Source organism: Ahaetulla prasina, chromosome 17 (genome assembly GCF_028640845.1).
Source record: "Ahaetulla prasina isolate Xishuangbanna chromosome 17, ASM2864084v1, whole genome shotgun sequence".
Taxonomy (NCBI): Eukaryota; Metazoa; Chordata; class Lepidosauria; order Squamata; family Colubridae; genus Ahaetulla; species Ahaetulla prasina.
In genome coordinates, this window is record NC_080555.1 from 12,924,766 (window position 1) to 13,035,263 (window position 110,498).

At 42.9% G+C, this 110,498-nt stretch overlaps 3 protein-coding genes across 10 annotated transcripts; all 3 read right to left on the reverse strand.

Annotated features, from left to right (window-relative positions):
• Window positions 1–10,640: 10,640 nt before the first annotated feature.
• Window positions 10,641–40,963, reverse strand: LOC131186672 (uncharacterized). Of its 6 annotated transcripts, XM_058160502.1 has the most exons (8): window positions 40,832–40,940; window positions 39,695–39,824; window positions 38,775–38,945; window positions 37,353–37,610; window positions 24,490–24,747; window positions 23,320–23,355; window positions 19,529–19,645; window positions 10,641–12,010 (listed from the first exon to the last, which is right to left on the reverse strand). In XM_058160502.1, the coding sequence occupies exons 2-8, from the start codon at window positions 39,735–39,737 to the stop codon at window positions 11,910–11,912; spliced, it is 984 nt and encodes a 327-aa protein (XP_058016485.1). In that variant the 5' UTR covers window positions 39,738–39,824; window positions 40,832–40,940; the 3' UTR covers window positions 10,641–11,909. The 6 variants fall into 6 exon arrangements, with proteins under 6 accessions (XP_058016485.1, XP_058016484.1, XP_058016483.1 ...); XM_058160501.1 differs by lacking the exon at window positions 39,695–39,824 and having other exon boundaries at window positions 10,641–12,007; window positions 40,832–40,963; XM_058160500.1 differs by lacking the exon at window positions 39,695–39,824 and having other exon boundaries at window positions 40,832–40,963.
• A 6,245-nt stretch (window positions 40,964–47,208) lies between these two features.
• LOC131186839 (SLAM family member 5-like) lies at window positions 47,209–66,050 on the reverse strand. The gene is made up of 7 exons (XM_058160765.1): window positions 66,047–66,050; window positions 65,647–65,910; window positions 64,452–64,598; window positions 58,313–58,624; window positions 56,669–56,932; window positions 51,380–51,496; window positions 47,209–47,329 (listed from the first exon to the last, which is right to left on the reverse strand). The coding sequence occupies exons 1-7, from the start codon at window positions 66,048–66,050 to the stop codon at window positions 47,235–47,237; spliced, it is 1,203 nt and encodes a 400-aa protein (XP_058016748.1). The 3' UTR covers window positions 47,209–47,234.
• A 13,597-nt stretch (window positions 66,051–79,647) lies between these two features.
• Window positions 79,648–105,399, reverse strand: LOC131186673 (SLAM family member 9-like). 3 transcript variants are annotated; one of them, XM_058160508.1, is made up of 5 exons: window positions 105,340–105,399; window positions 88,977–89,294; window positions 81,992–82,240; window positions 81,088–81,234; window positions 79,648–80,342 (listed from the first exon to the last, which is right to left on the reverse strand). In XM_058160508.1, exons 1-5 carry the CDS (start codon window positions 105,392–105,394, stop codon window positions 80,266–80,268), a joined length of 846 nt encoding a protein of 281 aa, XP_058016491.1. In that variant the 5' UTR covers window positions 105,395–105,399; the 3' UTR covers window positions 79,648–80,265. The 3 variants fall into 3 exon arrangements, with proteins under 3 accessions (XP_058016491.1, XP_058016492.1, XP_058016490.1); XM_058160509.1 differs by lacking the exon at window positions 81,088–81,234; XM_058160507.1 differs by having other exon boundaries at window positions 79,648–81,234.
• Between the last annotated feature and the right edge of the window lie 5,099 nt (window positions 105,400–110,498).

Below are 110,498 nucleotides of genomic sequence, written 5' to 3' on the forward strand. Positions count from 1 at the left end.
TTATAATGTTTTAATAATACACTATCTTATATGTCAGCTTTGGAAGCCATACTAGGTCGAAGGCTTCCATGCACTGCCACAATTCTCCTGTGGGAGGAGGAGGTAGTACAAGGATGATTAGACATAACAGCATTCTTCCTGCAGGAAAGGCACCTACCTTCATGATTTTGGAAGAAGGACCTGGAGATGGTGAGTATTCGAGCTTCCTCCAGGAAGGCACCTACCATCAGAATTTTGGAAGGAGGACCTGGAGAGGGTGAGTATGTGTTGAGCTTCCTTCAGGAAAGGCACCTACCTTCAGGATTTTGAAAGAAGGATCCAGAGATGGTGAGTATGCGTTGAGCTTCCTTCAGGAAAGGCTCCTACCTTCAGGATTTTGGACGCAGGACCTGGAGATGGTGAGTATTGTTGAGCTTCCTCCAGGAAGGCACCTACCTTCAGGATTTTGAAGCAGGACCTGGATATGGTGAGTATTGTTGAGCTTCTCAGGAAAGGCACCTACCTTCAGGATTTTGAAGCAGGACCTGGATATGGTGAGTATGTTGAGCTTCCTACAGGAAAGGCACCTACCTTCAGGATTTTGAAGCAGGACCTGAGATGGTGAGTATGTTGAGCTTCTTCAGGAAAGGCACCTACCTTCAGGATTTTGAAGCAGGACCTGGATATGGTGAGTATTCATAGCTTCCTCCAGGAAGGCACCTACCTTCTGGATTTTGGAAGCAGGACCTGGATATGGTGAGTATTGTTGAGCTTCCTACAGGAAAGGCACCTACCTTCAGGATTTTGAAGCAGGACCTGGATATGGTGAGTATTGTTGAGCTTCTTCAGGAAAGGCACCTACCTTCAGGATTTTGAAGCAGGACCAGAGATGGTGAGTATTTGAGCTTCCTTCAGGAAAGGCACCTACCTTCAGGATTTTGAAGCAGGACCTGGAGATGGTGAGTATTTGAGCTTCCTACAGGAAAGGCACCTACCTTCTGGATTTTGGAAGAAGGACCGGATATGGTGAGTATTTGAGCTTCCTCAGGAAAGGCACCTACCTTCTGGATTTTGGAAGCAGGACCTGGATATGGTGAGTATGAGTTCCAAGCATTAACAACTCTGTTACAGAAGTCATATTTTCTGCAATCAAGTTTGAAGTGGTTGACATTTAGCTTGAATCAATTTTTGCCTTGTACATTGAAGTTGAAGTAGTCTTTTATAGGAAGGATATTGCAATAGATGATTTTGTGTTAAAATGGAGGTCATGTCAAGTCAGAGTTGTAAGTTTTCTAATCCCAGGATTTCGAGTCTGTTGGTATATGGCATTTTGTTGTTTTCGGAGGAGTGAAGAACTCTAGTAAAATATTTCTGGACTCTTTCTATTGTATTTATGTCAGAGATTGGTATGGGTCCCAGACGGATGAGCTGTATTCAAGAACTTCCTCAGGAAAGGCACCTACCTTCATGATTTTGAAAGCAGGACCTGGATATGGTGAGTATGTGTTGAGCTTCTTCAGGATTTTGAAGAAGGACCTGGAGATGGTGAGTATTCATTGAGCTTCCTACAGGAAAGGCACCTACCTTCAGGATTTTGAAGCAGGACCTGGATATGGTGAGTATGTTGAGCTTCTTCAGGAAAGGCACCTACCTTCAGGATTTTGAAGAAGGACCGGATATGGTGAGTATTCAGAACTTCCTCCAGGAAGGCACCTACCTTCAGGATTTTGAAGCAGGACCCAGATGGTGAGTATTCAGAACTTCCTCAGGAAAGGCACCTACCTTCAGGATTTTGAAGCAGGACCTGGATATGGTGAGTATGTTGAGCTTCTTCAGGAAAGGCACCTACCTTCAGGATTTTGGAAGCAGGACCTGGATATGGTGAGTATTGTTGAGCTTCTTCAGGATTTTGGAAGCAGGACCGGAGATGGTGAGTATGTGTTGAGCTTCTCAGGAAAGGCACCTACCTTCAGGATTTTGGAAGCAGGACCTGGATATGGTGAGTATGTGTTGAGCTTCCTCAGGAAAGGCACCTACCTTCTGGATTTTGGAAGAGGACCCAGAGATGGTGAGTATTCATGAGCTTCCTACAGGAAAGGCACCTACCTTCATGATTTTGGAAGAAGGACCGGATATGGTGAGTATGTGTTGAGCTTCCTCCAGGAAGGCACCTACCTTCTGGATTTTGGAAGCAGGACCCAGATGGTGAGTATTTGAGCTTCCTCCAGGAAGGCACCTACCTTCAGGATTTTGAAGAAGGACCGGATATGGTGAGTATTGTTGAGCTTCTACAGGAAAGGCACCTATCTTCTGGATTTTGGAAGAAGGACCTGGGTATGGTGAGTATGGATTGAGTTTCCTTCAGGAAAGGCACCTACTTTCAGGATTTTGAAGAAGGCCCCGGATATGGTGAGTATTCATAGAACTTCCTACAAGTAAGGCACCTACCTTCAGGATTTTGGATGCAGGACCCAGATGGTGAGTATTCATGAGCTTCCTACAGGAAAGGCACCTACCTTCAGGATTTTGAAGCAGGACCTGGATATGGTGAGTATTCAGAGCTTCCTACAGGAAAGGCACCTACCTTCAGGATTTTGAAGCAGGACCTGGAGATGGTGAGTATGTTGAGCTTCTTCAGGATTTTGAAGAAGGACCAGAGATGGTGAGTATGTGTTGAGCTTCCTACAGGAAAGGCACCTACCTTCTGGATTTTGGAAGAGGACCCAGAGATGGTGAGTATTCATGAGCTTCCTACAGGAAAGGCACCTACCTTCTGGATTTTGGAAGCAGGACCTGGATATGGTGAGTATGTTGAGCTTCCTCCAGGAAAGGCACCTACCTTCAGGATTTTGAAAGCAGGACCCAGATATGGTGAGTATTTGAGCTTCCTCAGGAAAGGCACCTACCTTCAGGATTTTGAAAGCAGGACCCAGATGGTGAGTATTGTTGAGCTTCCTACAGGAAAGGCACCTACCTTCAGGATTTTGGAAGAGGACCCAGAGATGGTGAGTATTCAAGAGCTTCCTCAGGAAAGGCACCTACCTTCAGGATTTTGAAAGCAGGACCCGGAGATGGTGAGTATTCATGAGCTTCCTACAGGAAAGGCACCTACCTTCAGGATTTTGAAGAAGGACCCGGAGATGGTGAGTATTGTTGAGCTTCCTTCAGGAAAGGCACCTACCTTCAGGATTTTGGAAGCAGGACCGGAGATGGTGAGTATTCAAGAGCTTCCTCAGGAAAGGCACCTACCTTCTGGATTTTGGAAGAAGGACCAGAGATGGTGAGTATGTGTTGAGCTTCCTACAGGAAAGGCACCTACCTTCTGGATTTTGGAAGAAGGATCCAGAGATGGTGAGTATTCAGAGCTTCTCCAGGAAAGGCACCTACCTTCAGGATTTTGAAGAAGGACCTGGAGATGGTGAGTATTCCTAGAGCTCCCTCAAGGAGAGGCACCTACCTTCAGGATTTTGGAAGCAGGACCCAGAGATGGTGAGTATGCGTTGAGCTTCCTTCAGGAAAGGCACCTACCTTCAGGATTTTGGAAGAAGGATCCAGAGATGGTGAGTATGCGTTGAGCTTCCTTCAGGAAAGGCACGTACCTTCAGGATTTTGGAAGCAGGATCTTGAGATGGTGAGTATGTGTTGAGCTTCTTTCAGGAAAGGCACCTACCTTCTGGATTTTGGAAGAAGGATCTTGAGATGGTGAGTATTCATGAGCTTCCTTCAGGAAAGGCACCTACCTTCTGGATTTTGGAAGAGGACCCAGATGGTGAGTATTCATAGAACTTCCTTCAGGAAAGGCACCTACCTTCTGGATTTTGGAAGAAGGACCGGATATGGTGAGTATTCATGAGCTTCCTCAGGAAAGGCACCTACCTTCAGGATTTTGGAAGCAGGACCCAGATGGTGAGTATTCAAGAATAGGTCTGGCAAATGTTTTGTATGCTCTAGTTAGTAGTGTAGAGTTTTTAGAAAAGAAGCTGCGTAAAATTAGGTTTACAACTCTTAGGGCTTTTTTCGCTATGTAGTTGCAGTGAGCTTTGGCATTAAGGTCATTTGATATGAGAACTCCAAGATCTTTAACAGGGTGGGGGTCATCAGTTAGGTAATGTCCATCAAGTTTGTACTTGATGTTAGGGTTCTTTTTTTCAATATGTAATACTGAGCATTTGCTGGTTGAGATTTGGAGTTGCCAAGTTTTAGACCAATCGGAAATTGTCAAGGTCTTCTTGAAGGGTCGAAGTATTATTAGTGGTATTAAATAGTTTGACAACGTCAGCAAAGAGAACACAATAACTTGAGATGAGGTTGCAGAGATCATTTATGTATAGTATGAAGAGTGTTGGTCCAAGAACACTACCTTGGGGAACGCCATACTTTGACAGGAACAGGATTTGATATAGCGTTGCCAATTTTGACCACTTGTTGTTTGTTTGACAGGAAGGCACCTACCTTCTGGATTTTGGAAGAAGGATCCAGAGATGGTGAGTATTCAGAGCTTCCTCAGGAAAGGCACCTACCTTCAGGATTTTGGAAGCAGGACCGGAGATGGTGAGTATTCATGAGCTTCCTACAGGAAAGGCACCTACCTTCAGGATTTTGGAAGAAGGATCCAGAGATGGTGAGTATTGTTGAGCTTCCTTCAGGAAAGGCACCTACCTTCAGGATTTTGGAAGAAGGACCGGATATGGTGAGTATTCAAGAGCTTCCTCAGGAAAGGCACCTACCTTCTGGATTTTGGAAGAAGGACCCAGATGGTGAGTATTGTTGAGCTTCTCCAGGAAAGGAACATATCTTCAGGATTTTGGAAGGAGGACCCAGGGATCGTGAGTATTCCTAGAGCTCCCTCAAGAAGAGGCACCTACCTTCAGGTTTTGGAAGAAGGATCCAGAGATGGTGAGTATGCGTTGAACTTCCTTCAGGAAAGGAACCTACCTTCAGGAGTTTGGAAGCAGGACCTGGATATGGTGAGTATGCATTGAGCTTCCTTCAGGAAAGGCACCTACCTTCAGGATTTTAGATGATTCTATGAGTTTAACACATCATTACCTGTAATGATGGCTTATTGTGCATCTTCCTTATGATTAAACTACTTGAAACAGCAACTGGATGACTTTGGGCTCTTAACTAGCTGATTGTAACTCGTAGTCTTGCAGTTGGCAAGGAAAGTCCTAGTCCTGCAATGCGAATGGCAGTTGTGGTTATGACTTTTGACCTATAAGGAATCGGTGGTGATTTCTCCCTCTTCAATTCACAGGACAGCTGTCTTATTGACTTTTGGGCCAATAAACCAAAATTGAATAACTTCTATTCCTGCAAATAGGTTTTGTGAGTTCTACTTCGGCAACATGCGTGACCTCTGGCTGAGCGACTTGTTGCCTATTCCCAGGAGAGGGTGAGTCCTTTCCCTGCAATATGCAGGACAGGCAGCTGAGCAGATCAACAGTTGAGTTTTGGCCAGATGACTTCCTTTCTGGCAATAGGCATGGTGAGTTCCTGTCCTGCAAGATACACTGAGTGAGCCAATCAGAAGGAGAAGGTGAGTTCAATTCTTACAACTCTCACAACAGCCTGCTTAGTGACTTAGGACCAATAACCAAGAAAGGGTGTCTTCTCCTCCTGCTATAGGCATGGTCAGTTCTTACTCCTGGAATGCTCACAAGAGGCGGCTGTGTCACCTTGGGCCAATCCCCAGGCGATGGTGAGTTCTAGTCCTCCAATAGGCACCAAAGCCTTCCTTCCTTCCTTCCTTCCTTCCTTCCTTCCTTCCTTCCTTCCTTCCTTCCTTCCTTCCTTCCTTCCTCCCTCCCTCCCTCCCTCCCTCCCTCCCTCCTTGTTTCTTCCTCTGTCTCCTTTCTTCCTCCCCTTGGAGAAGGCCATCTCAGTGACCTTAGCCCAACCATTCTTTCTCAGCCCTAGAAAGGAGGCAATGGCAAACCACTTCTGGAAACCTTACCTGGACATGTTCAGACAGTCTTTGAGAACTGGACCCGACTAAACGGAAGGAAAAAAGAGCAGCGAATGACGAAGATGGAAGGGACCCTCTTCAGCGCATCACATCCTGGCTGAGACCACAGTGAGGCTGGGCAAAGGCCCCTTCGACCCCCAAGCAGACCAACGACTCCCCTTGCACAATCTGAAGTCAGCGACTGAAGTGAGGCCACAGCCATTTCACCGGGCGATTGCTGACTGAGCCACAACCACTTGATGCTGCCCCGTATCATCTGACAAGCTTAGAGTCCCCACAAGCCATGAATACGAACCGAACTAATCCAGGCATTCTGGCTGGGAATTCTGGGAGTTGAACTCCCCACATCTCAAAAATCACCAAGTTGGACATTTGAGACTCTCCCTCCAGAGGTCTGCAGGGAGCTGACTTTCCCCAACAGAATAAGCAAAATAAAAAAGGAAGAAACACACCATGAGGATCCAGGAGACCCACTGAAGATTCGGTAAACCATGGACTCCTGGCACCGCACTCCATTTCCCAATGACCTGACCGGTGCACAGAAGAAGTCTACCTGGACTCGTCTCAACTGGGTTCATAATTTATTCCTAATAAATGTGCCACCACAAATCATGATATCCAGTTACTTCTGAGCCCCCTTCATTCTGGCTGCCATCCAGCCACCCACTGGGCACACCTCGAAATTTCATGGTGCCCCCTTCTCTATTTGAGCTTCCTCTTGCGTCCTGTGCTCCATGCTGAGTCCCCCTGCTCACTGTCAGCAATTTCACAGGGTGATGCGCAGTTTGTCCAAGCACCACTTCTTCAGATTCGGGTGTGTCTGTCCATCTCCTTGGCCCCCAGGGTGCCCTGCCGGTTGTGCACCTCACTCAGGAAATGCTCCAGTTCCTGCTCCATGGAGGGCAGCTGGTGGACGTACGCCTGGAGGGTGGAGTTGGTGCCTGGAGGGTTGGATCCGAACTCGGACTGGCCAGGACAAGATACACAGGCAATTGGTCCCTGTCTTCTTCTGGAGAGGACGTCTGGACCTCCTGCACCACTGGAGGAGAATGGGGAGTGACCTATCTTAATTAATTAATTAAGAACCAGTTGTAATTAATTAGTAGTAGACAATCACTTAAATATATGCCAGGAAGGTATGGCAGCAGCCAAAAAAGCCAATGGAATCCTAAGCTGCATAAGTAGAGGGATAGAATCAAGATCCCATGAAGTTCCAATAATTTTTCATCTCGCAGAATCATAGTGTCCTAGTCACTTTAGGCCATTGCCTCTCAAGCTTGACCACTTGAAGATTGATGGACTTCAGCTCCCAGAATTCCCCAGCCGGTATGCTTTAATTCACCTTCATTCGTGAGTATGCTTTTAAGATGGATGGACTTCAGCTCCCAGAATTCCACAGTGAACATGCCTTCAAATGGGTGGAGAGATTCTGGGAGTTGAATTTGTACACAAGCTTGAGAAACACTCCGTAGGACAACAACAACAAGCTGCAATATTGTGACATTAGCCACAAGAGGGCCCTGACTACCAGGCTGAGCTACCGGCAACCTTCCACTCCAGTTACAGCTGTTGAGCTGCTGCCAAAATCCAGGAAGCAGCAGGAAGATTTAAACTCCCACGATTCCTTCTAAACCAGCCCATCTTTGAGAAATGCCGGAATAAAGGAATTAAGGAACTTCCTGATGAAGTTCCTTCTCTTTTCTGTCCCCTTTTTGTGCCCATCTCCTGCGTTGGCTGAACCTCTTCAGAGCGTTGGATGTTTTCTCCAAAAAGGAAGACAATCTTCCCGTCACCACAAACCTTCGGGATTTATTTTATTTTTATTTATTGAATTTATTGGCCACCCATCTTACCACAGGGTAACTCTGGCTATTTTTAGCCTGGGTTGGGGGGAGGCAGAGAAAAGAGAACTCGGGTGCCCAAAGTAGCTTTCTCTGGATCAAACCAAGCCTTGTGTAGAAGTTGTAGAAGTGAATAAATAGAACACATGGCCTGGAGCTGCCTGCCGATGGTTGGTTTTCAGCTCCCAACATCCTAGACAAGATGGACCCCAAATGTTGGTGGAGACCAAATGGCCTCTGTCTGCTTGAAACAGAATGGAAGGGGCCTTGGAGGTCTTCTAGTCCAGCCCGCTGCCCAAGCAGGAGACCCTGTACTATTCCAGACAAATGGCTGTCCAGTCTCTTCTTCAAAACCTCCAGTGATGGATCGCCCACAACTTCTGGAGGGAAGCCATTGCATTCATTAATTGAACAAGGCAGGTTTGGCTTGCTCTGAAGGTGATCCAGAGCCTGAAGGGAGGTGAGATCCAGGGGAAAAGGATCCTCCTGGACCCTCCAACCCCCATCTGGCTCAATTGAGTTGCCCAACCGTTTCAGGGATGGGTCTGTTCTTGCAGGAAACTTTCTGCCTCTCTGGAAATCCACCCCAAAGTCAAAGGCTGCCCCATAACTCCCACAATCCCCGGCCAGCCTTTGTGCAAAGTAGGCCACCACAGCCTCTGATTTCAGAGTTTCCCAAGATTCTTGAGTTAGGATTTGCATCCAAGGAATCTGTCCCAAGTTCTCTCTGAATTTACTAAAATCAGCTCTTTTAAAATCTAAGACTCTGGTATCATTATGTTCTATTGCAGTGATGGCTAACCTGTTCCGGACTCAGTGCCCAATGCATGCAAGCGCGCACATGAATGCGGGTGTGTGCGCTGAAACGCCCAAAATGCAATCTGCGTGCAGCCCCCCCCCCCCGCAATATACACACATGGCCCTGCACACACTCTATTTTTTTTTAATTTGAATTTATATCCCGCCCTTCTCCGAAGACTCAGGGCGGCTTACATTGTGTTAAGCAATAGTCTCATCCATTTGTATATTATATACAAAGTCAACTTTTATTGCCCCCAACAAGCAGTTGTGTTAATAACAGACTGCATTAGTCTGTAGAACCACCAGTGCATGTGCATGTGGCCCCTGCGCATGAGCACATGATGCCCCCCTGCACACACTCTGCCTCCAGTGCCTGCATGGCAGAGACCCTAAAAGCAGCTGATCAGCAGGAGCCCTGTGTGCATGTGCAGTGGAGCTGAACTGGGGCCACCTCTGGCTCACGTGCCATAGGTTCTCCATCAAGGTTCTACTGCTTGTGTTTGTGTTATGTTGAATTCCTGTATGACATGGTCACTCTCACCCAAGGTTCCTGCAGTTTCAACTCCCTCTATCACTTCTTCTCTGTTTGTAAGAATTAAGTCCTGTATGGCTGTCCCTCTATTTCCCCCCTCTTATCTTTTGGACAACAAAGTTGTCAGCTAGGTTGGTTAGGAATCTATCTGATTTCTCATTTGGTGCATAATTAATCTTCCAATTGATGCCAGGGTAATTGAAGTCCCCCATTACTATTGTAGTGTGTTTATTTTTTATTTATTTATTTTGTCAAACACATACTAAACAGTATAAGCATGAAATAAACACACAAATTGAATACAACAAAAGGGAACATTAGGACAGGAACGGTAGACACGCTGGTGCTCTTATGCATGCCCCTTACAGACCTCTTAGGAATGGGGTGAGGTCAATAGTAGGTAGTCTTTGGTTAAAGCTTTGGGGATTTTGGGAAGAGAGCACAGAGTCAACTAGTGCATTCCAGGCATTAACAACTCTGTTACTGAAGTCATATTTTCTACAATCAAGATTGGAGCGGTTCACTTTAAGTTTGAATCTATTGTGTGCTCGTGTATTGTTATGGTTGAAGCTGAAGTAGTCTTCAACAGGAAGGATGTCAGGGTAATTGAAGTCCCCCATTACTATTGCAGTGTGTTTCCTACATATATTTGTTAGTTGGTTATCAAAAAGGACATCAATTTTTTCTGCTTGTTTGGGTGGCATATAATTTACTCCTATGGCCTGCACAGACTAATATTTTCCGAATTACATCCTCATTTGATGGAGTCTTCTCATATTGTGCAAATACAATCCTTGCTGCTGTCAGTATTTGCAAAACTAAATACAATAACCCTCCGGCATTATACCCTACAAAAATATTTCTGGTTTCAGATCTATATGTTGCTTAATGTTGCAACACCCCCAATTTCTCGCAGCCACCAGTTTCCTTTGCTGGATGGGTTGCTCTAGGCCAGGGGTCTGCAAACTTGGCTCTTTTAAGACTTGTGGACTTCAACTCTGGGAGTTAAAGTCCACAAGTCTTAAAAGAGCCAAGTTTACAGAGCCCTGCTCTAGGTCTTTTATCCTCTGCCAGACGGGGCCGCTGGGAGGCAAACCTGGCTGAGGAACTCTGGGAGTTGAAGTCCACAAATCTTAAAGCCAGGTTTGCAGACCCTTGGTCTAGGCAATTACTGAATATATTGTGACCCACTGGTTCACTGCCTCGTTCACTGCCTCGTTCCCCATGGGCCACCCACAGTCATTACATCCACCAATCACTTCTATTCATTTTGTTTTGAGAACCAGCCGATCACGCTGTGGCATCTGCTTTGGGTGTCCTTGAGAAGGAGAGCTGGCACATGGGAACCAACGATGCTGGGAGGTTATTCCCCCCACCCTTGCCTTTCAATCCACCCCCTCTCCCATTCTTTATCAAGCTGTGAACAAAGCAGAATGTAGGTGAAAGCTTGAGTCTGTAAGGATTTGCCTCTCCTCTCTCCTCAAGGAAGCAGAACTCTTGAAACAAGCATCATTTCAAAAGGAACTTTTATTGGGAGATAGTGATAGCAAGAAAAACAAGGCTGGATCTGAAATTCCCGCACATGGCTTGCTGCCTTGTACTGCATATACCTCGTTGCTTCAGAAACCTACACCACGGAGCCGAAGGCCTGCCTACCAGCAAAGATGGGAACGAAAAAGAACGAAAACACATCAAGGAAGCCCTCAGAAAGTGTGGCTATCCCAAGTGGGCCTTCATCAAATCTCAAAAAAGACCTTACATGAGCTCCTCCATAACAGACAAGAGAACAATAAAGGAAGCAACATTGTCATTCCATAAATTGCAGGCATATCGGAAAAGCTCAGGAGGACCTTCAGCCAACTTCAAACCCAAGAATACACTAAGGCAGAAGTTTGTCTGCCCCAAAGATAAAACACCCAGACAAAAACTGAGCAACGTGGTATATGCAGTATAATGCAGTGAGCCATGTGCAGATCCGTACATTGGGGAAACAAAACAACCACTTCATAAACACATGGCACAACAGAGGAGAAAAAACACATCAGGACTAGATTCAGCAGTCCACCTACATTTAAAAGACAAAGGCCACTCTTTGGAAGACAGCAAAGTCCACAGTTTGGACAGAAAGGACTGCTGGTTTGAAAGAGGAGTCAAAAGTTGCCTTTTTTCTAAAGTCTCAGCATCTTTTTTGTAATGTGGCAGCCCCTCAAATATTGGAAGATTCTATCATGTCGCCCCTGGTCCTTCTCTTCACTAGACCAGCGAGGCCCAGTTCCTGCAACCATTCATCATATGTTTTAGCTTCCAGTCCCCCAATCATCCTGGTTGCTCTTCTCTGCACTCTTTCAAGACTCTCATCATTTTTTTTATAGTGTGGTGACCAAAACTGGATGCAGTACTCTAGGTGTGGTCTTACTAAGGCTTTATAGAGTGGTAGTAGTACCTCCCTTGGTCTTGATTGTATCCCTCTGTTAACGCAGTTTAGGATTGCGTTGGCTTTTTTGGTTGCCATCACACATTGCTGGCTCATATTTAGCTGATTGTTCATAAGACTCCAAGATCCCTCTCACAGGCACAGCTTTTAAGGGGAGGCAGGAGAGGCAATGGGGTGGCCATAGGGAAACAACATGCTTTGTGCCCCTCACACTAGGCAAAATGGGAATAGAACTTGTTGGATGGACTACAGAAGCTCCCTTGTTCCAAAGATTTGTCTTGAAAGCCAAGAGGAAGTCCATGGGCATCTGAAGTGAAGGGCGGGAGGGAGATTCATTTCTGGAGTCCATCAGTTTCAGCCAATGTGGGTCTGGGACAGCTGTGGGCCCTGACCTTGGGTGGTGGTGATGGGTTCCTCTGGCAGGTATCGGACTCGAAGCCTCTCTCCTCCAACTGCTGGGAAGAAAACCAAGGAGACTTTTGAGCTTTAGGAGACGGAAGGAAGAAAAGGTAGAGGCCCAAGGGGCTGCCAGGTGGAACAGGACAGATGGTGCAGAAGGAGGAGGAGGAGTTTGGCCACAGCAATTATTTATTTATTTGGAATAGAATAGAATAGAATAGAATAGAATAGAATAGAATAGAATAGAATAGAATAGAATTTTTTATTGGCCAAGTGTGATTGGACACACAAGGAATTTGTCTTGGTGCATATGCTCTCAGTGTACATAAAAGAAAAGATACCTTCATCAAGGTACAACATTTACAACACAAATGATGGTCAATATATCAATATAAATCATAAGGATTGCCAGCAACAAAGTTACAGTCATACAGTCATAAGTGGAAAGAGATTGGTGATGGGAACTATGAGAAGATTAATAGTAGTGCAGATTCAGTAAATAGTTTGACAGCGTTGAGGGAATTATTTGTTTAGCAGAGTGATGGCCTTCGGGTAAAAACTGTTCTTGTGTCTAGTTGTTCTGGTGTGCAGTGCTCTATAGCATCCTTTTGAGGGTAGGAGTTGAAATAGTTTATGTCCTGGATGTGAGGGATCCATGTCTTCCTACTACTGTGAAGGAGGTGGGCTCGAAGTGGAACTCTATGTTGAACCTAAGGATTGACTGAGATGGCTGAGATGACAGAGGCTTTGTGTTGTGGAGGTACTTGGGATCATTCTGAACCTGTAGATCCTGAGAAAAAGAGAAGATGCCCTGGGCTCTTTACTGAGCCATCTGTGAATTCAACCCCAGAACTACTGGTTGGCCAGAGTGATCAGCGAGGGGCTAGGGGGCTGGAGGCAGGTGATGATAAATACTCTCCAACCTTCCCTTTCAGAGATGCTGAGATGGTGGCTGGGGCACAGTCAGACAGAGACCAGGACAAAACAGAATATTAGGCCCTCTAAGCCAAGATTCAGAATGGGGTGTGGGACAGAAACCACATCAGTCATGCACCGATGACCTTTGGTGAGACCAGATGGATGGAGGGCAACTATCCTGTTTCTACTGGATCACTTGGCATCTTCAATTCTAAGGCTATTCTGCTGGACTGACCAGGAGGCATCATGGGATCATTTTTGTCCATATTAGAAATCAACAGTGAGTGAGCACAAGGGGCAGGATTGTGGCATGGGTACTAAACCTGAAACCCTCAACCCTGGGTCCTAGGTTGCCATAAGGTCTGTTTAATTCCAAATACCTACTTGGTGTCAGCCTCCGCTTGCTCCAGTTTATTGCTTTCTTGCTAAGAGTTAATTGCTTTATTGCTGTTCTATTATAGTGGGTAATATATCCCTGATTTAGGTCTAGCGTGCTACAGCTGTCATAGTGATGGGGTGGGGGGAGAAACTGCCTGCTGAAGGAGAAACGAAACTCGTCTCAGAAATGAAACTCGGACTTCCGGGTGGCTCCACCTCTTCGCTGAGCCCTAATTAAAGGGGCTCCGCACTGAACATCGTAAAAGCCAGGAAAAGCCGGCTTTAATCTTTTTCCCTGGATGAAAGGGGGAAGATAAGAGCGCAGGAAATGTTGGTAGACCTCCCCAGAGGCTTTGTTTTAATTAAGCAGAGCCTCGAAGGGTCGACGGGTCCCATAAATATTCCTGCCATCTCCGACTTCAGTGCGTGTCTGCAAAAGCAGGAAAAGAAGAAGGTGTCCATCTCTGCTAATTGTCTTATCTTTATGGATCTCTTTAAGCAGACGGAATGAGTGCAAGCGGACGATTATTGGATTGCAAGTATTTTTGATTTCCGGACTTCTACCTTTTAAAAAAGAGAAATTTTTTTTTCTCCTTTGTTTTAATTGACTCTTAAAGATGGCGCCTGAACGGGAGTGAAAATGACGAATAAGAAGATAAGAAAAGTTATGTGTGGATTTTAATGAAGTGAACTGAGCTCTCCTATACTTAAAGGGGAAAAGAGAAGTTTCTAGACTTATATTTTGTGAATTTTAAAACTGAAATGGCTACTAAACCACCTAAGACTGGGGGCAGAAGGGGTTCTGAACTAGCTTTAGAAGATCTGATTAAAGAGCAAGGGAAAGTGTCTGAAGAAAGGTTTAAGGAGATTATGGATAATAATGAGAAAATAAGAGAAGAAATAAAAGAGAATAATAAAAAAATAAGAGAAGATATCCTGATGGCTTTTCAAGGTTTGGCAAAAAGATTGGAGGTGGTGGAGGAGGAGGTGCAAGAAATTGTTCAGTCAAATCAACAAATAGAAAATAGAATGGGGGGAATGCAAATCAAATTGGATAAAAATGAAGATCAAGTGGTGGTGATGCAGTATAGAATGATGGAAGGAGCTCTGAGAATTAGGGGTTTGAATGAGGAAAAAGGGGAAGATTTAAAAAAAATTTTATCAGAAGCTCTGGCTGAATTTATTGAACTTGATCCACAAGAGGTTGTTTATCAAATTGACAAAATTTATAGAGTTAATTCTTGGATTGCTAGGCAAAAGAAACTTCCTAGAGACATCGTGGTTTATTTTTTGAAAAGAACAGTGAGGAATCAAATTTTGCAAGTTGCTTTTCAGAAAAACTTGAAAATAGGGGAACAGGAGTTGAAGGTTTTGAAAGAGATCCCTCCCAAGATGTTAAGGGATAGAAAAGACTTTACATTTTTTACACAAGAACTTAAGAAATACCAGATTCAATTTAGATGGGAGGTTCCAGTTGGCTTGACAGTGTATTATCAGGGAAGAAGATATCGTATTGACACAGTGCTTAAGGCCAAAGATTTTCTTTCTACAGTGCTGAAATTTGAAATAGAAATAATAGAAAAAAGAATTCAAGAGACTCAAATGGGTGTGGAAGCTGAGGTGATTCCAGTGATGTTACCATCAGAGGAACAACCACAAGAACAAAGACTGACGAGGGAGCCCTTGCCGTAAAGAAAAGGAGCAACAAACTCAAAGTAAAGTTCAGGACTCTGCTACAGAAGCGGTGGGAGGAGCACGGCCGAAGATACGGGAGGACGATCTTCAGTTGATTGCCCAAAGGCTTCAGCAGCCCAGTAATGGCAAATAAAATCTTGACTTGGAATGTCAATGGTTTGAACTCAGCTCAGAAGAGAAGAAAAATATTTCATTATTTGAAACAATTTAAAAATGATGTTATTTGCTTACAAGAAACGCATATTAAACTATCAGATCAAAAGTACCTAATAAACTCAAAGTTAGGTAAACATTTTGTTGCTTCAGCTTTGGAGAAAAACATGGCATAGTGGTTTATTTGAGAAAAGATATACCAGCCAAGTTAATAGAGGCAGATATTTATGGAAGATATATTGCTATTGAACTTACAATAGAAACAAAAGGACTCTCTTGCTTGGTATATATGCACCCAACCAGCAACAAGAAAAATTTATAGAATGTTATATGATAAGTTGACTCTATGGGATTATAAATCGTGTATTATATTGGGAGATTGGAATGGAGTAATAGATACACGAAGGACAAGAGAACTTCTTCCAAGAAGATACCTGCACATGCAAAGCTGCCTAAATCCTTTTTGATATGATAGAAGATTTTGAGTTAAGAGATGTATGGAGACTGAATTTGGAGGAAAGAGACTATACTTTTTCTCTGATAGGCATCAATCCTTCTCACGTATTGATTTTATTTTAATTTCTAATGATTTGCTTTTTAGGGTGAAGAAAACTAAGATATTTCCAAGATGTTTGTCTGATCATAGTCCTGTTTGGATGGAATTGCAATATGGAAAAGAGGGTAGAAGAACTTGGAGATTAAATGAAAATTTGTTTAGATATCAGGATAATGTAAATCAATGTAAAAGGAGATGAAAGAATTTTTTGATTATAATTTGAATAATGAAACATCGATAGAAATGGTTTGGGACTGCAGTAAAGCTTTTATGAGAGGTGTATTAATATATCTTAATAATAGACAGAGAAATAAGCAACAAAGACAGCGTAGGTATTTAGAAGAGGAAATTTATAAGAAACAACAATTATTAATACATAACCCACATGATCAAAAACTTAAAGATGCAATAAAGTTACTACAGAATCAATTTAATATGATAATGGCTGATCAGGTGGCAACAAATATACAATATGCCAAACATAATACTTTTGTAACGCAAATAGACCTGGTAGGTGGTTAGCATACACTTTAAGGAAAAGACAAAACAACGTACTATAGAAAAAATAGAATACAAAGGTAAAGAGAGATATCAACAGGATAAAATTAAAAAAGCTTTTTTAGAATATTATACAAATTTATATCTTAAAGATAATATATTGAATAGGGATATTGATAAATATTTGAAGGAATATAAGGTTAAAAATTTAACTTTAGAACAAACGGATGAATTGAATCGGTCTATAACCTCGGAAGAAATTATTTTGGTAATTAAACAATTAAAAATGGGGAAAACTCCTGGTACGGATGGGCTTACAGTTAGTTATTATAGGAATTTACAGGATGAGATGTTAGGTCCACTTAAGGAATTATTTAATCAGATACAACTAGGAGGGGGAATTCCCCCCTCATGGAGAACCTCTTTTATTTTATTGATACCAAAAGATGAACAGGATTGTTCTAAACCTGGGAATTATAGGCCAATCTCACTTTTAAATAATGATTATAAGATTTTTGTTAAAATAATAGCTAATAGATTAATGTCGATTCTGCAGCGAAGAATTCATAATGATCAATCTGGATTTATAAAAGGGAGACAGATGAGGAATAATGTTAGGCAGATTGTTAATTTACTGGAGTACTTAGAAAAGAAAAATTTTATTCCAGCAGCATTTATTTTTCTCGATGCAGAGAAAGCTTTTGATCGATTGCATTGGGATTTTTTATTTAAATTAATAGAAAAGATGCAATTTGGAGATGGTTTTTAAAGAATAATTAGGGCAATTTATGGAGAGCAAACAGCACAGATTATAATCAATGGTAGCTTAACAGAACCTTTTAAGATTGCGAAAGGAACAAGACAGGGATGTCCTTTATCACCATTATTGTTTATTTTAACTCTAGAACCATTATTGGATAAAATACGAGAAGTAAAGGAGATAGAGGAATTAGAGTTAGACAGTATGAATATAAGTTAAGAGCTTTTGCAGATGATTTGGTGATTACTTTAACAAACCCTATAAATTCTAGTAAATCTTTGTTGGAAATAATTGATCAATATGGGAATGTCTCAGGGTTTAAGGTAAATCAGAAAAGACAAAAGTGATAATAAAAATATGGCCAGACAACAGAAAGAAAAACTAGAGGAAGTAACAGGATTTTGAAATTGTAAAGAAGGTTAAGTACTTAGGGTTTATATTACGTCATCAAATGTGAAATTGTATAAGAATAACTATGAGGTTTTATGGCAAAAGTTCAGAAGGAGTTGATTGTTTGGAAAAATTGCAATTATCTTTGCTGGGAGAATTGCTGCTATTAAAATGAATGTTTTACCTAGATTTTTATTCCTCTTTCAGATGATACCAATAATTAAGAAAGATAAGAATCTTGAGGAATGGCAGAAGGAATTAACAAATTTATATGGGAAGGTAAAAAGCTAGGGTTAAAATGAAAATAATTCAAGATTCTCGGAAAGGGAGGTTTAAAATGCCTAATTTTAAATTATATTATGAAGCAGCTGCTCTCTCTGCAATAAGTGATTGGTTTAATTTAACAGAGGACAGAATTTTGAATATAGAAGGTTATGATTTGTTATATGGATGGCATGCATATTTAATTTATGACAAAAAGTGGATAAGGCCTTTAAAAATCATGTGCTAAGAAATGCCCTTCTGCGTGTTTGGAAAAATACTCTTATAAACTAAATTATAAGGTTCCTATATGGGCATGTCCTAGACATACAGTAGAAAATATAAACATAGAACAGAAGCAGGAAATGATTACATATAAAGATCTTTGTATACTGAAAGAGGTAATTTGCAGTTAAAATCTCTGCAAGTGTTAAGAGAGGAAGGGAAAAATTATACTTGGTTTCAATATGAGCAATTACGTGCTAGATGGAAGGGAGATCAGAAAATTGGTATAGAGCAGAACGAGGGAAATTTGGTAAAGCAAATTAGAAATCAGTCTCAGGAGCATATAAAGAGATTGTATAATGTGTTACTTGAAATAGATTCTGAAAGGGACTTGGTAAAGGACTGTATGATAAAGTGGGCACAAAATTTTCAGGAGCCAATATTATTGGAAACGTGGGAAAAAATTTGGGTTAGAAATGTTAAATTCACGCAGGCACAGAATCTGAGGCAAAATTTTTATAAAATGTTTTATAGATGGCATCTAGATCCTAAAAAATTATCGTGTATGTATCCAGAAATGCAAGCAAAATGTTGGAGATGTAACTGTGATGACGCTACATATTTTCACATTTGGTGGACTTGTAAGGACATAAAGGCCTTTTGGATAAAAATTTGGTGGATTTTACAAAATGTTCTGAAAAAGAAGATAAAGTTCCTGCCGCAATTTTTCTTGTTGGGAATTATTACGGATTGTACAGTAATTGAGACTAAATTGATTTTAAATCTAATAACTGCAGCAAGATTACTAATAGGACAATATTGGAAGAAAAAAGAAGTACCAACAATACAAGAATGGATATTGAAAGTTGCCAATTTGGCTGAGATGGCGAAGATATCAGCCTTTTTGAAAGACAATACGCAAGAAAGATACTTAAAGGAATGGAAAAAATGGATTGACTATATTCAACGTAGATATCAGACTAAGAGTTATCAGACTGTTTTTGAATGATTATGATGTATTATGTTTGATTGCTTTGGGGGGAAGTTAGGAATTGATGATTGTAGGGGTATAATTAAGTTGGGACGAAATTTTTTTAGCATATGTTTGTTTTACTTTTAACTATACCTTGTGCTTGTTCCGGGAAGTCGGGGAGGGGTTGCGAAGGAGGGGAGGAGGGGGAAAAAAATTTTGTAAAACTTTTTGAATAAAAAAAAAAGAAAAAAAAGAAATGAAACTCGTCTCAGAAATGAAACTTAAAGTGAATGGTTTCCAGTCCGGGCATACCAGAGGGATGGAACCATCTGAAGATGCACCCCACGTGCCACCTAAGAGGAACGTGGATTGGACAAGACTGACTGGACTACCGGGGGGGGGGAGGGCTTGATGCTTAATTCTTCTATGTGTAATCCACGCCTGTTACCTCAGAGCTTGCTTTCACTTTGTTGCATTCAGTTCATACTCAGTAAAAGTATCTTTCTCTACAAACAATGGAGTTGGGGTTTTTCTTTTTTGAATATTGAAAGGAGGCATTCCTGAGTTTAAGCAAGCTCTTAACCTGACACCTGGTCTGTTTCTAGGTCTGGCAATGCACTGCAAGGCAAGGCAAGTGTCTCTTCGCTATTCTTTTTGTAGTGCAAAGACAATTCCACCCAGTTCCTCTGGATAACCCATTATCCATCAATAGCTGGAAAAGAGAACGGAAGAGTCGATCTTCTTAGAAATCATCCTTAGGAGGGTACCTTTCTTGGTTTTCATCACCAGAATGAGTCCCAAACAGCCAAGAAGGAGAAGACTTCCTACTTTGCTAAGACACAGCAGGGCCCAGAGAGGCAGCCTGTAGAAGTTCTTGGTCTGACCTGTGAAAAAGAGCCACAGAGCCTGTTAATCATTTTCAGCAAACACCAGAGAAAGGAGAGTTCATGGCCCCCTAGCAGCAGAAGAGCCACCAGACCTACGTAGAAACCAAGTCCTTCTCCTGGGGCTCAAAAGGAAGATCTGTCCCACTAGAGAGACCTAAGGCTCCCACCAAGCCTCAGGCAGACCAGGCCATCTGAAAAATACATCTGGAGGACACTCAAGTGTCATTCAAAATACCCCTGTCAGCTGTCCAGCTGGAGGGGATAGGGAGGGGGGAATAGAGATAGCTGGGGTTTTGTAGTTAAAATAAAATAGTTTCCCGTGGGAACCAAGGACATTCCAACAAGTAGCTGGAGAGAGGAGGAAAGAAGTTATCTAGCAACCGGACAGCACTTCTATTGGACAATGTGACTGATTACTCCAAAGTTTCTTGGGGTTTGTGAAAGCAAACCCACAAAAATGATTTTAAAAGTAAAAAAAAACGTAAAAAAAAACATTGCGTGCCACAGCTGATCACCCCCACGTGCGCGCTGTTCTACTTACCCCATGCCTCCTTTTGGCATGCACTGTGCACACACATCACATATATAAAATATAAAAAGAATAAAAAAAGAGAGACCAGGAAAAAACCCCAAGATTACTCCAACAGGTGGCTGGTCTGTCCCGGCCATGGGAAGAGATTGCCATGGACTCTATCGTGGAGCTCCCTGACAGCAGGGGAAACACAGTCACTTGAACCATCATTGACCTGTTCTCAAAGCAAACACACTTCATAGCTTGTTCAGGTCTCCCATCAGTCCAAAAACTAGCCAAACTATTCATAAAGCACATTAGATAGATAGATAGATAGATAGATAGATAGATAGATAGATAGATAGATAGATAGATAGATAGATAGATAGGAAGGAAGAAAGAAAGAAAGAAAGAAAGAAAGAAAGAAAGAAAGAAAGAAAGAAAGAAAGAAAGAAAGAAAGAAAGAAAGAAAGAATTCTTTATTGGCCAAGTGTGATTGGACACATAAGGAATTTGTCTTTGGTGCATATGCTCTCAGTTTACATAAAAGAAAAGATACGTTCATCAAGAATCATAAGGTACAACACTTAATGATAGTCATATGGGAACAAATAAGCAATCAGGAAACAATATCAATAATAGCACATATATATGGCATTCCTTGGGGGATCATCTCTGACAGAGGGGTCCAATTTACGGCTAGGTTTTGGAGAGAGTTTATAAAGTCCATGGAGTCCTCACAGGGGCTTAGTTCTGTGTTTCATCTGAATACTAACAGGGCTACGGAACATATGAATGCAATGACACTTTCCCTGACAAAGCTAAAAAACCTCTTGGAGGGGGAGAGGGGGTTAGAAGGGAAGTGTGGCCCACCGACACTCTTCTTTATTAATTCTTTGTTTTCTTTCCTAGGATATAGTTTCTTTTCCAAGGGGGGACGCCTATCAGGCCTGGAAACCATACTAGGCCTTAGGTTTCCAGACGCTGCCACATTTTTCCCCTGAGGGGAAGGAGGGGGGTTGAGGGGTATGGTAACATTCTTTAAGCGGTCAAGGTCGGATTGTGTTCACATCTGCAGAAGGAGTGGCAAGAAGAGGTTTCGAATAAACTGGGAGAACGTGGGACCATGTGACCAGCAAAGGGGTTAGAGGGGTGGGACTCTTGGGGTTTGTATAACTGGGAAAAGAATCCGGAAGTTCAGTTTTGGAATTTCACTCATCGTGTGCCAGTTTCCTTATGCTAGTAAAGAACTCTGAAAGACAATGGCTTCTGAGGTTTTTTTATGCAGAGGAAGTTTTTCTGGAACCTTGACAGGAGCAATATTTAAGATGCTGCGTAAACTATCAACAGAATTTTTGGCTTTTGCTGAAGTGACATACAATAACGCAGTGCACAGTAGCATTTCCAGGTCACCAGTGGCATGGAACTGGTCCCCATGCCCGAGCTCCCTATGTCTTTAAGTGAATGGATGGAGTCCCTGAAAAAAGCATGGGAGAATACAAAGCGGGCCCTTCAAGAAGCAGCAAAAACCCATAAAATGCAAGCTGATAAACACTCAACTTCCCAAAAACCTTTCCAAGTAAGAAGCAAAGTTTACTTTTCAACCAAGTACTTGAAGCTGAGACTCGGCTGCAAGAAATTAGGACCAAAGTTCATTGAAGGGTTAACTTTTTGTTCATCATCATGTACATATTTTGGAATGAGGGCAACGCTCTTATCTCGGATGGCCAACCTCATTTAAGCAGCGTTCCCAGCATATGCGAGGATACAGGATGAAACAAATTGTAACCTTGAAACATTGCTGCTCTTTCACCTCTTTTGCACACATGCGCATACACGCATAGTCACACGAAAGCCAATGATGTAATTACTAACCAATTATTGTGCCTTGGAGATTCATTAGCCAATAATAAAGTAACACATATGTTAGCTAAGCTGAGCTGGGTATGAAAAGCTATATAAACTTTGTGTAATGTTCAATAAGATGCTGTTGATTCTGGACATTGTTTACTGTTGATTCTATGGATTCTTTATGCTGTTGATTCTTCAATAAACTTTGTTACTGATTCTGGAAAAAGTCTGATTCATCATCTTCAGCCTTCGGGTCGTTTCAACAGTTCATAGGTCCCTTCCCAATAGTGAAAGTAATTAACTCTGTTACAGTGCAGCTGAAACTCCCCTGCACTACTAGGGAAAGTGCCTCTGGCCTTCCACAGCAGCCTGTTAAAGTCGGTGATAGGTTCCCAGCTAAGGCCAGTGGACTGGGCAGCCCCAAAAACAATTGTCGTGCAAGGGGGAAACACATTATGAGATAAAAAGTGTTTTAGATTCCAGGTTGTACAAGGGAAGGCTGCAATACTTAATACAGTGGAAGGGATACCCACTTCCTGAAGCTATGTGGGTAAAATTCTGGGATGTAAAGGCAGACAGACTCATCAGGCAGTTCCACGAGAAATACTCTCAAAAGCCGAAGGGACCCCCGGAGGGAGAAAGAGAGGGTTCATTGAACGCTAATTGACCTCTATCTGATTTTCTTTTCTTTTGCAGCAACTCCCCACCAATTAAGGGGGAAGGTCTGACTGTCAACCCTGAAGTGAACCTGGTTGAGGCCATCTTGGAGGCTTCAGGGTTGCCACAAGGCAGACGTGGGGACAGGGAGGCGGGAAAATAGACAATGGGGTTTATTAGCCAAAACAAAAAGTTTTCCTGTGGGAACCAAGGTCATCCTAAGAGGTGTCTGAGAGAGAGGAGGAGCAGAGTAACCAAGCAACCAGCCAGCATTGTACAATGTGACTCATACCTTGAGGGAAAGGGGAGGTTTTAACTAGGTGAAAACCACGGGAACTTTCAGAGTCGGTTTTCACCAGTTGTGCCAATATGATGTATCCCATAAAACTGTTCTTTGAGGAATCTACTTGGCCTTGGAGTTCTGCTTTCAATGGGTGCATTACTTGGAATGCTGACAGTAACTTTGAATAGTGAATAAATGAACTGTTGTCAGTCGAGGATTACATGGATAGGAGACTTATCCTGTTCCTCCTCCCTCTTCCTTCAAGGAGGGGTCTATTAGGTGGTCACAAGGGGGGGGCGACCCTTTGGAAAACTGCCAAGAGGGAGGGGCAAGGAAGGATGGAAGCTATAAGGAGGGGGTGGAGCTCACCGTTCACTTGGGGGGCTTCCGTCCCAGGTCTCTCCTCTGGGGTTCAGCGTGATGGACAGAATGCAAGAGCAAGAGAGCAGATAGAAAGGAAACAGAGATCAGGCAGTGAGAAATTATCCATCTCTGGTTTGGTGAAGCCATCCAATTAACAGCCACAAGACCCCATTAACCCTCCTTGAAGCATATTGTCAAGCCTAGTTAATTTTATAATCATTTTCTCAGGTCAAAGCCCCTTTCTCTACTCTTTTACTACAAGCACCAAAAAATCTCAAATGAAAACAGGAGGAATGAGAGCAAAAGTGAGGCAGGAAATGGGTGCAAAGAAATCATTATCATATGTCTGAGTTAAGGCTTGCAAAATGAATTGAATAACTGCATTCATCAACCATTCATTATCTGTCCTTTTTCAGTTGAAAGCTGCCAGTCTGGGGAGATTCCTAGATTATAGGCAGAGAACAATAAAGTAGCTAGTTTGAACTCTACATGGGTGGGTCTGGTTGTTCATGCCTGACAATTCATGGATCCTACAGTTCAGGGCAATTTGGCTACATTCTCCCAAATTAATTGGTCAGCTTTGCTGGAAGCCTCTTCTGCATTGCATTGTCTGTAAAGCAATGTGGAGTGGTACCTAAGTCTAAGTGCTATTGCTATTGCTATTGTCTGCAGAGCCAGTTTCTTTTGTTAGAAATGGTCTATAATAGGATTCAAAACAAACTTTGCAAGTGAGGCTTACTCAAAGACAAGGGATAGATGCAGCCAATGTGTCTCAGTTGTTAATCTCAGGAAATGCTCAGATGCTAAGTGGCTTCAGAGCTGGAAAAAATCCTCAGCCAGCTATTTTCTAGTCCTTAATGCCACATATGTAATCCGATGGAAATGGAAAACTAAAAGGCTAAATAGGATTTCTAATGCCAGTTGAAGATTCCTTCCCCTCAACTTGATCAAAAGAGGAAATATTAAAGGAAGATAATTGGTGATGGTAGGAAGTAATGCTTCATGACTGTAATCCATATGTTTGCACAGAATTCTTTGTGGATTGTTGGTTGTAGCCCAACTCAATGAAATTGAGTTTGATATCCCTGCTCAAGTAGGAGACCTTATACCACTCCAGAGAATCTCAGATTCATCTTTGGTCCCACTGCCTCTTTTAAGAAAAAAACAACAACTTACCTGCACAAACTTGCTTTAAGGAGACCGTCCTGGATGCCTGGCTAGCAGGGTTTTCTGCTGTGCATGTTGCATTGAGGTCAAGGGAGACAAACTGGATCACAGAACTCCCAGGGGTAGGACCTGTGCTCTGGGCAGATGAAGTCCATCTGATGTTTGCTCTGTCTTCCCAGGTCCCTGTAGAGCAATTCAGCTGCCAGGTTCTGTTTCCAGTCCCCTCAGGAGTGCAGGTCACTTTCAGATCAGAGTCCACCAAACGTACTTGGCAGGAGAGATGGAGAGACACCATTTGTGAAAGACCACAAAATCACGGGAAGGCCAAGGAGGAAGGAGAAGCAGCAATAGCATGGATCAATCAATGGTTTTGCTTGAATTAGAGCAAGGAAAATATGTGTCACTCATTTCTCTGACAATGAATTTCTCTCCTCTCACATGTGACACATTGTGAAGGGAGAGACCACCATGTTGGGGAAGTTTATTTAGAGTTTATAGTATACAACTGTGATGTTTTCTTGCACACATGCTAACCTACATTATACACATTGGAAAAAAGAATCAGAACACTAAATACAAGCTTGATGGACATAACGGGTCACCCCATTAAAGACCTTGGAATTTTCATATCCAATGATCTAAGTGCCAAAGCCCACTGCAACTACATCACAAAAAAGGCTTTAAGAGTTATAAACTTAATCTTGTGTAGCTTCTTCTCCAGAAAAATTACACTACTAACCAGAGCATATAAAACATTTGCTAGACCAATTCTTGAATACAGCTCACTTGTCTGGAACCCACACCTCATTTTGGACATTAATACAATTGAGCGTGTCCAGAAATATTTTACAAGAAGAGTTCTCCACTCCTCTGTTTACAGCAAAGTACCTTATGCCACCAGACTTGAAATCTTGCGTTTAGAAAATTTAGAACTTCGACATGACCTGCCTTCGACATGACCTGAGTTTAACTCATAGAATCATCTGTTACAATGTCCTTCCTGTTCTCCAACTTAGCAGTTTTGAATGGGGTCCAAGTTCCTCCAGAGTTTCATATCTATTCCAGTAATGATTCAAGCTGGAGTCAAGGAAACGAATCATGTTTTGCACCCCAAATTTGTGTCCTGTTTTTTTTTTTGTTTTTTTTTTGCAAAAATTTTTTATTTTTCCATAATAATTCCCACAATTTGACCAGTGTACAATACAATCACTTATCCAACAATCAGTCCTATACTCAAATTATACTCAGTCAGGGCTGCTCGACTGCCACTCCCCCCTTTAATCCTTTCTTCCCTTCTCATCCTTCTTAAACTTCCCCCACCACCTTCTCCTCGCTTTCCTACTTCCCCTCCTCTTTCCCACTTCTCACTACCATCCTTTCTAACCTCTATCTCTCCTTCTTCTCCTCCTCCTATCCTTTCTTCTCCTCCTTCTTTCCTCCCTACCCACCTACCTACCTACTTTCTTCCTTCTTTACTCCTCTTTCCTTACCCTTTCCTTCGGGAGTGTTTGCGAGCAGTCCCGACATTACACCATTCCAACTTGTTTAATTCTACCATTATTCCTGTACAATGGCAACCAATCAATTTATAGTCTTCCCTGCCCTCTCCTTCCCCGAGACTTCCCAGAACAGAATACAGGGTATTGTAACTAACAAACATAATCTAAAATATAACATAAAACATATTCCATTTCACACCATCACACTATCAATTCCCTTCTTTCTTAAACTAATACATAATAATTCCTAACTTCACTCAAAAACTAATTGATATTTTTTAATCTGATACTTATTTTGAATATAATCAATCCACTTCCTCCATTCCAATATATATTTTTCTTGTGTACAGTCTTTCAAGTAGGCAGAAATTTTTGCCATTTCTGCTAAATTTGATACTTTACTAATCCATTCTCCAATTGTAGGTAAGTCTTCTTTCTTCCAATATTGTGCAATCAATAATCTTGCAGCAGTTATTAAATTCAGAATCAGTTTTGTGTCCTGGTTTGAAACTAAAGCTAGAAACATAAGTAAAACAGATAAAACTTACCAGCTGTTAAGAGAACAATTGATAACCACAAGCCGAGTATGCTCTTTTGGGACATGTCGGTGGTTGGTGTTTTAACAAGAAGTGAAGAGAAGTCTAGAGACACTTCTGCTAAATATACAAGGACAGCCTCTTTGGTTGGAGAGACATCACAGCTGCAAAATTGTGTAGCCCTCTTCTTACTGTGCTTGCAATTTGTTATGTGCAATTCATTTATTTGTTCAGTTAATATAGAATAATGTTATTCTTATATTCTGGGCAGTTTACAGAATTAGACCATAAACAATAGCTTCTTGAAGATGCCACAAGTTCTGGTTGTCAAAGTTCTCACTGATGAACCCAACCAAGCCAGGAAGTCGAGATGATCAGATCTCTTTAAGCATAACTTTATTGAGTATTGCATTGCGGTAGAAGATTTGATAAAGTGTACTAAGATCCTGCTAACCTAGCAGTTCAAAAGCATGCAAATGTGAGTAGATAAATAGGTAATCCTCTTGCTTTGTTGCAAGAGCCGAGGTGGCGCAGTGGTTAGAATGCAGCATTACAGGTTCCTTTCGCTGACTGCCGGCTGCCAGCAGTTTGGCAGTTCGAATCTGACCAGGCTCAAGGTTGACTCAGCCTTCCGTCCTTCCTTGGTGGGTAAAATGAGGAGCCATATTTTTGGGGGCAAGAGGCTGACTCTATAAACCGCTTAGAGAGGGCTGTAAAGTACTGTGAAGCGGTATATAAGTCTAAGGGCTATTGCTATGAGTGACTGGGGTGCAGGATGTGAAAACAACCTGCCCCAGGAGAGAAGTTGGGGTGGGGAAAGTCTGTAGTGGGAGCCTCCCCAAGTTCCATCTTCCCCTGGATGTGGAGCTGGTATTTCTGTTCTGTTGTGGCTTGTACGGTTTTGTATGGTTTGCTTTGGCTTTTCTGGGTTTGTTTGGTAGGAGAGGTAAATGGTGATTTTTTCCCTCTCATGTTGCCCTTGTGGGGCTTCTGTGGTCCGAGAGTGGCCACAAAATGGAGCAGGAGGGGTGAGGGAAGGACACGTCACTGGCAAATTTCTCCTAATTTAAATGTTTGTACAGCCCACCAGAAACTGGGTGATACATTTATAGAAAAGAGTTCCCCATGTTTGAGAAGTTATAGAAGAAGTAAAGTAAATTTACTTCTTGAGAAGAAGTAAGTTTCTGGAAAGCTATCAAACCAGAAGTGATTGCAGAGTCAGTCAGGCGGAGTCTGAAGTTTCCCACGCAAAGCGTTAAGCTAATTTCCCCTGTTCAACCTCCACCCAGTGCCCCATATCCACCAGTATCCAATACGATGTCGCAAAGGTGTTCGCTTAGGTAACAGGCTGGAACTAGCTGGGAGGGAATCCGTCCTGACGGCCCAGCCCTCCTCCCCAATTCCCATGCAGTGACAGCAAAAGTGAAAGCATTCAAAGCAATCTGCCCCCAGAAGCATCCCTCCTCCCTCCCTTTCAGGGACCCCTGGCGGGGGGGGCAAGTGGGGGTTGATTGAACAATTATTGACCTCTATCTGATTTTCTTTTCTTTTGCAGGAGCTCCCCACCAATTAAGGAGAAAGATCTGACTGTCAACCCTGAAGTGAACCTGGTTGAGGCCATCTTGGAGGCTTCAGGGTTGCCACAAGGCAGAAGTGGGGACAGGGAGGGGGGAAAATGGACAATGGGGTTTAATAGCCAAAACAAAAAGTTTTCCTGTGGGAACCAAGGTCATCCTAGGAGGTGTCTGAGAGAGAGGAGGAGCGGAGTAACCAAGCAACCAGCCAGCATTGTACAATGTGACTGATGACTTGAGGGAAAGGGGAGGACTTTCATTTTTTTAACTAGGTGAAAACCACGGGAACTTTCAGAGTCGGTTTTCACCAGTTGTGCCAATATGATGTATCCCATAAAATTGTTCTTTGAGGAATCTACCTGGCCTTGGAGTTCTGCTTTCAATGGGTGCATTACATTACCCTTTGGAAAACTGCCAAGAGGGAGGGGCAAGGAAGGGTAGAAGCTATAAGGAGGGGGTGGAGCTCACCGTTTACTTGGGGGGGGGGCTCTGTCCCAGGTCTCTCCTCTGGGGTTCAGCATGATGGACAGAATACAAGAGCAAGAGAGCAGATAGAAAGGAAACAGAGATCAGGCAGTGAGAAATTATCTATCTCTGGTTTGGTGAAGCCATCCAATTAACAGCCACAAGACCCCATTAATCCTCCTTGAAGCATATTGTTAAGCCTAGTTAATTTTACAATCACTCAGGTCAAAGCTTCTTTCTCTACTCTCTTACTACAAGCAAATCAAATCCTTTTCCTGTAAAGAGTGGTGCTCCCCAAGGCAGCGTTCTTGGACCAACTCTTTTCATACTATACATAAATGATCTCTGTGACCTTATCTCAAGTTATTGTGTTCTCTTTGCTGACGATGTCAAACTATTTAACACCACCAACAATACTTCTACCCTTCAAAAAGACCTTGACTTTGTATCTGAATGGTCTAAAACTTGGCAACTCCAAATCTCAACCAGCAAATGCTCAGTCTTACATATTGGAAAAAAGAACCTAAACACTAAGTACAAGCTTGATGGACATTACCTTAAAAATGACCCCCACCCTGTTAAAGACCTCGGAGTTTTCATATCCAATGATCTAAGTGCCAAAGCCCACTGCAACTACATCGCAAAAAAGGGTTTAAGTGTTTAAACAGTAGTGGGTTGCTACCGGTTCTCCCCAGTTCGCAAGAACCGGTAATAAACATTTTGAGTAGTTCGGAGAACCAATAGTAAAAATTCTGCCTGGCCCCGCCCCCAATCTATTGCTGCCTCTCAACTCCCAGCTGATCGGCTAGAAGGAAAAAATGAAGACTCACTTGTCGAAGAAGAGAAAAAAACAACAACAAGACACCGTCCCTTTAAATTGAGGCTCAGCCAGGAGATCGCTTGGCAAAGAAGAAGGGGAGGGGGGGAACGCTGTTGTTTTAAATTGACAGAGCGGCTAGAAGCTCCTTTCTGGGTCAGCTGAACAACAAATTGGATAAGAGGAGGAATTCTTTTTTTTTTTATTCAAAAAGTTTTACAGAAATTCCCCCACTTTTCCCCACCTCCCTCCCCTCCCTTCACAACCCCTCCCCCAACTTCCCGGAACGAGCACAAGGTATAGTTAAAAATAAAACAAACATATGCTAAAAAATTTTCGCCCCAACTTAATTATACCCCTACAATCATCAATTGCTAACTTCCCCCGAAAACAATCAAAAATAATACATCATAATCATTCAAAAACAGTCTGATAACTCTTAGTCTGATATCTTCTTTGAATGTAGTCAATCCATTTTTTCCATTCCTTTAAGTATCTTTCTTGCGTATTGTCTTTCAAAAAGGCTGATATCTTCGCCATCTCAGCCAAATTGGCAACTTTCAATATCCATTCTTCTATTGTAGGTACTTCTTTTTTCTTCCAGTATTGTCCTATTAGTAATCTTGCTGCTGTTATTAGATTTAAAATCAATTTAGTCTCAATTACTGTACAGTCCGTAATAATTCCCAACAGAAAAATTATGCAGGAACTTTATCTTCTTTTTCAAAACATTTTGTAAAATCCACCAAATTTTTATCCAAAAGGCCTTTATATCCTTACAAGTCCACCAAATGTGAAAATATGTAGCGTCATCACAATTACATCTCCAACATTTTGCTTGCATAACTGGATACATACATGATAATTTCTTAGGATCTAAATGCCATCTATAAAACATTTTATAAAAATTTTCCCTCAGATTCTGTGCTTGCGTGAATTTAACATTTCTAATCCAAATTTTTTCCCAAGTTTCCAATAATATTGGCTCCTGAAAATTTTGTGCCCACTTTATCATACAGTCCTTTACCAAGTCCCTTTCCGAATCTATTTCAAGTAACACGTTATACAATCTCTTTATATGCTCCTGAGACTGATTTCTAATTTGCTTTACCAAATTTCCCTCGTTCTGCTCTATACCAATTTTCTGATCTTCCTTCCATCTAGCACATAGTTGCTCATATTGAAACCAAGTATAATTTTTCCCTTCTTCTTTTAGTACGTGCAGCAATTTTAATTGCAAATTACCTCTTTCAGTATACAAAAGATCTTTATATGTAATCATTTCCTGATTCTGTTCTATATTTATATTCTCTATTGTATGTCTAGGACTTGCCCATATAGGAACCTTATAATTTAGTTTGTAACAGTATTTTTTCCAAACATGCAGAAGAGCAGTTCTTAACACATGATTTTTAAAGGCCTTATCCACTTTTTTGTCATAAATTAAATATGCATGCCATCCATATAGCAAGTCATAACCTTCTATATTCAAAATTCTTTCCTCCGTTAAATTAAACCAATCACTTATTGCAGAGAGAGCAGCTGCTTCATAGTATAATTTAAAATTGGGCATTTTTAAACCTCCCCCTTCCCGGGAATCTTGAAGTATTTTCATTTTAACCCTAGCTTTTTTACCTTCCCATATAAATTTATTAATTCCCATCTGCCATTCCTCAAGATTCTTATCTTTCTTAATTATTGGTATCATCTGAAAGAGGAATAAAAATCTAGGTAAAACATTCATTTTCATAGCAGCTATTCTTCCCAGCAAGGATAATTGCAATTTTTTCCAAACAATCAACTCCTTCTGAACTTTTTGCCATAAAACCTCATAGTTATTCTTATACAGTTTCACATTTGAAGATGTAATATAGACCCCTAAATATTTAACCTTCTTTACAATTTCAAATCCTGTTATTTCCTCTAGTTTTTCTTTCTGTTGTCTGGCCATATTTTTTATTATCACTTTTGTCTTTTTCTGATTTACCTTAAACCCTGAAACCTTCCCATATTGATCAATTATTTCCAACAAAGATTTACTAGAGTTTATAGGGTTTGTTAAGGTAATCACCAGGTCATCTGCAAAAGCTCTCAGCTTATATTCATTTTGTTTAACTCTAATTCCCTCTATCTCCTTTACTTCTCGTATTTTATCCAATAATGGTTCTAGAGTTAAAATAAACAATAATGGTGATAAAGGACATCCCTGTCTTGTTCCTTTCGCAATCTTAAAAGGTTCTGTTAAGCTACCATTAATTATAATCTGTGCTGTTTGCTCTCCATAAATTGCCCTAATTATTCTTGTAAAACCATCTCCAAATTGCATCTTTTCTATTAATTTAAATAAAAAGTCCCAATGCAATCGATCAAAAGCTTTCTCTGCATCAAGAAAATAAATGGCTGGAATAAAATTTTCTTTTCTAAATACTCCAGTAAATTGACAATCTGCCTAACATTATTCCTCATCTGTCTCCCTTTTATAAATCCAGATTGATCATTATGAATTCTTCGCTGCAAAATCAACATTAATCTATTAGCTATTATTTTAACAAAAATCTTATAATCATTATTTAAAAGCGAGATTGGCCTATAGTTCCCAGGTTTAGAACAATCCTGTTCCTCTTTTGGTATCAATGAAATAAAAGAGGTTCTCCATGAGGGGGGAATTCCCCCTCCTAATTGTATCTGATTAAATAATTCCTTAAGTGGACCTAACATCTCATCCTGTAAGTTCCTATAATAACTAACTGTAAGCCCATCCGTACCAGGAGTTTTCCACATTTTTAATTGTTTAATTACCAAAATAATTTCTTCAGAAGTTATAGGCCGATTCAGTTCATCCGTTTGTTCTAAAGTTAAATTTTTAACCTTATATTCCTTCAAATAATTATCAATATCCCTGTTCAATATATTATCTTTAAGATATAAATTTGTATAATATTCTAAAAAAGCTTTTTTTATTTTATCCTGTTGGTATCTCTCTTTACCTTTATATTCTATTTTTTCTATAGAACGTTGTTTTTGTCTTTTCCTTAAGGTATATGCTAACCACCTACCAGGTCTATTTGCATTACAAAAAGTATTATGTTAAGCATATTGTATATTTGTTGCCACCTGATCAGCTATTATCATATTAAATTGATTCTGTAATAACTTTATTGCACCTTTAAGTTTTTGATCATGTGGGTTATGTATTAATAATTGTTGCTTCTTATAAATTTCCTCTTCTAGATACCTACGCTGTCTTTGTTGCTTATTTCTCTGTCTATTATTAATATATATTAATACACCTCTCATAAAAGCTTTACTGGCGTCCCAAACCATTTCTATCGATGTTTCTTTATTCAAATTATGATCAAAAAATTCTTTCATCTGCTTTTTACATTGATTTACATTATCCTGATATCTAAACAAATTTTCATTTAATCTCCAAGTTCTTCTACCTTCTTTTCCATATTGCAATTCCATCCAAACAGGACTATGATCAGACAAAGATCTTGGAAATATCTTAGTTTTCTTCACCTTAAAAAGCAAATCATTAGAAATTAAAATAAAATCAATACGTGAGAAGGATTGATGCCTATCAGAGAAAAAAGCATAATCTCTTTCCTCCAAATTCCGCAGTCTCCATACATCTCTTAACTCAAAATCTTCTATCATGTCAAAAAAGGATTTAGGCAGCTTTGCATGTGCAGGTATCTTCTTAGAAAAAGTTCTCTTGTCCTTTCGTGTATCTATTACTCCATTCCAATCTCCCAATATAATACACGATTTATAATCCCATAGAATCAATTTATCATACGACATTCTATAAAATTTTTCTTGTTACTGATTGGATATATAGCAAACAAAAGGGTCTTTTTTGTTTCTATTGTAAGTTCAATAGCAATATATCTTCCGTGAATATCTGCCTCTATTAACTTGGCTGGTATATCTTTTCTCAAATAAACCACTATGCCATGTTTTTTGTCCAAAGCAGAGGCAATAAAATGTTTACCTAACTTTGAGTTTATTAAGTACTTTTGATCTGATAGTTTAATATGCGTTTCTTTTAAGCAAATTACATCATTTCTAAATTGTTTCAAATAATGAAATATTTTTCTTCTCTTCTGAGCTGAATTCAAACCATTGACATTCCAAGTCAAGATTTTATTTGCCATTGCTGGGCTGCTGAAGCTTTTGAGCGATCAGCTGAAGATCGTCCTCCCGTATCTTCGGCCGTGCTCCTCCCACCGCTTCTGTAGCAGAATCCTGAACTTTACTTTGAGTTTGTTGCTCCTTTTCTTTACGCTTAAGGGCTCCCCTCATCAGTCTTTGTTCTTGTGGTTGTTCCTCAGATGGTAACATCACTGGATTCACCTCAGCTTCCACACCCATTTGAATCTCTTGAATTCTTTTTTCTATTATTTCTACTTCAAGTTTCAGCACGGTAGAAAGATAATCTTTGGCCTTAAGCACTGTATCGATACGGTATCTCCTTCCTTGATAATACACCGTCAAACCAACTGGAACCTCCCATCTAAATTGAATCTGGTATTTCTTAAGTTCTTGTGTAAAAAATGTAAAGTCCTTTCTATCCCTTAACATCTTGGGAGGAATCTCTTTCAAAACCTTCAGCTCCTGTTCTCCTATTTTCAAGTTTTTCTGAAATGCAACTTGCAAAATTTGATTTCTCACTGTTCTTTTCAAAAAATAAACCACAATGTCTCTAGGAAGTTTCTTCTGCCTAGCAATCCAGGAATTAACTCTATAAATTTTGTCAATTTGATAAGCAACCTCTTGTGGATCAAGTTCAATAAGTTCAGCCAGAACTTCTGATAAATTTTTTTTAAAATCTTCTCCTTTCTCCTCATGCAAGCCTCTAATTCCCAGAGCTCCTTCCATCATTCTATAAGAAAGAGGAGGAATTCTTATATGGTTCAATGTTTTTGAAGTTTTAATTTTTGTGCAACATGGGCTTTGTGTTTCTAAAAAGGTTTGGGCGATTTCCACTGTGAAATATCTGTCTTGAATGAGTTTTCTGCCTGCTTGTAAATGGAGCCGAACTTCCAGCTTCCACTTTCTATGATCTCTACAAAGTTTCCTTTATGCAGCTGGCAGCAATGTGGAATTCCAGGCAGGTTCCTTGCTAGCAGCTTGACAATTCCTTAATTATCTGGGATATTTTATTTGGGAAATAAAGAGGGGGGAGTTTGAGTCCTTCCCAGAACAGATTAGTGGGGTAGGCAGGAAATGGGGATTTTGAAGTAACCTTCCCCTGGAGTGGGGAGGGAATGGGCATTTTAGGCTTGCTGTCAAACATCAGCCATAATGATTGTTTTGAACAATATGCAGGTTGTATTACATGAATGGCTATTTTATATGTGAAATTATGACTGAAACCTATATAGGTTCACATTGTCAGGAAGTTTGTTTTTAGTTTTAGGTTGCTTCTCTCTTTGTTGAATTTCCATCCATTGCTTCTTGTTTTGCCTTCTGGTGCTTTGGAAAATACTTCCTCCCCCCTTCTTTCTAGAAGCCCCTTAAAAGCCTGTTGCCTATCACACTCTTAGGCAAAGCATGTGAGCCATTTCCTCCTTTCAGTGGTCCATGAAAGTACATCTATAGCAGAGGTCTCTAACCCTGGCCACTTTAAGATTTTAAGACAGCAAAGCTGGCTGAGGAATTCTGGGAGTTAAAGTGGCCAAGTTTGGAGACCCCTGATCTATAGTATGTAGATAATAAAGTTGCAAAAAGGTGAATAACATTTTTGCAGAACTATAGATACATTGAGGCTGGGTGTGACAAGGAATGGCTGGGATGGGAGGGGCCAGGCGAGGTACCCCTTGACATGAGAGACATTGAGTTGGCCATGCCTACCCAGTCATATGACGATCAAGCCACACCCACTGTCACATGACCATCAAGCCAGGCCCACAAAATAAGCCACACCCACAGAACCGATAGCAAAAAAATTTAGAACCCACCCCTGGTTGTAAACCTAATCTTACGAAGCTTCTTCTCCAGAAACACTACACTGCTAACCAAAGCTTATAAAACATTTGCTAGACCAATTCTTGAATACAGCTCACCTGTCTGGAACCCATATCACATTTCAGACATCAATACAATTGAATGTCCAGAAATATTTTACAAGATTGAAATTTTGTTTCAATCTTGTAAACTTGAAATCTTGAATTTAGACTTGAAATCTTGAATTTAGAAAACTTAGAACTCTGCCGCCTTTGACAAGACCTGTGCTTAACTTATAGAATCATCTATGCAATGTCCTTCCTGTTGAAGACTACTTCAGCTTCAATCATAACAATACAAGAGCAAACAATAGATTTAAATTCAACGTTAACCGTTTCAATCTTGATTGCAGAAAAAATATGACTTCTGTAACAGAGTTATTAATACTTGGAACACACTACCTGACTCTGTGGTCTCTTCTCAAAATCCCCAAAGCTTTAACCAAAAACTCTCTATTATTGACCTCACCCCATTCCTAAGAGGTCTGTAAGGGGCGTGCATAAGAGCACAAGCGTGCCTACCGTTCCTGTCCTATTGATTCCTTTCATTATATCCAATTAATATAATCCAATTAATATAGTTATTACATACTTATACTCACTTATATGCTTATATGTTATATAGTTATTTTCATGCTTATGCTTGTATATACGGTTATGACAAAATAAATAAAATTAAAAAAAATAAAGCACCAAACAATCGCAAATGAAAACAGGAGGAATGAGAGCAAAAGTGAGGCAGGAAATGCGTGCAATGAGATCATTATCATATGTCTGAGTTAAGGCTTGCAAAATGAATTGAAGAACTGCATTCATCAAATGCAACTGAATGGCTTGAAGCATTAACTTCCTTATTTTAAACACAAGAAATGTTTAGGACTAGCAAGTTTAAAAGAAAACCATCCTCCACCAAGTTGCAAAATACATTTCTATCCAACAGCGATGCAAATTTTCCTAGATAAACAAGATAAAATAAATTCCCATTAAGTGGAATGTCTTTGCAGGGTCATTGTCACCTCATCATCCAGAGATCTGTCCAGCAAAGAATCAAATGACAAATTTTGACTCCTTGTTTGATGATCCTTCCAGGTTCCTAATCCCCTGTTGGACAGCAACTGTCCCTATTGGGAGGGGGCTCAGGTGGGGAATTAGCCTAGACTCTCTACATAAACACAAGAAGGCAAAGGTCTTAAAACCTTATCTGTCCTTTTCCAGGTGAAAGCTGCCAGTCTGGGGAGATTCCTAGATTATAGGCAGAGAACAATAAAGTAGCTAGTTTGAAGTCTACATGGGTGGGTCTGGTTGTTCGTGCCTGACAATTCATGGATCCTACAGTTCAGGGCAATTTGGCTACATTCTCCCAAATTAATTGGTCAGCTTTGCTGGAAGCCTCTTCTGCATTGCATTGTCTGTAAAGCAATGTGGAGTGGTACCTAAGTCTAAGTGCTATTGCTATTGCTATTGTCTGCAGAGCCAGTTTCTTTTGTTGGAAATGGTCTATATGGGATTCGAAAGAAACTTTGCAAGTGAGTCTTACTCAAAGACAAGGGAAAGATGCAGCCAATGTGTCTCAGTTGTCAATCTCAGGAAATGCTCAGATGCTAAGTGGCTTCAGAGCTGGAAAAAATCCTCAGCCAGCTATTTTCTAGTCCTTAATGCCACATATGTAATCCGATGGAAATGGAAAACTAAAAGGCTAAATAGGATTTCCAATGCCAGTTGGAGATTCCTTCCCCTCAACTTGATCAAAAGAGGAAAAATTAAAGGAATATAATTGATGATGGTAGGAAGTAATGCTTCATGACTGTAATCCATATGTTTGCACAGAATTCTTTGTGGATTGTTGGTTGTAGCCCAACTCAATGAAATTGAGTTTGATATCCCTGCTCAAGTAGGAGACCTTATACCACTCCAGAGAATCTGAGATTCATCTTTGGTCCCACTGCCTCTTTTAAGAAAAAAAAACTTACCTGCACAAACTTGCTTTAAGGAGACCGTCCTGGATGCCTGGCTAGCAGGGTTTTCTGCTGTGCATGTTGCATTGAGGTCAAGGGAGACAAACTGGATCACAGAACTCCCAGGGGTAGGACCTGTGCTCTGGGCAGATGAAGTCCATCTGATGTTCGTTCTGTCTTCCCAGGTCCCTGTAGAGCAATTCAGCTGCCAGGTTCTGTTTCCAGTCCCCCCAGGAGTGCAGGTCACTTTCAGATTAGAGTCCATCAAATGTACTTGGCAGGAGAGATGGAGAGACACCATTTGTGAAAGACCACAAAATCACAGGAAGGCCAAGGAGGAAGGAGAAGCAGCAATAGCATGGATCAATCAATGGTTTTGCTTGAATTAGAGCAGGGAAAATATGTGTCACTCATTTCTCTGACAATGAATTTCTCTCCTCTCACATGTGACACATTGTAAAGGGAGAGGCCCACCATGGTGGGGAAGGACCCTTCATCCTCTGCCTTCCTCCAAGCCCTGTTTATACCAAACCATGGATTAAGGGCAAGAGGATGAGGCTCCAAGCTCACCGCTCACCCAGGACCCCCTGAGTCTTCCCCAAAGAGTTGGTGGGTCCAGCCAGTCCCACTTGACCCACAGAGAGGATCTTGAACTGCCTCTCTAGAGATCCCAGCCTCAAAGCTCACCTGCCTCTCTCTTCATCCCCATGGGAAGCCACTTTTGGCCTGGCCCAGTCCAGCCTGTGCCCCAGGGGGAGGGGAGCCTGAAGGGAGCTGTGATGGACCCCCATAGGCCCTCTTCCAGGGGAAGAGTGTGCAAGACATTGCTTGATTTCAGCTTCTAATAGCCCTCCACCCTCCAGCAGAAATCTCCCCTACCTCTCCATGTGTCAGACTCCGCTCACCAATCTTCACTGCTAATTGTGTATTTTATATTTTAGTAAATTGTTTAGATTGTTACCTTGTTTAGTGTTAAGTAATCCAATGTTTTATGCTGTATATTGCCTTACATGATACTGGGGTGTGGGCCCTTTAAGATCATCGGCTGACAATTACTGGAAAGGAGAAGGAAGGGATTCAAAATCAACAGGATGACCAGAGGCACGGAATTATCAATGTACCCTGCATTCCAGGCATTCCAAGCAGGAGGAGATCATCAGAAGGACCACGTGGCCCACGAGGGAATTGGTATTGGCCCAGAACTGCCTGACCTTTGGGGGGAGGAGGGACTAATGAAGGGAAATGTGCTGTCAGCCATATTTTGCTTCAGTTTCAGCTTTTCTATGATTGCATTCAGATGTATTTAGTAAAAGTACTTTTCTTTATTTTCAAATGAAGTCAAGGTGTTTCTTTCCTAAATATTAATCGGAGGCAATCTGACACCATGTCTCCCTGGGCAAAGGAGAGATTCCAGGAATGTGTGGCTGGGATACTTACCAAAAACCGGCAGACGAAAGGCCTTATCCAAGTTCATCAAAGTAATATTTCTAGCATTGCTGCTGCTGATAATTTTATTCCAGGAAATTGTTTCAATTGGTGTTGAGGGCTTCACTTGGAATGTGACAGACTCCCCCAGAATGCCATTTAGTTCTTCTATTCCAGAAGTTCCTGCAGGTCCAGAGAGAAGAAAGAGGAATCCTTCAATGTTGGGTCATAAGAGACCTTCTACGCATCCCATTTCTGACCCTCAGATTCCATGGAAGCCTTTTCTGAGCAAGGAGAGGATGGCTCCAAGATAGAAGACATGGTGAGGGCTCTCTAGGCAATGGCCTCTCTTTCATAGAGTAGCAAGTGGGGGTCAAATGTCCCATCTGGGAGCTGAACCCACTTAAAAGGAGGATCTGCCCCACCAGAGAGACCCAACATTCCACCAACCCTCAGGCTGACCTGACCACCTGAGAGAACCCCTGAGTGATCATCTGAAGGACTGCTTGGGTTTTGCCTCTTTCTGCTACCAGGCTGGTCTCCTCCTGGAACCCCACATGTGACATGGGACAACTCGCCACAGCCAACTCACTGTTGCCAAGTCACCATGGCCAACTTGCTGTGGGAGAATTTAACAATTAAATTTAATCATTTAAAATAAACAAAACATATTTTATTTTAATTTTTGTCATTGACATTTCAACTTGTGCCTCCTTTTACATCTTTTTTGAATGATTCCACCATTTCTTTGATATTCGTGTAACTCCTGTCCTGCAGCAAGTTGTCCCGTGGCAAGTGTCAGGGTTCCAAGTAACAACCCCAATGAAAGAAAACTCCGAGGCTTCAATTTCCTCTAAGTTACTTTTTATTAGAGCTGTCATACTGGCACATCTGGGAAAACCCAAATCTGAGAGCTTCCAGGTTTTCCTCACCCAAAAGAAAGTTCAGGTCCTTGCCCATCATCCACATGTCCATCACCCAAACCAACCAGAAACCCTCTGGAACAGAAGATGCCTCCTCATTCTTCTCAGCACAGCTGCAGGGCAAAGCGGCCTTGACTTTCTAGAAAGAAGGTTATTTTGACTACATATCCTCTTCACTCCATACAATCCCCCCTCCCATTTTCCCACAGTAGAATTTATGGAAGAGCAGCTGGCGATGGCCTGCATGCCTAGCGAGAGGGCTCTGTGTGCCACCTCTGGCACGCGTGCCATAGGTTCTCCAGCACTGGATTAGATTATCCTCATGGTCCTTTCCAACTCTACAATTTTATGCTCCTGGAAAATCCAGAATCTGGAGAAACCAGGCCTACTTATTCCTGGAATCTAAACCCCAAGATATAAAATAATGCCAGCATATTTTTAAAAGTTTATTTAGAGTTTATAGTATACAACTGTGATGTTTTCTTGCACACATGCTAACCTACATTATACACATTATACACATTGGAAAAAAGAATCAGAACACTAAATACAAGCTTGATGGACATAACGGGTCACCCCGTTAAAGATCTTGGAATTTTCATATCCAATGATCTAAGTGCCAAAGCCCACTGCAACTACATCACAAAAAAGGCTTTAAGAGTTGTAAACTTAATCTTGTGTAGCTTTTTCTCCAGAAAGATTACACTACTAACCAGAGCATATAAAACATTTGCTAGACCAATTCTTGAATACAGCTCACCTGTCTGGAACCCACACCTCATTTCGGACATTAATACAATTGAGCGTGTCCAGAAATATTTTACAAGAAGAGTTCTCCACTCCTCTGTTTACAGCAAAATACCTTATGCCACTAGACTTGAAATCTTGGGTTTAGAAAATTTAGAACTTCGACATGACCTGCCTTCGACATGACCTGACTTTAACTCATAGAATCATCTGTTACAATGTCCTTCCTGTTCTCCAACTTAGCAGTTTTGAATGGGGTCCAAGTTCCTCCAGAGTTTCATATCTATTCCAGTAATGATTCAAGCTGGAGTCAAGGAAACGAATCATGTTTTGCACCCCAAATTTGTGTCCTGGTTTGAAACTAAAGCTAGAAACATAAGTAAAACAGATAAAACTTACCAGCTGTTAAGAGAACAATTGATAACCACAAGCCGAGTATGCTCTTTTGGGACATGTCGGTGGTTGGTGTTTTAACAAGAAGTGAAGAGAAGTCTAGAGACACTTCTGCTAAATATACAAGGACAGCCTCTTTGGTTGGAGAGACATCACAGCTGCAAAATTGTGCAACCCTCTTCTTACTGTGCTTGCAATTTGTTTTGTGCAATTCATTTATTTGTTCAGTTAATATAGAGTAATGTTATTCTTATATTCTGGGCAGTTTACAGAATTAGACCATAAACAATAGCTTCTTGAAGATGCCACAAGTTTTGGTTGTCAAGATTCTGACTGAGGAACCCAACCAAGCCAGCAAGTCGAGAAGATCAGATCTTTATTGAGTATTGCAATGCGGTAGAAGATTTGATAAAGTGTACTAAGATCCTGCTAACCTAGCAGTTCAAAAGCATGCAAATGAATAGAATAGAATAGAATTTATAGAATAGAATTTTATTGGCCAAGTGTGATTGGACACACGAGGAATTTGTCTTGGTGCATATGCTCTCAGTGTACATAAAAGAAAAGACACGTTCATCAAGGTACAACATTTACAACACAATTGATGATCAATATATCAATATAAATCATAAGGATTGCCAGCAACAAGTTATAGTCATACAGTCATAAGTGGAAAGAGATTGGTGATGGGAACTATGAAACGATTAGATAATCGTGATGTGAGTAGATAAATAGGTAATCCCCTTGCTTTGTTGCAAGAGCTGAGGTGGCGCAGTGGTTAGAATGCAGCATTACAGGTTCCTTTCGCTGACTGCCGGCTGCCAGCAGTTTGGCAGTTCGAATCAGCCTACCTTGCAGGGCAGGGAACACTACAAGTTCCTGAATATTAAACATACAAACAAACATGGTGTCAGCCTCTACTTGCTACTACTTTATTACTTTATTACTCTGTATAGTCTTTCTCCCGATTTATGCATTTACTGCTCTGCTTGCTATGGCTGTCATGGTAATGGGTGAGCGGGGGGGGGGAGCTGGAGGAGATGCTGTGTAAAGGATTGAATTAGAAGCTTCTCTTCAAACTTTCTCCGCAGTTGAAGGCAGGCTGATAACAGTCAAGGTTAACGGTCCGAACATACCAGAGGGATGGAACCATCTGAAGATGCACACCACGTGTCCCTCTGAGGGAACGTGGGTTGGACAAGGCTGACTGGACCAAAGGGAGGAGGGCTTCAGGGATATTTCTTATATGTAATTTCCGCGCCAAATGTCTCAGCGCTTGCTTTCATTTTCTTGCTTTCAGTAAAAGTACCTCTCTCTAAAAACAAGGGAGTTGGGGGTTTTCTTTCTTGAGTATTGAAAGGAGGCACCCCTGACACGTGGTCTCTTTGGGGTCCAGATAAGTGTTGGAAGAAATATCCATCTGGTTCAGTTCCAAGCTGGGAGAAAGGCACTGGAGACAAAATGGAGGCTGGAGGCTGATTGGAAAGAGGGTCCATTTATTGATGAAACAGAACCACATGGGTGGTTCTGGGCAGGGGACCACATGGAGTTGAGAGGGGAGTAGTTATACTTTCTCTTGGGCTTTGAACTTGAGCTTCCTGTTCCTATGCAAGAACATGTATTCTATTGACTGTTGTCAGACTCCCAGGGGCCCGTGTACAAATCCTAGGAGTTTATCTGAGCTATGTTTGGCTGAGGTTTGATCTGCTGATGCAATGAAGGGGCTTGTTGGGCAATTTCTATTGTGGCAGAGGGCTAATCCTACCTTTGTTCAGACTCTGCTGCAGGGAATTTGCTTATGAATAGAGCTATCTATCTCTTTATCTCTTAAGTGCTGACATCTGCTATGGGCTATTATGGAAGGTGGGGCCTGCTTTCAAAGAGCATGTTTCTCCATTTCTCATCCAGGAAAATATAATATCCTGCCTTTTTAATATTTCTCAAAATATTTCATTCTTCTAGGAGAGGGGTAGGTGCTAACTTTCTACACAAGGCAGCAGCAAAATCAGACTGAGGGGCAGTCGAGATGCAGGAGAGGAAGGCATGGGGTGACCACAGAGAAGTGACATGGAACAGCCCTGAGTCCACCCTGTGAGCCCCTCCCATTAGCCACACTGGCAAGAGAGTTCATTGGGTGGCCCACAGAAGCATCCATGTCCCAAAGACTCCTCTTAAAAGCCACCAAGGAAGACCATGGAGATTCCTCTTAAGGTGGGAGGGGGACTCATCTGAGGCCTCTGTCAGGAGGATCCAATGGTGGTGAGTTCCTCTGGGAGACCGCCTCCCTCTTCCAGCTGCTAGAAGAAAACAAAGAAGAGGGTTGAGCTTTAGGAAACAGGAAGCACCAGAAGGCAGAAATCCAAGGGGGCTTCATGTGGAGTAGATTGGAGGATTCAAAAGGAGAAGGAGAAGCTTGGCTGGAAGATTCATTCATTCATTCATTCATTCTGTGTCTTTCTGCTACCGTAATGGAGGTGGGCTCAAAATGGAAATCCATCTTGACCTTTCTGGGTGATTCTACATGGAGGAGCTGCTCTACATGGCCTCTTGAATTGGGTGAATGTGGCTGAGATAATGGAGGCTTTGCATTGTGCAGATGCTTGGGACCAGTCTAAAATTCCGGATGTTGAGAAATACAGACGATTCTCCCTGCTCTTAGATGTGTCACTGTCCTACTGGTTGACCAGAATGACCAGGAATGTGCTAGGGGGCTGGATGCGGGTGGTGGTAAATGCATCCTTTACTGAAGATATCTGTCCAATCTTCCCTTTTGGAGATGCTGGTTGGACCAGAGTTAGACAGGGCCCTGGATGGAGCAGTGTTGGATGCTTTGAGTCAAGATTCAGGACTGGATGTGTGGCTGAAGCTGCAATGGACATTCAGTTATGATCTTAGTGGGACTAGGATGGAGGGAGAGCAACTATCTGCTGCATCTCTTAGCATCTTCAGTTCCATTGACCAGGCTGCCCTCCTGGACTGACCAGAATGCAATATGAGATCAGCTTTATTCATGTTAGGAATCATCAGAAACTCATGACCTTATCCTGTTCTCTGGGCTTCAAACCTTCTATCAGGAATTGAACCCATGGACCTCTGCCCTTCGCTCAGATGACCAGATAGGGACCATTAGGCTTAGGAGTTGTCCATGTCCTGGTGGTCAGTGGTTCTGCTGCAAGGCAGACATGGAATCCATCCGAGTGGAATATTCAGAGAAAGAGAGGGAGACACATATGTTCAGAGGAGGCATTTCTCTAAGGAGGGAGGCAGGAATGTGGCCTGGGTGCTAATCCCAAGACCCTCATCACTGCATTCTAGGCTGCCATAATTGCAATAACCACTGGATGGCAGCAAAGGGGGACCGGTAATTCCAAATACCTACTTGGTCTAATTCTAGGTCTGACAAGGGGAAGGGGAAGGGCACTTATTCAGTAGCTCTGGGGTGTCTTGTTCTCTAATCTTTTCATTGCAAGGTCCATCCGGTTCTTCTGGCTCTCCTCTGGGGCAGAAGAGACAGGAAGAGAAGGGAAGGGTTGGGTTTCTCATAGAGCATCCTTAAGAGGGTACCTTTGCTGGATTTCACCCTCAGAATGAGCCCCAAACAGCCAAGGAGGAGAAGACTTCCCACTTTGCTAAGGCCCAGCAGGATCCAGAGAGGCAACCTGTTCTCAGTCAGGAGGGTCTCGGTGTGTTCTGAAAGAGAGCAGCAGACCTTGTGAATCCTTTCAGCAGACCCCAGAGAATGGAGCACAGCACCTGGCCTCATTGCAGAGGAAGTTCCTCCCACCCCAGGCAGATGACCGGACCTGGAATCCCACCCAGACTCCATCAAACAACCAGGGCAGGCACACCAAGCTCTGCCCACAAGTGCTTGTGGTGACCACCAATGGACCAGCTGAAGCCTTTCATGGCCTTCAAAGGCTGGTCCCAACCCAGGTTCAGTATAAGTGACTGTGGTAGGAATGAGTGTGATTGTCACACAAGCCCTCTTGGCCACAGCAGAGCAGGGGCCAAAAGTCCAGGAGTATTGCTGAACTGTACAATGGTCCCACCTAAGGCATTGTGACCCTCTCCCTGTGACCCCCTCTCTGTTCTGTTGTTGTACAATTTTGTAGGTTTGTTTGGCTCTTCTGGATTTGGTCGATAGGGGGTGGTTGATTATTCCTCTCACTTAGCCCTTATGGGGTTGTGCGGATGGCCTTTGGTCAGAGGGTGACCCCTCTATGCTACAGGTGGGGTGAGGAAAGGACACATCATTGGCTAATTTCCCCTGATTTACACTTGTGTACAGCCCATTCGAAACTGGGTGATATCTTTATAGAAAAGTCAACTAGATTTGAAAACACTGCAAACTTCTGGAAAACAATATAATATCTTTCTTTTTGGTTTGTGTTACATAATGGGCGATTGAAGAGACAGAGGCAGATCTTCGACTTCAACTCTTTATTAAAACAATAATAACCAGGCAACTCTCTGCCTGACAGCTTGCCCTTTTTTAGGGGCTTTCAGACGGCTTAGCCATTTGGCTTGAACTATTTTTCCTGCCTAGACCTGAGTGAAGTCTTTTTCTTTGGCTTCACTCTCTTATTGAATATTCAACACCCTTCCCCACCTAGATCGCTCATTGACCAATCGGGAGTCGGTTAGCTGATGTAGTAGCAAACATGGGCGGGGCATTGGTGAGTGGTTGCCAGATCAGTTGGGTCTGCTGCTGCTCCTTGGTCAACCAATGAAGCCTTCTGGAATTCAGCCCTGTGCATGGTCATCTCTCTTGGAACCAGTTTGCTGATGATTCTTTGCTGGATTCCTGGTTCTCCAGATGCATTGTCGCTGGTTGTTCAGGTTTTTGTCTGCTGTTGGTGTGAATTCATGACTTTTATTATTTTTGAGTGGGCCGTATTTTTTATTTGGTGTCAGGTCTGATTGTCAGTGGAGTTGTGTGCCTAATCGGCCTCGGAGCTGGTCGATATGCCTCTGCTATAATCAATCATTCTCTAACTCCACTCTGTATGAGTGGGTACCTGTAATAATTATTACCTTGGTAGGGACCCAGAGAGCACCCCTGGCATAGTTATGGGCATACCCCATATTTCCTATGTTAAAGGACCGGATTTTACTGGTTGAGTTGGTGGGTGCTTCTGTTGTGTAGTTTGAGTGTAGGCAGTCTAGTTCTGTTCTAAGCCTGCAACCTATTAATAGTTTGGATGGGACGGGTTTGTGGTGCCGCTAAGGGTTACCCTTAAGGGTTAAAAAGAATTTATCAATCCACATTTGCCAATCCCCTGGGCCCATTCGTGACAATGCCGCCTTGGTTGATTGCACCATTCTTTCTACCTGCCCATTACTGGTGGGGTGGAATGGTGTGACCAGGGCATGGAGGATTCCCTGCTTGGCTAGAAAAAAGCTCGAATTGGGTGGCTGTAAATTGGGGGCCATTTTCCAATACCAGGACATTGGGTTGGTTGTCTGTTGAGAATAGCCTTCTCAAAGTAGACCATAACCTACTACTAGATAAAGTAGAAAAATGTGGGTTAGACAGCAATACCACCAGATGGATTCGTAATTGGCTGACCAACCACATTCAACGTATAGTCCTCAATGGAACCACATCCACATGGAGGGAAGCATGCAGCGGAGTACCCCAAGGTTCTGTTTTAGGCCCAGTACTCTTCATCATCATCAATGACTTGGACGAGGGGGTAGATGGGGAATGTGGAGAAAAGCAAAGTTTTACATTTAGGCAGGAAAAATCAAAGGTATAAGTAAATAAACCCTGCTAAGACCACACCTGGAATACTGCAATTAATTTTGGTCACCATACTACAAAAAAGATGTTGAGCCTTTAAAAGAGTTCAGAGCAGAGCAACTAAGATGATCAAAGGCCTGGAGCTTAAAACATATGAAGAACGACTGCAGGTTTTGGGTTTGGCTAGTCTAAAGAAAAGAAGAATTAGGGGTGACATGATAGCAGTATTTCAGTACTTGAGGGGCTGCCACAAAGAAAAGGGGGTCAACTTATTCTCCAAAGCACCAGAGGACAAGACAAGACAAGACACAATGAATGGAAACTAATCAAGGAGAGAAGCAAAGAAGCAACCTGGAACTAAGAAGGAATTTCCTCATAGTGAGGAAAATTCTATTCCAAATATGGGTTTCCTTGGGGTCCAAGCAGCAAAAACAGCTTGTGGGGCAGTCAGGATGTGGGAGAAACAAGGCATGGGGTGGCCACAGAGAGGTGACATGGACCAGCCCTGAGACCACCCTTCAAGCCTCTCCCATTAACTACTTTGGTAATAGAGCTCATTGGGTGGCCAACAGAAGTATCCATGTCCCAAAGGTCCCTCTTGAAAGCCTCCAAGGAAGACTATGAGCATCTGAAGTGAAGCGGCAGGAGGGTCATCTGAAATGTCCATCAGGTGGATCTGAAGTGGGGCCTGGCCCTAGGCAGTGGTGGTGGTCTCCTCTGAGAGGCTGGCCGGAATCGGGCCACCAGCCTCCTTCCTCCATCTGTTGGGAAGAAAACAAAGAACATGATTGAGCTTTAGTAGACAGGAAGGGCCAGAAGGCAGAGGTCCAAGGGGCTATCTGGTGGAGTAAGTTGGAGATTCCAAAGGAGAAGGGGGAGCTTGACTGGAGGATTCATTCATTCATTCATTCATTCATTCATTCATTCACTCACTCATTCATTGTTTTCCTGCTACCATGAAGGAGATGAGCTCAAAATGGAAACCTATGCTGATCCTACAGAGTGACTTTGTGCCAACTGCTCTTTGTGACCTCTTGAGTTGGGCAAATCTGGTTGAGATGATGGAGGCTTTGTGTTGCGAAAGTAATTGGGATGAGTGTTAAGTCCCCTTAGATGTGTCACCTGTTGTTTAGAGTCCTGTCTACTGAGTGGCTGGAGTGATCAGGGAGGTAATAATAATAATAATAATAATAATAATATTTTAATTTGTATACCGCCCTTCTCCCGAAGGACTCAGGGCGGTGAACAGGCAGATAAAATATACATACATACAATAATTAAAAACATCCCTTAAAAAACTAATTTAAATGCCCAAAATATTAAAAACGTACTTCCCCATAAAATCACAGAATGTTTAAAAACCCATCCAATAAAAATAAAAATCAGGCTAGTCCAGCCATACGGAATAAATAAGTTTTAAGTTCGCGGCGAAAGGTCCTAAGGTCAGGTAATTGTCGAAGTCCGAGGGAAGTTCGTTCCACAGGGTGAGCCCCACAGAAGGCCCTCCCCTGGGGCCGCCAGTCGACACTGTTTGGCTGGCGGCACCCTGAGAGTCCCTCTCTGTGGGAGCGTGCGGACGATGGGAGATAGAAGCCGGCAGTAGGCGGTCCCGTAGATAGCCGGTCCTAAGCCATGGGCGCTTTAAAGGTGGTAACCAATACCTTGAAGCGCACCCGGAAAACAACAGGTACCCAGTGCAGTCTGCGCAGGATAGGTGTTATATGGGAGCTCCGCGACGCTCCCTCAATAACCCGCCCAGCCGCGTTCTGAACTAGCTGAAGTCTCCGGGTGCTCTTCAAGGAGCCCCATGTAGAGAGCATTGCAGTAGTCCAGGCGAGGTAACGAGAGCATGAGTGACTGTGCATAAGACATCCCGGTCCAGGAAGGGACGCAACTGGCGGATCAGGCGAACCTGGTAAAATGCTCTCCTGGAGACGGCTGCCAAATGGTCTTCAAAGGACAACCGACCATCCAGGAGCACGCCCAAGTTGCGTACCTTCTCCATCGGGGCCAATGATTCACCCCCGACAGACAGCCGCATCTGCAGCTGACTGTGCAGTGCCGGCATCCACAGCCACTCCGTCTTGGAGGATTAAGTTTGAGCCTGTTCCTCCCCATCCAGACCCGTCGGCTTCCAGACACCGGGACAGCACTTGACAGCTTCACTGGGGTGGCCCGGGGTGGAAAAGTACAGCTGGGTATCATCAGCGTACAGTTGGTATCTCACCCCAAAGCCACTGATGATCTCACCCAGCGGCTTCATATAGATGTTGAACAGGAGGGGTGAGAGAATCGACCCCTGCGGCACCCCACATGAGGCACCTTGGGTCGATCTCTCCCCCCCTGCCAACCCCGTCTGCGTCCGATCAGAGAGGTAGGAGGAGAACCACCGATAAACGGTGCCTCCCACTCCCAACCCCTCCAACCGGCGCAGCAGGATACCATGGTCGATGGTATCAAAAGCCGCTGAGAGATCTAATAGGACCAGGGCAGAGGAATAACCCCTATCCTGGCCCTCCAGAGATCATCCACCAGTGCGACCAAAGCTGTCTCCGTACTGTATCCGGGCGGGCGGACTGGAGCAGGTCTAGATAGACAGCTTCATCCAGGTACTGGGGTAGCTGACATGCCACCACTCTCAACAACCTTCGCCGTGAAGCGAAGATTGGAGACTGGCGGTAGTTCCTAAAACAGCTGGGTCCAGGAAGGCTTCTTGAGGAGGGTCTCACCACTGCCTCTTTCAAGGCAGCGGAAAGACCCCTCCCGCAAAGAAGCATTTGTAATCCCTGGAGCCAGCCTCGTCACCTCCTGAGTAGCCAGTACTAACCAAGGGGGACACGGATCCAGTAAACATGTGGTGGCGTTCAGCCTACCCAGCAACCTGTCCATGTCCTCAGTCACAGGATCAAAGTCATCCCAAACCACCTCAACAAGGCGGGCCTCAGAACCCTCGCCTGGATCTACCCAATTTTGATCCAATCCGTCCCGAAGCTGAGCGATTTTGTCGTATAGATAACCGTTAAACTCCTCGGCACGCCCTTGTAGGGGTCCTCCGCCCCTCCTGTTGAAGGAGGCGGGTCACCCAAACAGGGCGGCGGGCGGTTATCTGCCGGCGCAATGAGGAGGAAGCGTGGGAACGCCGCAACCCTCATTGCCACTAGGTAGGTCCTACTATGGGACCTAACTAGTGTCCGTCAGCCTCAGAGCGGCTGGATCTCCAGGCACTCTCTGGGCGTCTTCTCCGGCGCTTCATCTCCCTCAGCTCCTCGGAGAACCAAGGAGCTGGTTGAGACCGACGCCGGGTCAGAGGCGCAAAGGCACGACACGGTCCAAAGCTCCAGCCGCGGCCCGTTCCCAGGCGCAACTAGCTCTTCAGTCGAGTCGTGGGCCAGGTGCTCGGGGAACGGCCCAAGCTCCGTCAGGAACCTCTCCGGGTCCATCAGGCGCCTGGGACGGAACCAGCGCATTGGTTCCGTCTCCCTGCGGTGGTGGGTAGCGGTCAGAAAGTCTAGACGAAGGAGAAAATGATCTGACCATGACAAAGGTTCAACAACTAAATCATTTAAAACCAGATCATTAGACCACTGGCCAGAGATAAAAATCAGATCTAGGGTACCTCCCCCGACGTGGGTAGGGCCGTCAATTAACTGAATCAGGTCCATGGCCGTCATGGAAGCCATGAACTCCTGAGCTGCCGAAGATGCTACGCCGGCTGATGGCAAATTGAAATCCCCCATGACCAACAGTCTGGGGGTTTCAACTGCCAGCCCGGCCAGCAACTCCAACAGCTCAGGCAGGGCTGTAGTCACGCAGCAAGGAGCCAGGTACGTGATCAACAAGCCCACCTGAGTTCTACGACCCCACTTCACGAAGAGGGATTCACACCCAGCTATCTGAGGCACAGTGGTTTCCCTCGGCTCGAGACTCTCCTTAATAATAACCGCCACCCCTCCACCCCTACCCTGGGCCCTCGGCTGATGGAATGCTCGGAAGCCTGGTGGGCACATCTCCACTAGGGGGACCCCCCCCTCGGTGCCCAACCAGGTCTCCGTAATGCCCATAACGTCCGCGGTCCCTTCCTGAATAAGATCTGCAATCAGGGGGGCTTTATTAACCGCGGACCTGGCATTACATAACATCAGCCGGAGGCCCAGGTCCCGATTACTCTGGCCACTCGGGTCACGGGAAATTTCTGGGGGGCCGGAGCACGCAATCGCTCGTGCTAGGGGGCTGGATGCAGGCTGTAGTAAATGGGGAGAGGGAGGGAGGGACAGAGGGAGGGAGGGAGAGAGGGAGATCTTGGTAGGAGGGATTTCTCCAATTGGGATGGAAGTCATGTAAAACCTGACCCAGGGGAAGGAGTTATGGCATAAGGTAAGGTTGGCATTTTTACTTCATCACAGACCCACCTGGCATTCAGTTGCAGGTGGACCAGGGAAACTGAAGCTCTGATGACCAGGCCTTGCAGGTGAGCCCACGAGGCAGGAATGTGGCTTGGGTGCTAAATGCCAAGGACCTCATCGCTGGCTGCTAGTTCTAGGCTACCATAATCCACATGACTTCTTGATGATAGCAAAGGAAGATTGCTGGTTCAGATAAACAGACTAGATTGCTTCCGACCTTTGACTCCAAGAAGGGAAGGGGCAAGAGGCAACGGGGAAGGGAACTCATTCAACAGCTCTACTGTGAATATTCTCTCTTCTTTTTATTATAAACTCTGGACAACCCGTGAACTCCTCTGGGGCAGAAGGAGCAGGAAAAGAGAAGGGAAGGGGTGGGTTTCTCACAGAGCATCCTTAAATAGAGGGTACCTTTTCTGAATGTCATCCGGAAAATGAGCCCCAAACAGCCAAGGAGCAGAAGACTTCCCACTTTGCTAAGGCACAGCAGGACCCAAAGAGGCAGCCTTGAAATGTTCTCGGTCTGTTCTGAAAAAGAGCCACAGAGCCTGTTAATATTTTCAATTCCAGAGAATGGATGGAGCCTGGTCCCATTTATTTATTTATTTATTTATTTATTTATTTATTTATTTATTTATTTATTTATTTATTTTGTCACACAGTATATATAAGCATAAGCATGAAATAACTATACTATATATAAGCATATATATAAGTGAGTATGTAATAACTATATTAATTGGATATAACGAAAGGAAACAATAGGACAGGAACAGTAGGCACGTTTGTGCTCTTATGCATGCCCCTTACAGACCTCTTAGGAATGGGGTGAGGTCAATAGTAGATAGTTTTTGGTTGAAGCTTTGGGGATTTTGGGAAGAGACCACAGAGTCAGGTAGTGCATTCCAAGCATTAACAACTCTGTTACTGAAATCATATTTTCTGCAATCAAGATTGGAGCGGTTAACATTAAGCTTAAATCTATTGTTTGCTCGTGTATTGCTGCAATTGAAGCTGAAGTAGTCTTTGACAGGAAGGACATTGTAACAGATGATTCTATGAGTTAAACTCAGGTCATGTCGAAGGCAGCGGAGTTCTAAATTTTCTAAACCCAGGATTTCATGTCTGGTGGCATAAGGTATTTTGTTGTATTCAGAGGAGTGGAGAACTCTTCTTGTAAAATATTTCTGGACACGTTCAATTGTATTGATGTCAGAAATGTGGTATGGGTTCCAAACGGTCAAGCTGTATTCAAGAATTGGTCTAGCAAATGTTTTCTATGCTCTGGTTAGTAGTGTAGTTGTTGTGGCTCCAGCCCAACCACCCTGGCCCCCTGCCAGAGAGTGACTCAGAGAGTGAGGGGGAAGGGACTTCAAGCCCCCCTCCGCAGGGTTGGCCTCTCTGCTCAGCTCCAGGAGCCAGAGGCAGGCCAGGTGGAGGAGGTGACGAGGCCTCTGTCTCCTGTATCTCCCTCTGCCCAGATCCAGCTGTGGACAATCAGTCCTGGTTAGATCCCAGGTTTCATAGACTAGAGAGGCGGGAACAACAAAAAAGGGGGTGGGGCAGGCCTAGAGGGTGCTGAATCACAGAGCCACACCCCACAGGGTATAAAAGCAGAAGGGGCTGCTCTACTACTTCGTGACAGACAAATGAACTGACTGGAGAAAACTTGAGCTGAACTATTTGAGCATTTGGCCTGAATTGCTGCTTGTTCCTGAGTTCCTGACTGCTCCAGTAACATCAGGAAAGATAAAGAAAACCTTGGCAGATGTTCGCTTTTTTGCTGCCAGAGCTGATAGCTGCCATGGACTACTTTGCTGGCTAATTGAATCAGGTCACATGTTTCCCAGACTGAGGTGGGGGGGACAGAACAGTAGTGTTTTTGGAGAAGAAGCTATGCAAGATTAGGTTTACAACTCTTAAAGCCTTTTTTGCGATGTAGTTACAGTGGGTTTTGGCATTTAGATTTTTTTTTTATTTGAATTTATATCCCACCCTTCTCCGAAGACTCAGGGTGGCTTACAATGTGTTAAGCAATAGTCTTCATCCATTTGTATATTATATACAAAGTCAACTTAATTGCCCCCAACAATCTGGGTCCTCATTTTACCTATCTTATAAAGAATGGAATTCTGAGTCAACCTTGGGCCTGGTGGGACTTGAACTTGCAGTAATTGCAAGCAGCTGTGTTAATAACAGACAGACTTAGTCCGTTGAGCCATCAGAGGCCCTATGATATGAAAACTCCAAGGTCTTTAACAGGGTGGGGGTCATCTGTAAGGTAATGTCCATCAAGCTTGTACTTAGTGTTTAGGTTCTTTTTTCCAATATGTAAGACTGAGCATTTGCTGGTTGAGATTTGGAGTTGCCAAGTTTTAGACCATTCAGATACAAAGTCAAGGTCTTTTTGAAAGGTAGTTGTATTGTTGGTAGTGTTAAATAGTTTGACATCGTCAGTAAAGAGAACACAATTACTTGTGATATGGTCACAGAGATCATTAATGTATAATATGAAGAGTGTTGGTCCAAGAACGCTTCCTTGGGGAACGCCACTTTTGACAGGAACAGGATTCGATAGAGCATTGCCAATTTTGACCACTTGTTGTCTGTTTGATAGGAAAGCTGTTATCCAATTGTGGAGGGGTCCTGAGATGCCGTAGGATTTTAGTTTTAGGAGAAGTTTATCATGTACTACTGAGTCAAAAGCTTTACAGAAGTCTATGTAGATTGCATATATTGCTTTGCCCTGATCAAGATTTGTAGTCCACATGTTTTTGCAGTGAAGAAGTTGTAAATTACATGATCATTTTTTTCTGAAACCAAATTGTTTATTAGAGAGTAGGTGGTTTGTTTCTAGGTGGAGGGTAATGGACTGGTTGGTGATAGATTCCATTACTTTGCAAGTGACACAGCAAAGAGAGATAGGTCTGTAATTTTCCAGTAGGCTGGGGTTTCCTTTTTTGAAGACAGGGATGACCGTGGCAAGTGACCAAAGTCTGGAAAGGGAACTGGTCGTGAAAGCTTTTTCAAAGATTATCCTTAGGGGTTCTGTTATATTAGTGGAAAGCTTTTTTAAGAAGTATGCACATAGTCCATCAGGTCCAATAGATAGGGATGGTTTCAGTTTGCGAAGAGCTTTTTCAACATTATCTTCTGTGAAATCTGTATGTGTTAGGTCGTTGTACTCATTGTTGCTACGATTGGGGAATGTCGGGTATAAGCCATTGTTGGTACAATTGGAGAATGTCAGGTATAAGCCAAAAACTGTGCCAAAGACTGTGTTGAAGAGATTTGCTTTAACTGTTTCATCATTATATTCTTTGCCGTTAGAATCTTTTAGTGGTGGGATGGATTTCGAGTCTTTAAGTTTGTTGTTCACAAAATTATAAAAAGCACAATTGGAATTTGTGCGCAGAAAGTCTTCTTCTTGCTTGGTGTGGTAATTGGTGCATTCAGTTTTTATTTGGTTGCATATATTTCTGTAGTGGTTTTTGAAATTTGCAGCAGAAGAGCCAACAGCCCCCGGAAACTGACCAGCACCTGGAATCCCATCCAGATTCCATCTGGTAAGCAGGGCAGGTGTTGCTTAGGTACACCAAGCTGTGCCCACAATTGCTTGTACTGGCCCCCAATTGACCAGCTAAAGATCCTACATGATCTTCAAAGGCTGATCCCAATAGAAAACTGCAGGTAGGAAGGAGTGTCACATGAGATGGATCTGTGCTAAGCCCTCCTGGCCACAGCAGAGAAGGAGCTAAGCATCAAGAATATCCCTGAATTATACTATAGTCCCATCTAAGGAAGGGTGACTCCCATGGAGAACCCCAGTTGGGAGGAGCCTGGAAACTGGATCCCTGAATCCACTAGGATTAAACTTTGCTAGATACTGATACTTCCCATCCAGGCCCTGATAATTATCGCCAGTTCAACAATTTCAAGACATATGAATGAAGCTATGCCTCAACCCTCCTGAGACTCAAATATCTCCCTGGAACTTTACACACAGTTATATATGCAAAAGGTAAAATGGCCATTCTATTTCTTTGCTGCAAAACAAACTATTGCAATTAATCCAGAGAAGTAGTGTAAAAAATTTGATGCAATCAGCCTATTAACACATTTCTGAATCAAGGCTTTTAAAATGAATTTTGTAAGCTCATCAGATGCAAGTGAGCTTCCCACTGCAGAGAAATGAAGCCGCTTTACAAGTGGTAATAATAACAATAACAGATTAAATTTGTATGTACAGCATAATAAGCATATATTAACAAGGGAGGTGGTTGTTTTCTCCCAGATTAGCTGACCAGATTGGCCAGAAGCTGTGTTTCTGTGTTTTATTGGCCATTTGGTCAGTTTTTCTTGCAGATTTTCTGTCCTCAGATACTTAGCCATGGTGGCGCAGTGGTTAGAGTGCAGTACTGCAGGCTACTTCTGCTGGCTGCCTGCAATTTGGCAGTTTGAATCTCACCAGGCTTAAAATTGACTCAGCCTTCCATCCTTCTGAGGTGGGTAAAATGAGGAGCCAGATTGTTGGGGGCAAGATACACTTGTAAAGTGTTTTCTATTCTTAACTACTAAACTACTAAACTATTGCAACTAATCCAGGAAGGGCCTCTGGTGGCTCAGACTGCTAAGGTAGTCTGTTATTAACAGCAGCTGCTTGCAATTACTGCAGGTTCTAGTCCCACCAAGCCCAAGGTTGACTCAGCCTTCCATCCTTTATAAGGTAGGTAAAATGAGGACCCAGATTGTTGGGGGCAATAAGTTGACTTTGTATATAATATACAAATAGGATGAAGACTATTGCTTAACACAATGTAAGCTGCCCCGAGTCTTCGGAGAAGGGTGGGATATAAATGCAAATAAAAAAATAATAATCTTAAAAGTAGAGCAGGACATTCATGCAATCAGACCATCAACATGTTCCTAATAATGGAATGTGCAGAAATGAGTAAATTGACATTTGAAATAAGAGAACAGGGAGAAAAGCATTATTATAAGATATGGGATATATTTTATCGATGGCTAGAAGAAAAGTTACGTTAGTAAAGATTAGAGAAAGAATATTATTAATTGAAACATTAAATTGAATGGTTTAGAACAATAGAATGAATGATGTTACCAGATAAAATATACAGTATATTAGTGGATATGCATATGGAATGAGAGAAATGAAGGCTATAGCCATTGGTTAATTATAAGACTAGATACTAGATGGAGATAATATAACTTTAGATAAATTAAGGATATTTCTAAATTGAAAGTGCACAAGAGATATGTAACCACCTCATCGACACACTGCAATTGGATTGAAAATGTTTCTATGTTTATGTGTTTTGTCTTAAAGAAAATAAAAAAAAAAATATACAAAAAAACCCCATGTTCCCTAAGTCAAGGCTTAATGTTGCTACAATAAAAATAATAGATTAAATTGTTATGTATAACAACTCTATAATAACACAGAGGGTGGCTGTTTCTCCTAAATTAACTGGTCAGCTCAGCCAGAAACCGTTCCATGTTCACCACATTAGGACGGCAGGCCTATCACCTGAATTAAATTAATAAATACATACATTTTGCAATACATAAATGAATACATTTCTATGGAAAGATCTACCTTCTCCAGGACCTTTTCTCTCCAAACTCAACGTCAGTGTCAGCTTTGGTCCCAAGGTCTATTTCATGCAGAGAAAAACTTACCTGCACAAACTTCCTTTAAAGTGACCGTCCTGGATGCCTGGCTAACAGGGTTTTCTGCTGTGCAGGTGACATTGACATTATGATCTTGAGAGGTGACTTTGATCACAGGATCATGGGGGATGTGAGAAGGGCAGTAGATGGGGGATTCCCAGCTGAATCCCACCCCGTCTCCCTTGGTCCCTGTAGAACAGTTCAGCTTCCAAGCTTCACTTCCAGCCCCATCAGGAGTGCAGGTCACTCTCATCTCAGAGTCCAGCAGAAGTCCTGAGGAAGAGATGCAGAGACGCCATTTGTGAAAGTCCACAAAAATCAAAGGGAGGCCATGGAGGAAAGACAAACAGCAACAGCTGAGGGTCAGTGAACAGTTTGCTTCAGTTAGAGTGGGGAAAATACTTGTCACTCATTTCAGTCACAAATAATCCCACAACTATCCCCCCTCTCATCAGTGATATTCATTAGAGGCCCACCATGGGGGAGGACAACAAAATCCCTCCCTCACATATGACACTCATTGTGAAGGAAAAGGCCCACATTATAGAGGACAGCCTGTACCCCTCATCCTCGGCTTTCCACCAAGAAAGAGCTGCCACAAAGAGGAGGGGGTCAAGCTATTGATCTCCGCCGCCTCCGACAGGACCTGAGTTTAACTCATAGAATCATCTATTGCAATGTCCTTCCTGTTGAAGACTACTTCAGCTTCAATCACAACAATACAAGAGCAAACAATAGATTTAAACTTAATGTTAACTGCTCCAATCTTGATTGCAGAAAATATGACTTCAGTAACAGAGTTGTTAATACTTGGAACATACTACCTGACTCTGTGGTCTCTTCCTCAAATCCCCAAAGCTTCAACCAAAAACTGTCTACCACTGACCTCACCCCATTCCTAAGAGGCCTATAAGGTGCGTGCATAAGAGCACAAGTGTGCCTACCGTTCCTGTCCTAATGTTCCCTTTAATTGTATCCAATTCGTATAGTTATTTCATGCTCATGCTTATATATATGCTTATATATCGTATAGTTATTTCATGCTTATGCTTATATATACTGGGAGGAAAATGGTGCTATGTGGGCACAAATATAAGCAAGGCTAGGACTGATGAGAACATTTTGAACTAATTTGCATTGTTTAAATAGATAAAACTCGGTCCAGAAGTTCAAACAGAGGGAGCATCAGGTGAGCATCTCTGAAGTCCATCCAGAAGCTGCATCTCTTCAGAAAATGGACACCCAAAGAGAGACCCCTCCCGAATCCCCCCCTCCATGTCTTCATATTACTCAGGGCAAAGGAAGGGGGCCAGGAATTCCTTGCTATGGTTGGTGTCAGCCAGCCTGTTGCTTGCTGACATAGAATAGGGGGGAGGGAACTGTGGAGAAGTTTACATTGCAGCTTTGCAACTGCAGTTATCTCCAAGGCTAGTTCCGGTGGCTCTGGTATGCGGTGGCCTCTGGTTGCCTAACAAAAGGAGGTTGGACTATATACCATATTTCAAAGTGCTGTGTTTTTGTCTCAGAGCTTGGTTGAAACTGTCTGCTTTCGGTTTGTTCCTAGTAAAAGTACTTTTTTCTAAATCTATGGAGCCAATGATTTTTCTTTCCTAGGAAATGAACAGAGGCCGCCCTGACAGTTGGGATACTTACCAAAAACTTGCAGTCCAAAGAACTCATTCACAACTGTTTTGTTCTGTAAAACAATTTGTGCGGTGTATCTGCCAGCATCATCTTTCCGTAGTTGGCTGAGATGTAATTCTCTGCAGTCCTTGGAGATGTTCACTCTGTTTTGAAAAGCTACTTCGAGAAACAGGAAGTAACATTGCTCCACCAAGATCCCTTTACCAATATTGATTGACATGATGCCTACAGTTTTAGTCCACAAAATCATTTCATAGGGTGGAGAGGTCTTCACTTGGAAGGTGACAAACTCCCCTAGAATGCCAAACGACTTTGTTCCATCTACAACATCAGAGAGAAGAGAGAGGAAGCCATCAAAGTTGGGCCACAAGAGACCTTCCAAGCATCTCATTTCTGACCCTCAGATTCCAGGAAAACCTTTTCTGAGAAAGGCCTGTAAAGTCCATTTATTAATATGTCTAAGCTCATACCTGCCAATCAAGAGACTTAAACAGAGGCTTGAGTAAAATAGCATTTAATCTTGATCAAGCTTAAATGGTTAGCTGTTCCAAACACATAATGGTGCATACATACATGCAAGGAAGAACTACGAACTTATGACAGAAAGCGATGTCCTCTTATACCCAAAAAGTCATAAATCCTCAACTCTGGCATCTGCGTATTCTGGAATCTGGTTTGCATGTTCCCATAGTATAAGTCAGTGAATGTAAACTAACTTCTGGATTTACATTGGGTCACACAATAGTAAGGGTCAATGAATGTAATCTGACTTCTTTCTGTGGTGTTATCTTTTCCATTTGTCTTCTTAATTACCACTTGATTTCCTGGAGGATGACATACACGTTCTCAGCCAGAGTGGGGTGGGGAGAGATCAAATGATGGACTCTGACAATTTCCAGAGACTGTCATTGGTGGGATGAGGTATCAGTAACAATTCAGAAATTTAGTCAGTGTGACCTCCATAACCATCCATGATGGCATATTTATGTTCTAACCACAAAAGGGCACAATATATATATGTCAGTGTTATGGGAAACAGATATTTACCATGTGCAGTTATACAAACAAGAGACCAAGACATCAAATATCATTAGCAAGTTTCCTACTAATTCTAGTATTTTAGTATATATGTTCCCTTCAGGCCAAAATGGATCCAGCATAGAGAAGCAAGAGCAGTTCTAATGTCCTACATGGGAGTTCAGTCCTTCCTTTTGGAGTTCAAAAGGAGGATCTGCTCCACCAGGGAGACCCAAAGCTCCACCAAGCCTCAGGTGGACCAGGCCACCTGAAGGACTCACCTGGAGGACACCTGAGTGGTCATTTGAACCACGGAAACCTGCAATGACTGGAGGGAGTGACTTCTACAATCCACAAAATTGCCTTGTTGGAGAATGTGGCGGGTGACACATTCTGGAGGGAGGGGGAATCAGGGTTAAAAGCAAGGTGTGAACTGGGTGACACCAGAGCTGGCTTCACCTAGTTTGTGCCGACATGGTGCTCCTAATGAACAACTGGATTTTTCTTGCTAAATGGCTTGAGACTCCTAATGTTATTTGGGCATCAGTCAGAACCCTGACATATAGATTACATGGGTGCTGACCACATAATTTCAGATTGGGGGGTACAATTCACCTCCCCCTTCTGGAGGGAGTTCCTGAAGTTGTTAGGCTCTGCCCAGGGTCTAAGCCAGGGATGGGTTCCATTTTTTTTTACTACCGGTTCTGTGGGCGTGGCTTATTTGTTGGGTGTGGCTTGGTGGTCATGTGACTGAGTGGGCATGGCCAACTTGAAGTCACTCAGGGCAAGGTGTCGAGTGACATCAAGTTGGCCACGCCCACTCAGTCACATGACCAGTGCTGCAGAGACAGGGCGATTTCTCCTGGGGGACAGCCAGAGCTTCACTGCCTCCTCTTTTCCTCAGAGGAGCTGCCTCCAAGTCCTTGCAAAGGGACACACACACACACACACAACACAACACAACAGACTCACACAAAATGTAAAAGCAGCTGCACTTCACCCAAAGTACCCCCTGCAAGAACAGGAACCTCACACAGCCACAAAAAGCTCAAAAACCAACTTTCACACTTTACACACACACAACACAACACAACTGACTCTCTCTCTCTCACACACACACACACAAAGCTGAAGTTGCCTAATAACAGCCTAGAACCTCTTAACTCAGCTAGGATTGCCAGAGGAGCCTTTTAAAACCTTTTGTTTTAACAACCTCTTCAGCCGGAAAAAAAAAAACAACTTTTAAAGGATTCTGAGCCGCACGATCATCGGAATGTTTTTTTTAATTTTTAAAAGCCTTTTTTGGCTGAAGAAAATATGCTTTTAAAAGTAAAAAAAATGATGATCGTGGAACCGGTTTGGGGGCATGGCCAGGCAGCCATTACTACCGGTTCTCCGAACGCCAGCAGATTTTTACTACCAGCTCTCCCAAACTGGAGCGAACCGGGAGCAACCCACCACTGGTCTAAGCTGTGCCCTCCAACCGCAAACTAACAGGGCCTGTGAACGCGTGAACTTGGTTCTGGAACAGTACTTTAGGTGCTAGGACAATTGGGCTTATTTGCTGCCATTTGAAGAGGTTGCTTATAATAACTTGATCCATAGTAGCACTGGCTTCATCCTGTTTAAAGTTGCTTCTGGTCAGGATTTCGTACCCATTCCAGAACTGCCCCAGGGGAAACCCCGGATCCCTTCCTTAGTGGAATGGATTGAACAGCTTCAATATATTTGGCATGTAACCTGTAAGGCACTAGACGAGGCACATCAAGCCTACAAATGACAAGGAAAGAGCTAAACTGAAAGAGTTCCAAGTAGGGGACAGGATTTTCTTATCGACAAACTACCTACAGATCACCCAGAAGTCAAAGAAACTGCGGCCCTTTCCCCATTGTTAGAATTGGCAATCTGGTCACGGTACCACTAGAGTTACCCAACATTTTTCGGCAGATCCACCCTGTTTGTCAGATCCCTAAAAGTGATACTGCCATTCAATTGGGAGAAGTTGGGGAGAGACTTGGATTTTACAACTTATATCCTGGCGCCAAAGCGCCCTGAGCCCTTACTATAAGGGGTAATTATATCCTGGCGCCAAAGCACCCTTACTATAAGGGGCGTGCATAAGAGCACAAAAGTGCCTACCGTTCCTGTTCTATTGTTCCTTTTATTATATCTAATTAATATAGCTAATGCATATTCTTTACATATATATATATGTATATGATGATATGTTTTTTACTTATGACAATGTTTATGTATACTGTTATGACAAAATTAAATTTTAAAAAAAAGAGATCTCCTTAAGGTTGAGGAATGTTTATGACAGCCATGTGGGCTGTTTCAATTTAAAGGATAATTGAATACATGCTTATCGGTTCTCAGGGCAGCTGGTAAAGAAAACATCTTCACACTTGTGTATTGGCTAAAATCTGCATCTGGCTAAAGGGAGGGGTCTCTACTGCTTTAATCCTACTTGTCTTGCCTAAGGGTATTCAGACCTTGCTTTGAATCCATTGCTGTCACTTCTGTTTAATAAAAGGTTCCTTTTGAAATACTACATTTTGAGAGTTTTTACTTTCTTAAGTTGGAAGGAGAGGCAATCCTTACACTGTGTTTCATGTTAGCTTGCTAAAGCCTGAGCATGTATCTCCTCTTTGACCAGGCCAGCCTGCCCCTCCAATTCCCCTCCTCATTAAAGGTGAACAAAACTTCTAGGTCAAAGAAATTCTGGATTCCAGGAAACATAGCGAAAAAGTAAAGTGTTTGGTAGCCTGGAAATATTTTCTTCCCTCACAGTCTGAATGGGTGAATGCTCGGGATGTCCAGGCCCCTAAACTCCTACAAGTATTTATTTCACACTAAATACCCTGACAAAATTTAATGTTATTTTACCCCCTGTATGGTGGATTGATTCTATCCTGTCTATTTTGTCTTAATGTCAGCCTCGCTTATTACTTTCAGTGTTGAGTGACTTAGAGTTTAGTGTTTAACTGTTTTATTACTTTGTTAAGTGTTTATTGCCTACTTTAATGTTTTATTGCTACTTTGTTGTCATGTATGATTAATGGGGTTGTGACTCTTTAAAAGCGCTTCGGCTGTCATTTGAAAAGAGGAGGGAGGAGGAATTCAAACAGGAATTCAAACAGTCAGACCCGCGCTGGCATCAACAAACTTTGCATACCAGACAGAAGGATAACATCGGAAGAAGAACACCACATGGCCCATGAGGAGAAAGGCATTGGACTAGACCTGTTTAACCCTTGGAGGGAGGAGGGATGAATGAGGGGATATACATCTGTAAGTCACACCTATCCCCAGATCTTGCTTTCATTTGATTGCATTCAGACATACTCAGTACAAGTACCTTTCTCTATAACCATATGGAGTTGGGGGTTTTCTTTCTTATGTATCGATTGGAGGATCGTTTTTTTCCTTAGGGCTAAAGCCTCTACTGCAGGAGGGCTGAATGTCAGCCGGATCACCAGCAAGGGTTTTCCCTTTGATGCATGCTTGCTATCGGTTGCCATAGTAACGGGGAGTTAGGGTTAGGGTTGGACAAAAATACCTGAAGACATTCCCCACATGACACTATGTGGGACAGGAATTGGACATTCAGCCTGGGTCCCTCGGGGGAGCGAAATTTGGGGAAACTTTCAATATGTAACTTTTGCGTCTTTTGGCTCAGATCTTGCTTTTCTTTTGCTGCTATCATTTCAAACTCAGTAAAAGTACCTGCTCTCCAATGGGGGTTTTCTTGCTTGGATTTTGAACGGAGGCAGGACTGACACAATGGGTTAAAATGGGAGCCCTAGAATGTCTACACTGGTTTTCCTGCATATTAGAGGGGATTCAATTGGATCATCCTTATGGTCCCTTCCAACTCTACAATTTCATGGTTGCAGATAGTCCATCATCTAGAGAAGCCCAGACGCCATTACTGAATTCTAGCCACAAAAACATAAATATGCACCAAAGAGGATTTTAGAATTTATATAGAGTTTATAAAGACCACAAGATCACAGAGAATTGTTGGGCATAAAGATGGGAGTTAGGATTCAATGAGGCCAGGAAAAACCAAGGAAGAATAGAAAGAACCATCAAAACCTCAAGGCCCATCTCCCTCTCTCTTCTTGACACCCTATCTGGGAACCCCTCGGCCTGGCCCAGTCCAGCCTGGACCCCATGGATTGGGAGAGAGCTGGGCTGGATCCCCGTAGCCCCTTTTCAAAGGGAAAGACTTTGCAGGCCATGGCTTGAGCTCCACTTGTAACTCATCGTAGATCCTCAGCTGGGCCAAAGCTCCTGCCTTGGGTGGAAGAGGGAGGAAAATGGTGGGTGTTTAGGCAGGTCCAAATGTAAGCAAGGCTAGGCCTGATCGGAACCTCTTGAACCAATTTGCATTGCCAAAATGGGGAAAAATCTGCACAAATGTCGGACGGGCAGAGCCTGTTTGGACAGAAGTTAAGGAGAGAGTAGCAGCTGAGAAGCTCTGGGCTCCATCCAGAAAGTGCATCTCTTCAAAAATTGAACACCCAAAGCCTCCCCCACATAAAGCCCCCCACTTCTCCACATCAGCCTGGAGAAAGGAGGGAGGGAGGAATTCACAGCCATGGCTGGGATACAGGGAGCCCTCAACTCAAATTGAGTCCAAATTTTCTGTTGCTTTGCTCAGGCAGTTTTTAAGGGAATTGGGTCCCATTTTATGACCTTCCTTGCCACGTTTGCTTAGTGAATCACTGTAGCTGTTTAATTAGAGGCAAGATTGTTAAGTGAATCTGGCTTCCCCATTGACTTTACTTGTTAGAAGGTCACAAAAAGGGATCATGGGTCCAGGACATTGCAAATGTCATAAATACGAGACAGTTACCGAGTGTCTGAATTTTGATCACGTGACCATGGAGAGACTGCAATGATTGTTGACTCAGCCTTCCGTCCTTCCAAGGTGGATAAAATGAGGACCCAGATGGTTGAGGGCAAGAAGCTGACTCTGTAAACCGCTTAGAGAGGGCTGTAAAACACTGTGAAGCGGTATAAAAGTCTAAGTGCTATTGCTCTTGTGAACGTGAGAAATCACTTTTGTTTTTCAGTGTAACTTCAAATGAACACCAATTGGCTTCTTGTAAGTTGTACTTACTAAAAACTTCCAGTCCAAAGAACTCATCCACAAGTGTTTCGTTCTGTAAAACAATTCCTGCTGAATATCTGCCAGCGTCCTCTTTCCGTAGTTGGCTGAGATGTAATTCTCTGCAGTCCTTGGAGATGTTCGCTCTGTTTTCAAAATCTGAGTCAAGAAACAGGAAGTCACATTGCTCCCCAAAGGTCACCACAGCAATATTGATTGACACGATGCCTACAGTTTTAGTCCACAAAATCTCGTCATAGAGTAGCGAGGGCTTCACTTGGAAGGTGACAGACTCCCCCAGAATGCCAATCAATTTTGTTCCATCTGCAACATCAGAGAGAAGAGAGAGGAAGCCATCAAAGTTGGGCCACAAGAGACCTTCCAAGCACCCCATTTAGTGACCCCATTCCAGGAAAACCTTTTCTGAGGAAGGCCAAAATGGCTGCAGCATAGAAAAACAAGAGCAGTTCTAATGTCCTTTGTGGGAGTTCAGTCCTTCCCTTTGGGGTTCAAAAGGAGAATCTACCCCACCAGGGAGATCTAAAGCTCCACCAAGCATCAGGCGGACCAGGCCACCTGAAGGACTCACCTGGAGGACACCTGAGTGGTCATTTGAAGCACCCATTGGGTTTAGCCTCTCTCCCCCACCAGTTTGGTCCTCTTCACCTGGGACCCCACATGATGCCACTCTCATTTCCTGACACTAATTTAATTTTACTCCCCAAGCCGTGTAATGGGACGAGGCCAAAGAGGAACAATGGGAGCCCTAGAATGTTTCAGTGGTTTTCCTGCATATTGCAGTGGGTTTGACTAGATGATCCTTATGGTCCCTTCCAACTCTACACTTTTATGGTTCCAGATAGTCCGTCATCTGGAGAAGCCCAGAACCCATTACTGAATTGCACCAAAGTGGGTTTTAGAGCTTATGTAGAGTTTATAAAGACCACAAGGACACAGAGAATTGTTGGGCATAAAGATGAGGGTTAGGATTCAATGAGGCCACGTAAAACCAAGGAAGAATAGAAAGGACCATCAAAGGTGACCTTTGGATTGTTGGCTGCAGCTGCTCAACCCCTTTCCAATTCCTGTGGCTTTCCTGCACAAATAACTGTGGGATGTTCTACCTTCTGAAGGACCTTTTCTATCCCAAGTAAATGTCAGTCTCAGCTTTGGTCTCAAGGCCTCTTTCATGGAGAGAAAAACTTACCAGCACAAACTTCCTTTAAGGAGACCGTCCTGGATGCCTTGCTCACCCGGTTGTCTGCTGTGCAGGTGAGTTTGATATTCTGATCCTGGGAGGGGACCTTGATCACCGAACTCTTGAGGGTGGGACCTGTGCTCTGTCTTTCTGAGGTCCAGCTGAATGCCACCCCATCTTCATCGATCGCTAAGGAGCAATTCAGCTGCCAAGTTCTGTTTCCACCCTCATCAGGAGCACAGGTCACTCTCAGCAGAAAGTCCTGCAAATGTTCTGAAGAAATGATACAGAGACACCATTTGTGAAAGATCACAACATCACAGGGAGACCAAGGAGGAAGGAAACACATGAACACTGGTGGTTCAGTGAATGGTTTTGTTTAGACTACAACTGGGAAAGCACATCTCACCCATCTCTGTCACAAATAACACCCCCCCTCCCAGCAACCTCCTCTGTCACAGGTGACACTCTTTGTGAAGGGAGAGTCCAACCATGGTAGAGGAGGGCAAGCACCCCTCACCCCCTGCCTCCCACCAAGCCCTCTTTATGCCAAACCATGGATTGAGGGGAAGAGGATGAGGCTTCAGGCTCAGCTGCTCAAGGACCCCCTCACTCTTCCCCAAAGAGTTTGTGGGTCCAGCCAGTCCCACCAGATCCACGAAGATAGTCCCGGACTGCCCCTCTGGAGATTTTGGCCTCAATGCCCATCTCCCTCTCTCTTCCTGACACCCTATCTGGGAACCCCTCAGCTTGTTCCAGTCCAGCCTGGACCCCATGGATTGGGAGAGAGCTGGGCTGGATCCCCACAGCCCCTTTTCAAAGGGAAAGACTTTGCAGGCCATGGCTTGAGCTCCACTTGTAACTCATCGTAGATTCTCAGCTGGGCCAAAGCTCCTGCCTTGGGTGGAAGAGGGAGGAAAATGGCGAGTGTTTAGGCAGGTTCAAATGCAAGCAAGGCTAGGCCTGATCGGAACCTCTTGAACCAATTTGCATTGTCAAAATGGGGAAAAATCTGCACAAATGTTGGACAGGCAGAGCCTGTTTGGACAGAAGTTAAGGAGAGAATAGCAGCTGAGAAGCTCTGGGCTCCATCCAGAAAGTGCATCTCTTCAAAAATTGAACACCCAAAGCCTCCCGCATAAAAAGCCCCCCACTTCTCCACATCAGCCTGGAGAAAGGAGGGAGGGAGGAATTCATAGCCATGGCTGGGATACAGGGAGCCCTCAACTTAAATTGAGTCCAAATTTTCTGTTGCTTTGCTCAGGCAGTTTTTAAGGGAATTGGGTCCCATTTTATGACCTTCCTTGCCACGTTTGCTTAGTGAATCACTGTAGCTGTTTAATTAGAGGCAAGATTGTTAAGTGAATCTGGCTTCCCCATTGACTTTACTTGTTAGAAGATCACAAAAAGGGGCCATGTACCCAGGACATTGCAACTGTCATAAATACGAGACAGTTACCGAGTGTCTGAATTTTGATCACGTGACCATGGAGAGACTGCAATGATTGTTGACTCAGCTTTCCGTCCTTTCAAAGTGGGTAAAATGAGGACCCAGATTGTTGGGGGCAAGAAGCTGACTCTGTAAACCGCTTAGAGAGGGCTGGAAAGCACTGTGAAGTGATATAAAAGTCTAAGTGCTATTGCTCTTGTGAATGTGAGAAATGGTAGTAATCACTTTTCTTGCCAGTGTCATGGTAAATTGAAGATTATCTGTAATTACCAAAAACTTTCAGTTCAAAGAATTCATTCACAACTGTTTTGTTCTGTAAAACAATTCTTGCTGTGTATCTTCCAGTGTCTTCTTCCTTTAGTCGGCTGAGATCTAATTCTCTGCAGTCCTTGGAGATGTCTGCTCTCTTTTGAATAGTTGGGTGGAGGAACTGGAAGTCACATTGCTCCCCAAAGGTCAACACAGCAATATTGATTGACACGATACCTACAGTTTTAGTCCACAAAATCTCTTCATAGGGTGGAGAGGTTTTCACTTGGAAGGTGACAGATTCCTCCAGAATGCCAAACAATTTTTTTCCATCTGCAACATCAGAGAGAAGAGATAGGAAGCCATCAAAGTTGGGCCACAAGAGACCTTCCAAGCACCCCATTTCAGGCTCAGCCCCTCAAGGACCCGCTGACTCTTCCCCAAAGAGTTTGTGGGCCCAGCCAGTCCCACCGGATCCAGGAAAAGAGTCCTGGACTGCCTCTCTGGAGACCAAACCAGGGATTGAGGTTGTCCTCCAGGCTCAGCCCCTCGGAGACCCCTTGAGGTTTCCTCAAAGAGTTTGTGGCTCCAGCCAGTCGCTGGAGATTCCAGCCTCTAAGCAAACCAGTCTATCTCTTCCTGCCACCCCTCTTAGAACTCACTTTTGGCCTGACCCAATCCAGCCTGTGTCCCATGGAGAGAGCAGTGATGCACCCCCTCGGTTTCCCTCCCAAGGGGGAAGAGTGTGTAGGACATGGTTTGAGCTCCCCTTCTAACACATTGTAGAAATGCAAGTTTTTATTTTTTTATTTATTTGTCAAACACAACAGTATATATAAGTATAAGCATGAAACAACCATACAAATTGGATACAATCAAAGAGAACAATAGGACAGGAATGGTTGGCATGTTGGTGGTCTTATGCAAGCCCCTTACAGACCTCTTAGGAATGGGGTGAGGTTAATAGTAGATAGTCTTTGGTTAAAGCTTTGGGGATTTTGGGAAGAGACCACAGAGTCAGGTAGTGTATTCCAAGCATTAACAACTCTGTTACTGAAGTCATATTTTCTGCAATCAAGATTGGAATGGTTCACATTAAGCTTAAATCTATTGTGTGCTTGTGTATTATTGCGATTGAAGCTGAAGTAGTCTTCAACAGGAAGGACATGGGATTTCATATACTCCTTGATTTTCTAACTCAATCTAACTCAAGGAGTATATGAAATCCCATGCACCGCCTGCCCCACCACATACATTGGACAAACCAACAGAAGAATAAGTGCACGCATTGAAGAACACAAAAACTCAGTCAAAAAAGAGGAACCAACTTCTTCCCTGGTCCAACACCTTAAAGCCACAGGACACGATATTGACTTTAAAAAGACCAGAACTATCGCCAAAACTGAACACTTTAACAACAGAATAATCAGAGAAGCCATCGAGATAGAAAAACGCCCACACAGCATGAACAAACGAGATGATACCTCCCGCCTACCAGCCATTTGGAAACCCGCCCTTATTGACAAACGTGTCCCTAACACGAGGAATGACACCAGACCCACACTCACGAGGTCCACACAGGATGTCACCACCACACATCCACCCAGAAAGCAGACCCAAACCCACACTGATCATGAAGCACGACCAAGGACCAGAAGCCAGACCGCAGCTGCAACATTAGCCATTTCAAACCCCTCCAATCCATACATGCAGCAGACTGACACCCACTATGAAGATGTAGCACGACCACGAACACGAAGCCAAACAACAGCTATGCAGCTCACCAGCTCAAATCCCCCTGCAGCTCAGACTAATCTGAGCACAACCAAGCCCCCACCCAAACAGGACACACCCCCAGCCAATCAGAGCACCAAAAAAACCCCATCCAATCAGAGCACAGCCAAGCTCCCACCCAATCAGTTCAAACCCCCACTAGCAGTTAAAAAGGAAGACACAGCTGCAGTCACACATTGCTCCCAGAAGCACGAAGCTGAAACGTCGCCAAGACACTTCCAATTTTACGCGGGAGAAAACCCGAATAACCAAGGATCTACATATATATGTGTGTGTGTGTGTGTAATTAATTAAACCTGTTAGGCTTATAAGTAATTATCATACTGTTACACTAGATTTGAAGATTGAGAGAATGGAATGATATAGAGTATAAAAGATTATTGAAAGAATGAATAAGATATTAAGGGAATTATAATAGTATATAAGATATTTAAAGTAGTACATATAGTAGTATATATATATATAGTTGTATATAAAGAACAAATAGAAGTAGTAGAAAAGTAATCAAATAAATTGCATTTATTTATTTATTTGCATATATCAATCTGCTTCTCTTCCAAGTACAAAATCTCCAGCAAATTCAGCCTTGCTGTTGATCCAAGACTGGAAGCTACATGGGAAGAAGCCAAGTGGCTCAAGGGTTGGTTTCAGGTCAGCTGTGGGGAAGGTCTGGCTTCTTAACATGGAGCAACTAAGGCCATGAACTCTTTAAGACAAGGTTCTTCCCAGTTTACACTGAAGGGTCTCTTCACCTCTGCTTCCTCAGTGCATGCATTTCTTTCAAATTCCATGGAATTTAGCTGAATATTCTTCCAGTTTTTTGGCTGAATTCATTTGTCCTGGGAGAAATAGGTGCCTTAAGGTGCAATCCAAAACCCCTGGAGCATCACTTGAGTATAATCGGCATTGACATAATCCCCACCAGTCAATTACAAAAGTCAGTTTTCTTAGAACAGCTTCCATCCTGTGATGAGACTTTTAACAGCATCAAAGAACAGCAGCTGCCTACCCCAGGTCCTTGGCAAGGACTCGATAGGTGAATAAAAAGGCCAAACCCAGTCTAAACCTCTGGCTGACGAGGTGACAAACCGCAATAGGTGGGACTATAGAGATGTAGGAGCATTGTGTTTAGTTCACAAAAAGGACATTGTGGAAAAGATGCACACAAGGACAAGCCAACAGTGGAGAAGAAGGAGAAGGGGTAGGCCATCCCTAGTGTTATGAAGCATTTGAGACTATTTAGCTTGGAACAAAGGCCACCACAACAAACCACAACATGTCTAAAGAAGGTAGGTTGATCCAACTTTGGGACCGTGTTTACATTCATAAAGAAAACTGGAAAGGAAGCATCAAGGAGTATCAAACAACATTTGCCTGCCCCAGATCCTTGGGAAGGTGGTGGGGGAAGTTTAAGAAGGATGAGAAGGGAAGAAAGGATTAAAGGGGGGAGTGGCAGTCGAGCAGCCCTGATTGAGTATAATTTGAGTATAGGACTGATTGTTGGATAAGTGATTGTATTGTACACTGGTCAAATTGTGGGAATTATTATGGAAAAATAAAAATTTTGCAAAACAAGAAAACTGGAAAGGAAGCATCAAGGAGTATCAAACAACATTTGCCTGCCACAGATCCTTGGGAAGGACTCAATGGGTGTATAAAAAGGCCAAATTCAGTCTGAATCTCTGACTGATTGTGTAACCAAAGTTCTTGCAATTTGCCTCAGATGTAACTTCCATCTGCACCATCCGTCTGTCCTCCTCCCACCCCACAAGCACCTCCCAGTCACTCCATTGCAAGCGTTCAAGTTGTCAGAAGCTCACAAAATCTAATGGCTTTTAATACGGTTTGTTATTCTGAAAATAGGCCCTGATTTTGATATAGTACTTTAGTAATTCTATGTATTCGTCATAGTTCATTATGTTATCCATAGAGTTTTTGTATAATTTAGTCAATTTGTTATAGGTATGCAGATCTTTTAATATTTTACTTTTTGTATTATAGTGTTTAACAGTCTAAACCAGTAGTGAAATCTAACTTTTTTTTACTACCGGTTCTGTGGGCATGGCTTGGTGGGCGTGGTGTGGCTTGGTGGGCATGGCAGGGGAAGGATGCTGCAAAATCTCCATTTCCACCCCACTCCAGGGGGAAGGATATTGCAAAATCTTCATCCCCCACCCCACTCAGGGACCAGCCAGAGGTGGTATTTGCCGGTTCTCTGAACTCTTCAAAATTTCTGCTACCGGTTCTCCAGAACCTGTCAGAACCTGCTGGATTTCACCCCTGGTCTAAACCATTTTATTGACTTATTTTGCTCTTCCAGAAAATGTTTTCAATGACTACAATGAACTCAGTGCTACCAACAGATCCCCCAATACAAGGTCATTTGAAGATTAAAATATTGGGTATGGATGTTTCAATTATTGAATTTCTCCTGGATATTATAAAAGTATGTCTTTTCCAACCTCTTTAGTGGCTTTGAAATAGAAAGAATTAAGCAGAATTTATATTCCTTTGAATAATTATTAAATATGGATGCCCTGTCCTTACAAATCAGTAGGATCAGTAGGTGAAACAAATATATTTTCATCAGAAGAAGAAATTAAATCAACATAAAATGAAATGGGATTTTGAGATATTTATTTATTTAAAATTTTATATCACCCATCTCGCTGTTGAAATGTTTTACATACTGTTATTTATCTAGTGGCTGATGAGAACATGACAAAAAGAAATAAACAAGTACACACAATCCACATAATTATATACAAAAATTCTACAGGGATACAACAGTGGCCTCATAACTGGTACCTGAGGAAAATGCTGTGACTTTGCATTATTGTTGTATTTTGGCCTGAAATTGGGTTTTTAGTCCTATTAGCTTACATAGATAACAGTAATTGTTTTTAGGTTCCTTACGTCTTGTAAAGAAAAATGCAGAAAATGTTTTCTATTTCTTTTAACGGAACAGAATAAGAGAATTGGAAGGGACCTTTTGGTCATCCAGTCCAGGTGTCTCCAACCTTAGTAACTTTAAGACTTGTGGATTTCAACTCCCAGAATTCCTCAGCCAGCTTTGCTGGCTGAGGGATTCTGGGGAGTTGAAGACCACAAGTCTTAAAGTTTCCAAGGTTGGAGACCCCTGATCTAGTCCAACCCCTGCCCAAGCAGGAGACCGTACACCATTTCTGACAAATGGCTCTCCAATCTGCTGGAGAATTTGTAATTTCAATATTATCTGCCTTTTTCTTGAAGTTGTAGAGATTATATGTGCAGGTTGTTTAGATGGCTGACCACTAGTTGGCAGACTACAGCTGGACCATGTAAATTTTAGTCTCTTACCTATGACTCTTCCCCAAGGAATCTCTGCCCTTGGGAAGACCCTGGCACACACTGGTACCAGCAGAGGTATAATGGCAGAAATCATTTTCTATTGTAGGAATTTAGCACCCACCCCCCTCCTAGAAGAATGAAATATTCTAGGAAATATTTTAAAAAGCAGAATATTATACCTTCCTGGATGAGAAATGGAGAAACATATTTTAAAGACAAAGGAGCTCCCTGGAACTTCCTGACTCCCCCCCACCTTTGTCAATGGGCCATTAAAAGCCTCAGCTAAGCTCACTCATTCTCCCCACCTTTGTCAATGGGCAATTAAGGCTTCAACCAAGCTCACTCAATCCCCCCATGATTTGCAACACAATACAACTGAAACTCACCACATGGCAAGGCTCAAGCAAGCTTGAGAGACAGCCAGCAAGGCTAGCTAAGACCCCCACCCCCTGGGAGTCTGACAACCAATCAGGATACTCTTCCTGTGCCCCAGAAAGGTCAAAGCTCAGAAAAATCATAAAACCAGGGAGCACACAGGATCTCAGGCCCTTTTCTGTTCAGGATCTCAAGCCATGTGATCCTGACCACCATTAAACCATCTTTCCAAGCAGCCTCCATGTTTCCAGTGTCTTTGTCCCCACTTGGAACTGAACCCAGATGGATATTTCTTCCAACACTATCATAGCAGGTATCTATCTCAGCTTAGCACTCATTGAATAGGCAGCACCTCAGCCAATCATATATTGTTTTATTGTACATGCATCTTCGCTGACCTATCATGATGCTACATGTATGTATCCCCTTGCATGAACTATAATAAAAGGGAGCTTTGGATTTGACTCTGGGCTCTCATCCCGAGGAAGAATGCCCGTTCGACTCTTATTTCATGAGAGACCACCACAGAAGTTCTTCTCCAACTCAGCTCTTTGGGTGGGAAGCAGATTCCTTCCAAGTGTAATATCTATTCCTGCCAAGATTCAGGGAAACAAACCATGATTTGAGCCCCAAATTTCAATCCTGATTTGAAACTGCGTCTAAAGCTAGAAAGGAAGTATCTTAAGAGAAACACAACTTACCAACTCCTAAGAGAAGGACTGATAGCCACAGGTTGATAATGCTCTCCGGTGACATGTCAGCAGCTGGCATTTCAAGAAGTAAAGTGAAGCGAAGTCTAATTTCTGCAAAATATAAACAGTCAGGTTAATTTGCATAATATTCTAATGGAGCTAATATTCTTCGAAGAGCTTCAATACCTTTCGTGTGGTGGAATCAAGGACTGCCTCTTCAGTGGGAAAGAGATTGCAACTGCAAAATTGACTGAAAGAACTCTTGCAATACTGCTTGAATTGCTTGATTGGGTAGCTTACATCAATTAGAACATAAACAATATCTAAAACAAAAACAAAAGATAAAATAACTACAAAGAGATGAAAAAAGTTACACCATTTAAAATATATTGTACATGCATATGGTGGAGAAATCTAAGGAAGAAGATAGCAAAATGCAAATTGAGGCATGTTCCCATCAGACAAAAGGAGCTGCTGTCAGGCCTGGAAACCATATTAGACTTTAGGTTTCCAGACGCTGCCACATTTTTCCCCTGAGGGGAAGAAGGGGGGCTGAGGGGTAAGGTAACATTCTTCAGACGGTCAAGGTCGGATGGTGTTCACATCTGCAGGAAGAACTGGGAGAACGTGGGACCATGTGACCATCAAAGGGGTCAGGGGGGTGGGACTCTTGGGGTTTGTATAACTGGGGAAAAGAATCCCCATGCTAGTAAAGGACTCTAAGGACAATGGCTTCTGAGTTTTCTTTATGCAGAAGAGGTTTTTCTGGAACCTTGAAAACTGCAATTATAAGACAATTTCCCAGGGTGGATAAAAATCGATGATTTAAAAAAAATAAATTTAAAAAATCAGATTTTTTAAAATTTAAATCGGATTTTTTTTTATTTCTATCAAATTTATTTTAATAAAATGTTTTTGGAGTAAAAATCTATCTCAAGATAGTTTCCTATTTAAGATACATTAATATTTTAGTTTATTCAGCATGAAATGGAGCTTAGTTATGTAGCATGAGGCTGTAGATTCTGCAATAATTACGTTTTTGGTAAACACATTCAGTGAATCCAAGCTCTGCAAGCTAAATAGGAAACCTTCATTTTCTTTGCAAATAATAATATTAAAGATTCTAACTACCAGCAAGAATGAGTCCTTGTATTGAAACAGGGGACTCCAACCTTGGTCCCTTTAAGACTTGTGGACTTCAACTCCCAGAGTCCCTCAGCCAGCAAAGGTTGGAGACCCCTGCTTTAGAAAGTATGATTTAAATCGAGTTGATTTAAATCAAGCCTTTTTACTCGTGATTTAAATCACGAGTTAAAAGTCTTCAGAGGCCAGAGCTGCCTCTTTGTTGGCCCAGACCAAGGGTCTGCAACCTTAAACACTCCAAGAGCCATTTGGACCCATTTCCCACAGAAAAGAAAACACCGGGAGCCACAAAAACCCTTCCCGTGCCTGACTATTTCTTGAGCAGCCACAAAACTAGCATGTGTCGTTGAATTAAACATTCTGTTTTCTTCTGAAACTTTTCTTGGATTTATCCATAATTGGCCTACCAGGGATTGTGTGCTGGTGGATGTCGCACATTGACTGTTGTGGCGCATATTTTGAGTGACAGGGAGCCACCGCAGAGGGGTGAAAGAGCCACATGCGGTTCCAGAGCCGCAGGTTGCTGACCCCTGGCCCAGACCATCCTTCAGGGGGACCAAGGCAAGTTTTCCCTTCTCAATCACAAATCAGTGATGAACTGTGAAATGCAACTGCCCCAAAAGTCAACGTTATCTTATTAAACGTTGATTACAAAGTCATTGTTCCTCTCGGCTCAGCTCTGCCCTGGTCAGACCGTGCTTGATACCCAATTCTGGGCACAGCAGTTCCAAAAGGACAACAACCAATTGGAGCAGTTTGTGAGGAAGACAAGATGGTGACGGCTTTAGAAATGAAGCTCTGAAGGACCTGAGTATCGACAGAAAATGCAACAGAAGGGAGATATGATAGCAATCTTTCAACACCTGAAGGGCTGCCCCACAGCAGAAGTGTAGACTTATTCTCTGTTGGTTAGGAAGACAATGGATGAGTTGGACTTACAAGGAAGGAGATCCTGGGTAAATCTCAGAAGGAACTCTGACTGGAAAAGCTGTGAGCCATTAGAACAGGCTGTCAGAGGAAGCCGTGTTTGTTTATTTTTTTATATTTCATGTTTCTTAACTACCCATCTTCCTCAGAGTGGAACCTTGGGTGATGTACAGTATAATCAGTAAAATTAAACATTAAATACAGAATAATTTAGGATTAAAAAATTTAAAATTATAAAAAACAACATTATAAACATTTTTTTTTCATAAAAAAGTTTTATTTTTACAATCATATCAAACAGCTCATCCAATGTACAGTTATATACAATTAGTCGGGCTTGCCCAGTCACCACCTCCCTTTTTAACACTCTTCCCTCTTCTACCTTCTTTTACTTCCAGACCTTCCTCTCCTTCTCTTATCTACATCCTCTCCTCCCTCCACCCTACACCTTCCTTCTCCCTCTTCTACCCCTCTTCCTTCCTCTTCTCCTCTTTCCTACCTCCTACTCTCTCCTCTTTTCTCCCTCCCCATCGTTCTAAAATGGTAAGATGTATTAATACATCTTCAATAATCCCTGTACATTAACCATCACTCCATCTCTACCCTCAACCCCCCAATTCCCCTCCCCCTTACCCCCCACCCCCCACCAGCAAAACTGACTGAGGAACTCTGGGAGTTGAAGTCCACAAGTCTTAAAGGGACCAAGGTTGGAGACCCCTGCTTTAACAGATCATACATGGAACCAGAGGGTTAAACTAGTTCAGTGATTCTCATCCTTGGCAGCATGAAGATGTCTGGCTTTCAACTCCCAGAATCCCTCAGTCACACAATGCTGTCTGGGGAATTCTGGGAGTTGAAGTCCACACATCTTCAAGTTCCCCAGGTTGAGAATTACTGGACTATAGGATTCCTATCCATGATTCCATGCAGAGTCTTACTGTCTCTGGCTCATACTACAAACAAACTTCCTGCAAGCAATCTACAATTGTCTTGTCTGTTCATCAAGGTACTGTAATTCCTGCATACTGGCTCTTTATTTTGGCTCCGGGACAGCAGGAGCTTGAAGGCAGCACCACTTGTGTCTCCTCCATCTTTTACCTGTTTTGTTATATCCATTCTGTGGGCCAGATGAGGAAGGACAACAGAGCCCCTTCTGCAGAAACAAAGTTCCTTCTTTGGAAATGGTCTTGTGGTCTTAGAAGGAGGAACAGGATGAATCCCGTGAGAAATGTGCAGTGTTGGGTCTGAGTGGCCACCGGAGGACTCGCAGGCAGACTTGAAAAACTCTTTAGCAATGACCTGGGTGGGACCACAAGAAACATCTCACTATCGTTTCCGCCTGCAAATTCAGGACTTCCAAGGACAGAGCCCTCCATGGATCCACACCAGGGGGGAAATCCAGCAGGTTCGAATAGGTTCTGGAGAACCGGTAGAAGAAATTTTGAGCAGTTCGGAGAACCGGCAAATACCACCTCTGGCTGGTCCCAGAGTGGGGTAGGAATGGGAATTTTGCAATATCCTTCCCCCTGGAGTGGAGTGGAAATGAAGATTTTGCAGTATCCTTCCCCTGCCATGCCCACCAAGCCATGCCCACCAAGCCACGCCCACAGAACTGGTAGTAAAAAAATTGAATTTCACCACTGATCCACACCCATGTTTTATAGTGCGAAATTCAGTTCCAAAGCAAAGGAAGTCCAGTCCGTGAATCCAATTTCTATCAAGACTGAGACATTGCTGATATCTCAAGGACACACCGAGTAGATGTGCCGGTGTGGCTGGCTGTTTCCCATAAGAAAATACACAGAAATGACAGTGGATGTATTGGACTGTGGGTAGCCGTAGGGAAAGCGGGGAATAAACTATACTTGCTTTTGTGTGGGAAACCCAGAACTTTTTCTGTGCCAATGTGGTTTATTCAGTAAAATTTTGTACTCTTGGTAAAATAATATCCCGAGAGTTTCTTTTTCTGGATTCACCAACTGGACACTTGACGGTTTCCTAGACACAATGGGGAATATGCATCAGAAGGAATGAACTTGAGTCTGCAGCTGCAGGGCCACCAATGTACAGCCTGGTTATTGTGTATTGTGCATACTCTTTGTATCTCTTTTCCTCCTTCCTCTCTATGAGAGGAAGAAAAGGAAAACAGATGGAGTAGAGAGATTGGGGAGAAAGGATTACAAGAGCATTAGCAGGCACACAATTTGGAACACACTGGGCTGTTTGTGTAGTGTGCTTGTGATGCTGGTACCACTGCATGTGTATTCTATTTACTGTGTATTCTGCTTTGTGAACCTCCTTTCTCAACTCTCAAAGGGGGGAGGGGGAAAAAGCAGGTCAGGCACAGGATAATGCACAGGTGAAGCATGTCGTGGACCTTGGTTTGGCTGCTGGACTGTCTTTCGTAGCTTTCGGGGCTTCTTTAGGGGCAGAAGTGGGAAGACTTGCTCCAGCTGCAGTTTCCACAGTGCCAGTCTCTAGCCCAGTGGTTCTCAACCTGTGGGTCGGGAACCCGTTGAGGGTCGAATGACGATTTGCCAGGGGTCGCCTAAGACCATCGGAAATAAGGGAAGTATACTTGCAAGTCGAAGAATCGCACTCCAATGGTTGACTCCACAAGCCAGCTGCAGGCTCTTCAAATCGCTAGGCGAATTCGGCTTCAGGCGCGATGAATTAAAAAAGAGAGAAATCTTTGCTCTGATGTCTCCCTCTCAAGCCAGCTGTAATCACTCCCAATCACTAGCCTAATCTGGCTTCAGGTGCAATAAACTTAATAGGGGAGGAGTCTCCACTTTAATGCCTCCGTCCTCAAGGCAATCGCAAGCAGTTCAGATCGCTAGCCAATACGGCTTCAGGCGCGATAAATTCAAAACGAAAATAATTTTATGGTTGGGGTCGCCACATCGTAGGGAATTGTATTAAAGGGGTCGCAGCACTATAAAGGTTGAGAACCATTGCTCTAGCCAGATTGATTTCTACCTCATCTGCCAACACATACCAGCACTGGAGGTCTCGAGAGACCACTTGAGAGGCAGAACCTTGATAGACTTCCTGGTTAAGCCCATCTTTGTAGCACTGCATCAAGACCTCTGGGGGCCAGCCATGCATGTGGCAGGCCAACTCACGAAACTCCTGGGTGTATCCTGGCATTGACCTCCACCCCGGCTGATGGTCTTCATCCTGGTCCTAGCCTTGCGTTCAGCTAGGGGGTCTTCACACCGTATTTGGAGCTCCCTCATAAACTGGTCATAATTTCTTAGCTGGGGGCATTGTCGTTGTGGAGAGTGGCCATCCAATCTGCAACAGCCCCTTCCAGGGCCGTGGTGACACATCTCACTTTGGCTGCCTCTGATGCGAAGTCCTCTCCATACTCCTGCATGTGATTCCAGACTTAAGCTAGGAAGAAACCGAGGGCTTTGGGATCCCCTCTGTATTTTACTCCCAAGGGAGGAACCTTAGGAATTTGGGTCTTCTGCCAAAGCTGCCCCCTGTGGAGCAACAGCGACAGCCACTGGGGTTGATGAGACAGCGACTCCCCCTGCTGCCTCTCCAGCTTCTTCACACTCTGGCAGGGCATGTTTCTGTGTGAGGGCCCCCCTGAGCTCTCCGACTCTTGAGTGCTTTGTGCAGAAGTTGCAAGGCACGGGTCAGCAGGAGGTCCTCTTTGTCAGATTCTGGCAGGGCATAATTCCCACACCATTCTCTGGTGAGAGTCATTCCAGGCGTGTGACTCGGACTCCAGAATTCAGTCCGAGTCCAGTGTCTCGGACTGGATTCTCCTTGAACTGCAGCTTTTCCAGCCATTTCATCTCCTCATGGCACTGGTGTGGTTGGGGAGAGGTTGACCCTAGGGCTCCGGATTCTTCCTGGTCACTCTCGTGGGTCAACATTGTGTGCTCAGCCCCCTCAGCCAATAAAGCAGATCTTGCCTAATGTCAGGCCTCCCTCTATTCAAAACCCAAGAAAGAAAACCTCCAACTCCTTTGAGATAAAGAAGAAGTACTTTTACTGAGTTTGAAATGATAGCAGCAAAAGCAAGGCAAGATCTGATTCAAAATGCACTTTTGATTGAAAGTTTCTCCAAATCCCTCCCCCCACAGGGTCCAGTGCTGAGGGTCCAATCAACGCCCAGCATGATGATGTGTGAAACTCAACTTCAGGTATTTTGCCCATCTGGAGTCCTGGGACAGTTGGTCTTGTCTGGATGTAAACAACTCCACTCAGCGGTGCAGTTATTCTTAAGAGCAAACCTCCCTTTTAGTTCACATGGGTCTTCACCTCATTATGTCACTTCACCAACCCAAATGCCATCCCCCCCCCATTATGATGGCAGCCAATAGCAAGCATGCATCAAAGTAGAATCCCATGCTGGAGATCTGGCTGACATCCTGAATATTAAACAAAGAAACACATGTGGTCTCTTGGGGTCCAGACAAGGCAGCAGCAAAAACAGATTGAGGGGCAGTCGAGATGCAGGAGAGGAAGGCATGGGGTGGCCACAGAGAAGTGACATGGAACAGCCCTGAGGCCACCCTGTGAGCCCCTCCCACTAGCCACACTGGCAAGAGAGTTCATTGGGTGGCCCACAGAAGCGTCCATGTCCCAAAGACTCCTCTTAAAAGCCACCAAGGAAGACCATGGAGATGCCTCTTAAGGTGGGAGGGGGACTCATCTGACGCCTCTGTCAGGAGGATCCAATGGTGGTGGGTTCCTCTGGGAGTCCGTTGGCCTTCCTCTTCCAGCGGCTAGAAGAAAACAAAGAAGAGGGTTGAGCTTTAGGAAACAGGAAGCACCAAAAGGCAGAAATCCAAGGGGGCATCATGTGGAGTAGATTGGAGAATTCAAAAGGAGAAGAAGCTTGGCTGGAAGATTAATTCATTCATTCATTCATTCATTCATTCATTCATTCTGTGTCTTTCTGCTACCGTAATGGATGTGGCTCAAAATGGTCTTGACCTTACTGAGTGATTCTACATGGAGGAGCTGCTCTACATGGCCTCTTGAGTTGGGCAAATGTGGCTGAGATGATGGAGGCTTTGCAGTGTGCAGGTGCTTGAGACCAGTCTAAAATTCTGGATGTTGAGAAATACAGAAGATTCTCCCTCCTCTTAGATGTGTCACTGTCCTACTGGTTGACCAGAATGACCAGGAATGTGCTAGGGGGCTGGATGCGGATGGTGGTAAATGCATCCTTTAATGAAGATATGCTGTCCAATCTTGTCTTTTGGAGATGCTGGTTGGACCCTCATCCCTGCATTCTAGGCTGCCATAATTGAAATGACCATTGGATGGCAGCAAAGGGGGACCGGTAATTCCAAATACCTACTTGGTCTAATTCTAGGTCTGACAAGGGGAAGGGGAAGGGCACTTATTCAGTAGCTCTGGAATGTCTTGTTCTCTAATCTTTTCATTGCAAGCTCCATCCGGTTCCTCTGGCTCTCCTCTGGGGCAGAAGGGACAGGAAGAGAAGGGAAGGATTGGGTTTCTCACAGAGCATCCTTAAGAGGGTATCTTTGCTGGATTTCACCCTCAGAATGAGCCCCAAAGAGCCAAGAAGGAGAAGACTTCCCATTTTGCTAAGGCCCAGCAGGATCCAGAGAGGCAACCTGTTCTCGGTCAGGAGGGTCTCGGTGTGTTCTGAAAGAGAGCAGCAGACCCTGTGAATCCTTTCAGCAGACCCCAGAGAATGGAGCACAGCACCTGGCCTCATTGCAGAGGAAGTTCCTCCCACCCCAGGCAGATGACCGGACCTGGAATCCCACCCAGATTCCATCAAACAACCAGGGCAGGCACACCAAGCTCTGACCACAAGTGCTTGTGGTGATCACCAATGGACCAGCTGAAGCTCTTGCATGGCCTTCAAAGGCTGGTCCCAACCCAGGTTCAGTATAAGTGACTGTGGTAGGAATGAGTGTGATTGTCACACAAGCCCTCCTGGCCACAGCAGAACAGGGGCCAAAAGTCCAGGAGTACTGCTGAACTGTACAATGGTCCCACCTAAGGAATTGTGACCCCCTCCCTGTGGAGAACCTCATTGGGAGCACCCTAGAAACAAGATCCCTGAGTCCATTGTTACTCAGCTTTGCTAGGGCTGAACCCAAGCCTGGTCCTTCCCATCCAGGCCCTGATAATTATCTCCAGATCAATTGTAACTGGACACTTTCATGAATAGGTTATAACATTCATGAAAGTATAGGTTATTACCAATAATTTGAATTGAATACATGCATAATTTTATTCTTCGGGATTGCTGGTTGCAGTCCAACTCCTTTCAACCTCCCATAGTTCTCCTCCACAAATAAGTGTAGGAGGGTCTACCTTCTCCAGGACCTTTTTTCTCCCAACTAAATTTATCTTTGGTCCCAAGACCTCTTTCAAGGAGAGAAAAACTTACCAGCACAAACTTCCTTTAAAGAGACTGTCCTGGACGCCTTGCTAATCAGGTTTTCTGCTAAGCAGGTCACATTGTGAGCAAGGTTGATCACAGAACTCCCAAGGGTGGGGTCATTGCTCCGGACATCGGAGCGCCAGCTGAATTTCACCCCGTCTTCCCAGGGCTCTTTAGAACAATTCAGCTGCCAACTTCCATTTCCAGCTGCATTAGGAGTGCAGGTCACTCGCAGCTGAGAGCCCAGCAAACGACCTGAGCAGGAGATGGAGAGACACCATTTGGGAAAGGCCACAAAATCCCAGGGAGGCCAAAGAAGAAGGAAAAGCAGCAACAGCCATGGCTCAATCAATGGTTTAGCTTAGATTAGAGCAGGGAAAATAACATGTTCTGCATTTTGGTCACAAATAACAATCCCACAACAACCCCCTCTCTCATATGACACTCTGTCGTGTCCCACTCCTCCGCTGACGGCCGGGTCGGGGAAGTCCGTATCAAGCATGCCTCTGCAGCTCTGCCCAAAGTCCTAGCAAAGTCCTCAAGGCAGGCAGGAGACCAGAAAGTGACTTCAGCAATCCAAGTTAGACTTTGCCTGACTCAGAGAATGCCAGAAAGCAGATCCTTTATATAAGCCATAGGGTGTGGCTCCATGACTCAGCACTTATCCAGGCCTGCCCCTCCCTTCTTTTTGCTGACGTTGCCTCTCAATTCTCCAGAAGCGAGGATCTCTCCAGCCTCCAGCTGTTGGTAATCTGAGCTCATGACTGGCTTCACATTCTTCAGGCTCACATGCTGTGGGGGAGGAGTTTAGTTGCTCTGTTTGCCTGGGCATGGTGCCAGGGCTGGGGGCTGGAGGCATGCCAGGACATTCTTCCGAACTATCAGCGTCCGGCAGGAGATAAGAGGGGCCCGGCTGCGGCAGGGGGAGCGAGCGAGACACAACACTCTCATTGTGAAGGGTGAGGCCCATCATGATAGAGGAGGGCAGGTACCCCTCATCCTCTACCTTACCCCAATATTCCTATGAAGGGAGCATATATACTGAAATACTAGAATTAGGAATGTAAGGGAAGAGATATACCTGCATGATGTAAATATATGTTTCCTGAGGTACTGACATAGGACAAACATGCCACACTGATATATGTATTGTGCCTTTGAAGCTGTAAGACAGACATGCTGGTGTCCTGGAGTGTTGAGGTCACATTGAGTAAATTCCTGAATTGTTATTGAGACCTCATCTCGAAAGCGTCTGGCAATTGTCACCCATCATTTGATCAGAGCCCATCATTTGATCTCTCCCCACCCCACTCTGGCTGAGAACGTGTGTGTCATCCTCCAGGGGACCAAATGGCTAATTTAGAATACAAAGGAGGAAGATAAACAATGCAGAGGGATGTAAATCTGGAGTTAGATTACATTCATTGACTTTTACTATGGGAATATACAAACCAGATTCCAGAATACGCAGGTGCCAGAGTTGAGGATTTGTGACCTTTTGGGTATAAGAGGACATTGCTTTCTCTCATGATTTCGTAGCTCCTTCCTTGCATGTATGTATGTGTTTGGAACGACTATCCATTTGAACCTGATCAGGATTAAATGCTATTTTACTCAAGCCTCTGTTTAAGTCTCTTGATTGGCAGTTATGAGCTTAGACATATTAATAAATGAACCTTACACCTCTTTACACCAAACCATGGATTGAGGGCAAGAGGATGAGGTTCCAGGCTCCAAGGACCCCCTGACTCTTCCCCAAAAGAGTTTGTGGGTCCAGCCGGTCCCACCAGATCCACATAGAGGACGCTGAACTTCCTCTCTGGAGATTCCAGCCTCAAAGCCCACCTGCCTCTCTCTTCCTCTCCTCTCCATCTGAGAATCCAGTTTTGGCTTGGCCCAGTCCAGCATGAGCCCCAAGGAGCAGGACGCTGGAGAGAGCTGTGATGGACCCCCACAAGCCCCCTTCCAGAGGGGAAGCATGTGCGGGACATGGCTTGAGCTCCATTCTAACCCATCGTAGAAATGCAAGTCCTCAGATATGTCAAAGCTCCAGGCATGGAAGAGGATGGGCAGGGGGGGAAATGGTGGAATTTGTGGGGGGGTGGATAGCAAATGTGAGCAAGACTAGGCCTGATGAGAATATACTTAAGCTATCAGGTTAATATGTTTGCAATTTAATATTCATAACTGCATATATATATTTTTTTAAAAATCCCAAATTCTGCCCATTTGAAGAGAGATTAAAAAGGAGGGTGTCAGCCTCCACTCCAATCTTCATATCTCTTTGTACTCCTTATATTCACTTGTTAGATAGCGTAGGATTTTATTTCTAATGTAAATAGCTCTTGGATTCAAGTTAAGTAGAGAGGGCCCTTTAAGAGTGTCGGTCTGACATAATTAAGGGGGGGAGGGGAGATTAATGTTTTGAATTCAACAGGAATGTTTGAGCGCGAACTCTAACAGACATTGCATTCCTGATATGATTGACAGCCAGAGACCTGCGGAAGAAGATTACCACGGGACCCCGGGAAGGAGCTGGCATTGGACCAGACCTGATGACCTCTTGGGGAAGAGGAGGGAGAAATAGGGGGGATATAGATAGTTAGCCACATTTTGTCTCAGTTTCAACTTTATACTACTGCAATCAAGATGTACCTAGTAAAAGTACTTTTCTTTATTTTCAAATGAAGTCAAGGTGTATTCTTTCCTAGATATAATCAGAGGCGGCCTGACAGAGGGAGCAGCAGGTGAGAAATTCTGAGTCTCATGGCTGCCATTCTGCTAGCATCACTTCGCATCCTGCCAACCTGACATTTCCGGAATGTGGGGAGGGAACAGGTTTGGAATGGGAGGGGGGGGAGAAAGGGAAGGCTGATGCTCATGCAGCACCAGCCTGGTGAGGAGACCCTCCCATCTAACCCAGGGTCACCCAAAGGAATGTGCAGATGAAGAAGGGGTGAATTGAAGGTCCAATCCAAACAACAGCAATACTTCTAATTGGACAATGATTGACAACAAGGGGGAGACCTGGAAAAGGGGAAAGTTAACTGTATCCTTTTGTGCCAATGCAACAGACTTCATCCTGCTGCTTCTGTAATCACTTCTGCTCCAGTAAAGTATACTTTTGGTCACATATCCTTGGTCACCCTAACCTTTCTTTTTCCAAGATGGTGCCAACGAAGGCTGCCTTGGTGAAATGCTCTCTAATGGTTTCTTTATTTCTAATTATTCTCTGCGACTCACTACAGATTTCCTACTCACAAGACCATCTGCTAAAAATTAAGCAACATTTCTTTAAGGAGCAGCTTTCTGTAATCTCACCCCCACCCCCGACTTTACAAACACGGAGGAGATTCTAACACAGAAAGAGGCAATTTCTCTGGAGCCATGGATTACCAAAAAAACCAAACGACAGAAGCAGCAAAGGAGAGGTAAACAGGCGGGGATTCTAATCAAGCTAAGAAATAAGAGAAATAAAACTCATCTGCCTTCAATTTTCCTAACCAATGTACGTTCACTTGCAAATAAATGGATGAAATACTCCTCTTAAACGAATACAATTCTGATTTTCACAATTCAGCAGTCCTATGCTTCTCTGAAACCTGGTTAAATGAATCAATTGAAGATAGCAGACTGCATATCCCAGAGTTTCAGATTGAACGATCAGACAGAATTACAGAAACATCTGATAAAAAGAAGGGAGGAGGTTTATGCCTATATATTAATAGCAGCTGGTATCAGGATTTAACTGTAATTTACCAATTCTGTGACGAAAATTTAGAGACTTTAATTATCAACTGCAAACCTTACTATTCGCCTCGTGAATTTTCCTCATTTCTTCTAATTGCTGTTTATGTTCCACCACAAGCCTGTGTAAATAAGGCATTATGAACTCTAGCTGACCAAATCAGGAAGGATGAAGCCAAATATGCTGATTCACTGGCCATTATTTTGGGAGATCTAAACAAGGCAAACTTAAGGAAAGAGCTACCAAAATACTTACAGCATGTCAATTGTTCACTAGAGGCAAGAATACTTTAGACCATTGCTACACAACACTAAAAGACGCTTATCGGTCTTTACCACGTGCAGCTGTAGGACACTCTGATCATTGCATGATTCACCTTGTACCTGCTTAGAGGCAAAGACTTAAAACCACAAAACCAACAATTAAATCAATGGACTGTACTGAGGAGGCAAAATTAAAGCTACAGGCCTGCTTTGACTGCACTGATTGGAATATTTTTGAAGATACCTCTGCAGACCTGGATGAACTCACAGATACTGTAACATCGTATGTCAGCTTCTGTGAAGACCTATGTGTACCGACAAGGGACTTGCGAATATACAGTAACAACAAACCTTGGTTCACACTTAAACTTAAGCAGCTACGTCATTCCAAAGAAGAAGCCTACAGAAAAGGTGATAAAATGCTGTACAATCAGGCCAGAAATGTACTAACAAGGGAGATCAGAGCAGCAAAAAGAATCTACTCTGAAAAGCTAAAGAATCAGTTCTCAACAAATGAACCAGCAAACATGTGGAAAACTCTTAAAAATATTACCAGCTACGGCAAACCTCCTTCCCAGGCTGAAGGAAATCAACAACTGGCAGATGACCTGAATGAGTTTTACTGCAGGTTTGAAAGGAAGCTACAGCCACCTTTCTCCACAACCCCCATCTCAGACACTCCAACAACAGCCAAGCCTTCTACAACTGACCCCATCCGATGGGGTTCACAACCCCTAGTGATCACAGAAAAGGAAGTGCAGGACCTATTTCACAGACAAAAGCCAGGAAAAGCTCCAGGCCCAGACAAGATAACTCATTCTTGCTTAAAAGTCTGTGCTGACCAATTGGCCCCCATCTTCATCCATATCTTCAATAAATCACTACAGGTGTGCTATGTTCCTTCTTGCTTCAAACACTCTACCATCATCCCAGTGCCGAAGAAGCCCACCATCAAGGAACTGAATGACTACAGACCAGTTGCTCTAACATCTGTAGTCATGAAAACCTTTGAAAGGCTAGCGCTGTCCCACTTGAAAACCATCACTGTTAGACCCCTTGCAATTTGCATACGAGCAAATAGATCAACAGATGATACTGTTAATATGGCTCTGCACTACATCCTACATCATCTTGAATCTCCAAAGACCTACGCAAGGGTCCTCTTTGTAGACTTTAGTTCAGCATTCAATACTATCATCCCAGATACACTTCTAACTAAGCTAAACCAGCTACAGGTACCTGAACAGTGGATCACAAGCTTCTTAACAAACAGGAAGCAGCAGGTGAAGCTAAGCAGGATCACATCAGATACCTGTACAATGCTCTCCCCACTTCTCTTCTCTCTGTATACCAATGTCTGCATCTCCAACAATCCATCTGTTAAACTACTGAAGTTTGCAGATGACAAAACAGTGATCGGTCTCATTCGGGACAATGATGAATCCGCATACAGACGGGAGGTCGAACGACTAGCCTTGTGGTGCAGCCAAAACAATCTGGAACTGAACACACTCAAAACCGTAGAAATGGTGGTAGACTTTAGGAAAAATCCTTCCATACTTCCACCTCTCACAATACTAGACAACACAGTATCAACAGTAGAAACCTTCAAATTTCTAGCTTCTACCATATCATAAGATCTAAAATGGACAACTAACATCCAAAACATCATAAAAAAAGGACAGCAAAGAATGTCCTTTCTGCGCCAACTCAGTAAGCTCAAACTGCCCAAGGAGATGCTGATCCAGTTCTACAGAGGCATTATTGAGTCTGTCATTTGTACCTCTATAACTGTCTGGTTTGGTTCTGCAACCCAACAAGACAGACACAGACTTCAGAGGATCATTAGAACTGCAGAAAAAATAATTGCTACCAACCTGCCTTCCATTGAGGACCTGTATACTGCATGAATCAAGAAGAGGGCCGTAAAAATATTTACAGACCCCTCGCATCCTGGACATAAACTGTTTCAACTCCTACCCTCAAAACGATGCTATAGAGCACTGCACACCAGAACAACTAGACACAAGAACAGTTTTTCCCCGAAGGCCATCACTCTGCTAAACAAATAATTCCCTCAACACTGTCAAACTATTTACTAAATCTGCACTATTAATCTTCTCATCGTTCCCATCACCCATCTCCTTCCACTTATGACTGTATGACTATAACTTTTTTTTTTTTTGGAATTTATATCCCGCCCTTCTCCAAAGACTCAGGGCGGCTTACATTGTGTAAGGCAATAGTCTCATCCATTTGTATATTATATACAAAGTCAACTTGTATTGCCCCCCCAACAATCTGGGTCCTCATTTTACCTGCCTTATAAAGGATGGAAGGCTGAGTCAACCTTGTTGCTGGTAGTCCTTATGATTTATATTGATATTGTTTCCTGATTGCTTATGATTATGATTGCCTATGACTATCATTAAGTGTTGTATCATTAAATGTTAAATTTGTACCCTATGACCATCATTAAGTGTTGTACCTTGATGAAGGTATCTTTTCTTTTATTTACACTGAGAGCGTATGCACCAAGACAAATTCCTTGTGTGTCCAATCACACTTGACCAATAAAAATTCTATTCTATTCTATTCTAAGTGGGATGGATGATACCGGGCTCCATCCAGAAAGTGCATCGCTTCAGAAACTGGACACCCAAAGCCCCCCTGAAAAGCCTCCCATCTCTATATGGCACAGTGGTTAGAGTGCAGTACTGCAGGCTACTTCTGCTGACTGTCAGCTGCCTGAAGTTTGGCAGTTCGAATCCCACCAGGCTACAGGTTGACTCAGCCTTCCATCCTTCCGAGATGGGTAAAATGAGGACCCAGATTGTTGGGGGGCAAGAGGCTAACTCTGTAAACTACTTAGAGAGGGCTGTAAAGCACGGTGAAGATAAGTCTGAGTGCCATTGCTATTGTTATATCACTCTGGGCAAAGGAGTTTGCAGGAATTTGCTGCCATGGGTGGGATACTTACGAAATATTTGCAGATCAAAGGACTCATCCACCTTCTTTGCATCTGGTGAAATAATTCCTGCTATGAATACGCCAGCATCCTCTTTCTTGAGATGGCTGAGATGTAATTCTCTGCAGTCCTTGGAGATGTTCACTCGCTTTTGATAGGCTGGGAAAGGGACCTGGAGTTGACAGGGCTCTTGAAAGATCGCCAGAGCAATAATTTCAGGCTCACTGCCAGCAACTTTAGTCCAGGAAATTGCTACAAATGGTGTAGAGGTCTTCACTTTGAATGTGACAGACTCTCCCAGAATGCCATTCACTTTTGCTTCAACGTCTTCTGTAAAGTCAGAAAGAAAAGAGGGGAAGCCTTCAAAATTGAGTCACAGGAGACCTTCCAAGAGACATTTAATTTCTCACTTTTTCTGAGAAGGGACAAAATGGCTCCAAAGGACATGATGGGGCTTCTCTGGGCAATGGCCTTTTCTTCTTAGAGTAACAAGAGGGGTTCAAATGTCCTCCATAGGAACTAAGTCCTTCCCTTGGGGTTCAAAAGGAAGATCTACCTCACAGGAGAGACCCAAAGCTCCACCAAGCCTCAGGCCACCTGAAAGACTGACCTGGAGGAGACCCGATGGGGTCATCCGAAGTACCAGTTGGGTTTAGCCTCTCTCTGCCACCCTTTGTCAGCCTCCACTCCAAGCTTCACTCTATTTGTGTTCCATGTGTGCAATTGTTTCAGTAGTTAGATTACAATGTCAGTATGTTGATGTAAAATAGCCATGGACCTAAAATGTATACTATCCGATTCAGGTTAACAGAAGAGGGCCCTTTAAGAGTGTCGTCTGACATAAAAGAAGGAGGGAGGGTTTGAAATCAACATAAACGCCAGACATGCGGGCTTTCCAACGAACCCTGCATTCCTGAGATGATAAACTGCCGGAGACCTGCGGAAGAAGATTACCATGGGGGGGCGAGAAGGAGCTGGCATTGAACCATTTGTGGGAAGGAGGGACTAACAAGGGGATATGGGATGTTAGCCATATTTTGTCTCAGATTCAACTTTAAACAGCTGTAGTCCGGATGTATTTAGTAAAAGTACTTTTCTTTATTTTCAAATGGTGTATTCTTTCCTAAATATAATCAGAGGCAGCCTGACACCCTTCAACTGTGATCCCATGTGATGCTGCTTTTATTTCCTGCCACTAATTTGTATTTTCCCCCTCAACCAGGATGGCAGGAGTGAGTCTAGGACCTTCAGGCTCCCACCCTTGGCTGCACCTCCTTTGCCTCCAGCCTCCCACCTCATTTATAGCCAGCTTTCCTCTCCTTGCCCTCCCCTGGCCAGTCTCCTTGGCAAATGGGCCTCCACCCCTCCACCCCATGCCCTTTGGCACAGCTCATTTGCCAAGACACCGTTTGTCCCAGACCTTTGGCTGTGCAGGACAGTTAGCTGCCAGCCAGTCGGGTGGAGGTCTGCCATGGTGTTGCGGGGGTGGTGTGCAACTGCCAATAGGTGATTGCAGGGGCTGTGGGGCTGTGGTGGGGGGTGCAGCAGGAGAATGGCAGTGGCATGGCTTCTGGGGCGGGGGAGGGGCGGCAGCCCAATTGCCCTGTAAGGTCGCGCCTTGCCAGCCTTCTCAAAAAAAGCAGAACTCTTGAAACAAACGGCGTTTCAAAAGGAACTTTTATTGGAAGACAGTGATAGAAGTGAGAGTATAGGCAGAATATGAATTTCGTGTGCAGGAGCATTAGGTTAAAACTGCTCCTTTCAAGGCCCCTTCCAATGCCCAGTTCATCTCTGAGCCAATCCCAAGGTGTGAAGAGATTGTGAGAACTTCAGGCTAAGAAGGTGATAACAGGCAGTTCCCAGGTGCCACGATCTCGCTCCTCTGATGGTGAGAAAAAACAGATGGCCCCAGGAATATTTCCCCGGTCCCAATTTCCAGAAGAGACATCAAATCAGAGAAAAAGGAACAAAGAAAAACCCCATGCAAGTGTAATTCGAATCATCTCCCCTCCCACCAGAATGGCAAGGTCCCAATAGAGATCAACTGGACCTGACATGCTGCCCCCCTAAAAAAGGAGACATCCACCTGGAGGCAAAGAAAATAATAAAAGGGAAGACAATAATTAGAACAATTAGTTAAGTTTCTCAGGGCAGAGTTGGTGGAAGCACTTGATTAATTTAGGGGCTTTAATGTATTTTTTGTGAACTCACTCATTTTGAAATGTGGGGAGGTCTTTCCAGGCCACTAAATATTGGGTGGATCCATGGTACTGTCTTGAATCAAGAATCTGTTTAATGTCAAAGTGTTGTTCAGCCTCTACCATAATGGGCTGTGGAAAGGGGTGGTGGTCGTAAGACCGAGGTCACCGGGTTTTAATAGACTGCAATGGAAGATCAGATGCACTTGCTGCAATGACTTGGGTCATTGCAGCTCCACTGTGATCAGGTTAATAATGCAGATAATGGGGAATAGTCCTGCAAATTTTGGTCATCTAGCCCCCGGGGCGTCATGGAGTGGAGTTTTGGCTTTGGTGTTTAGCTCCCGGAAGGATCTTGATGGCGCAGTGAGGGGGACGTTTGTCTGATCCCACTTCGCTAAACACTTCTGCTAGGTTACGGTATTCCCGGGGAATGCCCTTCAATGGCTCACTTTGGGGGCAGCCACCAAGTCATTTCCACAGCTAGGGTTTTCCTTGAGACGTCTTTCTCTTGGGGTTTCCCCTGCTTGGTTCCCTTTCATCCGGTCCACCTATGGGTTCCACTTTTTTTTTTTATTTGCATTTATATCCCGCCCTTCTCCGAAGACTTAGGGCGGCTTACACTATGTTAGCAATAGCCTTCATCCTATTTGAATATTTATATACAAGTCAACTTATTGCCCCCAACAATCTGGGTCCTCATTTTACCTACCTTATAAAGGATGGAAGGCTGAGTCAACCTTGGGACTGGTGAGACTAGAACCTGCAGTAACTGCAAGCAGCTGTGTTAATAACAGACAGACTTAGTCCATTGAGCCACCAGAGGCCCTTTTTCTACCCATGATAGTCCTAGGAGCAGAATCCATTCCATGCCCAGAACCACAATAAAAGCAATAGTCTCAGAGTGGTTCTCTATGGCAAGTTTTAGGGGCTCCATGGCAAACATAGCCGAGACTTTTCCCGCAGTGGACCCATCCAGCTGGCAAAATACTATGGGGTTTTTCAGCTATCTTAGGTGGGTCCTCGATTTTCCCACTAGACTTGGATTTATTAGACACCAGGTCCACCAGGTGCAGTCTAGTAGGGCCGTCAGCACCACCTTCTGTCCTGTGCTTGGGCTTAGCAGTTCCATGGGCACAGCGATGGCCTCGATTGTCCCACTTACCAAGGGGTTGTAGTCGCTGTCCAATGGGCTCAGTTCCTCTTCTTGTGCGGTCAGAGTTCCAGGTCCATACTTGGGAGAGGACTGGAACTCCATGACTTCACCACACTTCAGACCGGTTTCCCTGGAGTGTTGGGAAGGTTTTGCTGGCTTCCCTCTGGATTTCTGATCTCCCTTTCTGGTCGGGGTCTTTACGTGACATTCCACTGCACAGTGGCCTTCCCTTCTGCACTTGAAGCAGGCTTTTGAGCATGGTAGAGTGGACTGGGGCTTGGCAACCTCTCTCTTTCTCTTAGGTGGTGACCACTTCCGGGCTCTGCTTGGGTGATACTGGTTTCAGGTTTGGTCGATTTCGTTTTCTTCTGCCAAGATGTACCTGTCAGCGTTCCAGAAAACCCTCCTTGCAGAAGAGACTCTTTCAAAGTTCTTTTACTAGCATAAGTAATCTGGCACAGTTGGTTGAAATCCGATTCTGGGGATCCGGGTTCCTCCCTCAGTAATTTTGTTGTTAGTTGCAAAGTCGTGTCCGACACATTGCGACCCCATGGACAACGTTCCTCCAGGCCTTCCTGTCCTCTCCCATCCTCTGGAGTCCATTTAAACTCATGCCTACTGCTTCAGTGACTCCATCTAGCCACCTTGTTCTCTGCCATCCCCTTCTTCTTTTGCCCTCAATCTTTCCCAGCATTAGGCTCTTCTCCAGGGAGTCCTTCTTTCTCATTAGGTGGCCAAAGTATTTCAGTTTCATCTTCAGGATCTGGCCTTCTGAAGAGCAGTCAGGGTTGATCTCCTCTAGGACTGACTTGTTTGTTCGCCTTGCAGTCCAAGGGACTCGCAGGAGTCTTCTCCAGCACCAGAGTTCAAAGGCCTCCATTCTTTGATGCTCAGCCTTCCTTATGGTCCAACCTTCACAGCCATACATTGCAACTGGGAAAACCCTCAGTAATACAAACTCCAAAATCCCCACCCTCATGACCCCTCTGCCAATCACATGCTCCAATCTCCAACCATCCCATCTCGAGACATCACTCTGGCAACTCCTTCCCCAGATGCTCAGCCTGACCTTGACTGGCAGGAAGAATGTTGTTATGTCTAATAATCCCTTGTATACCCCCCCTTCCCCCCCTTTCCCACACAGGAGAAAGTGGCAGCGTGTGGAAGCCTTCGGCCTAGTATGGCTTCCAAAGCTGACAGGACCAGTCATACAGGCGAGCTGGGGCTCCTCTGGCGATGCAAGCGTGGTACAGATCATCATTCAGCCCATCCTTGAAACAGCTCACCGGTATTTTTTTTATTATTATTATTATTTGCATTTATATCCCGCCTTTCTCCGAAGACTCAGGGCGGCTTACACTGTGTCAAGCAATAGTCTTCATCCATTTGTATATTATATACAAAGTCAACTTTTATTGCCCCCAACAATCTGGGTCCTCATTTTACCTACCTTATAAAGGATGGAAGGCTGAGTCAACCTTGGGCCTGGTGGGGCTTGAACTTGCAGTAATTGCAAGCAGCTGTGTTAATAACAGACTGCTTTAGTCTGTTGAGCCACCAGAGGCCCTTATTTCTTCTGGCCAATCCACGTGGTAGGCCAGGTCTCAAAACTCCTCTGTGTATTCGGCTATCAGCTGCTGGCCTTGCTTTACGAAGTTGATGCAGTCCTTGGCTTTTCGGTCAGCTAGAGGGGGTCCTTGAATCTGTGCCTCAGGACAGATTCTGAAGCGGTTAAAATGTCAAAGCTCAGGGGTGTCCACATTACGGAGGGTCACCATCCAGCATGCGGCAGTCCCCTCTAGGGCCAGGGTGACGACCCTGACCCTCGCCCCTTCGGTTGGGAGGTCCCTTTCATACTCCTGCATGTATGAAAGCACATGCACCAGGAAGAACCACAGCTGCTGGGGGTCTCCATTTGATGCCCTGGGGAGGGGTGCCCTCCATTCCGGTTGCAGATGTCCCCTTCCACCAGCACGAGGGGCTTGCACTCTGCTGGGATCTCTTTGAGGTGGGTTCCGGGGGATGGCAATGGGCTTGTTGGTGCTTTCCACAGTGTTGGCAGATGTCTCAGCAGCTGGGGGATTCCCTCACTCACAGGTGGCCTCCTCTCATCGTGTCTTGTCTCCTGGACTGCAGGCTCCAGCATCTTGGAATCTCATGCCCTGGAGGGCCTCCCTCATGAAGTGCATTGCTTGCTTCTTGAGTTGGTCAGATCAGTTCGATGCCTCCTCCATCTCATAGTCATCATACAGGGTTTCCAGCTCCTGCTTGCACCCCTGTTGTTAGCTGCCCTGGGTAAAGGTGACTCCTCAGGTTCTCCCGTCCCAGTCCTCTTTTTTCCCTACACCAACAGACCACCTCGCCTTTGGAGAACCGCCCAGGATGATTCCGTCCTTCGTCCACATGCTGGGGCTTTCATCGGGTTGAGTCTCGATGGGAGTTTCCTCCCCACATTCGGCTTCCTCATGATCTCTGCCTTGGTTGGACATCTTTTGCACAGTCCCCATGAAGCCTCTCCCCACTGAAGCCTCTCTTTTCAGATTCTGCCTAATGTAAGGTCCAGCCTTCTCAAGAAAGCAGAACTCTTGAAATGAACAGCATTTCAAAAAGAACTTTTATTGGAAGACAGTGATAGCAGAGAGAGTTGTAGGCAGAATCTGAAATTCCTGTGCTGGTGTGTTAGTGCAAACTGCTCTTTTTGAGGCCCCTCCCAGTGTCCAGTTCATCTTTGAGCCAATCCTAAGGTATGTTGTGAGAATTTTGGGCTGAGAAGGTGATAACAGGCACCACGATCTCAGTCCTCTGGTGTTGAGACAAAACAGATGACCTCAGGCACATTTTTCCATCTTCGGACTTTGTGATTAGCCAGAAGAGGCCAGTTAACTCTTGCAAACAGGTCTTCATACAGATCACATTTATTTTCAGGCATTCCCAAAGCAATGACTTACAATCAAGGTGAGATTCATCTGAGATGTTCATAATCTGTCCCATTTCCTAGTGTAAAAGGACTGCAAATCTGTCCCCCTGTTCAGAAAGCATGCTTCTCTCCTCCATGGCAATTCATAATGGCCGGGGCTTTGTTCTACACCCCAGGCAGAAAGCCTCAGTGGCCAATTAGACACACAGATGTGATCACATGTCACGGACTACATTTCCCATAATGGAATCTCTTAAGGAGACAGCTCTTAATTCTTAAGGTAACTTATTCACTATAATTCACGATCTAAACAGCACACCCATTCCTTTCCACCCTCCCACTTCCCAAAGAGAAAGGAACACAGAAACATCCTATTCATGCATGTCCCCAAATCTTCCCCTTCCCACCAGAATGGCAGTGTCGTAATAGAGATCCATGGACCTGACAGGCCATCTGAATTCAATTTGCCCATTCCTGTCCATTTTAGTTTGCTAATTCCCAAGACATTGATGTTCAATATTGCCATTTCATGTTTGACCACCTCCAGCTCCAGCACCTCCATCGGGAGCTCCACCTCCAGATCTGTAGATCTTACATTCCAGGTTCCCATGCAATATTGTTCTTTACATCATCAGAGTTTCTTTTTATCACTGGACACATCCAAAGCTGAGTGTCCTTTTGGCTTTTGCCCAGCTGCTCCACTCTTTTTTTTCCATAAAAAAGTTTTATTTTTACAATCATATCAAACAGCTCATCCAATGTACAGTTATATCCAATTAGTCGGGCTTGCCCAGTCACCACCCTCCTTTTTAACACTCTTCCCTCTTCTACCTTCTTCTACTTTCCAGACCTTCCTCTCCTTCTCTCTTTCTCCTTCTCTCTTTCTATATAAGAAATAACTACATCTCTACAGAAATAGAGCACAACAATGATGAAAATCATCTTGAATGTATTTGGGTCAATATAAAAGGGGTGAAAAACGATATTGCCATAGGTCTATACTATAGGCCACCCAACCAAACAGAGGAAGTAGATGAACTTTTTGCTAGTCAGCTAACTAAGGTATGTAGGAAGCACATCACAGTAGTAATGGGGGATTTTAACTACCCTGACATCAACTGGGAAACAAACTCTGCACCAAGTGGAAGATCCAACAGGTTCCTAACAAACCTAGCAGACAACTTTGTTTCCCAAAAAATAGAGAAGGCGACAAGGGGATCAGCTATATTGGACTTAATTCTCACTAACAGAGATGAAATGATAGAAGGTGTTGAAGCTACAGGAACCTTGGGGGCAAGTGACCACGCAATATTGGAATTCGACATTAAGCAAATACAAGTAGTAGAACAAAGTCAAACTAGAGTCTTGGACTTTAAGAGAGCTAATTTCAATAAACTTAGAGAGAGCTTGAGAAGGATTCAATGGATGAGAATCCTCAGGGGGAAAACAACTCAAGAAGCTTGGGAAATTTTGAAAAGTGAGATTATAAAAGCACAGTCTAACACAATACCAATGAAGAAGAAAAATAGTAGATCTCAAAAGAAACCAGCATGGATGCATAAAGAACTATCTGACAAATTGAAAGACAAAAAGGACAAATATAAGGCTCCAGTGACGTCACCCTCCTGCTGGGTGCTCTAACAGAGCACTCCGTGTTAGAAGATTGTAAAAGTCAGTGAAACAGAAAATAAATCACTGTTCACTGAGCTTAGCATAATCTCTGGGTGAAAGAGGTTATCAGAATTGTGGAAGAGTGGCAGGTCTGACAGGGGGTTTGCTCTCAAGAGCGAATTTTCCTGGATTTATGACCCCACTGAATTCCACTCCTTCCAACTTCAGCACGCCCCTGTTTTTATCAGGGAAAAGGAGAGAAATGTCGCTTCTGCTCTAGAGGACTTATTAAATTGATTGATATTCCAAGCAGACGGGAATTTCACAAGCGTTCGATCTTTGATGCAGAATCAGCACGGCAAGTACCGACTCCCTTTTTGAAACTTGAAACCTTTCTTTGTCTTTGATTAATTGTCTTTTAAAATGGCGTCTAAAAATGAAAGTAAAATTTTTAGTACGATGAAGCAGCGTTATTTGTGGATTGTTACAAACGGAGTTTTTATACTGAAAGGAGGAAGGAGAGTTATTAAGTTTGAATTCCTGATTCTTTTGAAGACAGAATGGCAGCTAAACCTTTAAAGCCTTCTGGAAGAAGGGATCTGAACCAAGTCTTGAGGAAATATTGAAAGAACAATTAAAACTTTCTGAAGATAGGCAAAAGAGATGATGGAGAATTTTAATGCAAAAATAAGAGAAGATATTCTTATGGCAGTTCAAGGACTGAGTAAAAAAATTGAAGGATTGGAAGTGGAAATGCAACAGATCTCTCAGTCAAATAAGCATTTAGAAGACGAAATGAAAGGTGTTCAGAAAAAAGTGGATCAAAATGAAGATCAGGTTGTGATATTACAATATAAACTTATGGAAGGAGCTCTTAGAATTGTGGTATGCAAGAAGAGCGTGAGAAGACTTAAGAAAAATTATATCAGAAGCATTGGCTGAATTTATTGAAGCGGACCCCAAGAGGTAGCTTACCAAATTGATAAAATATATAGAGTTAATTCTTGGATTGCAAGACAGAGAAAGCTTCCTCGGGACATTGTGGTTTATTTTGTGAAAAGGACTATGAGAAATCAAATTCTGCAAGTTTCATATCAGACAACTTTAAAAATTGGAGAACAGGAGTTGAAGGTGTTGAAAGAGATTCCTTCAAAGATGTTAAGAGACAGGAAGGAATTTGCTTTTTACACAAGAACTTAAAAAACATCAGATTCAATTCAGATGGGAGGTGCCAGTTGGACTGACACTATTCTATCAAGGAAGGAGATATAGAATTGACACTGTTTTAAAGGCAAAGGATTTTCTTTCTACAGTTTTGAAAGTCGAAATAGAAGTGATAGAAAACTTCAAGAGACTCAAGAAGGCGTGGTGACCCAAGAGCCTTTATTGCTGCCAGTATTAGAGGAACCACAAGAGCAAAGGGTGACAAGAGGAGCCCTTAAGCGTAAAGAAGAGCAACAGTCTCAAAGTAAAAGTCAGGATCCCATTATGGAAGCTGTGGGAGGAGCTAGACGGAAGATACCGGAGGAGGAGCTTCCGTTGTCTGCTTCAAAGCTTCAGGAGGCCAGTAATGGCAAATAGAATCTTGTCATGGAATGTTAATGGCTTGAATTCAGCTCAGAAAAGAAGGAAAATATTTCACTACTTGAAACAATTTAAAAATGATGTGATTTGTTTGCAAGAGACACATATAAAATTATCAGACCAAAAATATTTAATTAATTCAAAATTGGGTAACCATTTTGTTGCATCAGCTTTGGAAAAGAAGCATGGAATTGTTGTATATATCAGGAAGGATATACCAGCTAAGCTAATTGAGGCAGATATTCAAGGAAGATTTATTGCTATTGAACTGGTGATAGATGCAAAAAAGACTTTGTTGATAGGTATTTATGCACCTAATCAGCAACAAGAAAAGTTTTACAAAATGTTACATGAGAGGTTGACCCTCTGGGATTATAGTTCGTTTATTTTATTAGGAGACTGGAATGGAGTAATTGATACAAGAAGGATAAGAGAACCTCCTCCAAGAAGATACCTATACATGCAAAATTACCAAAATCCTTTTTTGAAATGATGGAAGACTTTGAGTTTAGAGATATATGGAGGTTACGGAATCCAGATGAGAGAGATTTTACTTTTTTTTCTGATAGGCATCAATCTTTTTCACGCATTGATTTTATTTTAATTTCTAATGACTTGCTTTCTAGGGTGAAGAAAACGAAGATATTTCCGAGGTGTTTAACTGACCATAGCCCAGTATGGATGGAATTATTACAAGGCAAAAAAGGTGGTAGAACATGGAGGTTGAATGAAAATCTGTTTAGATATGAGGATAATGTAACTTATTGTAAGAAACAGTTAAAAGAATTTTTTGATTTTAATATGTACAAAGGGACACCTATAGGAACTGTGTGGGAAGCGAGCAAAGCGTTTATTAGAGGGATATTGATTTACTTGGACAACAGGCAAAGGAATAATAAACAAAGGCAGCGTAGATATTTGGAAGAAGAAATTCAAAGGAAGCAACAGTTATTAATTCAAAACCCACAAGATCATAAACTTAAAGAGGCTATAAAAATATTACAGAGTCAATTTAATATGTTAATGGCAGACCAGGTGGCAACGAATATACAATATGCTAAACATAATACCTTTTGTAATGCAAATAAACCTGGGAGATGGTTGGCATATAATTTAAGGAAGAAACAGAAAGCACGTGTCATACAAAAAATAGAATATAAAGGTAAAGAGATATACCAACAGGATAAAATTAAAAAGGCATTCTCAGAATTTTATACTGCACTATATGCAAAAGACAAAATATTGGATAGGGACATTTATGATTATTTGAAAGATTATAAGGTGAATATTCTAACATTAGAACAGAGGGAGGAGCATATAAAGAGATTGTATAATGTGTTGCTTGAAATAGATTCGGAAAAGGATTTGGTAAAGGATTGTATGATAAAATGGGCACAGAATATTCAGGAACCAATAATGTTGGAAACATGGGAGAAAATCTGGGTTAGAAATGTTAAGTTTACACAAGCACAGAATTTAAGGGAAAATTTTTATAAGATGTTTTATAGATGGCATTTAGATCCCAAAAAATTATCATGTATGTATCCTAATATCCAAGCGAAATGTTGGAGGTGTGATTGTGATGATGCTACATATTTTCATATTTGGTGGACCTGCAAGAAAATTAAGGTCTTTTGGATAAGAATTTGGTGGATTATTCAAAATGTACTGAAGAAGAAGATAAAGTTCCTGCCACAATTTTTCCTTTTGGGAATTATAATGGATTGTACAGGATTGAGACTAAATTGATTTTGAACTTAATAACAGCAGCAAGACTGTTGATTGGACAATACTGGAAGAAGAAGAGATACCTACAATAGAAGAATGGATATTGAAAGTTATTAATTTGGCTGAGATGGCTAAAATCTCAGCGTTTTTAAAAGACAATACGCAGGAAAGATATTTAATTGAATGGAAAAATGGATTGATTATCTACAAAACAGATATCAGATTAAGAAATATCAGATTGCCTTTGAATAATTAGAAAGTTATTTTATGTAATGGGAGGGGTTGGGAGACGAAAAGCTTTGGATGTGGTTATTTGATTGAAGGGAAAATTTTATTCTATGTTTGGTTTATGTATAACTTTACCTTGTGATTGACCCGGGAAGCCGGGGGGTGGGGGAGGGAGGGGGGTGTTTTGTTTTTTTTTGGGAGGGAGGGGGAAAAAAGGGGGAAAAATGTTTTTGTTTTTTTAAAACTCTTTCAATAAAAAAAAAAAGGACAAATATAAAAAGTGGAAAGAGGGGCAAATAACTAAGGCAGAATATCAGCAAATAGCCCAAGCCTGTAAAGATGAAGTGAGGAAAGCTAAGGCTCACAATGAACAAAGGCTAGTGACAAAAGTAAAAAATAACAAAAAAAGCTTCTTCCAACATGTTAAAAACAAGAAAAAAGTCAAGGAAACAATTGGCCCATTGCTGGGAGAAAGTGGCAAGAAGATGACAAGCAACAGGGAGAAAGCAGATCTACTTAACTCATTTAAGTAAAAGCCAACATGGGTTTGTCAAAAACAGATCATGCCAGACTAATCTTATCGCATTCTTTGACAAAATGACAAAATTAGTAGACCAGAGGAATGCTGTCGATATAATTTACTTGGACTTCAGTAAAGCATTTGATAAAGTAGACCATAACCTACTACTAGATAAAGTAGAAAAATGTGGGTTAGACAGCACCACCACCAGATGGATTCGTAATTGGCTGACCAACCGCACTCAACGTGTAGTCCTCAACGGAACTACATCCACATGGAGGGAAGTATGCAGTGGAGTACCCCAAGGCTCTGTTTTAGGCCCAGTACTCTTCAACATCTTCATCAATGACTTGGACGAGGGGATAGATGGGGAACTCATCAAATTTGCAGATGACACCAAGCTGGCAGGAATAGCCAACACTCCAGAAGATAGGCTCAAGTTACAGAAAGATCTTGACAGACTTGAACATTGGGCGCTATCTAACAAAATGAAATTCAACAGTGAAAAAAGTAAGGTTCTACATTTAGGCCAAAAAAACAAAATGCACCAGTACCGTATATGTGGTACCTTGCTCAATAGTAGTACCTGTGAGAGGGATCTTGGAGTCCTAGTGGATAACCATTTAGATATGAGCCAGCAGTGTGCAGCAGCTGTTAAAAAAGCCAACACAGTTCTGGGCTGCATAAACAGAGGGATAGAATCAAGATCACGTGAAGTGTTAGTGCCACTTTATAATGCCTTGGTAAGGCCACACTTGGAATATTGCATCCAGTTTTGGTCGCCACGATGTAAAAAAGATGTTGAGACTCTAGAAAGAGTGCAGAGAAGAGCAACAAAGATGATTAGGGGACTGGAGGATAAAACATATGAAGAACGGTTGCAGGAACTGGGTATGTCTAGTTTAACAAAAAGAAGGACTAGGGGAGACATGATAGCTGTGTTCCAATATCTTAGGGGCTGCCACAAAGAAGAGGGAGTCAGGCTGTTCACCAAAGCACCTGAGGGTAGAACAAGAAGCAATGGGTGGAAACTGGTCAAAGAAAGAAGCAACTTAGAACTAAGGAGAAATTTCCTGACAGTTAGAACAATTAATAAGTGGAACGACTTGCCTTCAGAAGTTGTGAATGCTCCAACACTGGAAATTTTTAAGAAAATGTTGGATAACCATCTGACTGAGATGGTATAGGGTTTCCTGCCTGGGCAGGGGGTTGGACTAGAAGGCCTCCAAGGTCCCTTCCAACTCTGATGTTATGTTATGTTATGTTCTCTTATCTACATCCTCTCCTCCCTCCACCCTACACCTTCCTTCTCCCTCTTCTACCCCTCTTCCTTCCTCTTCTCCTCTTTCCTACCTCCTACTCTCTCCTCTCCGTTCTAAAATGGTAACTGGGCAGACCCGACCCTACATTAATTATATTTATACATCTTCAATAATCCCTGTACATTAACCATCACTCCATCTCTACCCTCAACCCCCCAATTCCTCTCCCCCTTACCCCCCACCCCCCACCCCGACTTCCCAGAACAAAATGCAGGGTATCAAAACTAACAATCATAATCCAAAATAATTCCTAAATTATAATCTCTAGTCACTCCACACATAATCACACTCTCAATTCCCCTCTCCTTCAGAAATATATCTAATACAAAATATTTCCTAAATTTACTCATATGCTATTCGATATTTTTTTATCTGATACTTATTTTGAATATAATCAATCCACATTTTCCATTCTAAAATATATTTTTCTTGTGTATAGTCTTTCAAGTAAGCAGAAATTTTTGCCATTTCTGCCAGATTTGATACTTTGAGTGTCCATTCTTCAATTGTAGGTAATTCTTCTTTCTTCCAATATTGAGCAATCAAAAGTCTTGCGGCTGTTATTAAGTTCAAAATCAATTTAGTCTCTATAGCTGTGCAATCCATAATTATTCCTAGTAGAAAGAACTGCGGAGTAAACTTAATCTTCTTTTTCAAAATATTCTGCATGATCCACCATACTTTAATCCAAAATGCTTTAACTTTTTTACAAGTCCACCATATATGATAATAAGTGGCATCTTCACAATTGTATCTCCAACATTTAGCCTGTACATTAGGATATATACATGACAACTCTTTGGGGTCTAAATGCCATCTATAAAACATCTTATAAAAATTTTCTCTCATATTTTGCGCTTGTGTAAATTTAACATTCCTCACCCAAATTCTTTCCCAGCTGCTCCACTCTTGTAGAGCCATTTGTAATTGCCCTCCGCTCTTCCTCAGTAGCATATTGGACACCTTCCGACCTGAGGGGCTCATCTTCTGGTGTCATATCTTTTAGCCTTTTGTCCATAGAATTTTCTTGGCAAGGATACTGGAGTAGACCACATTTTGTCAGAACTCTCCACCATGGCCTGTGAATCTTGGGTGGCCCTGCATGGCATATAGTTCATAGCTCTATGCAAGACTCTTCACCATAAGAAGTCAGTGATCTGTGAAGGAGTGAATCTGTTTTGCTGATGTTTAATTAGAAGCTGGGTGGTTTTTAATTGGATAGTAATAGATCTCTGCACTGGACTAGATCTTCTCCAAGGTCCTTTCCCCCATGGAAATCTGTGCTTCTCCTCAAAGTTCAAATTCTTCTTTGCTATTTAATTGAAAGGCTGAGAGCTGCATGCATATAAGTCAAGTGGGTCAAAGGTTGGTTTCAGGTCAGCTGTGGAAAAGTTATAGTTTCTTAAATGTGTAGCAAAAAAACTTTCCCTGACGGTTTCTTCACATCTATTTCCTCAATTCATACATTTGCTTCATTTTCCAGAGAATTCAGCTTCAAACCCTTTCAATTCTTTGGGCAAATTGGTGCCTTAGGGGCCTCTGGTGGCTCAGACTGGTAAGACAGTCTGTTATTAACAGCAGCTGCTTGCAATTACTGCAGGTTCAAGTCCCACCAGGCCCAAGGTTGACTCAGCCTTCCATCCTTTATAAGGTAGGTAAAATGAGGACCCAGATTGTTGGGGGCAATAAATTGACTTTGTATATAATATACAAATGGATGAAGACTATTGCTTGACATAGTATAAGCCGCCCTGAGTCCTCGGAGAAGGGCGGGATATAAATGCAAATTTAAAAAAAAATTGATAGTTCTCAGTTTCAGTAATGATAGGCGCCTGGGATGCAAACCCAAACCATTTGGAGCAGCCTTTGAACCTCATCAACGTTAACAAAATCCCCATCAGTCAATTGCAGAAGGCAGCTTGCTTGGAGCAGCTTCCATCTTTTGATGAGACCTTTAAGAGCATGAAAGAATATTTGCCTCTCCCAGGTCCTTGGATTAAAATCCCAAATGCGGTATAAACATGAGTGACAGTGCAATCTTCCCTGATAAGGTTTTTGCAACCTTCCTGACATTTAACTTTCATCTGCATCATGCCCCTCCCTCACTTCCTCGCCATTCCCCATATCTCCTCATCCTTACTTAAATCCTATCTCAGTCTAGCTAGTCCAGGGGTCTCCAACCTTGGCAACTTTAAGACTTGTGGACTTCAACTCCCAGAATTCCTCAGGCAGCTTTGCTGGCTGAGGGACTCTGGGAGTTGAAGTCCACAAGTCTTAAAGTTGCCAAGGTTGGAGACTCCTGAGCTAGTCCATTGTGAGTGTTAAAGTTGTGAGAAGCTCACAAAAGCTGAAGCCTTGTAATAGGATTTGTTAAAAGACTGATAGATTCTGATTTTGATGTAGAACTTCAGTAATTCTCTCTATATTCATTATTCAGAACTTTATTCCTAACCCTGCTTTGTAATTTAGTCGATTAGTTTTAGGTATTCAGATATTTTAGTATTTTACTTTTTGTATTATAGTGCTTAGCAGATATAAGCAAAAGTTACATTCCTTTGTATAATTATTAAAATATGCACAGCCTGTCCTTACAAATCAGTAAAACAGTAAAAGAAGTAATATTTTTTCATTGCAAGAAGAAATTAAACGAAGGTTACATGTGTTTGGGATCTCAGAGGCTACAAAGATTCTAGACCATCTTCCTATTGATGGAAAAATTATTTGGGATTTTGCCATTTTTACTTATATGCTTCCATCATTATTAAATTTTGTCTGAAATTGGGTTTTTACTCCTGTTAATTAAGACTGTAATGTCGAGTAACATACCGGTAATCTATGAAAGATAGATAATGATATCATCTTTAGGTTTCTTATGTTTTGTAAAGAAAAGAGGGGAAAATATCATCTATCTCTTATTATAGAATTTGTAATTTCAATCTTATCTGCATTTTTCTTTAAAAAAATTCTCCAACTCAACAGTTTTTTCCTCCAGGGTTTTATATCTGTTCTAGTAATGATCCAAGCTGGGATCAAGAAAACAAACTGTGTTTTGAGCCCCAAATTTCAGTCCTGGCTTGAAACTAAAACATAAGTAAAACAGACACAACTTACCAGCTCCTAAGAGAACGAGTGATAACCACAAGCCCACTATGCTCTTGTGGGACATGTCAGTGGTTGGTGTTTTAACAGGAAGTGAAGAGAAATCCAGTCAAACTTCTGCTAAATATAGGACAGCCTCTTGGGTTGGAGAGACGTCACAGCTGCAAAATTGGGCAGCCCTCTTCTTTCTGTGCTTGCAATTTGTTTTGTGCAATTCATTTATTTATTCAGTTGATATAGAGTAATATTATTCTTATATTCTGGGCAGCTTACAAAATTAGACCCTAAACAATGCCTTCTAGAACAGGGGTCTCCAACCTTGGCAACTTTAAGACTTGGGGACTTTTACTCCCAGAATTCTGGGAGTTGAAGTCCCCAAGTCTTAAAGTTGCCAAAGTTGGAGACCCCTGTTCTAGAAGATCCCACAAGTTCTAGTTGTCAAACCCAACCAAACCAGCAAGTCGAGACGATCAGATCTCTTTAAGCATAACTTTATTGAGTATATCATTTTGGCACACATGAAGCAAACCCAACTCTTAACTGGTTCCTGCAGTTTTTGCTTAATTAAATAATGAATTCTTTCCTCACGTTGTCCAATCAGGTGTTCTGGTGTCACTCTGGCAACTCCTTCAGGCCCTTGCCAAACATCTTTGGAGATTGCCTAAACGAATCTGGCTTCCCCATTGACTCTGCTTGTCAAAAGGTCACAAAAGGGGAATCACATGACCGTGCAACATGCAACTATCATAAATATGAGGCAGTTGTCCAGCAGCTGAATTGTTATCACATAACCACGAAGGTGCTGCAATGGTCGTAAGTGTGAAATACAGTCAAAAGTCACTGTTTTCAGTGCTATTGCAACTTCAAATGATCACTAGTAATAGCAATAGCCCTTAGATTTATATACTGCTTCACAGTGTTTTATAGCCCACTCTAAGCAGTTTACAGAATCAGCCTCTTGCCCCCAACAATCTGGCTCCTCATTTTACCCACCAAGGAAGGACGGAAGGCTGAGTCAACCTTTGGGAGGGAGGGAGGGAGGGAGGGAGGGAGGGAAGGAAGGAAGGAAGGAAGGAAGGAAGGAAGGAAGGAAGGAAGGAAGGAAGGAAGGAAGGAAGGAAGGAAGGAACAATAGCAATAGAACTCAGACTTATATCCCTCTTCACAGTGCCTTTCCAGCCTTCTTTAAGTAGTTTACAAGAGTCAGCCTCTTTTCCCCAACAATCTGGATCCTCATTTTACTCACCTCGGAAGGACAAAAGGCTGAGGGAGGGACGAGGGAGGAAGGAAAGGAGGGAAGGAGGGACAAAAGGAGGGAGGGAGGGAGGGAGGGAGACCAATAGCCCTTAGACTTATATACTGCTTTGCAGTGTTTTAAAGCCCTCTCTAAGCAGTTTACAGAGTCAGCCTCTTGCCCCCAACAATCTGGGTCCTCCTTTTACCCACCTCAGAAGGACCGAAGGCTGAGTCAACCTTGAGCCTGGTGAGATTATATCTGCCAAATTGCAGGCAGCCACGCAGTCGGCCAAAGTAGACTGCAGTACTGCACTCTAACCACTGCGCCACTACGGCTCCACTAAATGAATTACTGTAAGTCAAGGACTATCTGTAATATTTGGTTACCATTAGCTTCAATGGTTTCAAATTACACCCTTGCACCGCAGTAGGAAATTAATTCTCAAAAAGAAAAGTGCCATAGCTTTAAAAATCTTCATTTTCACTTTTTAATGCCCAACTGTTCATGCTTAATTTGTGGTGTAAAATTTCACTGGAGCGCTGCAGAAGGATGTTCCTTTGCCTGCTCTTGATGGGGTTAATTTTGCTTCTTGACCAAATGACAAGGAAAAAAGTCTTCAAATAATGTTACAAATATTGCAGTTGCTGAATTGCAGGGACAAATTTCACCCAAAGATTGTACCAAACAATTCTCTTTAGCCCAGTTTTATTTTATTGTGTCTTCTTTTTACCCACTCACCCACCCACCCACACGAACAAATCAAAAGTTTCAATTTGCAGAAATTAAAGTTTCCCATTCTGGCCAATTCTTCATAATTATCCAAAAATCGCTAAAGAAAAATCGCTTGTTTCTTATCTACTCCAAGAGGAAGTAAAACTATTGTGGGCTATAACATAACATAACATAACATCAGAGTTGGAAGGGACCTTGGAGGCCTTCTAGTCCAACCCCCTGCCCAGGCAGGAAACCCTACACCATCTCAGTCAGATGGTTATCCAACATTTTCTTAAATTTTTCCAGTGTTGGAGCATTCACTACTTCTGAAGGCAAGTTGTTCCACTTATTAATTATTCTAACTGTCAGGAAATTTCTCCTTAGTTCTAAGTTGCTTCTTTCCTTGATCAGTTTCCACCCATTGCTTCTTGTTCTACCCTCAGGTGCTTTGGAGAACAGCCCGACTCCCACTTCTCTGTGGCAGCCCCTGAGATATTGGAACACAGCTATCATGTCTCCCCTAGTCCTTCTTTTTATTAAACTAGACATACCCAGTTCCTGCAACCGTTCTTCATATGTTTTAGCCTCCAGTCCCCTAAACCTCTTTGTTGCTCTTCTCTGCACTCTTTCTAGGGTATCAACATCTTTTTTACATCGTGGCGACCAAAACTGGATGCAATATTCCAAGTTCCAAGGCATTATAAAGTGGTACTATCACTTCACGTGATCTTGATTCTATCCCTCTGTTTATGCAGCCCAGAACTGTGTTGGCTTTTTTAGCAGCTGCTGCACACTGCTGGCTCATATCTAAATGGTTGTCCACTAGGACTCCAAGATCCCTCTCACAGGTACTACTATTGAGCAAGGTACCACATATACGGTACTGGTGCATTTTGTTTTTTTGGCCTAAATGTAGAACCTTACTTTTTTCACTGTTGAATTTCATTTTGTTAGATAGCACCCAATGTTCAAGTCTGTCAACTTTATAGAGAGGCTATAAAACACTGTGAAGCAGTATATAACTCTAAGGGCTATTGCTATTACTAGTGATCATTTGAAGTTGCAATAGCACTGAAAAAAGTGACTTTTGACTGTATTTCACACTTACAACCATTGCAGCACCTTCGTGGTTACGTGATAACAATTCAGATGCTTGGCAGCTCCCTCATATTTATGATAGTTGCATGTTGCAGGGTCATGTGATTCCCCTTTTGTGACCTTTTGACAAGCAGAGTCAATGGGGAAGCCAGATTCGTTTAGGCAATCTCCACAGATGTTTGGCAAGGGCCTGAAGGAGTTGCCAGAGTGACACCAGAACACCTGATTGGACAACGTGAGGAAAGAATTCATTATTTGATTAAGCAAAAACTGCAGGAACCAGTTAAGAGTTGGGTTTAATGCAAGATATACGTGAAAGAGGGAGTCTAAAAATGCCAAATTTGAAATTGTATTATGACGCAGTTGTTCTTTCATTGATTAGTGACTGGTTTAACTCAACAGAGGAAAGAACTTTGAATATAGAAGGTTATGATTTGTTGTATGGATGGCATGCCTATTTATTCTATGACAAGAAAGTGGATAAGATTTTTAAAAGTCATATTCTTAGAAATGCTTTGTTAAGGGTGTGGAAGAAATATCAATACACGCTAGATTATAAAATACCAATATGAGTAATTCCTAGACATACTGTAGAGAATATAAATATAGAACAAAAACAAGAGGTGGTTACTTATAAAGAACTTCTTTTTGTAGTAAAGGGTAAGTTACAACTAAAATCCTTAAACAAACTCAGAGATGAAGGCATGAATTATACTTGGTTTCAGTATGAACAAGTTGCAAGCTAGATGGAGGAGAAAATTGGTATTATGCAAAATGAGGAAAATTTGGTAAAACAAATTAGAGATCAAGGTCAAATGCATATTAAGAGGTTGTACAATGTATTGATAGAAAGAGACTCAGAAACAGAATTAGTTAAGGACTGTATAATAAAATGGGCACAAAATATTCAACAACCTATAATGATGAAAACATGGGAAAAAATATGGGTTAAAAATGTCAAATTTACACAAGCACAAAGTTTAAGAGAGAATTTTTATAAAATGTTTTATAGATGGCACCTAGACCCTAAAAAATTGGCATGTATGTATCCGAATATGCAAGCCAAATGTTGGCGATGTGAATATGTGGATGCTACTTATTTTCATATATGGTGGACTTGTAAAAAAAATCAAAGCATTTTGGATTAAAATATGGTGGATTATGCAGAATATTCTGCAAAAGAAGATAAAATTTACTCCACAGTTGTTTTTTTTCGGTATAATTACAGCTGTACAGTATCAACAGTATCAACAGTATCAACAGTAGAAACCTTCAAATTTCTAGGTTCTATCATATCGCAAGATCTCAAATGGACAGCTAACATCAAAAACATCATTAAAAAAGGACAACAAAGAATGTTCTTTCTGCGCCAACTCAGTAAGCTCAAACTGCCCAAGGAGCTGCTGATTCAGTTCTACAGAGGAATTATTGAGTCTGTCATTTGCACCTCTAGAACTGTCTGGTTCGGTTCTGCAACCCAACAAGAAAGACACAGACTTCAGAGGATCATTAGAACTGCAGAAAAAATAATTGCTACCAACCTGCCTTCCATTGAGGACCTGTATACTGCACAAATCAAGAAGAGGGCCGTGAAAATATTTACAGACCCCTCGCATCCTGGACATAAACTGTTTCAACCACTACCCTCAAAACGACGCTATAGAGCACTGCACACCAGAATAACTAGACACAAGAACAGTTTTTTCCCGAAAGCCATCACTCTGCTAAACAAATAATTCCATCAACACTGTCAAACTATTTACTGAATCTGCACTACTTCTCATCAATCTTCTCATAGTTTCCATCACCAATCTCTTTCCATTTATGACTGTATGACTATAACTTGCTGCTGGCAATCCTTATGATTTATATTGATATATTGACCATCAGTTGTGTTGTAAATGTTGTACCTTGATGAACGTATCTTTTCTTTTATGTACACTGAGAGCATCTGCACCAAGACAAATTCCTTGTGTGTCCAATCACACTTGGCCAATAAAAATTCTATTCTATTCTATTCTATTCTACAGTTATAGAGAATAAGTTGATTCTAAATTTAATAACAGCAGCAAGACTTTTGGTTGCACAATACTGGAAGAGAGAAGATTTACCCACGGTTGAA

Bases quoted from the DNA above. Each gene is read 5' to 3' on its own strand.
- LOC131186672 (XM_058160500.1), bottom strand. From the start codon at position 40,886: ATGTCCCAAAAGAGCATACTCGGCTTGTGGTTATCAATTGTTCTCTTA. The intron at 37,611-38,774 runs GTAAGTATCCCA...TCTCCTGCCAAG, and splicing joins CTTTCGTCTGCCGGTTTTTG to TACATTTGATGGACTCTAAT. The intron at 23,356-24,489 runs GTAAGTTGTTGT...GCTGAACCCCAG, and splicing joins CTTAAAGCAAGTTTGTGCAG to AGGAGAGACCTGGGACGGAA.
- LOC131186839 (XM_058160765.1), bottom strand. The intron at 56,933-58,312 runs GTAAGTATCCCA...TCTCTTCCTCAG, and splicing joins CTTTGGACTGCAAGTTTTTG to GACTTCTGCTGGACTCTGAG. The intron at 47,330-51,379 runs GTACCCTCTATT...TCTTCCCAACAG, and splicing joins CCGGATGACATTCAGAAAAG to ATGGAGGAAGGAGGCTGGTG.
- LOC131186673 (XM_058160507.1), bottom strand. From the start codon at position 105,394: ATGTCCCACAAGAGCATAGTGGGCTTGTGGTTATCACTCGTTCTCTTA. The intron at 82,241-88,976 runs GTAAGTATCCCA...TCTCCTGCTCAG, and splicing joins CTTTGATCTGCAAATATTTC to GTCGTTTGCTGGGCTCTCAG. The intron at 81,235-81,991 runs GTAAGTTTTTCT...GCTCTCTTTCAG, and splicing joins TTTAAAGGAAGTTTGTGCTG to AACACACCGAGACCCTCCTG.